The sequence below is a fragment of the Chiloscyllium plagiosum genome, unplaced genomic scaffold (assembly GCF_037043375.1).
Source record: "Chiloscyllium plagiosum isolate Xiang-an unplaced genomic scaffold, Cpla_swu_hap1 HiC_scaffold_28, whole genome shotgun sequence".
NCBI lineage: Eukaryota > Metazoa > Chordata > Chondrichthyes > Orectolobiformes > Hemiscylliidae > Chiloscyllium > Chiloscyllium plagiosum.
This window is the reverse complement of record NW_028270166.1, coordinates 57,143,522-57,287,700: the sequence shown is the minus strand read 5'-3', so window position 1 is coordinate 57,287,700 and position 144,179 is coordinate 57,143,522. Positions and strand designations below refer to the sequence as shown.

General features: G+C 46.0%; 1 long non-coding RNA gene and 1 pseudogene across 1 annotated transcript; both read left to right on the top strand.

Moving 5' to 3' along the window:
* The first annotated feature begins 64,565 nt into the window (after positions 1–64,565).
* On the top strand, positions 64,566–68,867 carry LOC148142772 (uncharacterized; annotated as a pseudogene).
* Positions 68,868–73,070: 4,203 nt separating this feature from the next.
* LOC122546520 (uncharacterized) lies at positions 73,071–124,682 on the top strand. Its single transcript, XR_015751940.1, has 4 exons — positions 73,071–73,180; positions 74,056–74,172; positions 80,457–80,722; positions 123,529–124,682. It is a non-coding gene; the product is annotated as an uncharacterized LOC122546520 (long non-coding RNA).
* Positions 124,683–144,179: the final 19,497 nt, after the last annotated feature.

Below are 144,179 nucleotides of genomic sequence, written 5' to 3'. Positions count from 1 at the left end.
TGGGATAAGGCGGCTGGGATCCGGTCACTCCAGGGAAACCTACAGGCTGTGACTGAGCTAGGTCTCCTACACAATGAGCAGGACAGAACGTTGCAGGAAAATCTCACCCACATGGGATCACTCCAGTTACACTCCAGTGTAAGTCTGCCCTCGTTTGTTTTATCAAGATGTAATATTTTGCATTTATTCCAATCCAGAAATCCCAAAAAACCCTGAGCATTAAAGACAGTAGGAGTATACTTAAGAGGGGACTCATAAGGGCAAAAAGGGGAAATGAGATAGCTTTGGTAAATAGGGTTATGAATAATCCCAAGGGTGTTTATAAATACATTAAGAACAAAAGGGTAACTCGAGAGAGAATAGGGCTCCTCAAAGATCAGTAAGGTAGCCTACGCGTGGAACCGCAGGAGATGGGAGAGATACCAACTGAATATTTTGCATCAGTATTTACTGTGGAGAAGGACATGGGCAATATAGAATGTGGGGAAATAGATGCCGACATGTTGAATATGTCCAACTTACAGAGGAGGACGTGCTGGGTGTCTTGTAACCTGTAAAGCTTGGTTAATCCCCAGCACCTGATCAGGTGAACCCTAGAACTCTGGGAAGCTGGGAATGTGATTGCTGGGCCTCTTGCTGAGATATTTGTATCATCAATTATCACAGGTGAGATGCCGAAACACTAGAGGTTGGTTAACGTGGTGCTGCTGTTTAAGAAAGGTGGTAAGGACAAGCCAGGGAACTATCGACCGGTGAGCCTGACATTGATGCTGGGCAAGTTGTTGGAGGGAATCCTGAGGAACAAGATGTGCGTGTATTCTGAAAAGCAAGGACTGATTAGTGATAGTCAGCATGAGTATGTGCGTGGGAAATCATGTCTCTCAAAATTGATTGAGTTATTTGAAGATGTATCAAAGAGGATTGATGAGGGCAGAGAGGTGGACATGATCTATGGAATTCACTAAGGCGCTCGACAAGATTCCCCATGGAAGACTGGTTAGCAAGGTTAGATCTCATGGAATACAGGGAGAACTAGCCGTTTAGATACAGAACTGGCTCAAATGTAGAAGGCAGGGTGGTGGTGGAGGGTTGTTTTTCAGATTGGAGGCATGTGACAGAGTGGAATGCCACAAGGATCAGTGCTGGGTCCAGTACTTTTTGTCATTTATATATATAATTTAGATATGAGCATAGGAGGTATAGTTAGTAAGTTTGCAGATGACACCAAAATTGGAGGTATAGTGGACAGCGAAGAGGGTTACCTCAGATTACAATAGGATGTTGTTCAAATTGGTGAGAAGTGGCAGATGGAGTTTAATTCAGATAAATGTGATGTGCTGCATTTTGGAAAAGCAAATCTTAACAGGACTGATACACTTAGTGGCAAATTCCTAGATCGTGTTGATGAACAAAGATATCTTGCAGTGCAGGTTCATATTTCCTTGAACGTAGAGTTGCAGGTAGATAGGATATTGAAGAAAGTGTTTGGAATACATTCCTTTATTGATCAGAACATTGAGTATAGAAGTTGGAAGGTCATGTACAGGACATTGGTTAGGCCTCTTTTGGAATATTGTGTGCAATTCTGTTCTCCATCAATCGGAAGGATGTTGTGAAACTTGAATGGGTTCAACAAAGATTTACAAGGATATTGCCAGGGTTTGAGCTGCAGGAAGAGAGCAAACAGGCTGGGGCTTTCTTTCCCTAGAGCATCAGAGACTGAGGGTTGACCTCCGTAGAGGTTTATAAAATCATTAGTAGCATGGATAGGGTAAACAGACAAGGTCTTTTCCTTGAGTAGGAGAGTCCAGAAATAGAGAGCATAGGTTGAGGGTGAGAGGGGAAAGATATAAAAGGGAACTAAGGAGCAACTTTTTCACGCAGAGAGTGGTGCGTGTATGGAATAAGCTGCCAGAAGAAGTGGTGGAGGCTGACAATTATAGCATTTTAAAGGCATTTGGATACTTGACATGAATAGGAAAGATTTAGAGGGATATGGCCCAAGTGCTGGCAAGAGGGATAAGATTAGGTTCGGATATCTGGTCGGCATGGACAAATTTGACCGAAGGTTCTGTTTAGTGCTGTTTATCTGTGACTCTCAGCTCAGTGGGTTTCGGTCTCTTCAAAGATAAATCTTAGTCTGTTTTATTTTAGTAAAGCTACAACATTCATGACGTTTATTTCTTTAAATACACATCTTATGATACTTTGATTAAGTTTTTTAATATAAAATATTGGTACTAATTTATTCTAGAGTAGTGTTTTGTAAAGCTGTAAGACTGTGCCTTTTTCTGGATCTGTGCACTGTTAAGGCGCAGAGATGGCCATTCGTACAGTGATGTGCTCTTCCTATTGGATGTAGGAGATTAAGGAAAGTTTCAATGATCCTGATTGTCTGCAGGAAGTGAGGATGCAAATCCTGTAGGATTTCATGGACCAGATGGAGTGATGGTTAAAGGTAATGAAGAATTTACAGGAGCCGGGGTGGGGGGGAGGTGTGATAGGTGACAGTTTCAGAAAGGTAGGAAAACTGCCGATCCAGTCAGGGTTTCCTCTCGGAAAGGGAGGAGTGGAGGGCAAGTAGTGCAGGAGTCTCCTGTGGTTATTTCCATCTCAAACAAGTATACTGTTTTGGAAAGCGTCGGGGGTCACAGACTCGCAGGGGAATATCGCACTGACAGCCAAGTTACTAGTGTAATGTGAGGTATATCAGGTTCCACGCGATCGATGGTGATAGGAGGCTTTCTAGTCTGCAGCACAGACTGCAGTTTCTGTAGCTAACAGTGAGACATCAGAATGGGGTGGTGCCTCCCTACTGTCTGGGTGAAGGATGTCTCCGAGGGTGCAGAATATTCTGAAAGGGGAGAATGATCAGTGGGAGGTTGCTGTACATTGATACCAATGACATAAGAGAAAAGGATGAAGTCCTGATGAGAGAATATAGCAAATTAGCCTGGAGGATAATAAGCAGGTCCTTGTGGGTAGTAATATCTGGATTACTCCCGGTGCCACATGCTAGTGAGTATAGGAATAGCAGGGTAGAGCAGATGAATGCGTGGCCAAGGATCTGATACAGGGGAGAAGGATTCATATTTTTGGATCATTGGAATCTCTGCTGGGGTAGAATTGACGTGCATAAGAAGGATGGATTACATCTGAATTGGAAGGCGTCTAATATCCAAGCAGGGAGAGTTGCTAATGCTACTCGGGAGGCATTAAACCAGTGAGGGCGTGGGGGTAAACCTAAAGAGATAGTGAGAAAGGAGGTAAGTCTGAGGCGGGTACAGATGAGAAGTTAGACAGGCAAGGGAAAGGCACAGAATGAGGTAGGACTGACAAGTTACAATAGACAATAGGTGCAGGAATAGGCCATTCTGCCCTTTGAGTCAGCACCACCATTCATTATGATCATCCACAATCAGTATCCTGTTCCTGTCTTATCTCCATAACACTTGATTCCATTATCTTTAACAGCTCTTTCCATCTCTTTCTTGGAAGTATCCAGAGACTTGGCCTCCACTGCCTTCTGGGGCAGTGCACTCCATGTGTCCACCACTCTCTGGGTGAAGACGTTTCTCCTCAACTCTGTTCTAAATGGCCTCTCCCTTATTTTTAAACTGTGTCCTCTGGTTCTGGACTCACCCATCCATGGAAACATGTTTCCCGCCTCCAGAGTGTCCAACCCTTTAATAATCTTGTAGGTCTCAATCAGATCCCTTCTCAGCCTTCTAAACTCAAGTGTATACAAGCTCAGTTGCTCCAATCTTTCAACATATGATCATTCCGCCATTCCGGGAATTGACCTCGTGAACCTACCCAACACTCCCTCAATAGCCACAATGCTCTTCCTCAAATGTGGAGACCAAAACTGCACACAATGCTCCAGGTACGGTCTTACCAGGGTCCTGTACAGCTGCAGAAGGACCTCTTTGCTCCTATACTCAATTCCTCTTGTTATGAGGGCCAGCATGCAGTGAGCTTTCTTCACTACCTGCTGTACCTGCTTGCTTGCTTTCATTGACTGATGTACAAGAATACCTAGATCTCGTTATACTTCCCCTTTACCAAACTTGACTCCTTTTAGATAGTAATCTGCCTTCCCGTTCTTGCTTCCAAAGTGGATAACCATACATTTATCCACATTAAACTGCATCTGCTACACATCCGTCCACTCACCTAGCCTATCCAAGTTAACCTGTATTCTCATGATATCCTCCTCACATTTCACCCTGCCACCCAGCTTTGGGTCATCAGCAAATTTGCCAATGTTACTTTTAATATGTTCATCTATATTATTAATGTATGTTGTAAACAGCGCCGAACCTTGCGGTACCCCACTAGTCACTGCCTGCCATTCCGACAGGAAGCGTTTATCACTACTCTTTGCTTCCTGTCAGCCATCCAATTTTCAATCCAAGTCAGTATATTCCCCTTGTAAATCCATGCTGACTCTGACGAATCCTATTACCACTATCCGAATGAGCCTTAATTTCATCTTTTATAATTGACTCCAGCATCTTTCTCACCACTGACATCAGGCTAACCGGTCTATAATTCCTTGTTTTCTCTCTCCCACCTTTCTTGAAAAGTGGGACAACATTAGCCACCTTCCAATCTGACTCCAATCCTGATTCTGTCTCTCCCCTTTCGCAAGAGGCTGAACGTCATCCCTCACCAACAGGGCCATCCCACCCCCTCTGCCCATCAGTCTGTCCTTTTGATAGCACTGCACTGCATTTATTTCAATGCAAGAGGTTTGACAGGGAAAGCAGATGAGCTAAAGATATGATTTTGAACATGGGACTGGAATATAGTGGATATTACAGAAAAGTGGCTTAAGTTGGACAGGACAGGTAGCTTAATGTTCCAGGGAATAGATGTAAGAGGAAGGATAGAAAGGGGGATAAGAGAGAAGGTGGAATGGTGTTTTTGATTAGGGATAACATTATTGTTGTGCTTAGGGAGGATATTCATGGGAGTTCACCCGGTGAAATTACTTGGGTGGAACTGGGAAATAAGAACAGGATGATCACCTTATTGAGGTTGTCTGTGTGGGTTTTGTCCGGGTGCTCTGGTTTCCTCTCACAGTCCAAAGATGTGCAAGTTGGGTGGATAATCCAGGCTGAATTGCCCATATTGTTCAGGGATGTGCAGGTTGGGTGGATTGGCCATGTGAAATTGCCCATAGTTTTCCGGGATGTGTAGGTTGGGTTGAGTGGCCATGTGAAATTGCCTACAGTGTTCAGGGATGTGCAGGTTGGGTGGATTGGCCATGTGAAATTGCCTACAGTGTTCAGGGATGTGCAGGCTAGGTGGATTGGCCATGGGAAATGCAGCGTTACAGGGGTAAGATAGGAGGCTCTGAGGGTCAGTGTGGATGTGATAGGCCGAATGGCCTGATTCCACACTTCGGATTCTCTGACGATAATTCTACTAGTTTTAAAATAGTTACAGAAAATAATAGACCAGATCTAAAAGTTGGTGTTCAAAATTGGACAAAGGTGAATTTTGACGATACAAGGTGAGAACTTTCAATATTTCTTTGCAACCCCCAGGTAAAGGGACGGCTGGAAAGTGGGAACATAAGAACAGAAGGAATAGGAGCAGGAGTAAGATTCCTGATGAAGGGCTTATGCCCGAAACGTCGATTCATTCCTAAAGAAGGGCTTATGCCCGAAACATCGATTCTCCTGTTCCTTGGATGCTGCCTGACCTGCTGTGCTTTTCCAGCAACACATTTTCAGCTCTGATCTCCAGCATCTGCAGTCCTCACTTTCTCCTAGGAGCAGGAGTAGGCCATCTGGCCCCTCAAGCCTGCACTGCCATTCAATAAGATCAGGGCTGATCTTTTCATGGCCTCAGCTCCACTTTCCTGCTCTCTCACCATAACCCTTAATTCCTTTCCTGTTCACAAATCTACCTTTTGCCTTAAAGGCATTCAAGTTGATAACATCAACTACTACACTCAGCAGGGAATTTCACAGATTCATAACCCTTTAGCTGAAGAAGTTCCTCCTCAACTCTGTCCTAAATCAGATACCCCCTTATTTTGACGCTATGCTCTCTAGGTTGACCCACCCCCCCAATGGAAATTACCTCCCTGCTTCTATCTTATCTATTCCCTTCTTAATTTTATTTTTTCCAATACAACCTCCCATTCTTCTAAATTCCAACAAGTATAGTCCCAGTCTATTCAGTCTCTCCACATACACCAACCCTCTCAACTCCCGACTCAAACTAGTGACCCTCCTCTGCACCCCCTCCAGTGTCAGTACATCCTTGCTGAAGTAAGGAGATCAAACCTGTACACAGTACTCCAGGTGTGGCCTCACCAGCACACTGTACAGCTGCAGCATAACCATCCCTCTAGCAAGGAGATCCCTTCACCATCTCTTTTAGTCCCCTGGGATGCATTCCATCACGGCCAGGAGACCCATGTACTTTTGGGCTGTTATCTTTCCCAACACTACCTCTTTACTGAGAATGACTGTTTCCATGTCCTCATCTGCCATTGCCTCCATAAGCCTGTGAAAATGAGACAACAAGAGTACATAGACAGAATGTTCCTGTTAAGGCCAAGTCTGGTAGGTGTAGAGAATGCTGTGTGTCTAGAGAAATTGAGGGTCTGGTCAAAAAGATGGAGGAGGGAAATGGCAGGTACAGACAGCTGGGTTTGAGTGAATCCCTCGGAGTATAGGGGCAGTAGGAGTACACTTGAGGGAAAACAGGAGGGCAAAAAGGATACATGAATAGCTTTGGGAGGAAAGAGGTTTAAGGACAATCCAAAGAGATTCTACAAAACACTAAGGACAAAAGAGTAACCAGGCAGAGAATAGGTACCCTCAAAGATCAACAAGGCTGTCTGTGGAACCACAGAAGGTGGGAGAAATACTATCTGAGGATTTCATGTCAGCTTTTACTGAAAGAGGATATGGAAGCTAGAGATTTTGGAGAAATAAATAGTGATAACTTGACAACTATCCATATTACAGAGGAGGTTGAACTGGATGTCTTATACATAAAGCTGAGTAAATCTGTGAGACCTGATCAGGTGTATCCCAAATCTTTGTGGGAAGTTAGGGAAGTGATTGCCGGGCCCCTTGCTGAGATATTTCTATCACCGATAGTCACAGGTGAGGTGCTGCAAGACAGGCGCCATTATTTGAGAAAGGTGATGAGGAAAGGCCAGGGAACAATACACTGGTGAGCCTGAGGTTAGTGGCAGACAAGGTGTTGGAAGGAATTCTAAAGGACAGGTTTATATGTTATTGGAAAGGCAAGAAGTGATTCGGGATAGTCAGCATGGCTTTGTACATAAATCACTAGCTTGGACTTCAGAAAGACATTCAAAAAGGTTCCACATGACAGACTGGTTAGCACGTTAGACACCATGGGATGCAGAGAGAACCAGCTATTTGGATACAAATTGGCTGGAAGGTTGGAGATGGAGGGTAGTGCTTTTCGGACTGGAGGCCTGTGATGAGCAATATGGTGTAAGGATCAGTGCTGGGTCCACTGCTTTTCATCATTTATATCAATGATTTCTATGTGAATATATGAGGTATAGTTAGGGTTTACAGTAGACATCAAAATTGGAGGCGCACTGGACAGCAAAGAAGGTTACCTCAGAGTGCAATGGAACTTCAATCAAATGGGCTGCGAATTGTCAGATCGAGTTTATTTCAGATAAATGTGAGGTGCTCCATTTTGGAAAAGCAAATGAGGGCCGGAATTATACACTTAATGGGAAGGTCCTAGGGAGTGTTGCTGAACAAAGAGACCTTGGACTGCAGGTTCATAGTTCCTTGAAAGTGGAATCATAGGCAGCGTAGTGAAGAAGGTGTTTGGTGTACTTGCCTTTTCTGGTCAGTACATTGAGTAGTGGAGTTGGGATGTCATTTTGCAGCTGCACAGCACATTGATTCAGCCACTTCTGGACTTCTGCTTTCAGTCCTGGTCTCTCTGCTATCGGAATGATATTGTGAAACTTGAAAGGGTTCATAAAAGATCCGCAAAGATATTGCCAGGGTTGAGGGTTTGAGTTATATAGGTAGAGGGTGAATAGGCTTGGGCTGTTTTCCCTGGAGCATCGGATACAATTGTGAGGGGCATGGATAGGGTGAAATCCCAGGATCTTTTTCCCAGGATATGTGAGTCCAAAGCTTGGGGGCACAGGCTTCATGTGTAAGGGAAAAGATTTAAAAGGGATCTAAGGAGCAATGTTTCTAGCTGAACATGGTACGTTTATGGAATGAGCTGCCAGAGGAAGTGTGGAGGCTGGTACAATTACCCAATTATGCCTTTGAGATGTTGTATGTGATTAGCAAAAGTTTAGAAGGATATAGGCCAAGAGCTGGCATATGGGATGAGATTAATTTAGGATATCTGGTCGGCAAGGACAAGTTGGATCGAAGGGTCTGTTTCTCTGCTGTACATATTTATGGCACTACTAAAGATGCTGTACATCTTTATGGCCTCAGACGACTGACTGTATGGAGTTTGCACATTCTCCCCGTGTCTGCGTGGGTTTCCTCCGGGTGCTCCGGTTTCCTCCCACAGTCCAAAGATGTGCAGGTCAGGTGAATTGGCCATGCTAAATTGCCAATTAGGTAAAGGGGTAAATGTAGGGGAATGGGTGGGTTGCGCTTCGGCGGGTCGGTGTGGACTTGTTGGGCCGAAGGGCCTGTTTCCACACTGTAATGCAATCTAATCTAATCTAATGTAATCTAATCTAAAATTAAGATGGGTTTCTCTTTTATGGAGAGTTAGCAGAAGATCAGATAATTCTCCTTGGAGCTGAGGTTAGGCAGTGATTTCGACCAAGAGCAAATTTGTTTCCAGAATATTTAATTTACAGAGAGACAGGGAGAAATTATTAACGTCACAATTTTTAGTAACTACCTTCAGGTAACTGGCAAATAATGCAGGTTAAAAATGTGAAGATTATTTTACTCACTAAGTTCTGAGCATCTGGAACAGTTTGACGGACAGCTGGATTCAGTAGTTATTGTCAAAACAAATTTGGAATTTAACTTTTTTAAGGAAGGATTTGGAGGGCTACAGACAAATGGGAGGTGAGTTGGGATAGACTGGCACCATCTCCAGAGGGGGAGAATACAGCCCCAATGGGCTGAATAGCCCCAAACCCCTGTGCTCTATGTTACTGCCCCATTCACTGTGAATGATGTAGCTCATCCCAGGGCAGAGTCATAGAGACCAACAGCATGGAATTAGACTCTTTGGTCAAACTGGTCCATGCCAATCAGATATCCCAACCTTATCTAGTCCCATTTGCCAACATTTGGCACATATCCCTCTACACCCTTCCCATTCACATACCCATCCAGATACCAAATGGTGTAATTGTACCAGCCTCCACCACTTCCCTGAACAGAAGATTCCGTACACGCACCAATCTCAGTGTGAAAAAAGTTGCCTCTAGGTCCCTTTTAAATCTTTCCCCTCTCACCTTAAACCTACACCCTCTCGTTCTAGACCCCCCCACCCCAGGGAAAAGACCTTGTCTATTTTTCGCATCCATACTCCTCATGATTTTATAAAGCTCTATGAGGTCACCCTTCAGCATCCGATGCTCTTGGAAGGAGCCCACTCATGTCACAATGGGGCCTGGGTGATTGACAGCAGCTTCAGACCAATAGGAGAATTGGCGTGATCCTTCAGCCAATGGGAGTGAATTGGGGTGGGTCCAGCAGCCAACATGTGGCCATAAGCTGTGCAGGCGCAGTGTCACGGTGAGGAGGGACCCAGTGAGTGTGAAGGGAGTGGGAGAGACTGCAAAGTCTGGGGAAGAAATGGAGCTATTGTGGACTGGGAGGGTTTATAAACGCACGGTTTTAGGCTGCTAGACCTGAATTAGAAATTCCTGGTAAATTAGAACCAAAAGAACTGTGGATGCTTTAAATCTCACACAATAACCAAAAGGTACTGGAAAAGCTCAGCAGGTCTGGCAGCATCTGTGAAGAGAAATCAGAGTTAACATTTTGGATCTGCTGACCCTTCCTCAGAACTGATCTTACTGAAAAGAAATGTCGGTTTATATGCAGAAGGTGGGGGTTAAGGAGTAAATGATAGGTGGTGATAGAGTCCAAAGAGATGGGAGCAGTTGGACAAAGGAGTGGATACGATCTGGCTGGGGGAGGGTGAATAGCTGTTTATGGGGACTGTTAGTGGCTAACCTTAGATAATGTGTAATGGTAGGCTATGTGATAACAAGGCCTGGTATGTGGGTTAAGAGGCTAGGGTGCTAGGACATTGGAGAGTTCAGGACATAAAATTATTGAATTTGATACTGGGGCTAGAGAGGTGCAGGGTCCCCAAGTAGAATATGAGGTGTTGTTCTTCCAGCTTGCGTTAAAGTGTGGCGCTGGAAAAGCACAGCAGGTCAGGCAGCATCTCAGTAGCAAGGGAATTGACATTTTGGGTATATTCTTTTCATCAGGAATGTCGAGATTGGGGGGGAGGGGGAGTAGTAAGAGGGCTGAGAGATAAATAAGAGGGATGTGTGGGGTTGGTGGGAAGGGAGATAGGAAGGCAATAGGTAGATGTAGGTGAAGGGTAATGGAGAGAGGGTGGAGTGGATAATTGGAAAGGAAGATGGACAGGTGGGACAGTTCAAGAGTGTGGTGGCGAGTTGGCGGGTTGGATCTGGGATAAGGTAAGGGAGAGGAGATGAAGAAACCTTGATTCTGTGGTTAAAAGTTCCCAATGTGGAAAATGAGGTTTTCTTCCTCCAGGCGTTGGGTGGCTGGGATTTGGTGGTGGAGGTGGCCCAGGACTTGCATGTCCTTCGCGGAGTGGGTGGGGAAGTTGAAGTGGTCGGCCACAGGATGGTGGGGTTGGTTGGTGCATGCATCGCAGAAATGTTCCCTGAAACATTCCACAAGTTGGTGTCCTGACTCCCCAGTGGAGAGGAGACCATGTCGAAAGCAAAGGCCATAATAGGTGAGGTGTTTGGATGTGCAGGAAAATCTCTGCTAGATGTGGAAGGGTCCTTTGGAGGTGAGGGAGAGGGTGTGGGCACAGGTTTTACACCTCTTGCATTGGCAAGTGAAGGTGCTGGGAGTGAAGGGTGGGTTAGTGGGAGCATGGATCTGACTAGGAATTCACAGGGAATGGTCTCTGTGGAACGCTGAAAGGAATGGAGAGGGAAATATACCTCTGGTGGGATCTGATTGTAGGTGGTGTAAATGGCGGAGGTTGATGCATTGTATCTGGGTGGAAGGTGAGAACTGGGGGATTCTATCCTTGTTGCAGTTGGAGAAGTGTGGTTCAATGGCAGAGGTGTGGGAAGTGGTGGAGATGGACTGGAGAGTATTGTTGACCACATGGGAGGGGAAATACGGGGTGTTTTGGTATGTTCTGGAGTGTTCTGCCAGCTTGCATCAAGCTTCACTGGAACACTGCAGTAAGCATGAGACAGAGATGTTGGCCAGGGAACAGACTTGTGTGTTAAAGTGACAGGCAACTGGAAGCTCAGAGTCTGTTTTGCAGCAGAATGTAGATTATCAGCTGCCAGACACAGGTTCCTGTCCCCACCATTAACAGCTATGCACCCTCCCAGCCAGATTGTTATCCACTCCTTTGTCTTTCCTGTCTCTCTTTGGGCTCTGTCCCCACCTATTATTTACTCTTTAACCCCTAACTGCTGCAGTCCAAAGACCATAAGACCATAAGACATAGGAGTGGAAGTAAGGCCATTCGGCCCATCGAGTCCACTCCGCCATTCAATCATGGCTGATGCGCATTTCAGCTCCACTTACCAGCGTTCTCCCCGTAGCCCTTAATTCCTCTAGACAACAAGAATCTATCAATCTCGGCCTTGAAGACATTTAGCATCCCGGCTTCCACTGCACTCCGTGGCAATGAATTCCACAGGCCCGCCACTCTCTGGCTGAAGAAATGTCTCCGCATTTCTGTTCTGAAATGACCCCCTCTAATTCTAAGGCTGTGTCCACGGGTCCTAGTCTCCTCGTCTAACGGAAACAATTTCCTAGCATCCACCTTTTCCAAGCCATGTATTATTTTGTACGTCTCTATTAAGTCTCCCCTTAATCTTCTAAACTCCAAGAATACAATCCCAGTATCCTCAGCCGTTCCTCATATGTTAGACCTGTCATTCCAGGGATCATCCGTGTGAATCTCCGCTGGACAAATTCCAGTGCCAGTATGTCCTTCCTGAGGTGTGGGGACCAAAACTGGACACAGTACTCCAAATGGGGCCTAACCAGAGCTTTATAAAGTCTTAGTAGTACATCTCTGCTTTTATATTCCAACCCTCTTGAGATAAGAGACAACATTGCATTCGCTTTCTTAATCACGGACTCAACCTGCATGTTTACCTTTAGAGAATCCTCGACTAGCACTCCCAGATCCCTTTGTGCTTTGGCTTTATTAATTTTCTCACCATTTAGAAGGTAGTCTATGCTTTTATTCTTTTTGCCAAAGTGCAAGACCTCGCACTTGCTCACGTTAAAGATATGCAGGTTAGGTGAATTGGCCCAGCTAAATTTCCCGTAGTGTTCAGGGATGGATAGGTTAGGTGCATTAGTCAGGGGAAATGTAGAATAATAGGGTCGGGAAATGAGTTTGGTTGAGAAACTCTTCAGAGGGTGGGTGTGGACTTGTTGGGCCGACTGGCCTGTTTCCACACTGTAGGGATTCTAATTTTCCCAGCTGCCGTCGGTTCTGAGGAAGGGTCACTGGACCTAGAATGACCCTTGGTGTGTGCAGGAGGAGGAAATGGGAAAGGGGAGTTGGATCCAGTTTATATTAGGAGGGTTTAATTACACTCTGTACATGTAGTTGGGCCTGAACTAGAAACTCTTGGTCCCACGTTTACAGCAAATGGGAAAATGGCTGTGGCCCTCAGGCAGTGATAGGTCCTGGGTTATGGCCGCCATCTTTATTGGGGGCAAGGTAAAGCGAGGCGCATGGACATGTCGTCTTCCTGGGTGGGGGAGGGGTGATTTGAAGAGGAGCATTTACACATCAAACACATACCAAGAGAAGTGTTTGCCTTCACTATTTATCCTGCACTGACTGTGAGCTTTGTTTTGTGAATTCATTTTATAGGATATTAATTGAGAATAATTGAGACAGGGATCTCGAAAGCAATTTTCTATCATCAGCCAGGTCATCAGGATCTGAATACCATTGACATTTAACTGTGGAAGGAGAAATGTGTGCCTGTTCTGTCTGTGGAAAAGTATCTTTTTTTTTTCAAGCAAAAACAGAAAGATGTTCAAATTTGTGGTTGGATCACCCTTTCGGTTTGTGCTCTGTTCTGGGCCCTGCAGCTGAGGAAGGAGATATTGCCCTGAGAGGGACAACAGATTTATCCAAATTACACCTTGTCTCTTTGTAGGAACTGTCAGATTTGGTCACAGTCACCCACTTCATGATGTGAACCTGTAAACCCCTTATTTTCAATTCACTGCAATCTTCTCATTAAAATTCCTTATGGACTCAAATTCCAGCACCATTTCAGGTGGAATGTTCCAGATTCTGACAACTTTCTGTTCATGTAGAAACTGCTGAAGTCTATGTTGACTTTAGGGTTACAAAGGGTTGAATTGAAAGATGAGATGCAGTTCCTGAACTCCCATTGAGATGCATTGGAACAGTACAGGAGGCTGAGGGCAGTGTAGATGTGAGCAGACAATGAAAATGACAGTGCTGCACTGTGGGTACTGCTTGGCTCAATGTGTGTTTTGGAGTTGAGTGTAAACAGAGCGAGGTGAGACAGGGAAAAGGTGAAACTCAGCTTCAGTTTTAGTTCAGGCCATTCAGAAATTCACATGGTCCCAATAGCCAGTTCGTAAGTGAAACCTGCTGAGTTTTTTTTAACAGTTTTTAAAAGTATAAGTAAAGATCGGGGCTTTTGATTATAATGGAAATGTTTGAAGTGAAGGAAGGTTGCTAGCTCATTTAAATTCTCTTAATGGGAGTAACTAGCTGAATCTAGAGAGACGTTGTGACCGGAGCTCTCAGACCCGTGGTGTGCTCCTCTTGTACAATGTGGGAAATAAGGGACGCTTCCAGTCTCCCTGACGGCTATGTGTGCAGGAAGTGCATCCATCTGCAGCTACTGCGAAACTGCTTTTCAGACCTGGAGCTGAGAATGGACTCACTGTTGAGAATCTGCGATACTGAGAATGTTATGGACAGCACGTTTAGTGAATTAGTCACACTGTAGGTGAAAGGGAATAGGTGACCATCAGATCAAGTAAAAGGCTCAGGAAGGAAGTGCAGGACTCCCCAGTGATCATTCCCCTTCTCAACCAGATATTGTGCACCGCTTGGGATTCTATAAGGGGGGAACAGGTTGACTGGACTCTCAGGGGAAATCAGCAACAGATGATGACATGACACCACAGATAGCTCCGCTGCACAGAACGGAGGAAGAATGACAGAACTATAGTGACAGGGGATCCAGTAGTCAGGGTCAGAGACAGGCGTGTCTGTGGCCACAGACATGAATCCAGGACAGTGGAATTGAACCCAGGTCCATTTATTGATAAGTGCACAGACCAATAAAGGTCAGCGTCCCAAATGCAACCTTCAGCACTTGATCACCCTGAAGCTCTACTTTCCAGGGACTGTGCACTTGTTCTGAGCCCTTCAGAGGGATTGAAGGGGATGGGGAGAAAACAGGAACAGGGCTGTGTTGTAGATCTACAAAATAACGGTCACCCTCCCCTCTCGGTCTCCCCCCTCTGTCTCCCACCCTCAATCGTGCCTCCTCCCACCACAGGGAAAAGACCTTGTGTATTTACCCTATCCATGCCCCTACTGATTTTATAAACCTCTATAAGGTCACCCATCAGCCTCTGACACTCCAGGGAAAACAGTGTAATCATCCTCTCCCTGTACCTCAAATCCTCCAACGCTGGCAACATGCTTGTAATTCTTTTCTGACCCCTTTCAAGTTTCACAATATTGTTTTGATAGGAAGGAGACCAGAACTGCACGCAACATTCCAAGTGTGGCCTAAGCAATGTCCTGTACAGCCGCAATATGACCTCCCAACTCCTATACTCAGTGCTCTGACCAATAAAGGAAAGCATACTAAACACCTTCTTCACTATCCTAACTACCTGCGAAACTGCTTTCAAGGAGCTATGAACCTGCACTCCAAGGTCTCTTTGTTCAGCAGCATTCCCGAGGACTTTACCATTAAGTGTATACACCCTGCTAATATTTGCTTTTCCAAAATGCAGCACCTCACATTTATCTAAATTAAACTCCATCTGCCAATCCTCAGCACATTCAACCATCTGATCAAGATCCCACTGTAATCTGAGGTAATCCTGTTCACTGTCCACTACACCTCCAATTCTGGTGTCATCTTACTAACAATACTCCCTATATTCACATCCAAATCATTTATATAAATTATGAAAATTAGTGGATCGAGCACTGATACTTTGTGACACCCCACTGGTCACAGTTCTCCAATCTGAAAAGCAACCTTACACCACCACCCTCTGTCTTCTACCTTTGAGCCAGTTTTGTATCCAAATGGCTAGTTCTCTCTGTATTCCATGAGATCTAGAAATGTGTTGCTGGAAAAGCGCAGCAGGTCAGGCAGCATCCAGGGAACAGGAGAATCAACGTTTCGGGCATAAGCCCTTCTTCAGGAAATGTTGATTCTCCTGTTCCCTGGATGCTGCCTGACCTGCTGCGCTTTTCCAGCAACACATTTCCAGCTCTGATCTCCAGCATCTGCAGACCTCACTTTCTCCTTCCATGAGATCTAACCTTGCTAACCAGTCTCCCATGGGGAATCTTGTTGAACGCCTGACTGAAGTCCATGTAGATCATTTCTACCGCATTGCCCTTATCAATTCTCTGTGTTAGTTACTTCAAAAAAATTGACTCAAGTTCATGAGATGTGATTTCTCGCACACAAAGCTTTTATTAATTTCCAGGACTTAACTCTGTACATTGGGGTCTGCGTCACCCAGTTATACATGTTAATATTCTGGATAAAGTTCACGATACCAGCTTTGTGTTAGTGACTGTGTATTGAGTCTTGTTGATATCACCAACACAGGTGAGTTCCTTTTGAAAGGCAGTCCCTATATCCCTTACCCCCCTCCCATCTGCTCTGTCTCCTCCTTCCCTACCATAGTCAGTAAGTGGGAGGAGCTCATGGAATTTCCATGTGAGTGAGATTGAGAAAATCTTCCCTTATTTCCACTAGCCCACCAAGAAATGGTGGTAGTGTCCTTACCTCTGGACAAAGAGAATCGGGTTCAGAGTTGGGTAACAGCAGCTTTGAAGAGGCTGATTAGAAAACATGCCCAAGCCACCAGGCCATACTGTCTCCCAGCTGTCCCTGCCTGAGCCTCCAAACAGAACCTTCCTGTAGTTTCTCTCCTGTCAGACTCTCCCATTGCTCAGGTTACATAGAACATAGAAAAATACAGTGCAGTACAGGCCCTTTGGCCCTCGATGTTGCGCCGATCCAAGCCCACCTAACCTACACTAGCCCACTATCCTCCATATGCCTATCCAATGCCCGTTTAAATGCCCATAAAGAGGGAGAGTCCACCACTGATACTGGCAGGGCATTCCATGAACTCACGACTCGCTGAGTAAAGAACCAACCATTAACATCTGTCCTATACCTAACACCCCTTAATTTAAAGTTATGCCCCCTCGTAATAGCTGGCTCCATACGTGGAAAAAGGTTCTCATCGTCAACCCTATCTTAACCCCTAATCATCTTGTACATCTCCAGGATCCCCTCCTGCTGCTGCACTGCTCCTGTCCCTCACTGACCTGTCCATCCCCCAGTGTCCTCCACATTCATTCATTGTTTACAATCTCATTGTTGGAAATGTGTTGCTGGAGAAGCGCAGCAGGTCAGGCAGCATCTAGGGAACAGGAGAATCGACGTTTCGGGCATTAGCCCTTCTTTCCTGAAGAAGGGCTAATGCCCGAAACGTCGATTCTCCTGTTCCCTAGATGCTGCCTGACCTGCTGCGCTTCTCCAGCAACACATTTCCATCTCTGATCTCCAGCATCTGCAGCCCTCATTTTCTCTACAATCTCATTGTCCCAGTCCTCCAGCCCCGCCCCCTCCACTCTATTGGGCAGCAGCTGCTGTCAATCACCCCGGCTCCTGTGTGATCTGGAGCATGTGCTGTAGGAGGTGAGACCAGTGCACAGGCGCACTGCTGGCCAATTGTTGGCGTATGTGCAGTATGGGTCAGTGCCAGGGAGGGAGGTTGTGGGTGTGTGGGATTAATCAGTCATTGACAGCTTCCTCCCTCTGAAAGCAGGACCCAGGTGAATGGCCCCTTCCCTGGTAACCTGACGAGTGGTCAAAGTATCAATGGGGAAGCATTTTGCAGAAAGTTATCAGAACTCTTGTGAAGATTCAGGAATGTTATGGAAAGGGACAGGGGTGGGCCTGTAATTAGAGTTCTAATTCGGTTCATTTTAGTTCAACCAGAAATGATTTGGCCAGTGTGTGCAGGATGGTTCTCATCAAAGGTGGGAGTGGGGGAAATAAATAAGAGGTTCCAGATTGGGGGGGGGAAATCAATGTGGGTCTGACCAGGAAGGACACCCTGGGAGGTGGGGGGGGAGGATTCATCAACACCTGGGAGGTTCCGAGTCAGACTCATTGATTTGATTAGATTTCCTACAGTGTGAAAACAGGCCCTTCGGCCCAACCAGTCCACACTGACCCTCCGAAAAGCAACCCACCCAGACCCATTTCCCTCTGACGAAAGCACCTAACACTATGGTAATTTAGCATGGCCAATTCACCTGACCTGCACTGTCAGTCTTTGGACTGTGGGAGGAAACCGAAGCACCCGGAGGAAACCCACGCAGACAAGGAGAGAATGTGCCCGAGGCTGGAATCGAATCTGGGACCCTAGTGCTGTGAGGCAGCAGTGCCATTGTGCCACCCCTTTTTTTTGGTTCTTAGTCTGCAGGCAGGAGCTAGGAAACTGAATTCAAAGAGAGGAGAGAGAGCGTTAGAACTGGGTGTGGAGGAAAGGAGTGAGGAGATTGGTTTGGATTTCAGTTCGCAGAAGAGAGAAATTGAGACTGAGATTTAAAGCTTTGGGGGAACAGGTCATCCTGTGTTAACAGTGGTGACCTGTTTTCTCTGTTGTAGAGTATTGAAAGGGCGGATTTGTGGATGAGAAATTCAAATTGAACTTCATGTTCAGTTTTGATGGTTACTTGATCTATGCCGATCTGAATATCATTGGCCTTTTCATGTGGAAGGAAAGGTGTGTATTCTGTCCGTGGGCGAATATTTCAAATATCAGTGTGACTGGAAAAAAATACCAAGACACAGCCATGTCCATGTTAGCGCGATGACTATGGAGAGAGAGTTCATTTGTTTTTAAAAGTCTTAAAAAAAACATGGCACATTTCCCAGGAGCAATTAAGCTACAGATTTGTTTTGTATGAGGACAAGTTTTAAATTAATCATGCAACCAGAAAGACACAAGGATCCTTGCATCTTGGAAAATACTATGAAAACGGGAGTGTTGTAAAGGAGTTAATTATCGATCATGGTTTGTAATCCATTGGCGTTGTCACGTCAGTTCCAATGCCACTGCAAATGTGATGAATGCAATGTAGGTTTCAGTTTTTAAACTGTAAAAAGATGCAGAAGAAATTTACAAGGATGATGCCAGGTCTCAGGGGTCTGAGTTACAGGGAGAGATTGGACAAGCGAGGACCTTGTTGTTTAGAGCAGAGGAAACCGAGGGGGAATATTTTACAGAAGTGTATAAGATCATAAGAGGCATGGGTAAGGTGAATGCACTCAGTCTTTTTCCCAGGGAACCAAGGACTGGAGGGCATCAGTTTATGATTAGAGGAGAAAGAATAAAAGGGAAGCTGAGGGGTAACTGTTTTACACAGAGGGTGGTATGGATATGGAATGAGCTGCCATTGGAAGTGGTTGAGGTGAGTACATTAACAACATGTAAAAGACATTTGGACAAATACATGGATAGCAAAGGGTCAGAAGCAGATGGACCAAGTGCAGGGAAATGGGGTTAGCGTGGATGGACATTTTGGCCGGCATGGGCCAAAGAGCCTGTCTCTGCTGTAGGACTCTGACTCCAAGTATATTTACTATTTCACCCGCTATCTCTGGTAGCACCCTGGGATGTATTCCATCAGGGCAAGGAGACTTGTCTACCTTTAGCTCCATTAGCTTGCCCAGCTCTAACTCTCTCGTGACAATGGTTGTTTCTTGGTTGTCGCCTTCCTCAGTCTCCTTATCAATTACTGGCATGTTCTTCGTGTTCTCCACTGTGAAGACGGACTGCTGTGTACTCATATTCCTGAACCCTGCTGGATAGGAATAACTAGGTACAGAACTCTGAGAGGTCTTCTTTGAGTCTTTATTGATGAAACATGGCAGTTACCTGGATAGTGTACATGCAAAACTCCCTGCCTGTCCAATGTATGGCTCCCATTCTTATAGCTTTGTGGTTTGTGGTTTTGAATGGACGCTGTCTCTCAGCATTATCTCCATGGCAATGGCAGTTAAAAAGTTGAGTTAAGCTCAACACTTTGTGGTTAAACCACATACCCCTCCCCCGCGCCCCTGTGGCTCAGTCAGGTATCTGACAGACACTTCAGTTTCAGTGGGGCTGTCTGTCAGATTCTGATGTGGAAGAGCCGGTGTTGGAGCGGGGTGGACAAAGTTAAAAACCACACATCACCAGGTTATAATCCAACAGGATTATTTGGAAGAACAAGCTTTTGGAGTGTGCTGTGATTTTTAACTTGATCAGGATTATCTCTATGGAAACAGTTAAGTGCTTCAACAATTACAGAGGCCATATGTTCACCACACAATAGGTTCCCCTCTAGCAGTGTAAACTGCTATTCTGGCCCTGGGGACAGCTACTCATCACTTTTGTCCCCCAATCCCATCTCGCTTTCTGTTGATCTTTAAAGTTTTTCTAATCTCCGAGTTTCTCCTTGGGCTTTGCCAATTTGTATGCTTTCTATTTCAATTTGATAGATTCCCTTATTTCCTTAGCCACCCATGGCAGATTACTCCTTTTCCTACAGTCTTTCCTTTTTACTGATATATACTTTTGCTGAGCAGTTTGAAAAATGCTTTGATATTCCTCCACTGTCTTTCAACTAAAGTCTTTGCTTCCAGTCTACATTAGCCAACTCCTGCCTCATCCTATTGTAGTCTCCTTTGTTTAAGCACAGGATATTGGGATTGGATTTAATCTTCCTGCTTTCCAACTGTACTCTAAATTCAACCATTCTTATCACAAGTCTTTTATCAGATTACGAGGTGAGGCGATGTTACCTTAGTGTTTTGTTTTTCATTATCAGAGACCTTGGCTTTGTAATAAAGTACAGGATAGATATTCACAAGAGAGTATTCTGAGCGGTGTGAATGTACTACACAGTCTAAAACCATAAATCACTGTCTCCCCTGAATTTACATGGTTTTGAGATGCAGGTGTTGGACTGGGGTGTACAAAGTTAAAAATCACACAACACCAGGTTATAGTCCTTCAGGTTTAATTGGAAGCATACTAGATTTCGGAGCGTTGCTCCTTCATCATGATCCAATTAAACCTGTTGGACGATAACCTGTTGTTGTGTGATTTTTAACTCACCTCAGTTTAAAATTGCAAAATCATTATCTCCCACATGCTTCCTCACTATCTAAGTTTGAAATGCTAATCCACCTGACTATCCTGCTTTTTCCAAAAATCTCCTTTGGTGAAGGTGGTGAATTTTGGATTCAGCTTTCCAGTTATTACCGTAAGAAGATAAGCACTGGGCACAGCCCTTCGAACGAGCTCCACCATTTAATACCATGATGATTGAGGTCACCTCGGTCTCAGCTGGACTTTCCCGCCTGCTCTCTCTCACCCTTCATCTCATTGCAAATTCAACATCTGTATCTCTTCAGTATATTTGCTCATTGTCCTGGCATCCACTGCATTTTGAATAGGGAATTCCATAGATTCACAGCACATTGAGATAAGTACATTCTTCTTCATGAGAATAGAATAGAATTGAATAGAATTCCTACAGTGCAGAAACAGGGTATTCGTCCACACCAACCCTATAATGAGCATCCCATTCAGACTCACCCATTCCCTGTATTTCCACAGGCATGGACACTGTGGGACTTTAGCATAGCTAATCCACTTAACCTGCCCATCTTTGGACTGTGGAATGAAACTGGAGAACCCAGAGGAAACCCGCACAGACACGGGGAGAACGTGTAAACTCCACACAGTCACCTAAGGCTGGAATCAAATCCAGTTCCCTGATGCTATGAGTCAGTAGTGCTAACCATTGAGCCACCTCTGCTTAAAATCTGCTCCACCTATTAACCTCAGTTGGCTGAATCTGTATTCCTAACATCAGAAATCAGGTTGTGGAAGCAGATGTCTCAGTAAAACCTAGTGACAGTCAATTATTCTGTGTGTCTGAATGGGGATCCTATACAGAACACCCTCCAGTCCACACTTTTCATTCACTTTCCAGAGACAGGGCTCCAGTGGCTTCATGGGGACTACAACTCCCATAATCCCTTAGGCAGGGACCACACGTGTGTGGGGAAATACGGCATTGTACATGTATAGAATGTGGGCGGGTTTTGGAGCATGTGCTTTGGCTAAGTATACTTTGCGGAAAGTATTTCACACTGTGATTGGCTGGAGGAGGAATGTATCTGCTTATAGTATTGATCTGTTGGGGGTGTCAAAGTGTCACCACACCCATGTAGGGCCACTCTCCATCCCGAATTCATTGTAATGGTAGGAATCAACTAATGGGGAACGAAGAAGGATCTGAGCCATTCTCACAGAATGAACATAGAACTTGGAAGAATACAGCGCAGTACAGGCCCTTCGGCCCTCGATGTTGCGCCGATCCAAGCCCACCTAACCTACACTAGCCCACTATCCTCCATATGCCTATCCAATGCCCACTTAAATGCCCATAATGAGGGAGAATCCACCACTGCTACTGGCAGGGCATTCCATGAACTCACGACTCGCTGAGTAAAGAACCTACCCCTAACATCTGTCCTATACCTACCCCCCCTTAATTTAAAGCTATGCCCCCTTGAAGGTTCTTCTTCTGTCCAGAATCTGCCACCTCCCTTTCTGTTTACTTTTGCTTCATTCTTCTGTTACATTATTGACTTGCAGCAACTGAAGGGAAAGGAAGTGAACTCAGAAAGGGTGCAGAGTCTAACCAGGGACGGGGAGTGGTGGCATGGATCTGTTTATCAGTAACTCCATGAGAATGTGGAGGATGTACATTAGGGGGCAGCAGAGTCAGAATGGTGGGAGAGAGTAAGTAGGCTGGAGGGTTACAGTATTGGGGGAAGAAAGGGGAAAAAGATATTCCAGAGAAACTAGAATTGTCTGCTCTGAATTTCTAATCTGTACATATTCCTTTATACAGGGTGCTAGATGGTGAAGATTTGCAGACTGAAATTTCAAAATTATGTGCAGATTGTGATTAAGTTAACCAGCATTTGAAGAAGCAAAGGTGGAGAATCACTCGGCCAAAATCCTGCAACACTCTCCCTCCCAGCATTGTTGGTCTATCTGCGCCAAATGGACTGTGAATGGTACAAGACAGCAGCTCACTACCATCTTCTGAAGGGTAACTAGAGATGGGGAATAAATGCTGGCTGAGCCAGTGATGCCCATATCCTGGAAACGGTTTCTATCTCTAGTTGCTGAACCCCAGTTGATGTTACTGCAGGATGAAGAGGGACGCTGAGTGCATCCTCCAGGAGGCAGCACCAGCACATTACCCCTGCCTACGCCCACACAGTAACACAACAACACCACTGGAACAAAAGGCAGTGAAGCCAAAGGAGGACTTAGATATAGTTCTTCGAGGTAAAGTCATGAAAGGGGATTGGAGCACAGCAGGAACAGGAGACTGAGCTGGATGGTCAGCTGTTTCCCATTGAATGGTGGAGCAGGATTGAAAGGCTGAATATTCTCCTCCTGCTGCTATCTTCCAGGTATGTATATAGCGATGGAGCCCGGGTAGGAAGGAGTGGGCAGGGATTCTCCAGGAGATTGTACTTCCACATCAGTTTTCAGTGAGGAATGGTTTGATGGATTTTATTTAACATTTATCTTTAACACAAGGTCTGTAAATTTTGGTTTTAAAATGTTGTAAAAGTTTTTTGCACAGCAAATAAAATTAAAGAAAATAATGTAAACTGTCTGAATATAACAGTTTTGAAACTTTCAACCTTTGTAAAACAAAATCCTGTCTATTCCCGGACACTGTCACTTTCCAGTTCCTCAAATTCCAGGGAAATATTCCCTCCCTGTCTGAACCTTTGGTTTGATTTAACTGCTTTTCAGTTCTCGTTCTGTGAGCTGTGAAGCGTTCTTTTTCCTCATTTCTCCGAGCCAGAAATGTTATCACAGCAACCTTCCCACCATCAAAATCATCATTAAGCCATTTTGCTTTTGGTTAACATATAATCACCAGTGGTGCAAAAGTGAGGACCGCAGATGCTGGAAACCAGAGCCTAGATTAGAGTGATGCTGGAAAAGGGCTTTTGCCAAAATGTTGATTTTCCAGCTTCTGATCTGCTGTGCTTTTCCAGCACCACTCTAATCTAGACATATAATCACCAGCAGTAAACCATTTGTGTAATCAATTGAATATTTCCAAACAAAGCACATTCCGGGCCAAGCAAACCGTTACAAGTGACAGAGTGAGAAGGGACTAAATCAAAGTAGAGTTGTGGGGAGGGGGCAGCGGTGGAGATAAAGCACTATATCCCCTGCGGTGCCCTAAAGGCATAGGGAGCATTGATGCACACCACATGCTCCTTCTCCAAGGACACCCTGCTGTATAGCCTTTATCCTCAATCATGGAATAGAATCCCTACAGTGTGGAGGGAGAGCATTGGCCCATCAAATCCCACCGACCATCCGAAGAACATCCCACCACTGCACTCCATCCCTGTAACTCTGCATTTCCCATGGCTGATCCACCTGGTCTGCACATTCATGGATACTGTGGGGGGGGAAACCAGAGCACCTGGAGGAGACCCATACTATCATGGGGAGAATGTGGGAGCTCCACACAGGCTGTTGACCAAGGCTGGACCCCAACCTTGAAACTGCAACCGGAAAGATTTCTGATTATCTCAGGAGGAAGAGAACTCAAAACTCGCGCCATTGACCCAGGGGGCGCAGTGAAAGTTACAGAGGTCTGGAAACCATCAGAAATGTAACAGGTTGTGAGCAAGGCGGCGGGTGAGACAAGGACATAAAGACAGTCTGTCACGCGGGGGAAGGCAGGAGAGATTAAACAGCAGAAATGGTAGTCCCTCAAGGCCACGGGGAATGGAGTTAGGGCTGGGAAAGAAACAAGGAAACAAGGTGTGCAGCTGTCAAAGAAATACATTTAAAAAAAAAGATTATAAAAGCATAGAGGGCAGAGTTCACAGTCTGAAATTGTTGCTTTCAATGGTGAGTACAAAAAGCTGTAAAGACTGGGGAGTTCTATTACAGTCAACACATACAGGATGGGCCAAGTGGCCTCGATCTATGCTGTAACTTCCTGATAATTTTTTCTGACATTTGTAGTTCAAGTCTGATGACGCTAATAACTTTCAAATTGGACTGGAGTTTAATATTCTGGAGAAATGTCAAATAAATCACATTGATCACATTCTGCATATCTTAGTCCATAACCCTGCATGTTCCAGCATTTCAGTTACATCCATGTCCTGCCGGTGGGACAGAACATACAGGGATGGTGACGGTGGTGTCTCGGACATTGTCAGTTAAAATTCTGTGCGTATGACTATATCAGGTTGTTCCTTGACTAGTCTGCATTCCAGCTCACCCAATAAGATGTTGGTAGAGTGAGACACTACAATTGGAGCTCCTCTGCTCGCCAGTTCCTTTCCTATCTGCTTTTTAAAAATTTCTTTCTCTCTCACTCTCCCCTTTGCAGACTCTGACACAAGTGTCTCAACATTGAATCATGACAAAATTTAAAAAAACATGTCTCTACAAGAAAACCAATGGAGGGAAATATATTATTCTTGCATCAACTGCATTTTTAAACAAAAACAATCCTGTTCAATAAACACTGTCTCATTTTTTCCTTCAATTCTATCAAGCGAGCTATTATATTTTGTCCATCAGTTTACTGATCTTAATAAATATCTAATCAATTTCAGAGCAACAGGCTGACAAAGTATTGAACCAATTTATCTCTTTAGGTTTTATCATTAGTTATTAAGTCATTACCATTACAATAATTGCATAATAATTGATCTGGGTAACAAGTATACTGAGGTTCACAATTTAATTTATTGAATGTTTGAAAAATGGTACAATATATCTTTTTTCAGAATTCTAACAGTAATTATTTAGGCATTTGCATGATAATAATTATTATATGCTTTAGTTTAGTCTTGCTAACAACTACAGTGAAGTTTATATCTGAATTTAATCCAATCTTCCCTAGTACCTATACAGTAATATAAAAATCCATTTTATTTCCAATCAGCACACCTACAAAAGAATCCATTATTTCTGATGCAACACGCACTGTTAAAAATATGACATTTGCTCATTTGAATGATCTGTGTAATCCCAGCCTTATAAATTTAGAAACACCTAACTACTTTTCCCTGCAACAATTCCTGTTCATTTTTGCACATAGCACAGTCAAATAGCAAGATGAAATTTATCATTATTTGTAAGTATGCTAATACAATTTTGAAAATCTATATGTTGCTAATATATAAATGTTCATTTCCGTCCATAGAATATAGAACAGTACAGCACAGGACAGGCCTTTTGGCCATGATGTTGTTCCGACCTTTTATCCTACTCTAAGATCAAACTAACCAACATGCCCTTCATTTACTATCATCCACGTGCCTATCCAAGAGTCGCTTAGATGTCCCTGATGGATCTGAATCTACTACCACCACTGGCAGTGCATTCCACGCACCCACCACTATCTATAAAGAAACTATCTCTGACATCTCCCCACAACTTCCCCCATTCACCTTAAAATTATGCCACTTTGTGGGGAAAAGTCTTTCATTATCCACTCTATCTATGCCTCTCATCATCTTACACAAAGCTATCAAGTAAACTCTCATCCTCTTTCACTGCAATGACCAAAGCCCCAGTTCCCTCAACCTTCCTTCATAGGACATGCCTTCCAGTCCAGGCAGCTTCTTGATAAATCTCATCTGCACCTTCTCTAAAGCTTCCGCATCCAATGTGTAATGAGGTGATCAGAACTGAACACAATATTCCAAGTGTAGTCTCACCAGGGATCCATAGAGGTGCAGCATAACCTCGTGGCTCTTAAACTCAATCTCCCTGCTAATGAAAGCCAACACACCATACACCGTCTTAATAACTCTATCACCTTGGATGTCAGCTATGAGGGATGTATGGACGTGCACCCCATGATCCCTCTGTTCCTCCACATTGTCAAGAGTCCTGCATTTAATCTGAAAATATGCATTCAAATTTGAAATTCCAAAATGAATAACTTCACATTTTCCCAGGTTGAACTCCATCTGCCACTTCTCAGCACAGCTCTGCATCCTGTCAATGTCCTCTAGCAACCTACAAAAGCCCTCCACACTATCCACCAACCCTCGTGTCATTGGCAAACCTCCTAACCCACCCTTCCACTTCCTCATCCAAGTCATTTGTAAAAATCACAAAGAGCAGAGGTCCCAGAACTAATCCCTTCAGAACACCATTGGTCACTGTGCTCCAAGCTGAAAAGTATCTGTGTAATCTCACCCTGTCTTCTATGTGCCAGCAAATTTATTATCTAACCAGGCAGGTTTCCCTGTATCCCATACCTCATTACTTTCTAAATGAGCCTACCATGGGGAACCTTATCAAACATCTTGCTAAAATCCATATACACCACATCCACTACTCTGTCCTCACCAATGTGCTTGTCATATCCTCAAATAATTCAATAAGGCTTGTGAAGCATAACTTGCCGCTCACAAAGCCATGCTGACCATCTCTTATCAATCAATGGTTTTCCAAATAATCATAAATTCCGTCTTTCAGAATCCTCTCCAATAATTTGCCCACAACTGATGGTAAGACTGACTCATCGATAATTCCCAGGATTATCTCAATTGCCTTTCTTGAATAAGGGAATAACATTTGCCACCCTCCAATCATCTGGTATGACTCCAGTGGACAGTGAGGTTGCAAAGATCATTGCCAAAACACAGTAATCCCTTGCATCCCTTCCCATGACAACCTAAGTTATATCCTTTCTGGCCCACGGGACTTGTCTATCCCCATGATTTTTCAATATTTTCAGCGCATTCTCAGACTTAGCATCGACCTGTTCGACCATATCAGCCTGTTTCATGCTGTCCTCACAAAGAACAAGGTCGCACTCACTCATGAATACTGAAGCAAAGTACTCATTAAGGACGTCCCCTACCTCCTCTGTCTCCTGGCACAAGTTTGCTTCACTATAAGGGGTATAAATGTGGAATTATGTCTCAGCACTGATTTAATGTAAATATATTACAGTGTGCAATCACTCGATTACTTTGAATATTGAACTGTATTTTACCTGAGAAAACACAGTTGAATTGATTTGATTATATTTATTGTATTTCGAACCACAATAAGAGTTTCCTTTTTACATATATTAAACTTACTTAAAATTAATCGCATGTTTATGTAAAGAAAATAGAATTAACATCTGTTTGTTCCTTTCTTTATCAATGCCTGTTCATTTTGAATTTGTGGAAGTTGTACATTGTTGAAAGGAAGAGAAATTGTCTTCGGCTGAATATTCACATTGAATGACTGATGCATTTTAAAAATCAAAGTGCAATGATCACGCAGTTTTGTCAATTTTTCTTTCAAAGAACTGTCATGAGATTCCTGTTTATTTAAGCCTATCATTCCTTTATTCTATTGTTATTGTAAAATATTGTTTAATTTCCAGTCCATTACACACAGAAACTACCTAATTAATTCCCCCGCAATAAACAGCTGATTACTTTTCATTTGAGTAACCACATTAAACATAATATTGCAGTCCTACTATCCTGAGTGAGAACATTATGAAAGGAGCTTGTGGAGCTGTGGCAGTGTCTCTATTACTAGACCCGAGGGAAGGTTTCAAATCACACCTTCAACAGAAATATATCAAGAGCTGCTCTGAATGTTGATTAGAGAGTACCTAAGCACAGACTGAATTGCTTTTCAATCCAACATTAGATCTGCTTTTATCTATTATATCAATAATCACAAAATCTGATACTTATTTGAGTCAGGTTACCAAGAAATATGTGTTGGAAAATTTGCCTTACCCACTTTGCTTTTACAAAAGACTTACATCTGTCCCTGTTTTCTCTAACTGAAAAAAAATCTGAAGAGGTTTTTCACTTTTACGAAAAAAGGGGAGATGTTTCCCATATAAATTAATGCTTCTTCGATTTACGCCTTTTCAGCTTATGTCAGGTTTCATAATAACGCTTTACTTTCGGATAGTGGGATACCTGTATCTAATTCTGTTGCTTATAAGTTCCTGGACAATATTTGAAAATGTTGCAGAATTAAAGATTAGGATGTTTAAGTAATGAGACTGATTTTTTTTTTGTTGCAAAGGGGCAAGTCCAAACAATTGAAACACATTAAACATTATTATATCGTGCTATAAATTTGAAATAAAGTTGATATCTTCTTCAGTAAACTAACAAATGCTACCACCTATTACTTGTCAGTCCGCTGATTGCCTACTTTGTAACTAAATGTTGTGATTCATCTAAATATTACTCTGTCCTTTGATCAAAGTGAATTTGTAATTGTTGTTCAGTTTATGAATTGTCAAAAACTTGTTTTATTTTTCCATTCACCTGTTCATTTTGACCGTAAGATTGAAATGCTTCCTGGTGGAATTCAAGTAAATTCCAAACATTTGTTCACTTCAAATAAGATCTGTAACATCCAATTATCAATCTGTTGTTAATTTTTCAGCTGTTTACATTGAGTCATTCAGAGACATCAACTGACAATTATAAACTATTTGCAGGATTATTGAAAGAAAGATACAAACGTGCAAACATTTTTTGGAAGAAATTGCTTTTTCATTCAAATGTCTAGGCTGTTCAAGAATTCTATATTGCCTTCCATTGGTTTTCGTGTCAAAAAATCAAATTTATAATTCATGTGAATTTTATTGTGTTCTGTATTTTGAAATTTGTATCAGATTAAGAAGAAAAATAGGATCAATTAACATGGAAACTTCAGTGAATAGAAAGCACAGTAAATTAAATTTACAGAGGCAACCTTTAGTATTATCTCTGAATATTCAGTCAAATTTTTCTAATGTCAAAAGAGCATGGTGCCGGAAAAGCACAGCAGGTCGGGCAGCATTCGAGGAGAAGCAGAATCGACGTTTTGGGAATGAGCCCTTCATCAGGAATCTTTTCTGATGATAGCCTAATGCCCGACAGGTTGATACTCCTGCTCTTTGAATGTGCCTGCCCTTTTCCAATGCTACAGCTTTCCTCACTTTCTCCAAATATGTTTAATGAACATGAACTGAAAATGTCAGCACCAGCAGTTGAACAAGACCAAATTAACACATATTTTGCAATATTTATAGTGAAAACCTGTTTGAGAACATGCAACATATCAGATCGAACAACATCTCTTGCCGTTAGAACCCTTGGCCATTCATAATAAAGAATAACCATGCTTTGAACAACCAGTATGGTGTATAACTACTGAACTGAAATACCAGAGGGACAAAAATTGTATTTATTGGAGGGAATGATAACCAGATCCTTACTGTGATAGTGGTGATTGATCTCAGGAACAATAATATTTTACTGTGATTATTCCACTGAACAGTAATTAGATGGTCATGAAGATCTTTGTGTGCCTTTATGTGCAATGCTTTGTTTGAACATTGATTTCAATAACATTGAGATATTTTACAAGATTAACAATTGACATAAAGATAAGTTTTAAATGCAACATTTCAAAAAATTGTCAGTTTTGTTTAGCGAAACACAATCCTAATTATATGGAATCCCTACTGTGTGGAAACAGGCCATTTGGCCAACAAGTCTACACTGACGTTCCAAAGAATAATCCACTCAGCACCATTCCGCTGTCAGATTACTGGACATTTACCCCTGACTAATGCACATAACCTACACATCCCTGAACAGAACGCGCAGCTTAGCATGGCCAATTTACCTAACCTGCATATCTTTGGATTGTGGGAGAAAACCAGAACATGCAAACTCCACACAAACATGTGGCCGAGGATGGAATAAAACCCAAGTGCATAACACTGTAAGACACAAGTGCTAACCACTGATCCTCTGTTCTCAATGCCCAGCCCCATGCAAGAAGTGAGATAAGTGAGAGACGTGCAAAGTCAAATTTCAAATGAACACTCTCTGATGTTGCCAAAGCGTATCAATCTTACATTCAATATGAATAGGTGAATGGAAAACAAAAAATAAAAACCCCTGACAAATCATGAACAATAATTAGAAAATTAATATTATCAAAGGACACAACAATATTTATGTGAATTGCATTGTTTAATTAAAAATTTGGGAATTAGCTAACTAATGAATAACGGGAAGTGACATTTGTTTATTTCACTGATGAAGAAATTGACTTGCTTTTCATCTTTGTAACACTGCAGAATAGCAATTTATGTGCCGGAAATGTTTGAATTTAGATCTTCCCAATAAAAAAATCAGTACAATCACATTGACTTCTTCATCTTTAAGACTGCAACAATATCAAATACTTTCCAGGAATTTAGAACCAGCAGAACTACTTAATTTGGTTGCTTGGGAACTCGAAGAGAATAAACAGCAGATTCTGTGAATTAGTCATTTAATGTTATTATTCAGCTGAAGACAACATCCCTTCTTTGCAAAAATGCTCAACTTCGAAAAATTCAAAATGCTTTGTCATTGTTTAATGAAACAATACAGAAATATTAATTCTTTTTCATTTGACTTAACAAAACACAGGAATTTTACATGATTTTTGTGTCATGAAAAATACTTAAATCTTATTATGATTAGAAATATAGTAAATGTTCTCAAAGTGAAATATATTTAAATGAATTCAACTATGTTTCCGCAGGTAAAATAAGCATTAATATTAACAATGATTGAGAGATTGCACACTACAATAGTTATTCATGTAAAGAGCCGTAATTCCACATTCATAGCACGTACTGGATTGAATAATTGTTAGGTATGAGCAACAACTGAATTATAAAATTCGATCAATGAATTTAGAAATAATGAGAAATCTTGTTTTGCTATGTGACTGAGGAATATGTTCAAACGAACAGGAATTATTGCAATGAAAAGTAATTGCAGGTCTGTGAATTTAAAGTCTGTGGTTACGGAGTTCATTAAAATAAGCAAACATTAGGCATTCACAATTAATGTTGGATGGGAAGTCATTGGATCCATTGTGGCATCTTGACCTGAAAATAAAGTTTCATATTGCGGTGTTGGTATTCAGAAACAGTTGGTCAAATTAAAATGTGAATCTCACTTTACTTGTTCAAAACACTTTCTTAAATAATTGTGTAATTATTACCATGACAATGACTTGATAATGTTGTTATATGAGCAATTAAAATGATTCAATATTTCAAAAATACTTTGTTGTTATGTTGATTGGATATTTATTAAAATTGGTAAATTGTGGAAAATATAGTAACTAGCTTTATGAATTGAAAAAAAAAAGAGCCATTTAGAGATTATAGAAATGTTTTTTCTTTCTTTACTAAAAAATGAAGGTAACACAAGAATTAATTTAGATGATTAATATTATGATCAGAGTTCAGACATTGGTGCCAGAATTTGGAAGAAAGTTAATAGATAACGAAAGTGAGCATGAAAGTGAACAAATGATGCAGTCAATGACATTTGGTACATAAAGGAATTATAATAATTGTCATTATTGTACAGTGATGAATAATGTTGGAATAGAAAAGGCAAAAAGAATCAACATGTTCAAAACAGTTCTTTTCTTACAATTAAATGAAACCAATAATCATTTTGCAGAGCGCGTGATTTGGAAAAAAAAGTCATTTAACGTGTTACATAAACTGAAAACTACTCCCATTTTGCAAAACTGGAGACTTTCCCAAATTCAAAATTTAGGTTTGCTGAATTATACAACAAAAATGGTTGTAATTTGAAATATCTCTTGCACACAAATGTAAAATAGGTAAACTTAAAGATTTTTAGAATGACAAATCGTTTGTTGTTTGCATGATTGTATTACAGTCAATATCCGTAATAAAGTAGAAGCATTGTTTTAAGCATCATAAATCATCTTTAACTACTGAACTGAAACAGAAGATATCAATTGCATGGAATAGTAAACAAATGCTTACTGTTGTCATTGGTTTCAGGAGCAATAAGGTACTTACTCAGGTTATTCTACTGAACAATAATCAGATGGTGATGAAAGTCTTTGTGTTGCTTTATGTGTATTGTTTAGTGTGAACATTGGTTCAATAAAATTGAGATATTTACATGAATTAGGAGCAGATCGATAATTGGGTGCGAATGATCTGATTTAAAATCAGACAGTTTTTGATTTTTTCGAGGATTGCTGAGTGAAACGTTCTTAAACCATCATGCAATCAACGGGATAAGTGAGAGATATGCAAATTGAACTTTCAAATGAACACACCCTGATATTTTCACACCATTTCAATATCACATTCAATATAGTAACTATAGGCCAGTGACTAGTAACTATAGGCCGGTGACTAGTAACTATAGGCCGGTGAGTCTCACTTCTGTTGTGGGCAAAGTCTTAGAGAGATTTGTAAGGGATAGGATTTATGCACATCTGGATAGGAATAATGTGATCAAGGATAGTCAGCATGGTTTTGTGAAGGGCAAGTCGTGCCTCACAAACCTTATTGAATTCTTTGAAAAGGTGACGAAGGAGGTTGATGAGGGGAAAGCGGTAGATGTGGTATATATGGATTTTAGTAAGGCGTTTGATAAGGTTCCCCATGGTAGGCTACTGCAGAAAATACGGAGATATGGCATTGAGGGTGAGTTGGAGGTTTGGATTAGGAATTGGCTGGATGGAAGAAGACAGAGGGTAGTAGTTGATGGCAAAGTTTCTTCATGGAGTGCCGTCACTAGCGGTGTTCCGCAAGGATCTGTTTTGGGACCATTGCTGTTTGTCATTTTTATAAATGACCTGGAAGAGGGGTTAGAAGGTTGGGTGAGCAAGTTTGCGGATGATACGAAAGTCGGAGGAGTTGTTGACAGTGAGGAAGCATGTGGCAGGTTACAGCAGGATATAGAGAAGCTGCAGAGCTGGGCAGAAAGGTGGCAGATGGAATTCAATGTAGCTAAGTGCGAGGTGATTCACTTTGGGAAGAATAACAAAAAGATGGGGTACTGGGCTAATGGTCGGATACTTGGTAGTGTGGATGAGCAGAGGGATCTTGGTGTCCATGTACACAGATCTCTGAAAGTTGCCACCCAGGTAAATAGTGCGGTGAGGAAGGCATATGGCGTACTGGCTTTTATTGGTAGAGGAATTGAGTTCCGGAGTCCTGAGGTCATGATGCAGTTGTATAAGACTCTGGTACGGCCGCATCTGGAATATTGTGTGCAGTTTTGGTCGCCATACTATAGGAAGGATGTGGAGGCATTGGAACGGGTGCAGAGGAGGTTTACCAGGATGTTGCCTGGTATGGAAGGAAAATCGTATGAGGAAAGACTGAGGCACTTGGGGCTGTTTTCACTAGAGAAAAGAAGGTTTAGGGGTGACTTGATTGAGGTGTACAAGATGATTAGGGGGTTAGATAGGGTCGACAGTATGTACCTTTTCCCGCGTATTGAGTCGGGTATTACAAGGGGGCATAGCTTTAAATTAAGGGGGGGTAGATATAGGACTGATGTTCGGGGTAGGTTCTTCACTCAGCGAGTCGTTAGTTCATGGAATGCCCTGCCAGTAACAGTGGTGGACTCTCCCTCTTTATGGGCATTTAAGAGGGCATTGGATAGGTATATGGAGGATAGTGGGTTAGTGTAGTTTAGGTGGGCTTGGATCGGCGCAACATCGAGGGCCCAAGGGCCTGTACTGCGCTGTATTCTTCTATGTTCTATGTTCTATGTTCTATGTTCTATAAAAAGGTGACTGGAAAGCTAAAAACAAATCTCACACAATTCATAAACTGACTAGTAATTAAAAATTGATAAATAATAGCGTGTGGAATTTGTTTATTTTACTGAAGAACTAATTGATCTTTTTGCATATTTATAGCACTGGAACATAAAATTCTATGTGTTGTTTTAACTAAGATCTACAGAGCAAGAGAAAATTAATGACTATCATGACTTCGTATATTTCAGCTTTATGACTGCAACATTCTCAAACATTTTCTGAGGAATATTGATTGAGCAGAATTAGATACATCTTGCTATTAGTGACCAGAAGAAAATATATGGCAGATACTGTGATTATTGGAATGGACAATGATACCTCCAAATAATCTACTGATATTGTGATTGGATATACAATAAGCGTCAGCATCGAAGTAAATTCTAAGCAAATCAATTCAAAAATGTTTCCAAGTTAAAAATAATTACAATATTCACAATGACTGAGAGATTGTACATTGCAATGTCCTTGCAGTATTTATTGTATGGAAGCATAATTCCCCATTTATACCACTTACTGGATTGCACAATTATTGTATATAAGATATATTAGCAACAAAGGGATTTTTAAAACCATATTCATGAATTTGAGAATAATGAGATATCTCTTCTTGATATTAGACTGAGTAATATGTAGAAATGAAGTGTAATATTGCAGGGAAAAGTAATTGGACCTCTGAATTTCAAAGGCTGAGATAATTATTATCATTCAAATGAGCAAAAAACAGATACTTACAAAGAATTCTGCGAGGGATATTATTTACTGAACAAATAGGTAATATAGTAGCAATGACAGTAAGAAATAATGAATGAAATTTTTAAAAAACTGCATTTTACAAAGTCTAGGTTAAATTGCTGTGTAATTATTGTAATTGATAATTGCTTTTAGAATCCTGACAGATAAGTTGTCTTAATATTTTGAAAGCACTTTTCTCTGATGTTGATTGGATATTCATTTAGATTAAGAAACTGAAAATTAAAGCATAAAACTTAGCCGTATGATGTGAAAAAATCATTCAGCAACAATTGAAAAAAAATTGATTTTGCAGGCAACGCAAGAGTTATATGCTTTCTTCCAGTAGTTTTCTTGAAGAGTCATGTCAATTTATTAATGTAACTTTTATCACAATAAATGCATCAACATTTATTTCAGAATTAGGAGGAAAAGAATTAGGCCATGAAAGTGACTATCACTGTGAACAAAAGATAGAGTCAATGACATTTGGTACGGAAAGGAATTCTTATAATTGTGTGAGTATTTGTCACTGACAACTAACATGAAAGGAAAAGGAAAATTTTCAACATCTCCAAGCAATTTTTTCTTAAAATGAAGTAAAAATAAAAAATCATTTTGGAGGACACATGATTGAAAAAAAAGGAAACAATCATTTAATGTGACATTTGAGCTGTAGACTAGTTCCCATTTCCCCCAATTGTCTTTACCATAATTTAAAATTTAGTGTTAGTTGAACTAAAGAACAAATGGATATACCCCCATTGTTTTCTTGTATACCAAAAAAAGCAAATGTAAAGCAATTTTATCATGAAAATGACATTGCTCAAAATGTAATCAATTCACACACAATAAATGTTTGTATTGAATTGAAATGTCATCACAGCTGCAGAAGTGTTTTTCCTTGACAGGGAATGAAGACTCAGGAGGCAGACTGAGCTCAGGCGTGTGGAAGATGTTTATTCATGCAGCAATCAGTTAATGAAGGGATCGTCCCCCGAGGCCAATCTCGGAAGGGAGATAGATCCATGACACACTGTAACATGCACAGTAAAAAGCTGCATCTTTATACACATATAGTGTGACAGCCCTCTCCTCCTCATCCAGACACCCAAACCAAGCACATAATCGCATAATGGATATTCCCAGATTCTTATCATCTCATGTTGTTTAATAGGTACTATAATCTCCAGGAGAAAGTGAGGTCTGCAGATGCTGGAGATCAGAGATGGAAATGTGTTGCTGGAAAAGCGCAGCAGGTCAGGCAGCATCTAGGGAACAGGAGAATCGACGTTTCGGGCATTAGCCCTTCTTCAGGAATGAGGAAAGTTGGTCCAGCAGGCTAAGATAAAAGATAGGGAGGAGGGACTTGGGGGAGGGGCGTCGGAAATGTGATAGGTGGAAAGAGGTCAAGGTGAGGGTGATAGGTCAGACTGGGGTGGGGGCGGAGAGGTCGGGAAGAAGATTGCAGGTTAGGAAGGCGGTGCTGAATTTCATGGATTTGACTGAGACAGGCTGGGGGGAGGGGAAATGAAGAAACTGGTGAAATCCGAGTTCATCCCTTGTGGTTGGAGGGTTCCTAGCCGGAAGATGAGGCGTTCTTCCTCCAACCGTCGTTTCACTGTGGTCTGACGATGGAGGAGTCCAAAGACCTGCATATCCTTGGTGGAGTGGGAGGGGGAATTGAAATGTTGAGCTACAGGGTGGTTGGGTTGGTTGGTCCGGGTGTCCCAGAGGTGTTCCCTGAAACGCTCCGCAAGTAGGTGGCCCGTCTCCCCAATATAGAGGAGGCCACATCGGGTGCAAAGGATGCAATAGATGATATGTGTGGAGGTACAGGTGAATCTGTGGCGGATATGGAAGTTTCCTTTGGGGCCTTGGAGGGAGGTGAGGGGGGAGGTGTGGGCGCAAGTCTTGCACCTCCTGCGGTTGCAGGGGAAGGTGCCGGGAGTGGAGGTTGGGTTGGTGGGGGGTGTGGATCTGACGAGGGAGTCACGGAGGGAGTGGTCTTTACGGAATGCTGGTAGGGGAGGGGAGGGAAATATATCCTTGGTGGTGGGGTCCGTTTGGAGATGGCGGAAATGGCGGCGGATGATGCGCTGTACATGGAGGTTAGTGGGGTGGTAGGTGAGGACCAGTGGGGTTCTGTCCTGGTGGCGGTTGGAGGGGCGGGGTTCAAGGGCGGAGGATCGGGAAGTGGAAGAGATGTGGTGGAGGGCATCGTCGACCACGTCGGGGGGGAAATTGCAGTCCTTGAAGAAGGAGGCCATCTGGGATGTGCGTTTTTGGAACTGGTCCTCCTGGGAGCAGATGCGGCGGAGTCGAAGGAATTGGGAGAATGGGATGGCGTTTTTACAGGGGGCAGGATGGGAGGAGGTGTAGTCCAGGTAGCTGTGGGAGTCGGTTGGTTTGTAGTAGATGTCCGTGTTGATTCGGTCACCTGAGATAGAAATAGAAAGGTCGAGGAAGGGGAGGGAGGAATCTGAGACTGTCCAGGTGAATTTGAGGTCGGGGTGGAAGGTGTTGGTGAAGTGGATGATCTGTTCAACCTCCTCGTGGGAGCACGAGGCGGCGCCGATACAGTCATCGATGTAGCGGAGGAAAAGGTGGGGGGTAGGGCCAGTCTAGTTGCGGAAGATGGATTGTTCCACATATCCTACGAAGAGGCAGGCATAGCTGGGGCCCATGCGGGTGCCCATGGCTACTCCTTTCGTTTGGAGGAAGTGGGAGGATTGGAAAGAGAAGTTGTTCAGGGTGAGGACCAGTTCAGTCAGTCGAAGGAGGGTGTCTGTGGAAGGGTACTGGTCGGTACGGTGGGAAAGAAAGAAGCGGAGGGCTTTGAGTCCTTCGTGATGGGGGATGGAGGTGTACAGGGACTGGATGTCCATGGTGAAAATAAGGCGTTGGGGACCGGGGAAGCGAAAATCATGGAGCAGGTGGAGGGCATGGGTGGTGTCCCTCTCTCACTGCAGTTTCAGTGAGTCCCTCTCTCACTGCACACCCCAGAACTCACTTTCCCATCAATAATCCGAGGCTCATTGTGGGCTGCTTCCTGCTTTTGCTGTTGTTCATCAGGTGTAAGAGAGAGAGGGCTCATCCCTGTTTCTCCTGATGTCAGACAATAACAACAACTACCCGCATTGTATGGAGCCTTTCACATTGACAAATCTCCTAAAATGCTTCAAGAATGATGGGAACGTTGATTAACGAGAACGATTTTTAGATACATCTTTAAAGCGGAGAGAGGGAGTTAGGGAGGATATTCCAAAGGTTTGTGTCCTCGGCAGCTCCAATCGTGGAGTGATATAGGTGGGCAACAGCTTACAATGGAGACACTTAGTAACTAACCATAGGTTAACAACCTCATGTCGTAGCCCCCTACCCCACACACCAGACCTTGTTCTCACAGCCTGGCATTACACACTAGTGGTTAGCCACTAACAGTCTCCATTAACAGCTAGTCACCCTCCCCCAACCAGATCGTTATCCACTCCTTTATCCAACCGTTCTTCTCACTCTATCCCCACCTATCCTTAACTCCTTTTATCTTCCCCCCACACTAACTTCTGCACATAAACTGACTTTTTTTCTCAGTAACATCTGTCCTGAGGAAGGGACACTGGGTCTGAAACTTTAACTCTGATTTTTCATCACAGATGCTGCCAGACCTGCTGAGTTTTTCCAGAACCTCCTGGTTGTTGTTTCTGATTTACATCTTCCGCAGTTCTTTTGGTTTTAATTTACCGGAGCTTGTCATTCAGGTCCAACAGCCTCTGTCCCTGTCTCTCCCAAACCCACCCAGTGACACTGCACCAGCCCATGAACATGTGTTGTCTTGCTGGCCGCACCCCTCATTCACTCCCATTGGCTTCAGGACCACACAGCCTCTCCTCCTATTGGTCTGGAGCTGCCGTTAATTAAGCCGGCGCGATTGAGAGGTGAGTGGTGGGATCCTCCCTCTCTCTGCCCTGAGATGAGCTTCATCATTCACAGTGAATGGGGCAGTATCACAGAGCACAGGGCCTGGGGGCTATTCAGCCCATTGGGGCTGTACTCTCTCCCTCTGGAGATGCTGCAAGTCTGTCCCAAGTTCCCTCCCATGTGTCCACAGCCCCCCAAAATTTTCCATAAAAAGTAAAATTCCAAGTCTGTTTCAGACTACCTGCTGAATCTGTGGCATTCAGACTGTTCCAGATGCTCAGAAATTACTGAGGAAAATAGTGGTCATATTTTCACCTGTATTATTTGCCAATTACTTGAAAGTAGTTACTAAAAATTGTGTCAGTGTTAACAATTCCTCTCTCTCTCTCTCTCTGCAAATTCAAGACCTTGGAACCAAATCTGCACCAGGTTGAAATCACTGCTTCACCTTCTTAACTCCAAGGATAATTATATCTGTGCTTCAGCTAGCTCTCCGCAAAAGAGAGGAATGCATCTTAATTTATTAAGATCAAAGAAACAGATCTTCGGTCCAATTCGTCCGTGCAAACGAGGAATCCTAAACTAATGGATTCCCATTTACCATCTATTGGCCTGTATCCATTAAAACCCTTCCTCTTCATGTACCCAATTGGGAAGCCTTTTAAATGTTGTGATTTTATCAGCCTCCACTACTTCATCTGGTAGCTCCTCCCATACACACACCACACTCAGCTTGAAAACGTTGCCACTTAGATCCCTTTTAAATGTTTGCCCTCTCAACTTAAGCCCAGATGCTCTAGTTTTGGACCCACCTAATCGGAGGAAAAAGGACGCCTGCTGCTCACCTTATCCACGCCCCTCGTGATTTTATAAATTTCCATGAAGTCACCTCTCAGTCTTTGACTCTCCAGAGAAAATAGCCCCAGCCTCTCCCTGTAGGCCAAATCCTCCAATCCTGGCAACGTTTTTGTAAATCTTGTCCAAACTTTTTCAAGTTTCACAACATCCTTCCCAGAACAGGGAAATTCAAACTGAAAACAGAATTCCAGAAGTGGCTTAATCAACGTCCTGTCCAGCCACAATATGGCATCCCAGCTTCTGTATTCAATGCTTTGACCAATAACGGAGAGCGTTAATGGAGTCCCATTTGCCAGCGGTTCACCCTTATCCCTCTAAATCCTTCATCTTCATGTACCCAATCAAATGCCTTTTAAATGCTGCAATTGTACTAGCCTCCACCCCTTCCTCTGGCAGTTCATTCCATACATGCAATGCCCTCAACATGAACAAGATGCCCCTTAGATCCCTTTTAAATCTTTTCCCTCTCACCTTAAGCCTGTACCCTCTAGTTCTGGACCCACCGAACTTGGGAAAAAGTCCCTGACTGCTCACCTTATCCATGCCCTTCATGATTTTATAAGATCACCGCTCAGTCTCCAACCTTCCAGAGAAAATACTCCCAGCCTATTCAGCCTTTCCCAATAGCTCAAACGGTCCAACCCTGGCAAATCCTTGCAAATGTTTTCTGAACCCTTTCAAGTTTCTCAACATTATTCCAAGAACAGGGAGATTGGAACTGAAAACAGAATTCCAGAAGGGCCTTAATCAGTGCCTTGTCCAGCCACAATATGACGTCACAACAGCTGCATTCAATGCATTGACCAATAATGGGGAGCGTACCAAATGCTGCATTCACTATCCCGCCTACCTGTGACTCTACTTTCAAGGAACAATGAACCTGCACTCCAAGGTCCCTTTGTTCAGCAACGTCCCCCAGGACTTTACCATTAAGTGTATGAGTCCTGCCCTGATTTGCCTTTCCAAAATACACAGCTCACATTTATCTAAATTGAACTCCGTCTGCCATTCCTTGCTCCAATGGCCCATCTGATCAAGATCCTGTTGTATTCTGAACTAACCTTCTTCACTGTCCACTACACCTCCAATTTTGGTGTCTTCTGTAAACCTACTGACCATACCTCATATATTCACATCCAAGTCATTTATTTAAGGGCCCAATATCCATTCTTGCAGCATACTGCTGCTCGCAGGCTTCCAGTCCACAAAGCAACCCTCCACCACCTTCTGTCTCCTACCTTCAAGGCAGTTTTGTAATGGCTTGCTCTCCCTGCATTCCATGTTATCTAACCCTGCTAACCAGTCTGCTTTGTGGAACCTTGTTGAATGTCCATATAAACAACATTCACCGCCTGGCTTCATCAATTTTCTTTGTCACTTCAAAACACTCACTCAAGTTAGTGAGACACAATTGTGCATGTACAAAGCCACATTGACTCTCCCTGATCATTCCTTACCTTTCCAAATAGATGGATATCCTGCCCCTCAGAATCCCTTCCAACAACTTGCCTGCCACTGACTTCAGGCTCGCTGTTCTCTTGTTCCATGGCCTCTCCTTACCACCTTTTTAAAATAATGGCACCTCACCTGTCGCTATCAACAATACAAATACCTCAGGAGAGATTTCCAGAAAGTTCCAGGATACACCTGATCAGGTTCCAGGGCTTTATCCACCTTGATGCAATTTAAGACATCCAGTACCACCTCCTCTGTAACATTGACACTTTTCAAGTTATCACTATTTATTTCTCCAAACTCTCGAGCTTCCATATACTTCTCCAGTAAAAATGAAGTGAAATATTTGCATATCTTTCGCACCCCCTGTGGTTCCATAGACAGCCTTGTTGACCTTGAAGGAGTCCTATTCTCTGGTCCAGTTAATCTTTTGTCTGTGATATATTTGTTTAATCTCTTTGGATTCTATTCCAGGACATCCCAGAAAGGCCTACTTCAAGGACCGTAATTTTACTCTGACTTGATCAACAATGCCCTCCAGCACATACCCTCCACTTCCCGCACCTCCGCCTTTACCCCACCTCTCCAGCCACAATAAAGAATATAACCCTGTGGTCTTCACCTTCCACCCCACTAATCTCCAGATACAGCACATTAACCTCTGTTATTTCTGCTACCTAAAGTCAGACCCCACCACCAGAGACATATTTTCCTTCCCAAGCCTATCTGTGTTCCGCAGAGACCATTCCCTCTGCACCTCCCATGTTCGGTCCAAACACTTCCACCAACCCATGCTCCACACCCTTGACCTTCCCTTGCCACCATGGGAAATGTAAAACATTGCGGCCACACCTCCCTCTGACCTCTGTCCAAGACCACAAAAGGATCTTTTCACATCAGGCAGAGATTTGCCTGCACATCCCAAAACCTCATATACTGCATCTGGACACTATGGGAAATTTAACGTGGTTCATCCAACTAACCTACACATCTTTGGACTGTGGGAGCAAACTGGAACACCCGAAGGAAACCCTTACAGACACTGGGGAGAATGTGCCAACTTGAACACAGGCAGTCGCCTGAGGCTGGAATCAAACCCAGGTCCCTGGTGCTGAGGAAGCAGTGCTAACCACTGAGCCACAATACTGTGGGATCTTTTGTGCTGATGCACTGCCCCACTGATAACTCAGACACTCCTCATTTCCTAAGTGGCAGTGATGATGGAGTGAAATTATCGCGAGACAGTTAACCAGAGACCCAGATAACGTTCTGGGGACCCGGGTTTGAATCCCATCAAGGCAGATTTTGGAATGTGAATTCAATAAATATCTGGAAAAAATAATCTAGTGACGACAAGGAATCCATTGTCAATTGTTGGAAAAACCAATGTGGTTCACTCACGACCTTTAGGGAAGGAAAATGCCATCCTTACCTGGTCTGGTCTGCATGGGACTCCAGACCTATAGCAACGTGGTTGACTCTTAACTGCCCTCTGGGTAAAAGCAGCAATAAATGCTGGCCGACTCAGTGACAGCCTCATCCTGTGAATGAATAAAGAAAACAGGTCAGGTTTTGTTCCTTCTCTAATAGGTACATCCTACAAGCTGAATCTGAAATGTTCTCGTACACACTGAACAAATACCTTCCCATCCAAGCCCTTAACACTACAGCACTCTGAGGCCATGTTAGTAAAGTTAAAACCCCTTATCATTGCATCCATATTATTCTTACAGATAACAGCTCTCCTGGTAAAATTGTGTCTCAATTCCCCGCTGACTATTGGGAGAGAGTCTATAATACAATCCCAGTAAGATGGTCATCCCTTTCTTATTTCTTAGGAACAACCAAATAACTTGCCTGGATATACTCCCAGGAATATCCTCCCGAAGCCCAGCCATAATGTTATCCCTAATCAAAAACACCTCTCTCCCTGCTTTGTTGGCCCCTTTCTATCCTTGCTATAGCATCTGTACCCTGGAACATTAAGCTGCTAGTCCTATCCATCCCTGAGTGATGCCTCTGTAATTGCTGTAATATCCCAGTGCCATGTTCAAAACCATACCGAGCCCACCGGCCTGACCTGTCAGGTCTCTTGCACTGAAATAAATGCAGTGCAACTGGTCCGTCACACCTCATTTTGTGACTTGCTCTTGCCTGCCTTGACAGACTGACTGGTGAACAGTACCAGCCTCAGACTCACCTCTTTTCTCACTATCTCTTTAGGATTACCCCGACTCCCTCACTTGTTTAATGCCTCCTGAGTGGCACTAGCAAATCTCCCTGATCGTCAGGACCCCATGCGTTCCCATTCCTATGCCATTGGTACCAATGTACAATGTCCTCTCACTGGTTATTTTCCCTTCTGAGAATATTCTGCTCCCTCTGAGACATCCTTGACACTGGCACCAGGGTGGCACCACCCCATTCTGATCTCTCACTGTCAGCTGCAGAAACAGCAGACTGTGCCCCTGACTAGAGAATCCCCTATCACCATCGATCGTGTGGAACTGGATATAACTCACATTATGTTAGAAGCCAGTCTCAGTACCAATAACTTGGCTGTCAGTGCTACATTCCCCTGAAAGTCTATTACCACCTACATTTTCCATGGGGATAGCCACAGGAGACTCCTGCAGTACCGACCTACCACTCCTAGCTTTCCTGGAGGTAACCCATCTACCTGACTGTATCTGCAGTATCCTGCATTCCTGAGACTGCCAACTATCATACCCCCCAGCTCCTGTCAATTCCTCACTGCCTTTAATCACTCCTCCACCAATCCATGCGTTCCAATAGGATTTGCAATCACATTTGCTGCAGACATAATCATCGGGATCATTGAAACTCTCCCTAATCTCCCACATCCGACAGGAACAGCATGCCACTCTAAAACAGGCCATCTCTCCGCCTTAACAATCTACAGACCAAGACAAAGGCACAGTCTTACTGCTCGAAAAATACTGCCCGAGAATAACTTAATGCTTACGGTTCATATCTTAAACATTTAATCAGGAGACCGTAAGACATTAAAAAGAAATCCTCACCTTACTCACTATTGTAGATTTAATAAAATAAAACCGACTAAGATTGATATTTGAAGAGACTGAAACTCACTGAGCTGATCCCCGGCTCTGAATACTTCCAAGGGTGAGGTCTCTCTGAGGGCAGCTGTGAAATGTCACTGTTTCTCTTCTCTGCCCACTCCATTTCCAGAGAGGTTTTTAACTTCACAGCAAGTCAGCTCAGAGAGGTCACTGCTTGGTTTTATTCACTGGGGGTTGCCTTTGCTGCCCAGACCAGTATTTATTGGCCACCTTTACTTGTCTTGGAGAAAGTGGTGGTTAACCGCCTCCCTGAAATGCTGCAGTCCATGTACACCACAGTGATGTTTGGACAACAATCCCCCTCTGGCCCCACAACCCTCCCTGCCTCTGTAATCCCCCTCCGGCTTCAGAAATTACATAATATTTTTATTTGGATTCATTTTTTTGTTTAATAAAACCCCCCCCAAAAAAGTGAAATATTTCACCCCCAAACAAATTTCTGTTGATTGACCTTTTGGAGAGGCTGACCCATGGACGTTGCAGTATTTTATCCACATTGTACACTTAGAATGATGGAACTTTCTTTTAAACATTGCTAAAAAGGGAGGCAATGGCTTAATGGTATTCCTGCCAGATGAGTGACATGTGCAATGTTCCGAGGATTAGGGATAGAATCCCAACATGGCTGATGGTGGCATCGGAATTCAATACAATCTAGAATGAAAAGGCGAACGATGACCATGAATCTATTGTCAATTGTTAGAAACCCATCTGGTTCACTAATGTCCTGTAGGGAAGGAAACGGTCATCCTCACCTGATCTGGCCAACATGTGACTCCAGACCCACAGCAATGTGGTTAACTCTCAACTGCCCTCAGGAAAAATACTTTAAAAACTGTTAACAAATACTCCGCAGGTATCACTTAAAAACTGGTTGTTCACATTGGGACCATGTGATTTTCTGAATGGCCTGAACTATAACTGAGTTTCAGCTTCACCTTCTCCCTGTCTCACATCAGTCTGTTTACACCCAACTCCAGAGTCAAGCAGCCCTCACAGTGCAGCCCTGTCATTTTCATTGTCTGCTCATACCTACATTGCCCTCAGCCTCCTGTACTGTTCCAATGCATCACAATGGGAGCTCAGGGAAGCACCTCATCTTTCAATTCAGCCCTTTGTAACCCCAGAGTCAACATGGACCTCAGCAGTTTCTGAATGAACAAACAGTTGTCAGAAGCTGGAACATTCCACCTGAAAAGGTACTGGAATTTGAGTCCAAAAGGATTTTTAATGGGAAGTTTGCAGATAATTGAAAATATGAAGTTTACAGGTTAACATCATGAAGTGGGTGATTGGGTCTAATCTGAGAGTTCTTACAAGGAGACAAGGTGTAATTTGGATAAATCTGTGCTCCCTCTCAGGCCAATATCTCCGTCCTCAGCTGCAGGGCCCAGAACAGAGCACACACCCAAAGGGTGATCCAACCACGAATTTGTACATCTTTCTGCTTAACAAAAATATTGGAGATATCTTCCCACAAACAGAACAGACAAACCTTTCTCCTTCCACAGTTAAATGACAATGATATTCAGATCCTGATGACTCCATTGACTGTAAAAATTTGCTTTTGAGATCCCAGCCTCAATTATTCTGATTTAATATCCTATGAAATGAATTCACAAAACAAAACTCAGTCAGTACAGGAAGAATATAAAGACATACTTTTTTCTTGGTATGTGCTTGATGTGTAAATGCCTCTCTTCAAGTTGCACCCCCCCCCCATCCCCCATCCTAGGAAGGGGACATGCTCATGTGCCTCACTGTACCTTGCCCCCAATAAAAATGGCAGCCATATCCCAGGACCTATCACCACCTGAGGGCCGCAGCCATTTTCCCATCTGCTGCAAACGCGGGACTAAGAGTTTCTAATTCAGACTTACGAACCGCACAGAGTGTAATTAAAACTTCCCAGTCTAAAGTGACTCATTATCTCCCTGTCTCTGAAGCCACTGTCCCCTTCCCTGTTTGCGTCTCCCACATTCACCAAAGTCCGAGTCATGTGGCACTGCACAGGCAGAGTTACTGGTGACGTGTCATCCCACTGGCCACGCCCCTCATTCACTCCCATTGTTTGGATGACCAGCTGGTTCCACTTCATCCACCAGTCCCACCATCTTTTCCTATTGGTCCAAAGCTTCCACCAATCAGCTGGACCCCATTGTGAGGTCAGTGGTGGGATCCTCCCTCTGTCTGAATCAAACCCGGAAGGTGTATGGATGGTGTCAATCAGGAACAACAAGCAGAAGGTGCTGGGAAAGCTCAGCAGGTCTGGCAGCATCTGGGAACAGAAATCTGTCCAGTGGCCCTTTCTCAGAACTGATGGGAGCTGGGAAAATTAGAATCCTGACAGTGTGGAAACAGGCCATTCGGCCCAAAAGTTCCACAGCGTCCCTCCGAAGGGTATCCCACCCAGACCCATTCCCCTACTCTATTACTGTATATTTCTCCTGACTAATGCACCTAACCTACACATCCCTGAACATTATGGGAAATTTAGCTTGGCCAATTCAACTAACCTGCAGATCTTTGTACTGCAGGAGATAGGGGTTAAAGAGTAAATAATAGGCAGGGACAGAACCCAAAGAGAGACCAGAACATTTGGAAAGACAAAGGAGTGGATTACGATCTGGCTGGGGGGGGTGCATAGCTGTTAATGGAGGGGACAGGAACCTGTGTCTGGCAGCATCTCAGTGGAGGTGGCGGAAATGGTGACAGATGATCTACGTCCTGTTGCAAAAACAGACCCCGAGCTTCCAGCTGCCTGCAATAAAATGATGTCAAATGTACTCTGGGTACAGGATTTCAATGTCCACAATCGAGACTAGCTCTGCAACAGAATTACTGACTGAGCTCGCCAGGTCCTGAAGGACATAGCTGCTCAATTGAGTCTGCAGCGGGTGGTGAGGGAACCAACAAGAGTGTAAAACATACTTGATCTCATTGTTATGAATTGACCAGCTGCAGATACATCTGGCCATGACAGTATCAGTACGAGCGACCATCACACATTCCTTTTGGAGACAAAGTCTTGCCTTAAAGTTGAGAAAAACCTCCATTGTGTTGAGTGGCACTATCACCGTTCTAAATGGGACAGACTTCGAAGAGATGTCGGATCTCAAACTGGGTATCTCTGAGGCACTGTGGGACATCAACAGCAGCAGAACTGTACTCCAGCACAATCTGTAATCTCATGGGTTTGTAAATTCTGCTCTCACCCATCACAATGGACAGTAAAGGAGGGCATGCCATGAGCAGCACCAGGCAGACATAAAAATGAAGCGCCAACCTGGTGAAGCTATCAAACAGAACTACCTGCATATCAAACAGCATCAGCAGCAAGCAACAGAGCTCAGTGATCCTACAACCAATGGAACAGATCGGAACTCTGCAGTTCTGCCACACCCAGTTGTGAACGGTGATGGACAATTAAACAACTCACTGCAGGAAGCATCCCAGATATCCCCACCCTTATTGATGGAGGACCCTCACACACCCATGCACCAGATAAGATGACAGCATTTGCAGCAATCTTCAGCCAGAAGTGCAAAGTGGGAGGATCCATCTTAGCCTTCTCCAGTGGTTTCTAACATCACAGATGTGAGTTTTAAGCCAGTTCAGTTGAGTTTGAATAACATCAAGAAATGGTTAAGTAGTGCAAAGGCTATGGGCTCTGCCAACATTCTGGCAATAACACTAATAGCTTGTGCTCCAGAACTTGCCACCCACCAAGTCACGTACCGCTCCAGCACTGGCATCTACCGACAATGTGAAACATTGCCCAGGGATGTTCAACACAAAAACACAGGGCAATCCAACCCAGGCAATTTCCCTCTATCAGTCCACACTCGATCAGCAGTAAAGTGATGGAAGATGTCATCAACAGGGCTATCAAGCAGCAGCTGCTCAGCAACAGCCAGCTGAGCGACACTCATTTTAGGCTCCATCAGGGCCACTCAGCTCCCGATTGTGTTACCGCCCTGATTCACAACCTGACAACCAGGTGAATCCCAGAGGCGAGGTGAGGGTGACAGCCCAGTCCCACTCCAAGACCACTAATTCTAGCTGATTCCACCCTTGTCTCACACTTCCATCCATCTTGTGTTATTTCCAGACTTCATTATCCAAACATACTCCTGGCCAGCTTCCCACATTCAACCTCCCTGTAATCTCAAGAAAAACTAAATCTCTGCTGCCCAAGTACTCCCTCGTATCAAAACTTGTTGATCCATCAAAAGGCTCCTATTCATAATCAACAACATAGAGCCACAGAGATGTACAGCATGGAAACAGACCCTTCAATCCAACCCGTCCATGACGACCAGATATCCCAACTCAATCTAGTCTCACCTGCCAGCATCCAGCCCACATCCCTCAATTTAAAATTCTCACCCTTGATTTAATTCCTGATTGTGATCATCCCTAGCTCGCTGCATCACACAACCTTTGAGACCTCGACAACTCATTCTGTTCGAGACTCCCAATGATCTGTTAATTCATTACTTCACCTGTGTGGCTGCTTTTACAGTTGCGAAAACAACAAGGTCTGAAATTCGCAGCCAAAACCTCTCAGGTCTGCTTTCCTCCTTTAAGGCATTCCTCAAAACCTGCTTATTTGGCAATGCTTTTGGTCACCTGACCTAATATCACCATCTCTGCCCTTATGTTTAAAATTCTCAATAATATTTTTGTGGAATTATAAGCATGATAATAAAAATTCAAACTGTTGTTGATTTGGACATTATCTTCAGATCTTTACTGTTGCTGTAATGAATACTCTGTAATGTCTCTGAACCAACCACATTGTGGGAGCACCTTCACCACACAAACTGCAGCTGTACAAGAAAGTCAAACATCACCCTCTCCACAGGCAACAGGGCTTTGGCATTAATCACTGGTATCTGTGGAAGGAGAAACACAGTTGATGTTTCAAGGAGTGCAAAACGGATTACAGGGAATGAAAATGGTGCAGAATGAGATAATCAGAAATGGAAGGAAGATACACTTGCTTATTGGAAAAAGGAATTCTTGACTGTTAAAGATTTTCCAGAAAATATTGATAAGCAGCACATGGTCAGGGGCTGGGCAGCAGTGAAAAATTAACTTACAAAAATGTCTGTAAAAATAATAGTAAAATACTAAACAGACCAAAAATACACCCATTGTTCGAGATTGAGGAAGCTAGATATTGACAAAGTAGTCATGAGGGAGCCCAGAGATGAAGCAGAACAGTGTAAGCTGTTATGATCCCACAGTCAGAGATGTAGAGCACCGACACAGACCCTTCAGTCTAACTCACCCTTGCCAAACAGGTATCCGAACCTAGTCTATTCCCATTTGCCAGCACTTAGCCCATATCCCTGTAAACGCTTCCTAATCATATCATGTGTCTATTTAGATGCCTTTAACATGTTTTAATTGTACTAGCCTCCACCACTTCCTCAGGCAGCTCATTCCACCCACTGTATGAAAGAGTTGTCCTTTAGGCCCCTTTGAAATTTTATCTGTTCACCCTAAAGCAATGCCCTCTACATCTGGACACCACCATTCCAGGGAAAACACCTTGTTCATTTACTTTATTCATGCCCCTCATGATTGTATAAACCTCCATAACATCACCACTCAGCCTATGGCACTCCAGGGAAAACAGCCCCAGCCTTTTATGCCTCACCCTACAGCTCAAATCCTCCAACCCTAACAACATCCTTGTAAGTCTTTTTTGAAACCTTTCAAGTTTCACAGCACCCTTCTCATAGGAGGCAGGCCAGAATTGCACACACTATTCCAAAAGTGGCCTAACGAATGTCCTGTACAGCAACATGACCTCCCACATCCTATACTCAATGCTCGAACCAATAAAGGAAAATATACTGAACACCTTCTTCATCATCCTATCTGCCTGCAACTTGACTTGCAAGGACTATGAACCTGCAGTCCAAGGTCTCTTTGTTCCGCAAACGTCTCCAGGGCCTTGCCATTCAGTGTACAAGTCCTGCCCTGATTTGCTTTTCCAAAATGCAGCACCTCACATTTATCTAAATTAAACCCCATCTGATCAATATCTTGTTGTAATCAGAGGTAACCTTCTTCATTATCTACAGTACCTCCAATTTTGTATGACCTGCAAACTCATTTACGATACCAAATCATTTAAATGAATGACGAAACAAATCCAGAAATAAACATCCAATTCTCTGAGTTTGAATGTGCTCTGTGTAAATCTTGCCCCATGACTCTGTACCAGAGAAAGGCTGCACATGCGCCTGGCACTACCTTGCCCCCTACAAAGCTGGCGGCTCCGCACGTGTCCAGTGAATTCTTGCCCCGAATAAAGATGGCGGCGCGCACTCATGCCTGCAGCCACACTGAGGCAATTCCCCGTTTACTGAAAACACGAGACTGGGACGTTCAAATGTGTGTTTTCTGACGTGCACATTTTGTTTGTAAAACCTCTCCGCTCATATAGAATCGCTCTCACCTCCTGCAGTTCCACAGACAGCCTTGATGATTTTTGCGGGTACCTATTCTCTGCCTGGTTACTCGTTTGTCCTTAGTGTATTTGTACAATCACTTTGGATTCTCCTTAAACCTATTTCCTAAAGCTATCTCATGGATTAGTGTTGGCACTACAACTGTTTGCAATTTACACAAATGTTTTGGAGTTGAGGACCAAGTGTACGGTGTCAGAGTTCACATTTGATACAAAGATGAGGTAGAGCAATGTCTGCAGAGGCCACTGTCAGTCTGCACAGGGATACAGATCAGTTACGTGAGTGGGTAAGGATCTGGCAGATGGAGTTCAATGTTGGGATATGTGAGGTTATCCATTTTGGTCGGACTAGCAGCAAACTGGATAATGAAATGGTGAAAACGTGCACCATGCTGCTGTACAGAGGGAACTTGCATGAATCACAGCAAGTTGGTTTGCAGGTGCAGCAGGTAATTAAGGCAGTGAAGGGAATATTGTCCTTCCTTGCTAGAGGGATGGTTATGCTGCAGCTGTACAGGGTGCTGGAGAGGCTACACCTGGAGTACTGTGCACAGGTTTGGTCTCCTTACTTCAGGATGTACTGGCACTGGAGGAAGTACAGAGGAGGTTCACTAGTTTGAGTCAGGAGTTGAGGGTTGGTGTATGTGGAGAGATTGAGAAAACTGGTTCTATAGTCATTGTAATTTAGAAGAATAGGAAACAATAAAATTATGAAGGGAGTAGATAAGGCAGAAGCAGAGAGGCTATTTCCACTGGGAGCGGGTCAAACTACAGAGCATTACCTCAAAATAAGGGGGAGCAGATTTAGGACAGAGTTCAGGAGGAGCTTCTTCAGCTAAAGGGTTGTGAATCTGTGGAATTCCCTGCCGAGTGCAGCATTTGACATTATCAACTTGAATGCCTTTAAGGCAAAAGGTAGATTTGTGAACAGGAAAGGAATTAAGGGTTATGGTGAGAGAGCAGGAAAGTGGAGCGGAGGCCATGAAAAGATCAGCCTGATCTTATTGAATGGTAGAGCAGGCTTGAGGGGCCAGATGAAAGTTCTTGCCTTGTGCCATCAAAATTGGCCTTTGTCCAATTCAGAACCTTAACTTTTAGATCTGGTATATTATTTTCTGTAACTATTTTAAAACTAGTAGAATTATCAGAGACTCCCAACAGTGTGGAAGCAGGTCATTCAGCCCATCACATTGATACTGACCTGGAGAGCCTCCTAACCTCCCCCTGTAACATTGCATTTCCCAGGGCCAGCCAACCTACACATCCCTGAACATTATGGGCAATTCAGCCTGGACAATCCACCCAACCTGCACATCCCTGAACACTGTGGGCAATTCAACCTGGACAATCCACCCAACCTGCACATCTTTGGACTGTGGGAGGAAACCAGAGCACCCGGACGAAATCCATGCAGAAAACCCCAATAAGGTGATCATCCCTTTCATATTTCCCAGTTCCACCTAACTAACTTCACTGGGCGTACTCCCAGGATTATCTTCCCTAAGCAAAAACATAATGCTATCCCGAATCAAAAATGCAACTCCCTCTCCTCTCTTGTCCCCCTTTCTATTCTTCCTATAGCATCTATACCCTGGAACATTAAGCTGCCAGTCCTATCCATCCCGAGTGATGCCTCTGTAATTGCTATAATATCCCAGTGCCATGTTCAAAACCATACCCTGAGCTCATCTGCCTTCCCTGTCGGGCCTCTTCTATTGAAGTAAATGCAGTGCAACTGCTCAGTCAGACTTCATTCTGTGCCTTGCCCTTGACGGCCTTGACTATTTGACTTCTGAACAGTACCAGCCTCAGACATATCTCTTTCCTCACTATCTTCTTGGGTTTACACCCACTCTCTCACTGGTTTAATGCCTCCTGAGTATCACTAGCAAGTCTCCCTGCCTAGATATTAGACATCTTCCAATTCAGGTACAATCCATCCTTCTTATGCAGGTCAACTCTACTCCAGAGGAGATCACAACGATCCAAAAAACGTGAATCCTTTTCCCCTGCACCAGCTCCTTAGCCACTCATTGAGCACCTCCTCCTCCTATGTAATATGGACATTTTTCAAGATGTCACCATTTATTTCCCCACATTCTATATCTCCCATGTACTTCTTCACAGTAAACACTAATGCAAAATACTGGTTTCCTATCTCACCCATCGCCTGCAGCTCCACACAATGGCTGCCTTGTTGATCTTTGAGGATCTCTATTTTCTCCCTAGTTAGCCTTTTGTTCCTCATGTATTTACAAAAGCCCTTTGGATTATCCTTAACCCTATTCGCCAAAGCTAACTCACGTCCCTTTTTTGCCTCCTGATTTCCCTCTTAATTATACTCCTACTGCCTTTATACTCAAAAATTGTTTGGATTAGAATAAATGCAAAATATAACATCCTGACAAAACAAACGAAGATAGGACTTACACTCAATAAAAGTAGGGCCTTGAGTAGTGATATGGGAACAAAGAGACCGAGGGCTTCACGTCTTTGAAGTTTGTGTTACATGTAGACAGGGTGGTTAAGAAGGTGCTTAGCACACTTACCTTCATTGTTCAGACCTTTGAGTACAGGAGTTGGGACATTATGTTGAGGATGTACAGGACGTTGGGGAGGCCTCTTCTGGAATACTCTGTCCAGTTCTGGTTGTGCTGTTATAGGAAGGATATTATTAAATTGGAGCAGGTTCAGAAGAGATTTACCAGCATGTTGCCATGAATGGAGGGATTGTGTTCTAAGGAGAGGCTGGATAGGCTGGGAATTGTTTCACTGGCGTGCACGAGGTTGAGGGGTGATCTTATTAGAGGTTTATAAAATCAGAAAGAGTGTAGATAAGGTGAATAGCTGGGGGAGAGGGGGATTCAAAACTCGGGTGCATTCATTTTGAGAAAAAATGAGAAAGATTTGAGAAAAGACATTACGGTTTTAAAAAAAAATTGCATGCATGGAATGAACTTCCAGAGGAAGTGGTAGCTGTGAATACAATTACAATATTTAAAAGACATTCAGATAAGTACATAAATAGGAAATATTTGGATGGATGTGGACCAAGCGGAGGCAGGTACAATTAGTTCAGTTTGGAATTATGGTCGGCATGGACTAGTTGGACCACAGGGCCTGTTTCCTTGCTGTATAACATTATGACTCTAATCCTCACTAACTCTAAATTCCTTCATCCTCAACTCTCCCGATCATTGTCACCTCATCCAGCCTCACAACTCTTCCTGATTTATATAATTCCTCACCAGCCACAGAACGCTCCCTATCTCATGTCCTCCAGTTTCTCAAATCTCTGCGATATGTGCCTTTCTTTAGTTCCAGCCTTGAGGATGCCCTCATTCACTCCGATTGATTAGATTAGATTACTTACAGTGTGGAAACAGGCCCTTCGGCCCAACAAGTCCACACCGACCCGCCGAAGCGCAACTCACCCATACCCCTACATTTACCCCTTACCTAACACTACGGGCAATTTAGCATGGCCAATTCACCTGACCTGCACATCTTTGGACTGTGGGAGGAAACCGGAGCACCCGGACGAAACCCACGCAGACACGGGGAGAACGTGCAAACTCCACACAGTCAGTCGCCTGAGGCGGGAATTGAACCCGGGTCTCTGGCGCTGTGAGGCAGCAGTGCTAACCACTGTGCCACCGTGCCGCCCACTTTTTTTTTTAGTGGTCTACAACCCCTGGTCCCATTAGAATCCCTACGGTGTGGAAACAGGCCCATCGGCCCCAGCAAGTCCATACCAACCCTCCAAAGAGTAACCCATCCAGACCCATTCCCCTTGGTTGGAGGACAAACTGGTACGACCTGGTCCTCCAGTACTGCCCTCTGCCCCCTATTGGCCTGCGCTGACATCAATCATCGGGGCCCATTGTGAGGTGAGTGATGGGATTCTCCCTCTCTCTGCCCTTGGATGAGCTTCAACATTTACAGTCAATGGGGCAGTATCACAGAGCCTGGGGCTATTCAGCCCATTGGGGCTGTACCCTCTTGCTCTGGAGATGCTGCAAATCGGTCCCAATTCCCTTCCCATTTGCCCATAGCCCCCTAAATCTTCCCTTAAAAAGTAAAATTCCAAATCTGTTTATGAATAACTGCTGAGTCTGTGTTCAGCTGCCATTCAGACTGTTCCAGATGTTCAGAACTTACTGAATAAAATAATGTTCACATATTCACATATTATTTGCCAATTACCTGAAAATAGTTACTAAAATTGAGACATTGTTAACAATTCCCCTCTCTCTGCAAATTAAATATCCTCGAAACAAATTGCACCTGGTCAAAATCACTGCTTAACCTTCTCAGCTCCAAGGACAATAATCTGTGCTTCTGCTAGCTCTCCACAAAAGAGGAACACATCTTATTTTCATTTATTAGTGTCATAGAGATGTACAGCACAGAAACAGACCTTTGGTCCAATTTGTCAATGCCAACTAGGAATCCTCAACAAATGGAGCCCCATTTGCCAGCTATTGGTCCATATCATTCGAAACTCTTCCTACTCATGTACCCAATCGGATGCCTTTCAAATGTTGTAATTGTATCAGCCTCCACTACTTCATCTGGCAGCTCATTCCACACATACATCACACACAGTTTGAAAACTTTGCCCCTTGGATCAATTTTAAATCTTTGCCCTCTCAACTTAAGTCCATGCAATCTTGTTTTGAACCCACCTAACTGGGGGGAAAAGACCCTGGCTATTCACCTTATCCATGCTCCTCATCATTTAATAAATCTCCATGAAGTCACCTCTCAGTCTTTGATTCTTCAGGGAAATTAACCCTGGCCTATTCAACCTCTCCCTGTAGCCCAAATCCTCCAACCCTAGCAAAGTCTTTGTAAATCTTGTCTGAACTCTTTCAAGATTCACAACACCCTTTCCAGAACAGGAAATTTCGAACTTAAAACAGAATTCCCGAAATGGCTTAATCAATATCCTGTCCAGCCACAATTTGACCTCCCAGCTTCTGTACTCAATGCATTGACCAATAAATATAAGCCTACCAAACACCACCTTCACTAGTCTGCCTACCTGCAACTTTACTTTCAAGGAACTATGAACCTGCACTCCATGGTCTCTATGTTCAGCAACATTCCCAAAGACTTTACCATTAAATGTATAGGTCCTGCCCTGATTTGCCTTTCCAAAATACAACAGCTCACATTTATCTAAATTGAACTCCGTCTGCCATTCCTCACCCCAATGCCCCATCTGGTCAAGATCCTGTTGTATTCTGAACTAACCTTCTTCACTGTCCATTACACCTCCAATTTTGGTGTCTTCTGTAAACCTACTGACCATACCTCATATATTCACTTCCAAGTCATTTATTTAAGGGCCCAATACCCATTCCTGCAGCACACTGCTGCTCACAGGCCTCCAGTCCGCAAAGCAACCCTCCACCACCCTCTGTCTCCTACCTTCAAGGCAGTTTTGTATCCAAATGGCTAGTTCTCCCAACATTTCATGCTATCTAACCTTGCTAACCAGTCTGCTTTGTGGAACATCGTTCAGTGTCCATATAGACAACATCCACAGTCAGCCTTCATCAATCATCTTTGCCACATCTTCAAAAAAAACTCAATCAAGTTAGACAGAGAGAATTTCCCACATACAAAGCCATGTTAACTAATCATTCCTCAGTTTTCCAAATACATGTAAATCCTGTCCCTCAGAATCCCTTCCAACAACTTGCCTGCCACTGACTTCAGGCTCTTGTTCCCTGGCCTTTCCTTACCACCTTTTTATATAATGGCACATGTCTTCCAGCACCTCACCTGTCACCAATGACAATATCAATATCTTAGGGAGGGGCACTGCCTTCACTTTCCTAGCTTTCCACAAATGTCTGGGATACACCTTAACAGGTCCCAGGGATTTATCCACCTTGCTACAATTTAAGACATCCAGTACTACTTCCTCTGTAATATGGTCAGGAGCTGGGCAGCAGTGGACAATTCATTTACAGAAAGGTCTGTGAACGTAATAGTAAAATACTAAACAGAGCAAAAATACACTCAGACTGAGGAAGCTAGATAACGAACAAGTGGACACCAAGGAGCTCACAGGCGAATCAGAGCAGTGTTCACTTTTATGATCCCACAGTCAGAGATGTCTAGCACAAAAACAGACTCTTCAATCCAACCCGTCTATGCCAACCAGATATTCTAACCTAATCTATTCCCATTTGCCAGCACTTGGCCGACATCCCTCTGAACCCTTCCTATTCAAATGCCTTTGAAATGTTACAATTTTTGTTGCCCTTTAAGCTCCTGTTGAACTTTCCCCTCACACCCTAAACCTATGTCCTCTAGTTCGGGGCTCCACCACCTCAGGGTAAACACCTTGTCTATTTACGCTATCCATGCCCCTCACGATTATATAAACCTTTTCAACATCACACCTCAGCCTATGACACTCCAGGGAAAATGGCCCTAGCCTATTATGCCTCTCCCTGCAACACAAATCCTCTAACGCTGGCAACATCCTTGAAAGCTGAAAATGTGTTGCTGGAAAAGCGCAGCAGGTCAGGCAGCATCCAAGGAACAGGAGAATCGAAGTTTCGGGCATAAGCCCTTCTTCAGGAATGAGGAAAGTGTGTCCAGCAGGCTAAGATAAAAGGTAGGGAGGAGGGACTTGGGGGAGGGGAGTTGGAGATGCGATAGGTGGAAGGAGATCAAGGTGAGGGTGATAGGCCGGAGTGGGGTGGGGGCGGAGAGGTCAGGAAGAAGATTGCAGGTTAGGAAGGCGGTGCTGAGTTCGAGGGATTTGACTGAGACAAGGTGGGGGGAGGGGAAATGAGGAAACTGGAGAAATCTGAGTTCATCCCTTGTGGTTGGAGGGTTCCTAGGTGGAAGATGAGGCGCTCTTCCTCCAACCGTCGTGTTGCTATGGTCTGGCGATGGAGGAGTCCAAGGACCTGCATGTCCTTGGTAGAGTGGGAGGGGGAGTTGAAGTGTTGAGCCACGGGGTGGTTGGGTTGGTTGGTTCAGGTGTCCCAGAGGTGTTCTCTGAAACATTCCGCAAGTAGGCCGTCTGTCTCCCCAATATAGAGGAGGCCACATCGGGTGCAGCGGATGCAATAAATGATGTGTGTGGAGGTGCAGGTGAATTTGTGGCAGATATGGAAGTGTTCCTTGGTGCCTTGGAGGGAAGTAAGGGGGGAGGTGTGGGCGCAAGTTTTGCATTTCTTGCGGTTGCAGGGGAAGGTGCCGGGAGTGGAGGTTGGGTTGGTGGGGGGTGTGGACCTGACGAGAGAGTCACGGACGGAGTGGTCTTTTCGGAATGCTGATAGGGGAGGGGAGGGAAATATATCCCTGGTGGTGGGGTCCGTTTGGAGGTGGCGGAAATGACGGCGGATGATATGTTGGTATATGGAGGTTGGTGGGGTGGTAGGTGAGGACCAGTGGGGTTCTGTCCTGGTGGCGGTTGGAGGTGTGGGGCTGAAGGGCGGAGGAGCGGGAAGTGGAGGAGGGCATCGTCGATCACGTCTGGGGGGAAATTGCGGTCTTTGAAGGAGGCCATCTGGGTTGTACGGTTTTGGAACTGGTCCTCCTGGGAGCAGATGCGGTGAGACGAAGGAATTGTGAATATGGGATGGCGTTTTTACAGGGGGCAGTGTGGGAGGAGGTGTAGTCCAGGTAGCTGTGGGAGTCGGTCGGTTTATAGTAAATGTCTGTGTTGATTCGGTCGCCCGAGATAGAAATGGAAAGGTCCAGGTGGAAGGTGTTGGTAAAGTGGATGAACTGTTCAACCTCCTCGTGGTAGCACGAGGCAGCGCCGATACAATCATCGATGTAGTGGAGGAAAAGGTGGGGGGTGGTGCCAGTGTAGCTGCGGAAGATGGACTGTTCCACATATCCTACGAAGAGGCAGGCATAGCTGGGGCCCATGGCTACTCCTTTGATTTGGAGGAAGTGGGAGGATTGGAAAGAGAAGTTGTTCAGGCTGAGGACCAGTTCAGTCAGTCGAAGAAGGGTGTCAGTGGAAGGATACTGGTTGGTACGGCGGGAAAGGAAGAAGCGGAGGGCTTTGAGTCCTTCGTGATGGGGGATGGAGGTGTACAAGGACTAGATGTCCATGGTGAAGATAAGGCGTTCGGACCGGAGAAGCGAAAAATCATGGAGGAGGTGGAGGGCGTGGGTGGTGTCCCCGACCGTAGGTGGGGAGTTCTTGGACTAAGGGGGACAGGACCGTGTCGAGGTATGCAGAGATGAGTTCGGTGAGGCAGGAGCAGGCTGAGACAACGGGTCGGCTGGGGCAGTCAGGTTTGTGGATTTTGGGCAGGAGGTAGAAACGGGCGGTGCGGGGTTGTGGGACTATGAGGTTGGAGGCAGTGGATGGGAGATCCCCTGAGGTGATGAGATTATAGATGGTCTGGGAGATGATGGTTTGGTGGTGGGAGGTGGGGTCATGGTCAAGGGGGCAGTAGGAGGAGGTATCCGCGAGCTGGCGTTTAGCCTCAGCGGTGTAAAGGTCGGTGCGCCAAACTACTACTGCGCCTCCCTTGTCTGCCGGTTTGATGGTGAGATTGGGGTTGGAGTGGAGGGCTGCACGTTCCAAGGGTGAGAGGTTGGAGTGGGTGAGAGGGGTGGAGAAGTTGAGGCGGTTAATGTCGCGGTGGCAGTTGGCTATGAAGAGAACGAGGGCGGGTAAGAGGCCAGCGCAGGGTGTCCAGGTGGATGCGGTGTGTTGGAGGCGGGAGAAGGGGTCGTCAGAGGGTGGGCGAGAATCCTGGTTGAAGAAGTAGGCACGGAGGCAAAGGCAGTGGAAGAATTGTTCGATGTCTCGCTGCGTGTTGAACTAGTTAATCCGAGAGCGTAGGGGAATTAAGGTGAGGCCTCTGCTGAGGACTGATCTTTCATCCTCAGAGAGGGGTAGTTCTGGAGGGATGGTGAAAACACGGCAAAGCTGGGAGCTAGGACCTGGTGTGGGGCTGGAGCTGGGGGCGGGGACAGAGGTCGGCGTGGGGGCGGAGTTGGGCATGCCCGAAACGTCGATTCTCCTTCTCCTTTGATGCTGTCTGACCTGCTGCGCTTTTCCAGTAACACACTTTTAAGCTCTGATCCCCAGCATCTGCAGTCCTCACTTCCTCACTGACTACAATACCAACAATTTTGGTGTCACCTGCAAACTTACTAACTGTACCGCCTCTATTCACATCCAAATCATTTAAATGAATGACGAAACAAATCCAGAAAAAAATCCATTTCTCTGGGTTTGAATGTGCTCTGTGTAAATCCTGCCCTATACCAGGGAGGGCTGCACATACACCCCTCTGAATCTTGCCCCCTATAAAGCTGGCGGCCGCACGTGTCCAGTGACTCATTGCCCCGAATAAAGATGGTGGTACTCGAGTCAATCGCTAGATGAGGCATGTTTGCTGCAAAAACGAGACTAAGTTTCAAATTGTATTTTCCGATGTGCACCAAATATTTGTAAAACCTCTCAGCCCATACCAACACCATTTCCCTCCCGCTTGCTGCTGTTTATTTCTTTCCTTGCCGACAGCTCTCGGCCCGCACATCCGCGGATAAAGTCCTGCCCCTCGTTCACTCTGATTGGTCGGAGGGCCAACTGCCCCGCCAGCTCCGCCCCTGTCCTTCCATTGGTCCGCCGCTGACATCAATCATCCGGGGACTATTGTTGGCTGGAGCATGCACAGTGCTTCGTGGCTTTTGTTGCTGTTCATAAATTACAAGAGTGAGGGACAAAGTTAAAAACACGCAACCACCTGATGAAGTAGCAGCAAAGCTAGTGCTTTCAAATAAACCTGTTGGACTATAACCTGGTGTTCTGTGAATTTTAATGTTGTCCATCCTAATCCAACACCAGCACCTCCAAGTCACGAGTGAGGGAGGAATGCATAACATCTGAACTAGGAACAGAAGAAGGCCATCCTGCCCTTCGAGCCTGCTCTACCATTCAATAAGATCTTGGCTGATCATTTCGTGGACACAGAACCATTTACCCATGTTCTCACCGTATTCCTTAATTAATTATTTCTTTTTTAAAAAAATCTATCTGAGCTTTAAAAACGTTTACTGAACTAGCATCAACTACTTCCCTAGGCAATGAATTCCATTGAGGTTAAGAAGTTCCTTCTCAATTCAGTCCTAAATTTGTTGCCTCTAATTTTGAAGTGATGCCCTCTTGTCCTAGATTCACCTGCCATTGGAAACATCCCCTCTACTTCTATTTTATCCATTTCATTCATTATTTTATGTTTCCATTCTTCTGAATTCCAATGAATATAATCCCAATCTACTCAGTCTCTGTTAAGCCAACCCTCTCAACTCCGGAATCAACATAGATAACCTCCTCTGCACCCCCTCTAGTGCAAGTACATCCTTTCTCAACTAAGGAGATAAAAACTACATGCAGTACTCCAGGTGTGGCCTCACCAGCACCCAATACAGCTGGAACATAACCTCTGCTTTTCAGCACAATCCCTTCAGCAATGAAGGACAAAATTGCATTTGCCTTCTGAATTGATTGTTATACCTGGTGACCAACCTTCATGCAGAAGGATACTCAGGTGCCTCTGCATATCAAATAATGCAACTTATTAAAATTCAAGTAATAATCTCTTTTTTAATGTTACTCCAACCAAACAGTATGACATTACATATGACCGACCATTGCCCACTCACTCAATGTATTTATGTTCCTCTGCAAAGTTTCACAGTCCTCCGCACACTTTGTCCTGCTACTCATCTTAGTGTCATATGCAAACTTTGACACCCTACATGTGGTCCCCAACTCCAAATCATCTGTATCAATTCTAAATAATCGCAGTCCCAACACTGATCCCTCAGGCACACTACTAGTCACTGATTGCCAGCCAGAATAATACGCATTTAAACCCACACTTTGCTTCCTGTTAGTCAACCAATCTTCTCTCCATGCTAATACTCTACCCCTAATGCCATGCACCCTTATATTATGCAACAGCCTCTTGCACAGCAACTTGTTGAAGGCCTTTTGGAAATCCAGGTACACCGTATCCACTGGGCTCCCGTTGTCCACCTTGCTTGAAATGTCTTCATAGAATTCCAAAAGATTTGTCGAGCATGACCTGCACTTCATGAACCCATGCTGTGTCTGTCCAATGGGACAATTTCTATCGAATCCCTGCTATTTCTTCCTTGATAATAGACCCAAGCATCTTTCCCACTACAGAGAAGAAGCTAACTGGGGTATAATTCCCCATTTTTTGTCCACCTCCTTTTTAAAATAGTGGTGTCACTTTTGCTGCTTTCCAATCTGCTGGGACTGCCACAATGTCCAGTGAATTTTGGAAAATTACTGTCAGTGCAATAGCTATTTCTCCTGGCATCTCTTTTAGTACCCTGGGACAAATTCTGTCAGCGCCAGGAGAATTTTCTATTATTAGCTCAATTACCTCCAACAGTCCAAAACTAGCTGTTCTGTAATAATGATAGTTTCCAAATCCTCACCTACATTTGTCTCTTTGTTAATTACTGGCAAGATATTAGTATCCTCCACTGCGATATCCCATAACTAAATGCTCCTTCTCTTTTTCCAAAGGACCAACATTTACTTTAGCCACTTTTTTCTCATTATGTTTGTTTATATAAACTTTTGCTATCTGTCTTTATAGTCTGTGCTAGTTTATTTTTCTCATGTTCTATCTTACATTTCTTTGCAGCTCTTCTGTGGCTTTCTGTTGACAGTTAAAGTTTTCCCAGTTCTAGTTTCATGCTGGTTTTGGCCACTTTGTATGCCTTTCAATTTGATCACTTTCCTTAGATACCCATCACAGAGAACGCCTTTTCTTACAGTCTTTCCCTTTCACTGGAATATACCTTTGCTGAGGACTTTGTAAAATGTCTTTGAAAATCTTCCACTGCTCATTAACTGTCCCACCATAAAATCTTTGTTTCCACTCTACATTATCCAGGTTCTCCCTCATTCTATTGTAGTTCCCAATGTCCAAGCACAGGACCCAGGTATTAGATTTTATCTTCACACTCTCCATATGTATTAAATTCAACTATACAGTGATCACTTCTTCCGAGAGGATCCCTAACTCTGAGATCACTAATTATTCCTGTCTCATTGCATAGGGCCAGATCTTGGATAGCTTGCTCCCTTGTAGATCCATTTCATACTGTTCAAGTAAAATATCACAGATACACCTAATGAACTCCTCAAAGCTACCCTGACTGAGCTGGTTTGACCAATCTACATGTAGATTAAAATCACCCATGATAATAACCATACCATTTTTACAGGCATCAGTTATTTTTTTGTTTATTGCCCATCCCAATGTTATTATTTGGTGGCCTATACACTGCGCCTATCAGTGACTTTCTTGTTAGAGTTTTGAATGCATCATTCCTGTTTCTCCTAATGTACGGCAAAAATAACAACTACTTGCATTGTACGGAATCTTTCACAATGGCAAATCTCCTAAGGTGCTTCATGGATGATCAAAACATTGATTCAGGAGAATGATTTAAAAAAAAATCTTAAAGGAGGATAGAAAAGGTTAGGGAGGCTATTTGACAGACTTCTGCCCTTGACAGCTCCAATTGTGGAGTGATGCAGGTGGGGTGGGTTGGAAAGGGAACATGCAAAGGGGAAACGGAGGAGTGCAGGCAGTGTATAAGGTCTTAAGGACAAAGGAGGTTCCAGGCTGAATCTGTCTGTCATAGACAGTATGGCTGCCTCATGGAGTTTGAAGCACTGCGATGGGTCCATGCAAGTCATGTTAGTCAAGGATAGTATAATGGTAGCTGAGAGTACTTTTGATGAGGACGCTATTACTGAGGTAGTCTGGCCTAAGGTTAGAAACAGGAGAGGAGAGGTCACACTGCTTGGAGTTTTTTTATAGGCCTCCACAGAGTTCCAGGGAAGTGGAAGAGAGGATTAGCAAAATTATTCTGGGTAAAAGCAAAAGTACTAGGGTGGTCATTATGGGGAACTTTAGCTTCCCCAACATTGACTGGGAATGCTATAACTCTAGCACGTTGGATGGATCAGTTTTTGTCCAGTGTGTACAGGAGGGTTTCCTGACACAGTATGTTGAAGGGCCGACAAGAGGGGAGGCCACATTGGATCGGGTGCTTGGTAATGAACCAGACCAGGTGTTTGATTTAGTTTTAGGTGAGCACTTTGGAGAGAGTGACCATAATTCAGATACTTTTAGTTTAGTGTGGTGAAAGGGTTAAAATTATGTCCCAATACATGTGTGGATCTTATTATCTGTATGTAACCGGAATGGAATGTGTTGCTTAGTCTTGCCCTGTTGTTCGCATGAATATGTTGCCAGAATGGAATGTGTTGCTTATGGTGTTTATGCTACCAGCCTTGATAAGGAACAGACACTGTCAAACAGGATGTTGCAAGCTTAATTGGTTCCAGCTGAAACTCATAAAGAGTCTTGCCCTGTTGTTCGCATGAATGTTTAGATCTCGAAAGAGTATATAAGCTGGGAAAGTCCCCAGTTCGGTAGAGTCTGCTCCGGGTTACGTTTAACCGCTGAGCGTGGGTTGTTGGCAACCGCTCTACGAGAACTGACGGCTCCCAGTTCCGGTAACATGTAGAGTGAGTATAAACCAGACCCGTTGTAAGTACGAGACCTGGTTGAGGCGACACTGCGGGGAATAAAATACTTATATTCTAGCAAACTCGTCTCTCAGTTCTTTTCTCCTGGTCTGTGTCAGACTACTCTCCTGCGAACCCGATCCTTGAGAATTTATAAAACATTTTTGGTGTAGTCGGCAGGATCAATCGCAATTGGGGAGAGATTTTGATACAGAACAATGTTTGGGAAAAGGACTAAGAAACCAGAAGAACAAACTGTGGAGGTCCCAACCGTCCCGGGATGGCAGGGACCGTGGCATGACGTGGCAGTTTGTTTGAGGAATGGTGGGGGGCGACCGGAAAACTGGGAAGCCGAGGGCGTAGGAACCCCAGTGTCGCTGCTGTCTACCCTTGAGAGGATCCCAGTCCTGCCGAAGAACCCCTTGCCTGGGGTACAGCGGAGGATGTGGGCATGTGCGGCGGCTTGTAGACAACAGTCAGACAAGCGCCAAAAAGCTGAAGCAGAATTAGCCCTCCTGAAACATGAGCAGGGACTCAGTTCGGGAGATGCCTCTATGTTGAGGTAGGAAATTATGAAGTTAAAGGCTGAATTGACAGCATTAACTGAACTAGCAGGACGAACTATTATGTATCTGTCTGCTAAGAAACGGAAAGAGAAACGGAAGGTCCCTCGAACCCCGGACCCAGTACAAGTACGGGCGTTTGTAGCCCAGTTAAATAATGGGGATCGATGGGATATCGACCATTGGGACGGAAATATTTGGGGAGATTCAGATGATCAGTATGAAGATGACCCACCCGTACTCCAGGCTAAACCAGTAGTTAGGAGAAAACAAGTCCAGAGACGCCTCCCGGTGCAGCGGGAAGTAATGTTAGATGGGGAAGGGAATCCCATACGGAATGAACAGGGGGAGGCAATTATGCATGAATTACCGTGGGCTCAGCCTCCTGCGGAATTGGGATTTTGGTCCCGGAAATTGCCCCCAGCAGGGGAACGATACACCCCCTTTGAGAAACAATTGTTATCATGTTACTGGAGCTTGGTGGAAACTGAAGCTCTAACTATTGGACATGAAGTGATCATGAGAACAGCTATTCCTATCCTCCCGTGGGTACTCAGTGACCCCATTACCCACAGGATAGGAACCGCCCAAGAGAGCAGCATTATCAAATGGAAATGGTACGTGTCAGAAAGAGTGCGGACTGGACAAAAGGGAGTGTCAGTCCTGCATGAGCAAGTGGCGGAGGCCCCTGAGGAAGAGGAAAAGCGGTTTGAGGTGATTGAGTATAAAGAATCACCCGTCAAGATGGGCAAACGGTATGATGAACTGACCCTGGATGAACAAACCACGGCTTGGTTTGTAGATGGGTCAGCCCAATGGAAGGCAGGACAACGTAGATGGAAAGCTGCCGCTTTTAATCCGAAACAAGGTATAACCCTAGAAGAACTAGGCGAGGGGAAAAGTAGTCAGTGGGCAGAATTAAAAGCAGTACATATGGTGGTCATGCAAGCGGGGGTCATGGGAGTTTATTTGTTTTCTGACCCTTGGTCAGTGGTTAACGGCATGACACAATGGATGCCAACTTGGCAGGCCAATCAGTGGATGATCCAAAATAGGGAAGTATGGGGTAAACAGTTATGGGAAGATATATGGGAAAAAGCTCAACACCTGGTTATATACATCACCCACGTAGATGCCCATACATCTCGAAATGATGTGGAAGCTCTACATAATCGATATGTGGATGGTATCGTCCGAACCATGAATGTGCAAAGGGGCACCTCAGTGGACCTAGCTAGATGGGCACACCTTAAGGCTGGGCACTGGGGAGTGCAAGGAACCTTGCAATGGGCTTGAGACCGAGGAATAGATCTTATGGTAGATGATGTTAAGACTGCAGTAAACCAGTGTGAGCAGTGTTAGCATCAACGGCAGGGAGTGCCCCAACATATGATGGGACATATACACCGAGGAGAGGGACCGGGACAGAGCTGGCAAATGGACTTTGTGGGTCCATTACCTTCCTCACAAGGATGTAACCATATATGTACAGCTGTGGACACTATGTCTGGGGTTTTGGTAGCCCATCCCTGTCGACATAACAACCAACAGGCTACCTTACGGTGTTTAGATTTGATCGAACAATTTTATGGATTGCCCATACAGGTCCAGAGTGACAATGGCTCCCATTTCACAGGAGGGATGGTGAAGCAGTGGTGTCATGATAACCATGTGGAGTGGATTTATCACGTGCCCTACCATCCGCAAGCTGTGGGACTTATTGAACGAATGAACGGGCTTCTAAAATCCTCCCTGCGAAAGGCAGGAGGATGTAATAATTTAACAGGTTGGAAGAAACAATTGATTCGGGTAGTAAAGCAAATTAATAACCGCCCATTGGGAAACGGGGTGACGCCCTTGAATCGGATGATACGGGTGTGTGATACCCCAAAGGCACAGCCTATTAAAATGTGGAAATTTGCTAAGGAAGCTAATATTCCCGTAAGGGCCACACCGGCTTCGGCTGGACTGGACTTACGAGCGTTAACTACACAGACTTTGGTCCAACAAAAACCTACGGTGATTAAGACCGGATTAGGATTGATTTGTCCCCCTGGAACCTATGGGCATATCCTCCCGCGATCGGGATTGTCACTAAAGGGGATTGATGTAATGGCAGGAGTAATTGACGCGGACTACCAAGGAGAATTGGGAGTAGTCCTGGTCAACATCACATCTGAACCTTATGTGATACAGAAGGGAGACAGAATAGCACAATTAGTTATTAAACCATGTAACCTTACAACGGTGGAAGAGACGGGAGCTCCCGTTAAGGTTACTGAGCGTGGGACGGGGGGATTTGGGTCTACTGACACTAAGGGTGCCAAGGTATGGGTACGCCAGACAACTGGTGCCCCCAAACTGGCAGAGATCATAGCCCAAGGAAAAGACAGTCTGGTCACCATTATGTATCCTGGGGAATCAGTCTGGAGGAGTGTGCCAGCTCAGTCGTTGGTACCCTTATCGAAACAAAATGTAGGTTGGAAAATTAGTAGTGAGGAACGACAGCAAGATGATTTTAAGTGTGCGGCAAATCAATGGTGTACAATTTTAGATCTCACGAGTGATTGTCAAATGTATACTTGTGTACGATGTTATAAGGGGAGAAATGTAACTTTGATAACCCCTAACTGTACATTGATGTTGAATGCAACGGTGAATATGTGTCATTGGAATATAACCGCTCGTGAATGTGAAAGCTCAAACGGGACACGATGGAACATCACGACTGGAGATGAGGACATCTGGATCAGCAATGGAACAGTTATTCAAAACCGGACTCGAATGTTATGGCTGATCTTGGTGCGCCCTAACGTCTCTGACGCGCACCGCACACAGTTGGCTCCCATTATGTCAACTTGTCAGCAGATGGCCCAGGCAGTACTGCACACTGATGTTCACTGGCAGGTGCGGCTGCCGGCTATCCCAGAATGCCAACATAAGAGGAGGCGGCGTGCATGGTATGACACTCTGCTGGGAGGTGCAGGAATTGTTATGGGTATCTCGAATGCTATTGACTCTGAGGTAACCCGTACTAAATTATCTAACACGGGACAAGCCACCTCACAAGGACTACACACTATTGGAAGATGGATGCCATCCGTAATGATGACTCAAGGAGAAACAGCTAAAATATTGATACAATCCCTGCAATGGGAACTAGATGTCTGGGGTACCACCCAGGAACTGTTTGAGAACATTACAGCTCAGTTAAATTGGACTGCCTGTCATATTAACATGTTGCATGCACAGATGCAGAAAGAACGATTCTTGCGCACGGTAACATCCCCTAATGTACAAGCTTGGAGGGGAATATGGAATGTATCCGAGAAACTGTGGATGATGACACATCCAGAGAAAACATGGTGTAATACAACTATGTGTAGAGGGCATTTTGTTACCATGAATGTAACTCGAACTGTTACGGTCTGTCAATATTATGTATTACCGGTGAGTACGTCTTCTGGATACTATTTCCTGAAAACAAAGGGGCAGTGGTTTAGCCCAGATACCAATATTACCTATGATCTGTCCGCCTGTGAACAGACTGATCAAGGTAAAGCTTGTCTACTGATGGACAGATATCGAGACCCTTGTTTGACTAAGGGAACGGCCCTGTGTGAATGGACTGTTGAAGCTTCAAGGGACATTATGTGGCAGATTGGGCCACACACACTCTGTGTGGCTACCAAAAACCCGCATCCCATGCTTCCCACAGTACCGTTCTCGGGATGCCTCTCAAATGTCTATCAGTGGCAATGGCAGAATCAGACCTATCTGTTATCGATCCTGGTAGGAGTCCTGGTGATCGTAACATGCTGTAATATCCTGACTTGCTTGTATATTTGGCGTGTACGTAGACGCTTGTTGGAAAAGATATATATGGGCATGATGTAACACATGTATTGGGCCAATCAGTGGAATGTGGTGAAAGGGTTAAAATTATGTCCCAATACATGTGTGGATCTTATTATCTGTATGTAACCGGAATGGAATGTGTTGCTTAGTCTTGCCCTGTTGTTCGCATGAATATGTTGCCGGAATGGAATGTGTTGCTTATGGTGTTTATGCTACCAGCCTTGATAAGGAACAGACACTGTCAAACAGGATGTTGCAAGCTTAATTGGTTCCAGCTGAAACTCGTAAAGAGTCTTGCCCTGTTGTTCGCATGAATGTTTAGATCTCGAAAGAGTATATAAGCTGGGAAAGTCCCCAGTTCGGTAGAGTCTGCTCTGGGTTACGTTTAACCGCCGAGCGTGGGTTGTTGGCAACCGCTCTACGAGAACTGACGGCTCCCAGTTCCGGTAACATGTAGAGTGAGTATAAACCAGACCCGTTGTAAGTACGAGACCTGGTTGAGGCGACACTGCGGGGAATAAAATACTTATATTCTAGCAAACTCGTCTCTCAGTTCTTTTCTCCTGGTCTGTGTCAGACTACTCTCCTGCGAACCCGATCCTTGAGAATTTATAAAACATTTAGCGATGGAAAGGGACAGGTACATGCCACAGGTCAGGAGTTATCGATGGGACAAGGGCAATTATAATGCGACTAGGCAGGAATTAGGATGCATAGAATGGGGTAGCAAAATGCAGGGGATGCAGACAATGAAAATGAGGAGCTGGTTTAAGGAACAGGTATTGCATGTCCTTGATAGGTATGTCACTGTCAGGCAGGGAGGAAGTGATAAGATAAAGGAACCGTGGTTTACTACAGAAATTGCATCTCTTGTTACGAAGAAGAAGGAGGCTTATTTGTTGATGAGGCAAGATGATTCAGATGAGGAGATGGGGAGTTACAGATCAGCTAAGAAGGATTTAAAGAGAGAGTTAAGAAGAGCAAAGAGAGGACACGAGCAGTCTTTAGCAAATAGAATAAAAGAGAACCCTAAAGTTTTCTATAGGTATGTGAGGAATAAAATGATGATTAGGGTAGGAATAGATCCAATCAAAGACAGAAGTGGGAAGTTGAGTGTGTACCCTGTGGAGATCGGAGAGGTGCTAACGAACATTTCTCATCGGTTTTCACTCAGGAAAAGGAGAATATTTTAGAGGAGAAGAATGTGGTACAAGATATTAGACTAGAAAGGATCGAGATTAGTTAGAAACAGATGTTTTCAATTCTAGAAGGAGTGAAAGTAGACAAGTCCGCTGGGCCGGATGGGATTTATCCGAGGAATCTCTGGGAAGCTAGGGAGAAGATAGCAGAGCATTTGGCTTTGATATTTGAGTCGTCATTGTCTACAGGTTTGGTATCAGAGGACTGGAGAATTCCAAATGTTGTGCCTTTGTTCAAGGGCAATAGAGATGACCCAGGTAATTATACACCAGTGAGCCTGACTTCTGTTGTAGGAAAGGTTTTGGAAAGGATTATAAGAGATAAGATTTATAATAATCTTGCAAACAACAATTTGATTTCAGATAATGGTTTCGTCAAGGGCAGGTCATGTCTCGCAAACCTCTGAGTTTTTTGAGAAGTTGACCAAGCATGTAGATGAGGGTAGGGCAGTTGACGTGGTATACATGGACTTCAGTAAAGCCTTTGATAAGGTTCCATATGGTAGGCTGTTGGAGAAAATGCAGAGGCATGGAATTGAGGGTGATTTAGCAGTTTGGATTAGAAACTGGCTTTCTAAAGGAAGACAGCGAGTGGTGGTTGATGAAAAATATTCAACTGGAGTCCAGTTACTAGTGGTGTGCCACAAAGATCTGTTTTGGGACCACTGCTGTTTGTTATTTTTAGAAATGACTTAGATGCAGGCATAGGTGGATGGATTAGTAAATTTGCAGACGACACTAAAATCTGTGAAGTAGTGGACAGTGTGGAAGAGTGTTACAGGGGGATTTCGATAAACTGCAGAATTGGGCTGAGAGGTGGCAAACGGAGTTCAATGCAGCTAAATGTGAGGTGATGCACTTTGAGAAGAATAACAGGAAGGCAGAGTACTGGGTCAATGGAAAGATTCTTGGTAGTGTGGATATGCAGAGGGATGTTGGAGTCCTTGTACATAGATCCCTGAAAGTTGCCACCCAGGTGCCACCCACGGCATACGGTGTGTTAGGTTTAATTCATAGAGTAATTGAGTTCCAGAGCCGCAATATCATGCTGCAAATACACAAAACGCTGGTGCGGCCATACTTGGAATATTGTGTGCAGTTCTGGTGCCCATATTTCAGGAAGGACGTGGTGGAATTGGAAAAGGTGCAGAGGAGATTAACCAGGATGTTGCCTAGTCTGGAGGGAAGGTCTTATGAGGAAAGGCTGAGAGACTTGAACCTGTTCTCTTTGGCAAGAAGGAGGCTAAGAGGGGATTTGATAGAGACATACAAGATGATCAGAGGCTTAGATAGGGTAGACAATGGAAGGGTTTTTCTAGGATGATGATGTCAGTGTGCACAAGGGCCATAACTGCAAATGAGGAGTGATAGATTTAAGACAGATGTCAGAGGCAGGTTCTTTACTCAGAGTGGTAAGGGTGTGAAATGTACTACTTGCTAATGTAGACAACTCAGCCAAATCAGGAAGATTTAAACAATCCTTAAATAAGCACATGGGTGATTTTAGGATAGTGTACAGGGACGAGCTGAGAACAGTTCACAGGCTGGCGCAACATCAAGGACCGTAGGGCCTGTTCTGCGCTGTATTGTTCTGTGACTCTTGTGCTACAAGAGATTTCTGCTGTCTTAAACAGAGTGACAGATCTTGTATTGTGGGCTTACGAAACGTCACTGATCTCTACCAAACATGTATGAGGTAGAGTCAGGGCAATAATAAGGTGCTGCCCACTTCTGTCTTTGATTGGATCTATTCCTACCCTAATCATCATTTTATTCCTCACATACCTATAGAAAACTTTAGGGTTCTCTTTTATTCTATTTGCTAAAGGAGGGGAACAGGTAACTCCATACAAAAACCCTGCTCCTTTTCATCTATTTTCACCTCCAAAACTGAGGGCCTTTCAGAAAAGCACCTCCATATCCCACCACAACACTTTGCCCCACAATCGTAGTATCTGGCTGTGCACGAGGAGTGGAACAGTCTGTACTGGGACCCATTGGGGCCCTGAAACACTTGGTAAAGACTAAAATCATCTGAGCATTGAGAGCCCCACGACATTGTATGCATTTTCTTTTTGTTTTAATCTGTTCCTGACTTCCCTTGTTTTTCCTTATGAACCTGTTCAAAGTTGTTATTACACACACCTGCACAAGCTGTGAATTGAACTCAGGTCTCTCAGTCCAAGATTCGGGATATTTTCACCACATCACAAGGCATCGACTCTCACTTCCCTTGTCCTTCAGCCTGCTGAGTTACGCCTGAGTCAAGGCTGCAATTGGGAAGAAGGGGAGGAACTGGAGGACCGAACAGCGGCCGGTCCGCCAACCAGAGTGAGTGAGGAGCGGGGTCAAATCACTCTCGGGGAATGATTGGTCAGAAAGCAAACTGTTTTGTACGATTGGGATCATTTTCACTCCATAGTGGAGCATTAAACCTCTCTCATAAATCAATGTGAGATTTTAAGAAGTTAAAAATCACACAACACCAGGTTATAGTCCAACAGGTTTAATTGGAAGCACACTAACTTTCGGAGCGACGCTCCTTCATCAGGTGATTGTGTCACCTGATGAAGGAGCGTCGCTCCGAAAGTTAGTGTGCTTCCAATTAAACCTGTTGGACTATAATCTGGTGTTGTGTGATTTTTAATTTTGTACACCTCAGTCCAACACCGGCATCTCCGAATCGAGATTTTAAGAAGTAGTTGAAATGTAAATCTGATAACGTACATATTTCTAATCGATTTACACAACTAGAGTAAGAAACTTATTTTCAAACTCTAAGAACGATTGATAATTTACATACCTGGCCGGTATGGTTAAGATAGACCGAACAATCTGCTTACATGCTAGACACCTCTATGTCTCTAACTTGACAGAACAGTTGTTAATGACAAATATTTCACCCATGATCCTGTGCAGATATGAATATTATATATCAACTCACCGATAATCTCAGACGCACGCGCAGTTTGGTTTCCATGTGGAGCATGCGCAGTGTTACATTGGTCAGGACACAGAGAGAGAGAGAGACATGGAGCTGCTTTCTCCGGCAGCGGCTGAGATCGGCTTCAGAGAGCGGCGCTCAGAGCCCGTGTGAGGGGGCCTCTCTGGGAGAAAGGAGCGGAGACAATACAGGTTGAAAAAAAAGCCCGGGTAAGGAGGTGGCGGTCTCTGATCAGGGAAGGGGCCCAGGGTCACGGCCGCCATTTGTTTGAGGGAAGTGGGAGCGCGGGCCTGAGGGCCGCCATCTTGAGGAGGTCAAGGTGCAGGAGGGCGGGGCTATCGGGGACTGGAGAACAATCAGAGGAAAAGGAAGACCATTGTTATTGATTAATTCCACGAACACAGCTTCACTGGGCGGTTCCCGCAGGAATATCCTCTCACAGTCATCTGTCTCCTGGTGCATTGAGCTGCCTGTCCTGTCCCTCCCTCAGCTGGTGTTCTGTAATACCTGAGATATCCCAGTCCCATCTTAGATTACTTCACTAAAGACAGGAATGCACCCGATGGATTTTTCTTAACATCAGCAATTGTTTAATACTCACAGGTTTTTAATTGCATCTTTTTTGAAGCATTTAATTCATGTTCAATCATTTGCAACGGTGGGATTTGAACCTGTGTCCAGAGAACATTTGCTGAGTTTATGGATAAATTGCCTCACAATAATGCCACTAGGCCATCGCTTCGCCTTCTCACAGGTTGCACATCCCACTGCAACATGAATCACAACCCTTTCTTCCTGCACAATTGTTTAATCCTGCACTCTGGTGATATCACTCAGTATCCCTCCACGTGGGGTCCCTCACTGTGTGGGTCTAATTGCTGCCTCTGTCAGCGTCTCTCACTCTTGCAGCTACTCCAGATCCTGAGCCAACAGAATTCTCCACTCCAGAGAGATGAGGCAGCACAGGCCAGGAATGGAGACTGGGATTTTCCAGATCTATGTGGGGCTTAGTGCCATTCTACATGTATAGCCCTCACAGCATCAGTCTAATTTCCCATTGTGCCTACTTCTGTGTCTTCTACAGGTACTCGGGGAGTTCCTGATTCAATACACTTGCCAACTGCTGGTTGGGACGATGGTTGGTCAGTCAGAGAGATAAAAGGTCAGGGAGGTCGCAACCCTCAATAAATCCTGCCGCCAGGTAAGATCATTCCAGTGCAGAGAGCATTGAGAGGGCTCCAAACAAGACATGACATAGATATAGTGGTGGAGGGCGAGCACAGTACAGACACCCCCAGGTTCAGTCACCACCTTTTACTTTAAGTTTTGTTTTGTACTCAGACAGCATCGGTAGTTCCCAGTTTTCAAACCAAGTATGTGCTGCCTTGGTGAGCATTAGGACAACAGAGGGAAAAGCGGGCCTGCAACGAGAGGGTGGTAATGCTGCCTGGGATCTTTTTGTTCCCTCTTCCCTCTCCAGTACTGTATCTATGGCTCGTCTTGTGGACCAGTGTCTTCAATCATTCTAACTCCTATAACAGTTCCTATCTCTGTCATCTCCTCTCCTCTCACCAATTTTTGATATATTTGAAACCTCCAGTCCAGTTGCCCATCCATATCGCTGTAACTTGCGTCAGTTTCTACAACATGCCTTGTCTTGATAGTCTCCTCCTCCAACAACTGAAGACATAGGGTCTGTTTCTGTGGGGCATGACTCTTCGGCCGAGGTTTCTGAAATGGAATGAGTTGCATTTGCCTGTGTTTGGCCCATATCCCTTCAAATCTTCTCCTCTCCATGTACCTGCCCAAGTGTCTTTTCCATGTTGCAACTGTACTTGTTTTCACCATTTCCTTTGGCAGTCCATTCCATCTATGCACCATCCTCTGTGGAAAATGTTGCCCCTCAGCTCCCTCTTTAAATCCTTGCTCTGTCACCTCACATTTATGCCTCTAGCTTTGGACTCACATACCGTTGGCTTTTCACCTTACTTAGGCCCTACATGGTTTCATAAACCTTTATAAGGTCAACCCGTGGCCTCCTCTGCCCAGGAGAAATATTGATGACAATGTTACAAATATCTCCAACTCATGTACTCAATGCTCTGACCAATGAAGACAAGTGTGCCAAATGCTGCTTTCCCCACCCTGTCCGCCTGTGATGTCACTTCCAAGGAACAATGTAACTGCATCCCTTGGTCTCTTTCTGTTCGATAACACTGCCCAGGGCCCTGCCATTAACTGCATTAGTCCTCCCTGGTTTGTCTGAACTAAATCCAACACCTGAATTAAATTCCATCTTTCATTCCTTGGCCTACTGACCCAGTTGAGGAGAAAGTGAGGTCTGCAGATGCTGGAGATCAGAGATGGAAATGTGTTGCTGGAAAAGTGCAGCAGGTCAGGCAGCATCTAGGGAAGAGGAGAATTGACGTTTCGGGAATTCCTGAAGAAGGGCTAATGTCCGAAACGTCGATTCTCCTCTTCCCTAGATGCTGCCTGACCTGCTGCGCTTTTCCAGCAACACATTTCCATCTACTGACCCAGTTGATTAACATCCCCTTCGATAACTATATTCCCTGCCCACTCTTCCACTAATCTTGGTATCCACAAACATACTAACAGGGACTCCTATATTTTCACTCAAATTGTTTATGTAAATGGTGCACAACAGTGGTCCCAGCACCAATCCTGAAAGCACACTGTTGGTCAGAGGCCTCCAGTCTGAACAACAACCCTCTCCCACCACCCTCTGTCTCCCACTGTCATCCCATTTTGTATCCAGTTGGCTAGCTCTCCCTGATCCCTTGTGACCTACCCTTACTAATCAATGTATCATGCTACACCCTGACCAAGGGTTGCTGAAGCCAGAAACAACGTCTGTTGCTCTGCCTTCATCTATCTTCAAGTCAAGTTTGTGGGACATGTTTTCCCTCACACAAAGCCATGCTGGCTGCCGTAATCAGTCCTTGTCTTTCCAAATGCCATGTAAGTCCTACCTCTCAGAATGATCTCCAACAAGTGACGCACCCTGATGTCTGGTCATCAGTCTGTAGTTTCCTGGCTTCCTCTTGCAGCCTTTCTTAATTAATGACACAATATTATAATCATAGTCAGAGAGTCATACCGCACTGTTCGGTTAACACTAACCATACTCTAAAACGGATCTCATCCCACCTGCCTGTTCCTTGATCATATCCCTTCAAACCTTTCCTATTCCTGTACTAATCCTAATGTCTTTTAAACATTGTAATTGTCCCCACATTCATCCCTTCCTTGGGAAGTTCATTCCACATCCTCTGTGTAACAATGTGACCCTCACGTCTTTTTTTTAAGTGTCTCTCCTCCTACACTTAAAAATGTAGCTTCTAGTCTTGAAACTCCCCTATCCTTGGGAAAAGACAACTCCCATTAATTCTATTTATTCCCCTCATTATTTTATAAACTTCTACGAGGTCATCTGTCAACATTCAGGTTTCAATGAAAAAATACCAACCTATTCAGCCTTTCTTTATAACTGAAATCTTCCATAACCAGCCACATCCCAGTAAATGTCATCTGAACCCTCTCCAGCTTAATAATATCCTTCCGATAACTGGGTGACCTGAACTGAACACAGTATTCTAGAAGAGGACTCACCAATGGTCTGTATAATCTCAATGTGACTTCCCAACTCCTATATCCAAAGCAGTGAAAGCAAGTGTGGCAACCATCTTTTTAACCAGCCTGTTTATGTACCTATACCTCGAGGTCCCTCTGTTCTACAACACTACCGAAGGTCCTACCATTAATTGTATAAGTCCTGCCCGTGTTTGTTGTTCCAAATGCATTACCTTGCAATTATTCAGATTGAACTCCATCTACAGTTTTTTAGCCACTCACGCATTTCAACAGGATCCCTTTGTAATCTCAGAAAACCTTCTTCACTATCCACAATGCCACCCTCCAGTCTACCTGCCTATCACACATAGCTCTCTATGGTACAAATATCTCTGCTAGGGGCGCTACAATTTCTTCACCAGCTTCCCACAATGTCCTGAGATACATTTGGTCAGGTCCTGGGGATTTATCTACCTGTGTTTTAAAACCTCCAGCACCTCCTTTTCTATAATGTGGACTCATTTCAAGACATTGAGTCATAGAGATGTATAGCATGGATGCAGATCCTTCGGACCAACTCCTGCATGACGTATCTAGTCACATTTGCCAGACTTTTGCCAATATCCCTCTAAAACATAGAACATAGAAGAATACAGCGCAGTACAGGCCATTTGGCCCTCGATGTTGCGCCGATCCAAGCCCACCTAACCTACACTAGCCCACTATCCTCCATATGCCTATCCAATGCCCGCTTAAATGCCCATAAAGAGGGAGAGTCCACCACTGCTACTGGCAGGGCATTCCATGAACTCACGACTCGCTGAGTAAAGAACCTACCCCTAACATCTGTCCTATACCTACCACCCCTTAATTTAAAGCTATGCCCCCTCGTAATAGCTGATTCCATACGTGGAAAAAGATTCTCACGGTCAACCCTATCTAAACCCCTAATCATCTTGTACACCTTTATCAAACCTTCTTATTTATATACCCATCCACATTCCTTTTAAATGTATTTCTATCAGCCTCCACTAATTCCTCTGGCAGCTTATTCCATACACTCTGCGGGAGCCAGTTTTCTTTTAGGCCCCTTTGAAAAGTTCCCCTCGCACTTTAAAGTTATGCCCTGTCGGTTTGGAATCCCCCAGCCTGGGGAAAGACCTTATCTATTGACTCTATCGATGACCATCATGATTTTAAACACCTTTATCAGGTAATTCCTCAGCCTCCCATGTTCAAGTGAAAACAGCCCCAGCTTATTCAGGCTTTTCCCTGAAGAGCAAACCCTCCAACCCTGGCAGCATCCTTGTTAATTTCTTCTGAACCCTTTCATGTTCCACAACATCCTTCCGATGGCATTGAGACCAGAATTGCACACAGTATTCCAATAGTAGTCAGGTCAAACACTGTTTAGTCCCCCGAGTGCCCCAATCTTTATCCACAGTAGTTCCAAAGTGAAATATTTGTTTCGGATCTTGTAGTTTCAGACATCGTTGGCTTCAATGATCACTAAGGATACCGGTTTTGTCCCTAGCTCTTCTTTTGCTCTTAATGCACTTGTAGAATCTCTTTCAATTTTCCTTAACTTTCTCTGCCAAAGCTATCTCATGCCCCCCTTTTTCATTCCTGATTTCCATCCTAAGTGTATTTCTACAGCCCCGATGCTCCTGAAAGGATTCACTTGAGTCAACCAGTTATGTGCCCCCCTGTTTTCTTGACCACAGCCTCCAAACTCAGCCAGAGTTTCCTAATTCAGTCAGCATTGAGCTGCACACTAACAGGAACATGCTGGCACTGAATGCTCCTTTTATCTCGGTTTTAAAATATTCCTACTTGCCAGACTTCCCTTTACTTGCAAATAGCCTCCCCAGATCTACTTTTAAAATTCATGACTAATACTATCTTGCTCCATTTTATAACTTGAACTTGTGGACCAGGCCTGTCCTTTTCCATCGCTATTTTCAAACGAATACAATTGTGGTGACTTTCCAAAGTGCTCCCCCACTAACACCTCAAGGGGAGATCAGGTTTAGACCCATTCTCCAGTTGGGCCACTTACATGATGACTGTCTACCTGTGCTGACACCTTCAGACATCCAGGGACTTGCCCACCAAGGTCCCTGTTTTCCTCAGTACTCCAGGAGGACCTACCATTCATGATGTATACGGTTTGCTTATTAGACTTCCCACAGTGCATTACCTCACAGTGATCAGAAGTAAACTCTGTCTGCCATTACTCTGCTCAATTTATCATCTGATCGATATCAGACTGCAGCCTGAGACCATCCCCCTCACTGTGGACAACACCCTCACCTTTCATGTCATCTGCAAACCTATTAATGATTCCTTCTGCTTTCACATCCGAGATATTAATGTACATAATAACCAGCAATGATTCCTGCACAGATCCCTGTGGTACATCCGCTGGCCAAAGGCTTCCAATCATAAAAACAACCCTCCACCAATTGTGGATCCAATTTACCAACTTGCCTTGGATCCCATGGGCTCTTCCCTTTTGGACCAGCCTTCCATGTGGGACCTTGTCAAAGACCTTAATGAACTCTATGTAACCCACATCATCTGCACTGCCCTCATCAATATCAGAGGACAGTCCTCAAGCAAATCCATACAGACAATCCCTAATATATTCCTGTCCTTTCAAATGTTGATCCATCCTGTCCCTCAGAATTGTTTCCAATAATTTCCCTCCCCCTGCTGTCAGACTATCTGTTCTGTAATTACCTGGCCTATCTCTGCTGCTCTTGTATAAAAGAACCACATTAGTGATCCTCCAGTCGTTCAGCACTTCATCTGTGGCCAGCAAAGTACTAAATATATCCGCCAGGGCCCCAGCAATCTGCTCCATTACCTCCCAGAGCAGCCGGAGATATATTTTATTGTTACTGGGTATTTCTCCACCTTTTTGCCTGTGAAAACATTTAACGCCTCCTCCTCATTGATCTTAGTATGTTCCAGAACCTCACCATCCCCGGCTACAATGCCTTGCTCCTGTGTGAATACAGATGGGAAGTATTCATTGCAGACCTCACCCACTTCCTCTGGCTCCATGCACAGATTGTCCCTTTGGTTTCCAACAGGCCCCACTGCTTAGTTGGGAATCCTCTTACTCTAACTGTACTTATTAAATACCTTGTGGATTTTCATTAACATTATTTGCTAAGGATATTTTGTGACCGTTGTTTGCCTGTTCATTTTTAAGGACCACCACCCCCAGCATCCACCCCTCCCCCCACCTCCCTGCCCCACACACTCTAGACTTTTGAATGGCTTCGTCTGTTTCTATTGCACTGTAGTTTTTTTTATCAAACTCACAATATCGCTTGATCAGTATTTGCTAGATGTGCTGTTTGAGCCATTCATTCCTCGCAAAACACATTTGCTCTGAATTCTCACTGCATCACATTAAACATCTCCCGTGTTCCAAATAGAGACTCCAACAAGTGTAGTTCCTTGCAGTCGAGGCTTGCCAGTCTAATGATAACATAGAGTGACAGTGGTAATCTAATGATAAATGGCCTCCCCAAGTTTAGATACTTAGCTTCTTCATTATCCTTATCTCTTTCCATAATGTCATTGAAGCTAACAGTTATGGTCTCTGTGCTCAAAAAAGCTCCATAAATCCTCATCTCTATCATCTTGTCCAGAACCTACAGCCCACCCTGTTTCTAACATTCTCGAGTCCTTACCAACCTCCCCATCTGTGCACCTCCCTCCAACCTCTAGAGCACATGATATCACTGTAACCTTCTCCAGTCCCCACGGCACTCATGCATTCTCCTATTTACAATGGTGAGTTTTGAACATTGGCTGAGTCTCTGGATAAATAGCACAGCGATAATACCACCTGGCCATCACTTTGCCTTCTCCCAGGTTTCCCATTCCTGAGCATTGACACCAGCAGCAAAATGAATCAAAACTCCTTCTTCTTACATAATGGTTTGCTCCTGAAATCTTCCTGCACTCTGCTGATATCACTCAGTATCTCTCTGTTTGGTATCCCTCACCACGAGGGTCTAATTGCTGCCTCTGTCAGTGTCTCTCACTCTTGCAGCTACTCCAGATCCTGAGCCAACAGAAATCTCCTCTCCAGAGAGACGAAGCAGCACCGGCCAGGGATGGAGACTGGGATTTTCCAGGTCAGTGTGGCAATTATTACCATTCTGCATGTGTTTCCTTTACCCTAATTTCAGAGTCTGTCTATTTCTCTGTCTTCTGTAGCTATTTAGTAAGTTCCTGACTCAATAGACTTCCCAATTGCTGGGTGTCTCCTCCATCACCTTATTGAAGATGGTTGGTCAGCCAGAGTGACAAAGGGAAGGGAGATCTGGAGCATTCAATAAATCCTGCAGTGAGGTAAGATCACTCACAGTGCACAGAGCAGAGAGCAATGAGAGGGCTCCAAACATCAGCTAACAGGACATGACACGGATACAGTGCTGGAGGGGGAGCACAGTACAGACACACCCCAGGCTCAATCACCACTCCCACTGTAAGTATTGTTGCACTGACACAGTATCGAGAGTTCCCAGTTTTCAATCCAGGCCTGTGCTGTCTTGGTGAGCATCTGGACAACAGAAGGAAAAGCAGGCCTCCCACGAGAGGGATGGAATGCTGCCTGGGATCTCTCTGTTTTTGTATTTTCCCCCAACACTGTATCTATGGCATGTCTTGTGGACCAGTACCTTCAATAAGTTTTAACTCCTGTAACAGCTCTTAGCTCTGTCGCCTCCTCCCCTCTCTACAGTCCCTCCCCATAATTGAAACGTACTGCATTCCAGACTACCATCCTATCTCTGTAACTTGCTTCAGCCTCAACAACATGCCTTATCTCGGTAGTCTCCTCCTCCAATAACTGGAGACAGAGTCATGCAGCACGAAAATAGTTCCTTCGATCCAACTAGTCCATGTTGACCAGAGTCCCTGACCGAGTCGCGTTTCCCTGCATTTGACCCAAATCTTTTTTACATGTTGTTATTGTACTTTTCTCTATCACCTGCACCATCCTCTGTGTGAAAAATGTTCTCCTCCAATCCCTTTTAAGTCTTTCCCCTCTCGCCTTATATTTATTCCCTCTAGAACATAGAACATGGTGACACAGTACAGGCCCTTCGGCTCTCGATGTTGCGCCAACCTGTGGAACCAATGTGAAGCCCAAGTAGCCAACACTATTCCATTCTTGTCCATGTGACTATCCAATGACCGTTTAAATACCCTTAAGGTTAGCAGATCGACTCCTGTTGCATGCAGTTTGTTCCATGCCCCTACTACTCTGAGTAAAGAAACTATCTCTGACATCTGTCATATATCTTTCACCCCTCAATTTAAAGCTATCCCCCCTCATGCTAGGTACCGCCATCTGAGGGAAAAGGCTCTCACTGTCCAATCCATTTCACTTTCTGATTATCTTATATGTCTCAATTAATTCATCTCAAACGTCTTCTCTCGAACAAAAACAGCTTCAAGTTCCTCATAATATCTTCCCTCCATACCAGGTAACATCCTAGTAAATCTCCACTGAACCCTTTCCAAATCTTACACATCGTTCATCTAATGGGGTGACCTATCTGCTCTGTAATTTCCTGGCCTATCCCTGCTGCCCTTCTTGAACAAAGGAACCACATTTGCTATCCTCCAGTCATTTGGCATTTCACCCGTGGTCAGCAATGTATTAAATATATCCACCAGGGCCCCAGCAATCTCCTCCCTTACCTCCCAAAGCAGATTGGGATACATTTCATTCAAAGGGTAGGGAGAACTGGAGCCTTCAAGAAATCCTGCAGCGAGATAGGACCACTCACAGTGAACAGAGCAGAGAGCATTTCAGCGATCGATCTTTGGTATGGAGGACATGACATAGATACAGAGTTGAAGGGTGAACACAGAGTGTGATGGTCCCAGGCTCAATCCCCACTCTCTTGTTTACTTTCATCTCTGCTGTACTGAGCCTTCCCATGTCAATATAGGAAGTTGACAGTTATCAATCCAGGCCTGTGCTGTCTTAGTGAGGACCAAAGCAACAGAGGGGAAAGCAGGCCTCCCCCAAGGAGATGGTTTTGAATCCTGGGATCTTTCTGTTCTATATTTCCCCCTATCACGCTGACTTTTGTCATGAGATGGAGTCATTCAGCAAGGAAACATACCTTTCAGTCCAACTCATCTGTGCCAGGGCCTTGAATGCTTGTAATTCCCAGAAAAGTTCTTATTTCTGTAACCTTAACCCCGCCCACAATCCCACTATTAATTTGATCCCTACTCCAATACTGATAATTCTTCCTATTTGTAAATTGCTCTAGTCTTGATAACAAGTTGAATCTCAATAATCTCATCCTGCACTCAGTACAATAATCACTATTTCTGTAGTTTTTCACAATAACTACAGTCCACCGTGTCACTGTAATATCCTTTTAAGGCCCTTTTCCAGTCGCAACAACACTCCACATCTCTGTTTGCTCCTCCGCGCACCACTAATGCTCTTACTTTGTGTGGCCTGTACTGTGTGTGAATAACCCTTGGCATGTGGATGGACAATATGGTATGTGAATAATCCTGTGGCCAGAGAATGGTCAATACTGTGTGAGAATAATCCTGTGGTCTGCGGTTGGTCAATTCTGTGTGTAAATAATCCTGTGGCGTGAGGATGGTTCATACTGTGTGAGAATAATCCTGTTGCCTGAGAAAGATCCATACTATGTGAGAATAATCCTGTGGCCTGAGGATGATCAATTCTGTGTGTGAATAATCCTATGGCCTGAGGATGGTTCAAACTGTGTGAGAATAATCCTGTGGCTTGACATATGTCAATACAGTGTGTGAATAATCCTGTGGCCGCATGCTGTCAATACTGTGTGTGCATAATCGTGTGGGCTCAGAATATTGAATATTGTGTGTGAATACCCCTGTGGCTTGAGATTGGTCAAAACAGTGTGTGAATGATCCTCTGGCCTGTGAATGGTCAATACTGTGTGTGAAGAACCATTGGCCAGAGGATGGTCAAAACTTTGTGAAATTAATCCTGCTGCCTGAGGTTATTCAGTACTGTGTGTGAATAATCCTGTGCACTGTGAATACTCAACACAGAGTGTGAATAATCCTGTGGCCTGAGGGCAGTCAATACTGTGTGTAAAAAACCCTATGGCCTGTGAATTGTAAATACTGTGTGTGAATAATCCTGTAGCCTGTGAACCGTCAATACTGTGTGTGAATAATCATTGTCCTAAGGATGGTCAATACTGTGTGTGAATAATCCTTTGGACTGTAAATGGTCAATGCACAGTGTGAATAATCCTGCGGCCTGAGGATGGTCAATACTGTGTGTGACTAACTCTTTGCCTAAGGATAGGTAATACTGTGAATAATCCTGTGGCCTGTGGATGGTCAATGCAGTGTGATAATAATCCTGTAGCCTGTGAATGGTCAATACTATGTGTGAGTAATCCTGTGGCCTGTGCATGGTCAATATTGTTTGTAAATAAGCCTTTGGCATGAGGATGACCAATACTGTGTGTGAATAAGACAGTGGCCTCTGAATGGTCAATACTGTGTGTGAATAATCCTATGGCCTGTGGATCGTCAATACAATGTGCGAATAATCCTGTGGCCTGTGTACTATCAATACATTTGTAAATAATCCTTTGGCCTGAGGATGGACAATACTGTGTGTGAATAAGACAGTGGCCTGTGAATGGTCAACACTGTGTGAAAATAATCCTGTGGCCTGAGGATGATCAATACTGTGTGGGAATAACCCTTTGGCCTGTGAATGGTCAATACTGTGTGTGAGTAATCCTGTGGCCTGTGTACTGTCAATATTGTGTAAAAATAATCCTGTGGCCTGAGGATGATCAATTATGTGTGTGAAAAATCCTTTGACCTGAGGATGGACAATACTGTGTAGGAATAATCCTGTGGTCTGTGGATAGTCAGTACTGTGTGTGAATATTATTCTGGCCTGAGGTTGTTTAATACTGTGTGCGATTAATCCTGAGGCCTGAGGCTGGTCAGTAATGTGTGTGTATAATCCTGTGGCCTGAGGATGTTCAATACTATGTGTGAATAATCCTGTGGCCTGAGGATGTTCAATACTATGTGTGTATAATCCTGTGGATTGAGGATGGTCAATACTGAGTGTGTAAAATCCTGTGACCTGTAAATCGTCAATACAGCGTGTTCATTAATGCTGTGGCTGTAGGCTGGTCAATACTGTGTGGGAATAATCCTGTGGCCTCTGTACTGTCAATACACTGTGTTAATAATCTGTGGTCTGTGCATGGTCAATATTGTTTGCAAATAAAACCGTGTGAATAATCCTATCGCCTGAGGGTAGTAAACACTGTGTGCGAACAATCCTGTGGTTTGAGAATGGTCAATACTGTGTGTGAATAACCCTGTGCCCTGAGGATGGTCAATACTGGGTGTGGATAATCCTGTGGCCTGAGGATGATGAATACTGTGCCTGAAAAATACTGTTGTCTGACGACAGTCAATACTGGGTGTGAATAATCCTGTGTCCTGAGAATGGTCAATACTTTGTGTGAATAATCCTGTGGCCTGTGAATGGTAAAGACTGTGGCAATCATCCTGTGGCCTGAGGATTGTCAGTACTGTGTGTGAATAATCCTCTGGCCTGAGAATGGTCAATACTGTGTGTGAAAAATGCTCTGGACTGTGAATGGTCAATACTGTGTGTGAGTAATCCTGTGGATGGAGAATTGTGAATACAGTGTGTGAATAATCCCGTGGACTGAGGGCAGTCAATACTGTCTGTGAATAATCCTATGGCCAGTGAATCATAAATACTGTATGTGAATAACCCATGGCTTAAGGATGGTCAATACTGTGTGTGAATAATCCTTTGGACTGTCAATGGTCAATACACTGTGTGAATAATGCTGTAGCCTGTAAATCATCAATACTATGTGTGAATAACCCTTGGCCTGAGGATGGTCAATACTGTGTAGGAATAATCCTGTGGCTTGAGGATTGTCAATAGTGTGTGTGAGTAATCCATGGCCTGAGGATGGTCAATACTGTGTGTAAACAATCTTGTTCCTTGAGGATGGTCAATATTGTGTGGGAATAATCCTCTGACCTGTAAATGGTCAAGACAGTGTGTTCATTAATTCTGTGGCCGTAAGCTGGTCAATACTGTGTGTGAATAATCATGTGGCCTGAGGATTGTCAATACTATCAATACTATGTGGGAACAATCCTGTGACCTGCAAATGTTGAAGACAGAGTGTTCATTAATCCTGTGGCCGTGTGCTAGTCAATGCTGTGTGTGAATAATCCTGTGGCCTTTGAATGGTCAGTACTGTGTGTGAATATTGCTGTGGCCTGAGACTTGTCAGTTCTGTGACGTGTAAATGATTAAGACAATGCGTTCATTAATGCTGTGGCCGTATGGTGGTCAATACTGTGTACGAATAATCCTGTGGACTGAGAATGGTCATTACTGTGTGGGAATAACCTTTGGGCCGAAGGATAGTCAATACTGTGTGTGTTAAATATCGTGCTGCCCGAGGATGTTCAACACAGTGAATGAATAATCCTGTGGCCTGAGGATGGTCAATACAGTGTGTGAAAACTTATGTTGCCTGAGGATGGTCCATACTGTGAATAATCCTGTGGCCTTAGAATGGTCAATAATTTATGGGAATAATCCTATAGTCTGAGAATGGTCAATGCTGTGTGGGAATAATCCTGTGGCCTGAGGATGGTCAATACTGTGTGTGAATAACCCTGTGCCCTGAGGATGGTCAATACTGGGTGTGAATAATCCTATGACCTGAGGATGGTCAATACTGGGTGTGAATAATCCTATGACCTGAGGATGGTCAATACTGTGTGTGAATAACCCTGTGACCTGAGAATGGTCAATGCTATTGTGAATAGTCCTCTGGCCTGAGTTTGGTTAATACTGTGTGTGAAAACTCCTGTGGCCTGAGCTTGATGATCACTGTGTGTGAACAATCCTGTGGCTTTTGAATGGTCAAAACTGTGTGTGAAAAATCCTTTGGACAGTGAATGATCAATACCATGTGTGCATTCTGCTCTGGCCTGTGAATCGTCACTACTGTGTGTGAATAACCCTTGGCCTGAGGATGGTCAATACTGTGTGTGAATAATCCTTTGACCTGAAGATGATCAATATTATATGTGAACAATCCTTTGGCCTGAGAATGGTCAATACTGTGTATGAACAATTCTGTGACTTGAGAATGGTCAATAATGTGAGTGAATAATGCTGTGACCTGAGGATGGTCCATACTATGTGTGAATAATCCTGTGGCCTTAGAATGTTCAATAATGTATGGGAATAAGCCTGTGGCCTGTGAATGGTCAATACTGTGTGTGAATAACCCTTGATCTGAGAATGATCAATACTGTGTGAGAGTAATCATCTGGATGGACAATTGCCAATACTGTGTGTGAATAATAATGTGGCCTGAGGGCAATCAATACTGTGCGTGAATAATGCTATGGCCTGTGAATCGTCAGTATTGTGTGTGTATAACCCTTTCCCTAAGTTGGTCAATACTGTGAGTGAATAATAATGTGGGCTGTGGATGGTCAATACTGTGTTATAATAATCCTGTGGATTGTTGTGGTTCTGTTCGCCGAGCTGGAAATCTTTGTTGCAAACATTTCGTCCCCTGTCTAGGTGACATCCTCAGTGCTTGGGAGCCTCCTGTGAAGCGCTTCTGTGGTGTTTCCTCCGGCATTTATAGTGGCCTGTCCCTGCCGCTTCCAGTTGTCAGTTTCAGCTGTCCGCTGTAGTGGCCGGTATATTGGGTCCAGGTCGATGTGTTTGTTGATGGAGTTTGTGGATGAGTGCCATGCTTCTAGGAATTCCCTGGCTGTTCTTTGTTTGGCTTGCCCTATAATGGTAGTGTTATCCCAGTCGAATTCATGTTGCTTGTCGTCTGCGTGTGTGGCTACTAAGGATAGCTGGTCGATAGCACAACACTACCATTATAGGTAGTTTCGTCCCCTGTCTAGATGTCACCCAGACAGGGGACGAAACGTTTGCAACAAAAATTTCCAGCTCGGCGAACAGAATCACAACGAGCACCCGAGCTACAAATCTTCACCCAAACTTTGAATCCTGTGGGTGGTCAATACTGTTTGTTAATAAATCTGTGGTCTGTGCATGGCCAATATTGTTTGTACTGAATGGTCAAAGCAGTGTGTTTATTAATCCTGTGGCCTCTGTACTGTCAATACAGTGTGTAAATAATCCTGTGGCCTGAGGCTGGTCAATAATGTTTGTGAATAATTTTGCTACCCAAGGATGGTCAATACTGTGTGTGAATAATCCTGTGGCCTGAGATTTGTCAATACAATGTGTGAATAATCTTGTGCACTGTGAATGCTCAATACTGTGTGTGGATAATCCTGTGGACTGAGGACTGTCAATACTGTGTGCGAATAATCCTGTGGCCCGAGAATTGTAAATACTGTATGTGAATAACCCTTGGCCTAAGGATAGTCAATACTGTGTGCAAATAGCCCTTTGCCTAAGGATGGGCAATGCTGTGTGATAATAATCCTGTGGGCTGTGGATGGTCAATATTATGTGTTAATAATCTGTGGCCTGTGCATGGTCAATATTGTTTGCAAATAATACTGTGGCCTGTGGATGGTCAACACTGTGTGTGAATAATCCTGTGGCTTGAAAATGGTAAATATTGTGTGAGAATAATCCTGTGGCCTGTGAAACATCAATACTGTGTGTGAATAACCCTTGGCCTGAGGATGGTCAATACTGTGTGTGAACAATCATGTTGCCTGAGGTTGTTCAATACCGTTTATGAATAATCCTGTGGCCTGAAAATGGTCAATATAGTGTGAGAATAATCCTGTTGCCTAAGGATGATCAATACTGTATAGGAATAATCCTGTGGCTTGAGGATTGTCAATACGTTGTGTGGATAATCCATGGCCTGAGGATGGTCAATACTGTGTGGGAATATTGCTGTGACCTGAGAATTGTCAATACTGGGAATAATCCTGTGATGTGTAAATGATCAAGACAGTGTGTTCATTAATCCTGTGGCCCGTGAATCTTCAATACTGTGTGTGAATAACCCTTGGCCTGAGGGTGGTCAATACTGTGCTTGAATAATCCTGTGGCCGGAGGATGGTCAATACCTTGTGTGAATAATCCTGTGACCTGTAAACTGATAAGGCAGAGGGTTCAAAACTTCTGTGCCTGTAGGCTGGTCAAAACAGTGTGTGAATAATCCTGAGGCCTGACGATGTAGAATACTGTGTGTGTATACTCCTGCAGCCTGAGGATGGAGAATACTTGTGTGAATAATCCTGTGGACTGTGGATTGTCAATACTGAGTTTAAATAATCCTGGCAACTATGAATGTTCAATACTGTTTATGAACACTCCTGTGGCCTGAGGTTGGTCAATACTGTGAGTGAATAATCTTGTGGTCGGAGGCTGGTCAATAATGTGTGTGAATAATCCTGTGGCCTGATGATGGTCAATAGCGTGTGTGAATAATGCTGTGACCTAAGAGTAGTCAATGCTGTTTGTGAATAATCCTGTGGCCTGAGGCTGGTCAATACTGTGTGTGAGTACTCCTGTTGCCTGAGGATGGTCAATATTGTGTGAGAATAATCCTGTGGTTTGAGGATAGTCAATACTGTGTGTGAATAATCCTTTGGACAGTGAATGGTCAATACCAGGTGTGAATAATCCACTGGCCTGTGAATCGTCAATACTGTGTGTGAATAATCCTGTGGCCTATGAATGCTCTGTGCTGTGTGTGAGTAATGCTATGGACTGTGAATGGTCAATACTGTGTGTGAATACTCCTGTGGCCTGAGGATGGTCAATACTATGTGTGAATAATCCTGTGGCCTGTTTCCTGAGGATGTTCAATAATTTGTGTGAATAATGCTGTGGGCTGTGAATGGTCAATACTGTGCGTGAATAATCCTGTGGCCTGAGTTGATGAATACTGTGTGAACTGCTCCTGTTGCCTGAGGGTGGTCAATACTGTGTGAGAATAATCTTTTGGACAGTGAATGGTCAATACCATGTATGAATATCCTGTGGCCTGAGAATGGTCAATACACTATGTGATTAATCCTGTGGCCTGATGATTGTCAATACCATGTGAAAATAATCCTGTGGCTTGAGGATGGCCAATACGGTGTGTGAATGATCCTGTGGCCTGAGGATAGTCAATACTGTGTGTGAATAATTGTGTTGCGCCAGGATGGTCCATACTGTGTCTGAATAATCCTGTTGCCTGAGGATGGCCAATACTGTGTGTGAATAATCCTGTGACTTGAAAATGGTTAATACTGCGCGTGAATAATCCTGTGGCCGACGAACGTCAATACTATGTGTGAACAATCCTGTGGCATGAGGATGGTCATGACAGTGTGTTCATTAGTCCTGGGGTCGTAGGCTGTTCAATACTTTGTGTGAATAACCCTTGGCCTGAGGATGGTCAACACTTTGTGTGAATAATCCTGTGACCAGTAAACTGACAAGGCAGTGGGTTCAAAAATCCTGTGGAAGTAGGCTGGTCAATACAGTGTGTGAATAATCCTGAGGCCTGAGGATGTAGAATACTGTGTGTGTATACTCCTGCGGCCCGAGGATGGAGAATACTGGTGTGAATAATACTGTGGACTGTGGATTGTCAATACTGTGTTTAAATAATCCTGGGAACTATGAATGCTCAATACTGTTTATGAATACTCCTGTGGCCTGAGGTTGGTCAATAGTGTGAGTGAATAATCTTGTGGCTGGAGGCTGGTCAATAATGTGTGAAAATAATCCTGTGGCCTGAGGATGGTCAATACCGTGTGTGAATAATCCTGTGGCAGTAGGGTGGTCTATGCTGTGTTTGAATAATTCTTTGCGTGAGGATGGTCAATATTGCGTGTGAATAATCCTATTTCCTGAGGATGTTCAATAATGTGTGCCACTAATCCGGTGGCCTGAGGATGGTCAATACAGTGTGTGAATAATCCTGTGGCCTGAGGATGGTCATTACTGCGTGTGAATAATCCTGTGGCTTGAGGATGGTCAATACAGTGTGTGAATAATCCTTTGGACAGTGAATGGTCAGTCCATGTGTGATTAATCCTGTTGCCTGAGGTTGTTCAATACTGTGTGTGAATAATGCTGTGGGCTGTGAATGGTCAACGCTGTGTGTGAATAATCCTGTTGCCTGACTTGATGAATACTCTGTAAACTGCTCCTGTTGCCTGAGGATGGTCAATACTGCGTGTGAATAATCCTGTTGCCTGAGTTGATGAATACTCTGTAAACTGCTCCTGTTGCCTGAGGATGGTCAATACTGTGTGAGAATAATCTTTTGCACAGTGAATGGTCAATACCATGTGTGATTCATCCTGTGGCCCGATGATTGTCAATACCATGTGAAAATAACCCTGTGGCTTGAGGATGGTCAATACCGTGAGTGAATAATTGTGTTGTGTCAGGATGGTCAGTACTGTGTGAGAATAATCTTGTTGCCTGAGGATGGTCAATAACGTGTGTCATTAAACCTGTGGCCTGTCAATCTTCAATACGTGTGAATAACCCTTGGCCTGAGGGTGGACAATTCTGTGTGTGAATAATCCTGTGGACTGAGGATGGTCAGGACAGTGTGTGAATAATCCTGTCGTTGGGCGATTGTCAATACAGTGTGTGAATAATCCTGTTGCTGGGCGATTGTCAATACAGTGTGTGAATAATCCTTTGGACAGTGAATTCTGAGTTCCATATGTGAATAATCCTGTGGCTTGAGGATTATCAATACTGTGTATGAATAACCCTTGGCCTGAGGATGGTCAATACTGTGCGTGAATAATCCTGTGGCCTGATGATGGTATTTACCTTGTGTGTTAATCCTGTGACCTGTAAACTGACAAGGCAGATGGTTCAAAAATTTCGTGGCTGTAAGATGGTCACTACAGTGTGAATAAACCTGAGGCCTGAGGATGGAGAATACTGTGTGCGAATAATGCTGCGGCCTGAGAATGGAGAATACTTGTGTGAATAATCCTGTGGACTGTGGATTGTCAATACTGTGTTTAAATAATCCTGGGAACTATGAATGCTCAATAATGTTTATGAATACTCCTTTGGCCTGAAGATGGTCAATACCAAGTGAAAATAATCCTGTGGTTTGGGGATGGTCAATAGCGTGTTTGAATAATCCTGTGGCCTGAGGATGGTCAATACAGTGTGTGAATAATCCTGTGACTTGAGGATGTTCAATACAATGTCTGAATAATCCTTTGGACAGTGAATGGTCAGTTCCATGTGTGAATAAACCTGTGACCTAAGGGTAGTCAACACTGTGTGTGAATAATTCTATGGCCTGAGGTTAGTCAGTACTGTGTGAGAACAATCCTGTGACTTGAAAATGGTCAATACTCTGTGTGAATAATCCATTGGCCTGAGAATCGTCAATTCTGTGTTTGAATAACCCATGGCTTGAGAGTTATCAATACCATGTGTGAATAATTCAGTGGCCTGTGGATGGTCAGGACAGCGTGTTCATTAATCCTGTGGCTTGAGAATCGTCAATACAGTGTGTGAATAATCCTTTGGACAGTGAATGGTTAGTTCCATGTGTGAATGGTTAGTCCTGTGGCCTGTGAATCGTCAATATTGTGTGTGAATAATCCAGTGACCTGTAAACTGTCAAGGCAGTTGGTTCAAAAATCAAGTGGCCATAGACTGGTCAATACTGTGTGAGAATAATCCTGTGGTTTGAGGATGGTCAATACTGTGTGTGAATAATCCTTTGGATAGTGAATGGTCATTACCATGTGCGAATAATCCTCTGGCATGTGAATCGTCAATACTGTGTGTGAATAAACCTGTGGCCTGAGAGTAGTCAATAAAGTGTGGGAATAATCCAGTGGCCTAAGGATAGTCAATACTGTGTGTGAATAAGGCTGTGGCCTTTGAATGGTTAATACTGTGTGTTAATAATCTGTGGCCTGTGGATGGTCAATACTGTTGTGAATAATCTTGTGGCCGGAGGCTGGTTAATACAGTGTGTGAATAATCTTGTGGTCTGATGATGGTCAATACCGTGAATAATCCTGTGCCCTGAGGATATTCAGTAATGTGGGTGAATAAACCTGTGGCCTGTGACAGTCAATGCTGTGTGTGAATTATCCTTGGACAGTGAATGGTCAATACCACGTGTGAATAATCCTCTGGCCTGTGAATCATCAATACTGTGTGTCAATAACCCTTGGCCTGAGGATGGTCAATACTGCATGTGAGTAACCTGTGGCCTGAGAATGGTCAAAACTATGTGTGATTAATCCTGTTGACTAGGGTTATTCAATGCTCTGTGTGAATAATCCTGTGGTCTGTTAACAGTCTATGCTGTGTGTGAATAATGCTGTGGACTGTGAATGGTGAATACTGTGCGCGAATAATCCTGTGGCGTGAGGGTGGTCAATATTATTTGTGAACAATCCTGTGGCCTGAGGATGGCCAACACTCTGTGGGAATTATCCCGTGGCCTGAGGATGGTCAGTTCTGTGTGGGAATAATCCTTTGGCCTGAGGAAGTGTGTGAATAATCCTGTGCGTGGTGAATGCTGAATACTGTGAGTAAATAATCCTTGGATGGTCATTACTGTGTGTGAACAATCCTGTGACCTGAGGGTAGTGAGTACTGTCTGTGAATAATCCTGCAGCCTGAGGGTGATCAATACACTGTGTGAACAATCCTGTGGCCTGAGAATGGTCAAAACTGTGTATGAATGAAACTGAGATATGTAAATGGTCAAGACAGTGTGTTCATTAATCCTGTGGCCTAATGGTAGTCAATACTGTGTTTGAGTAATCCTGTGACCTGAGAATGTTTAATTTTCTTTTTGAGTATCCCTGTGTACTGAGGATGGTCAATACTGTGTGTGAATAATCCTGTTGCCTGAGGATGGTTAATAAAGTGTGTGACTAATCTGGTGGCCTGAGAATGGTCAACACTGTGTGCAAATAATCCTAGAAACTATGAATGCTCAATACTGTGTGGGAATAATCTTGTGGTCTGATTAGATTAGATTAGATTACTTACAGTGTGGAAACAGGCCCTTCGGCCCAACAAGTCCACACCGCCCCACCGAAGCGCAACCCGCCCATATCTACCCCTACATCTACCCCTTACCTAACACTATGGGCAATTTAGCATGGCCAATTCACCTGACCTGCACAGCTTTAGACTGTGGGAGGAAACTGGAGCACCCGGAGGAAACCCACGCAGACACGGGGAGAATGTGCAAACTCCACACAGTCAGTCGCCTGAGGCGGGAATTGAACCCAGGTCTCTGGCGCTGTGAAGCAGCAGTGCTAACCACTGTGCCACCGTGCTGCCCGTGCTGATAATGGTCAATACTTTATGTGAATAATTATGTTGCGTGAGGATGGTCAGTACAGTGTGTGAGTAATCCTGTGGCTTGAGGTAAATCAATACCGTATATGAATAATCCTGTGTCCTGATAATGGTCAATACCGTGTGTGAATAATCCTGGTACCTGAGGATGGTCAATAATGTGTGTCACTAATCCTGTGGCCTGTGAATCGTCAATACTGTGTGTGAATAATCCTGCGGCATGAGGATGGTCAATACTGTGTGTGAATAATCCTCCGGCCTGTGAAGTGTCAATATGGTGTGTGAATAATCCTGTGGCATGAAGATGGTCATGACAGTGTGTTCATTAGTCCTGGGTCTGTAGGCTGGTCAATACTGTGTGAATTACCCTTGGCCTGAGGATGGTCAATACTTTGTGTGAATAATCCTGTGACCTGTAAACTGACAAGGCGGTGGGTTCAATAATCCTGTGGAAGTAGGCTGGTCAATACAGTGTGTGAATAATCCTGAGGCCTGAGGATGTAGAATACTTATGTGAATAATTCTGTGGACTGTGGATTGTTAATACTGTGTTTAAATAATCCTGGGAACTATGAATGCTCTATACTGTTATGAACACTCCTGTGGCCTGAGGTTGGTCAATACTTTGTGTGAATAATCTTGTGGCTGGAGGCTGGTCATAATGTGTGAAAATGATCCTGTGGCCTGCGGATTGTCAATACTGTGTGTGAATAATCCTGTGGCATTAGGGTGGTCTATACTGTGTGTGAATAATTCTTTGCGTGAGGATGGTCAATATTGTGAGTGAATAATCCTGTGGTCTACGGATGGTCAATACTGTGTGTGAGTAATCCTGTGGACTGAGGATGGTCAACACGATGTGTAATTATTCTTTTGTAATGTGAATGGTCAATACTATGTGTGAATAATCCTGTGGCCGTAGGCTGGTCAATACAGTATGTGAATAGTTCTGAGACCTGAGGAAGTAGAACACTGTGTGCGAATAATCCTGCAGCCTGAGGATGGAGGATACTTGTGTGAATAATCCTGTGGACTGTGGATTGTCAATACTGTGTGTAAATAATCCTGGGAACTATGAATGCTCAATGCTGTTTATGAATACACGTGTGGCCTAAGGTTTGTCAATAATGTGTGTGAATAATCTTGTGGGCTGATGGTGGTCAATAACATGTGAAAATAATCCTCTGGCTTGAGAATGGTCAATACCATGTGTGAATAATCCTTGACCTGTGGATGGTCAATAATGTGTGTGAATAATCCTGTGGCCTGAGGATGTACAATACTGTGTGCGAATAATCCTGTGGCCTGTGAACGGTCAATATTGTGTGTGAATTATTCTTGGACAGTGAATGGTCAATACCACGTGTGAATAATCCTCTGGCCTGTTAATCATCAATACTGTGTGTGAATAACTCTTGGCCTGAGGATGGTCAATACTGTGCGTATTGTGTACTGTGTGGTCAGTAATGTGTGTGAACAATCCTGTGGCCTGAGGATGGTCAAAACTATGTGATTAATCCTGTTGCCTGTGGTTGTTCAATGCTGCAGGTGAAAAATCCTGTGGCCTGTGGATGGTCATTTCTGTTTGTTAATAATACTGTGGCCTGAGGATGGTCAATACTGTGTGTGAATAATCCTGTGCACTGTGACTGCTCAATACTGTGTGTGAATAAACCTGTGGCCTGAGTAGTCAATAAAGTGTGGGAATTATCCAGTGGCTTAATGATAGACAATACTGTGTGTGAATAAGGCTGTGGCCTTTGAATGGTCAATACTGTGTATTAATAATCTGTGGATGGTCAATACTGTTGTGAATAATCTTGTGGCTGGAGGCTGGTTAATACAGTGTGTGAATAAACTTGTGGTCTGATGATGGCCAATACCGTGAATAATCCTGTGCCCTGAGGATATTCAATATTGTGTGTGAATAATCCTCTGGCCTGTGAGTCATCAGTACTGTGTGTGAATAACCCTTGGCTTGTGAATGGTCAAAACTGTGTGCGAATAATCCTGTGGCCTGTGAACCATCAATATTAAGGGGGGGTAGATATAGGACTGAAGTTAGGGGTAGGTTCTTCACTCAGCGAGTCGTAAGTTCATGGAATGCCCTGCCAGTAGCAGTGGTGGACTCTCCCTCTTTATGGGCATTTAAGCGGGCATTGGATAGGTATATGGAGGATAGTGGGTTAGTATAGGTTAGGTGGGCTTGGATCGGCGCAACATCGAGGGCCAAATGGCCTGTACTGCGCTGTATTCTTCTATGTTCTATGTTCTATGTAATACTGTTTGTTAATAATAGTGTGGCCTGTGGATGGACTGTACAAAGTGCACAGGATTATTCAACACTGTGAATGCTCAATACTGTGTGTGATTAATACTGTGGCCTGAGGGTATTCAATACAGTGTGTGAATAGTCCTGTGGCCTGAACATGGTCAATACTGTCTGGGAATAATCCTGTGGCCTGAGGATCAATACAGTGTGTGAAATATCCTGTGGACTAAGGATAGTGAGTACAGTCTGTGAATAATCCTGTGACCTGTAAGTGGTCAAAACAGTGTGTTCATTAATCCTGTGGCCGGAGGGTGATCAATTCCTTTTGTGACTAATCCTCTGGCTTGTGAATCATTAGTACTGTGTGTGAATAACCCTTAGCCTGAGGATGATCAAAACTGTGTGTGAGTAATCCTGTAGCATAAGGGTGATCAATACGATGTGTGATTAATCCTGTTGCCTGAGGTTGTTCAATCCTGCGTGAGAATAATCCTGTTACCTGTGAATGGTCAATGTTTGTGTGAATAATCCTGTGGGCTGCGAATGATCAATACTATGAGTGAATAATCCTGTGGTCTTTGGATGGTCAATACTGTATGTGATTAATCCTGTGGCCTGAGGATAGTCAATACTGTGTGTGAATAATCTTCCGGACTGATGATGGTCAATACTGTGTGTGAATAATCCTGTAGCCTGTGAATCGTCAATATTGTGTGTGAATAAACCTTTGCCTAAGGATGGTCAATACTGTGTGTTAATAATCCTGTGGCCTGAGGATGGTCAATAGCATGTGCTAATAATCTGTGACCTGTGCATGGTCATTTCTGTTTGTTAATAGTACTGTGGCCTGAGGATTGTCAATACTGTATGTTAATAATCCTGTGCACTGTGATTGCTCAATACTGTGTGTGAATAAACCTGTGGCCTGAGGGTAGTCAATACTGTGTGGGAATAATCCTATGGCCTGCGGATAGTCAATACTGTGTTTGAATAATCCTGTGGCCTGAGGGTAGTCAATACAGTATGTGGGTAATCCTGTGACCTGTAAATGTTCAAGACAGTGTGTTCAAAAATCCTGTGGCCACAGGCTGGTCAGTACAGTGTGTGAGAGATCCTGTGACCTGAGGATGGTCAATACTGTGTGTGGATAATCCAGTGGCCTGATAATGGTCAACACTGTGTGTGAATAATCCTGTTGCTTGAGGATGTTCAGTACTTTGTGTGAATACTTTTGTGGCCTGAGGATGGTCAATATAGTGTGTGAATAATCCTGTTGCCTGACGTTCTTCAATACTGTGTGTGAATAATCCTGAGACCTGTGAATGGGCAATACTGTGCGTGAATAATCCTGCAGCCTGAGAATGGTCCTCCCTCAGTACTAAACACCTCACAGTGCGGCCCTCCATCAGATCTAAAATCCTGACAGTGTCGCCCTCCCTCAGAATTAAATAGCTGACAGGGCGGCCCTCCCTCAGTACGAAACTCCTGACAGTGCGACCCTACCTCAGAACTAAACTCCTGACAATGCGGCCCTCCCTCAATACCAAACACCTGACAGTGCGGCCGTCCATCAGTACTAAACTCCTGACAGTGCGTCCCTCCCTCAGAACTAAACTCCTGACAGTGCGACCCTACCTCAGAACTAAACTCCTGACAATGCGGCCCTCCCTCAGATCTAAAATCCTGACACTGCGGCCCTCCATCAGATCTAAAATCCTGACAGTGTGGCACTCCCTCAGAAATGAACTCCTGACTGTGCGGCCCTGCCTCAAAAAAAAAACTCCTGACAGTGTGGCCCTCCCTCAGTACTAATCTCCTGACAGTACGGCCCTGCCTCAGAACTAAACTCCTGACAGTGCGGCCCACCATCAGATCTAAAATCCTGACAGTGCGGCCCTCCCTCAGAACTAAATACCTGACAGTGCGGCCCTCCCTCAGTAGTAAACTCCGGACAGTGCGGCCCTCCATCAGATCTAAAATCCGGACAGTGCGGCCCTCCCTCAGTACTAAACTCCTGACAGTGTGGCCCTCCCTCAGTACTAATCTCCTGACAGTACGGCCCTGCCTCAGAACTAAACTCCTGACAGTGCGGCCCACCATCAGATCTAAAATCCTGACAGTGCGGCCCTCCCTCAGAACTAAATACCTGACAGTGCGGCCCTCCCTCAGTAGTAAACTCCGGACAGTGCGGCCCTCCATCAGATCTAAAATCCGGACAGTGCGGCCCTCCCTAAATACTAAAGTCCTGACAGTGCGGCCCTCCCTCAGTACTAAACACCTGACAGGGCGCCCCTCCATCAGTACTAATCTCCTGACAGTGCGGCCCTCCCTCAGTACTAAACTCCTGACAGGGCGTCCCTCCATCAGGACTAAACTCCTGACCGTGCGGCCCTCCATCAGTACTGAACTTCTGACAGGGTGCCCCTCAATCAGTACTAACCTCCTGACAGTACGGCCCTGGCTCAACTAAACTCCTGACAGTGCGGCCCTCCCTCAGTATTAAACTCCTGACAGTGCGGCCCTCACTCAGTACTAATCTCTTGACAGTATGGCCCTGCCTCAGAACTAAATGCCTGACAGTGCGGCCCTCACTCAGAACTAAATACCTGACAGTGCGGCCCTCCCTCAGAACTCAACACCTGACAGTGCGGCCCTCCCTAAATACTAAAGTCCTGACAGTGCGGCCCTCCCTCAGTACTAAACTCCTGACAGTGCGGCCCTCCCTCAGTACTAAACACCTGACAGGGTGCCCCTCAATCAGTACTAAACTCCTGACAGTGTGGCCCTCCCTCAGTACTAATCCCCTGACAGTACAGCCCTCCCTCAGAACTGAACTCCTGACAGTGCGGCCCTCCCTCAGTACTAAACTCCTGACAGTGCGGTCCACCATCAGATCTAAAATCCTGACAGTGCGGCCATTCCTCAGAACTAAATACCTGACAGTGCGGCCCTCCCTCAGTACTAAACTCCGGACAGTGCGGCCCTCCATCAGATCTAAAATCCTGACAGTGCGGCCCTCCCTCAGTACTAAACTCCTGACAGTGTGGCACTCCCTCAGTACTAAACTCCTGACAGTGCGGCCATCCCTCAGAAATAAACTCCCGACAGGGCGGCCCTCCCTCAGAAATAAACTCCTGAGAGTGCGGCCCTCACTCCGTACTAATCTCCTGACAGTACGGCCCTGCCTCAGAACTAAACTCCTGACAGTGCGGCCCTCCATCAGATCTAAGCTCCTGACAGGGCGGCCCTCCCTCAGTACTAAACTCCTGACAGTGCGGCACTCCCTCAGTACAAAACACCTGACAGTGTGGCCCTCCCTCAGTACTAAACTCCTGACAGTGCGGCCGTCCCTCTGAACTGAACTCCTGACAGTGCGGCCCTCACTCAGTACTAATCTCTTGACAGTATGGCCCTGCCTCAGAACTAAATGCCTGACAGTGCGGCCCTCACTCAGTAATAAACACCTGACAGGGCGCCCCTCAATCAGTACTAAACTCCTGACAGTGCGGCCATTCCTCAGAACTAAATACCTGACAGTGCGGCCCTCCCTCAGTACTAAACTCCGGACAGTGCGGCCCTCCATCAGATCTAAAATCCTGACAGTGCGGCACTCCCTCAGTACAAAACACCTGACAGTGTGGCCCTCCCTCAGTACTAAACTCCTGACAGTGCGGCCCTGCCTCAGAACTAAACTATTGACAGTGCGGCCCTCCCTCAGTACTAATCTCCTGATAGTGCGGCCCTGCCTCAGAACTAAACTCCTAACAGTGCGGCCCTCCCTCAGTACTAAACTCCTGACAGCACTCGCTCATACTGACCCATTGACAGTGTCGCGCTGTCTCAGTACTGACCTTCTGACAATGCAGCACTCCTTCAGTACTGACCCTCCAACTGTGCAGCTCTCGCTCCATTCTGACTCTCTGACAGTATAGTGCTCCCTCAGCACTGACCCTCTGACAGCGCGGCAATCCCTCAGTACTGACCCTCTGACACAGCAGCACATCCTCTGCACTGACCCACTGACTGCACAGAACTCACTCAGTAAAGACGCTCTGACTGCGCTGACCCTCTAAAGTTGCAACCGACCTCTGACATTACAGCACCTTCTCAATACTGATCCGATGACAGTTCAGCACTCACTCAGTAAAGACCCTCTGACTGTGCGGAACTCCCTTACTACTGACCTTCCAACATTGCCTTATTGCCTCAGTTCTGAATCCCCGACACTGTGGCGGTCCCTCAGTACTCTCCCTCCGGCAGTGCGGCAAACTTTCAGTACTGACATTTCAGCACTCACTCAGTAAAGACCCTCTGACAGTGCAACATGCCCTCAGTACTGACTCTCTGACAGTGTGGCACCACTCTGTACTGACCCCCACTGACAGTGCAGCGCTCCCTCAGTTCTGAACCTACAACGCAGCAGTACTGTCAGTACTGTCCATCCGGCAGTGCAGCAAACCCTCAGTACTGACCGTAAGACAATATGGTAAACCCCCAGTACTAACCCTCTGAAAGTGTAGTACTTGCTCAGTATTAACTCTCAGACAGCGCAGTACTCTCTCGACACTGCGCTCTGACAGTGTAGCACTCCCTCAGTACTGACCCTCTGACAGTGCAGTGCTCTCTCAGCACTGACCCTTTGAAAGTGTAGCACTCTCTCATACTGACCCATTGACAGTGTAGCGCTCCCTCAGTACTGACTTTCTGACAGTGCAGCACACCCTCAATACTGACCCTCTGACAGTGCAGCACTCGCTCCATACCGACCCTCTGATAGTGTTGCGCTCCCTCAGTACAGACTTTCTAACAATGCAGCACTCCCTCACTACCCACTCTCTGACAGTGCCACACTCCCTTAGTACTGACCCTCTGACATTGCATCTCTCCCTCAGTCAAGACCCTCTGTACGGAACTCCCTTGGTGCTGACCTTCCGACAGTGCAGCACTCCCACAGTACTGACCCTCTGACAGTGTTGCTCCCTCAGTACTGACCCTCTAATGGTAGCAGCACTCTTTCAGTATGGCGCTTTGACAGTGTGGTGCTCCCTCTCTACTGACCCTTTGACAGAGTGGTGCTCCCTCAGTTCTGAACCTCCCACAGTGGTATTCCCTCAGTACATCTCCCTCCAGCAGACCGGCAAACCCTCCGTACTGATCCTAAAACAATACGGCACTGCCACACTCTCTGACAATGCAGTGCTCCCTCAGTACTAAACCTCCGACAGTGTGGCATTCCCTTAGCACTGACCAACCAACAGTGCAGAACACCCTCGGTACTGACCCTCTGACAATGCAGCACTCCCTCAGTACTAAACCTCCAACAGTGCGGCATTCCCTTAGCACTGACTAACCAATAGTGCGGCACTCAGTACTGACCCTCTGACAGTGCAGCCTTCCCTCAGTACTGACCCTCTAACAGTGTAACAACATCCCAGTACTAACCTTCTGACAGTGCAGCACTCCCTCAGTACTAACCCTCTGACAGTGCAGCACTCCCTCAGTACTGACCCTCTGACAGTGCAGCATTCCCTCAGTACTGACCCTCTGACAGTGCAGCACTCCCTCAGTACTAACCCTCTGACAGTGCAGCACTCCCTCAGTACTGACCCTCTGACAGTGCAGCATTCCCTCAGTACTGACCCTCTGACAGTGCAGCACTCCCTCAGTACTGACCCTCTGACAGTGCAGCACTCCCTCAGTACTGACCCACTGACAGTGCAGCGCCCCCTCAGTACTGACCCTCTGATGGTGCAGCGCTCTCTCAGTACTGACCCTCTGACAGTGTAGCATTCCCTGAGGACTGAACCATTGACAGTGTGACACTCCCTCGGTACTGACCTCTCACAGTGCTGTTGCTCCGACAGTGCGCCATTCCGCTCAGCACTGACTGACCAACAGTGCAGAACTCCCTCCTTACTGACCCTCTGACAGTGTAGCGTTCCCTCAATACTGATGATCTGGCAGTGCAGCTCTCCCTCAGTACTGACCCACTGACAGTGCAGCACTCCCTCAGTACTGACCCTCTGGCAGTGCAGCACTCCCTCAGTACTGACCCTCTGGCAGTGCAGCACTCCCTCAGTACTGACCCTCTGGCAGTGCAGCACTCCCTCAGTACTGACCCTCTGACAGTGCAGCACTCCCTCAGCACTGATGCTACAACAATGTTGTTCTCCTTCAGTAATGACCCTCCAAACAGTGCATTGCTCGTTTTGTACTGACCCTCTGACAGTGCAGCGCCCCCTCAGTTCTCACCCTCTGACAGTGCAGTGCTCCTCCGATAGTTCAGCACATCCTTTGTACTGACACTCTGGCAGTGCAGCACTTCCTCAGTACTGTCTTTCCAAAGGTATGGCACTCTTTCAGCACTGAGTATATGGCGAACTGTCAGAGGATTAGTACTGAGGGTTTGCCACATTTTGGAAAGTCAGCGACAGTGACTGCCCCATACTGACCCTCTGAAAGTGAGGCATTCTCTCCGTACTAACACTCCGACATTGAGGCACTCCCTCAGTACTGACCCTCTGATTGATGGCGCTCCCTGCGTATTGACTCTCCAACAGTATGCCACACTCTCAGAACTGCCCCTCTGACAGTATGCCACTCCCACACTACTGATCCTCCAAGAGTACAGCACTTCCATAGTACTGACCCTTCAACAGTGCAGCACTGCCTCAGAACTGACCCTCCAACAGTGCAGCACTCCCTCAGTACTGATCCTCCAACAATGCGGCACTCCCTCAGTACTGACCCTCTGACAGTAAACCACTCCCTCAGTACAAAATCTCTGACATTGGAGTGCTCCTTCAGCACTGACCCTCTGACAGCGCAGCATTTCCTCAGTACTAACACTCTCACGTTGCAACAGTCCCCCAGTACTGACCGTCTGACATTGCAGTACTCCCTCGGAACTGACCATTTGATTGTGCAGCAATCGTCTAGTGAAGACCCTCTGACAGTGTAGGTTGCCTTCAGTACTGACCCTTTGGCAATGCAGCACACCCTCAGTACTGACCCTCTCACAGTGTAGCTCTCCCTCAGTACTGACTCTCAGACAGTGTGGTGCTCCCTCAGTACTGACTTTCTGACAGTGTGGTGCTCCCTCAGTACTTACCCACTGACGGTGTGGTGCTGCCTCAGGACTGACCCTCTGAGAGTTAACACTCCCTCAGTACTGAGCCTCTGATAGTGCAGCACTCCCTCAGTTCTGAATCTCCGACAATGAGGCATTTCATCAGTACTCTCCCTCGGGCAATGCAGCACACCCTCAGTCTGACCCTCTGACAGTGCAGCACTCCCTCAGTGCTGACCCTCTGAGAGTGCAGCACCCCCTCAATACTGACCCATTGACAGTGTTGCACTCCTGCAGTACTAACCCTCTGACAATGCAGAACTTCCTCACTACAGAACCTCTGACAGGGTGGCATTCCCTCAATACTGTTCCTCTGTCAATGCAGTGCTCCCTCCGTACTGACCCTCTGACAATGAGGCACTCCCACAGTACTGACTCCTGAACAGTGTAACACTCTCTCAGTACTGACCCACTGGCAGTGCAGCACTTCCTCAGTACTGATGCTCCAACAGTGCTGTCTTCCCTTAGTAATGAGCCTCCAACAGTGCAGTGCTCGTTTTGTACTGACCTTCTGACAGTGTAGCGCGCCCTCAGGACTGATCCTCTGACAGTGCGGCATTCCATCAGTACAGACCCACTGACAGTGCGGTCCTCTCTCATTACTGACCCTCTGACAGTGTGGCCTTTCCCTGGGACTGATAGTCAGACTAGTGCAGCACTGCCTCAGTACTGACCCTCTGACAGTGCAGCACTGCCTCAGTACTGACTCTCTCACAGTATAGTGCTCCCTCAGTACAGACCATCTGACAGTGGAGTGCTCCCTCAATACTGACCCCCTCATGTTGCAGCACTCCGTCAGTACTGACCCTCTGACATTGTAGCACTCTCTTGGTAATAACGTGCTGATAGTCCAGCATTCTTCCATTAATGAACTTCTGACAGTGCAGCTTTTCCTCAGTACTGACCCACTGATATTACAGTACTCACTCAGTGAAGACCCTCTGACATTGTGGGACTCCCTCGGTGCCTTACCTTCTGACAGTGCGGCATTCCCTCAGTACTGATACTCTGACAGTGCAGCATTCCCTCAGTACTGACATTCTGACAGTGCAGCACTTCCACAGTACTGACCCTCTGATGGTGTAGTGCTCCCTCACTACTGATCCTCTGATGGTGCAGCACTCCCTCAGTACTGACCCTCTGACAGTGTGGCATTCCCTGAGGACTGAACCTTTGACAGTGTGACACTCCCTCGGTACTGACCTCTCACAGTGCTGTTGCTCCGACAGTGCGCCATTCCCTCTTTGCTGACCGACCAACAGTGCAGAACTCCCTCCTTACTGACCCTCCGAGAGTGAGCACTTTCTCAGTACTGCCCCTCTGACAGTACGGTATTTCCTCAGTGCTGACCCACTGCCAATGCAGCACTCCTCAGTACTCACACTTTAACTGTGTGACACTCCCGCAGTACTGAACCTCTGACAGTGCAGCACACATTCAGTACTAACCCTCTGACAGTGCAGCACTCCATCTATGCTGACACTCTGACAGTGTGGAGTTCCCTCATTTCTGACCCTCAGAGTGCAGCACTCCCTCAGTACTGACCCTCTGACAGTGCAGCACTCCCTCAGTACTGACCCTCTGACAGTGCAGCACTCCCTCAGTACTGACCCTCTGACAGTGCAGCACTCCCTCAGTACTGACCCTCTGACAGTGCAGCACTCCCTCAGTACTGACCCTCTGACAGTGCAGCACTCCCTCAGTACTGACCCTCTGACAGTGCAGCACTCCCTCAGTACTGACCCTCTGACAGTGCAGCACTCCCTCAGTACTGACCCTCTTACAGTGCCGCACTCCCTCAGTACTGACCCTCTGACAGTGCCGCACTCCCTCAGTACTGATCCTCTGACAATGCAGCACTCCTTCAGTACTGACCCTCCAACAGTGCGGCACTCCCTCATTACTGACCCTCTGACAGTGCAGCAATCCATCAGTACTGACCCTCTGACAGTGCAGCACTCCCTCAGTACTGACCCTCTGACAGGGTGGCATTCCCTCAATACTGATCCTCTGACAATTCAGTGCTCCCACAGTAAGACCCCCCAACATTGCAGCACTCCCTCTGTACTGACCCTCCGACATTGTAGCACTCCCTTGGTAATGACGCGCTGATAGTGCAGCACTCTTCCATTAATGAACCTCTGACAGTGAAGCTTTTCCTCAGTACTGATCCACTGATATTGCAGTACTCACTCAGTGAAGACCCTCTGACATTGTGGAACTCCCTCGTTGCCTGACCTTCTGACAGTGCAGCATTCCCTCAGTACTGACATTCTGACAATGAGGCGCTCCCTCAGTACTGACCCCCTGACAGTGCAGCACTCCTTCATAACGATCCTCTAACTGTGCAGCACCCCCTCAGCACTGACCCTTTGACAGTGTTGCACCCCCTCAGTACTGACCCTCTGACAATGCAGCACTTCCTCACTACAGAACCTCTGACAGGGTGTCATTCCTTCAATACTGTTCCTCTGACAATGTAGTGCTCCCTCAGTACTGACGCTCTGATAGTGCTTTGCTCCCACAGTAATGACCTTGCAACAGTGCAGCGCTTACTTTGTTCTGACCCTTTGACAGTGCAGCATTCCCTCAGTACTGATGGTCCGGCAGTGTTGCGTGCCCCCAGTACTGATCCTCTGACAGTGCAGGTTTCCCTCAATACTGATCCTTTGACAGTGTAACATTAACTTAGTACTCACTCTCCACAGAGTGGTGTTCCCTCAGTAATGGCCCTCTGACAGTGGAGTGTTCACTGCATAATGAACCTCTGACAGTGCGACACTACCTCATTACTGACCCCCTCACAGTGCAGCACTGCCTAAGCACTGACTCCCTGATAGTACAGCACTCCCTCGGTACTGACCCTTTAACAGTGCAGCACCCCCTCAGCACTGACCCTTTGACAGTGTTGCACTCCCTCAGTACTGACCCTCTGACAGTGCAGCACTTCCTCACTACAGAACCTCTGACAGGGTGGCATTCCCTCAATACTGTTCCTCCTGACAATATTTTAATGTTTACATGACAAACAAATTGTCGGAGACAGCTGTGGACAACAATGACAATGCTCTCGTATTTTTTGGGGATTTTTAAACACGAAAATATGAGACTATTTCATTGGAGTCTTATGTTACCGACTTTAAAATTACAAAATGCATATGCTGTGGGTCGTAAAAACGTTATAGCAGATGTGTTATCGTGAATTTAAAGGAAAAAGTGTAGATAAAATTTGACTTATTCCAGTGTTATATATGTGTGCAGAATTAATATGAATGGTATAACTGAGATTAATACTTTCGTATTTTATAAAAATGGGATTAAGAATTAGAGGAAAAGAAATTAAGCCATCTTTTCATTTTGATGGTTCATATTTTTTTTCCTGAAGGGGGGAGAGGTTATGAAGCCGAAAGCATGTCTGGTCACTTTAAGACAGAACGGGTTTTGCTGAATAGAAAGTACAGCCACAGATGCCAGCTAAATGTCAGACTGTTCCGAATGCAACAATTAGCTGGGAAATGGATACCTGAGTTTTGGTTGCTGTTTTGACAGCAATTCAAATGCAATCAAGGAGTTTAAATAATGCTCAGGATACCAGAAGCCAATGGAATTTGAATATCATTGTTTGAACACCTGGAAAGCAATCACATTGTGAGAATTATTGTATCATAGGGAGTATATAAACCCAGCATTTTGAACACTAGAGGGAGAGCCACTACCATCAAACAGCAGAGTAACTGCTGTAGAGCAGAAGTGCTAACTAGCCATCTCAAACACTCTCTATCATGACAAACCTACTTGCAGTAAACAAAACATGACCCAGGAAGAGTGAACACAGCGGGGAAGATGGAGACTTTGTGGTCTTGAGATTGTAATGTTTAATATGTGGGTTGTTGGAACAGCATATTTTTACAGAGTTGCAGTCAGTTCGTAAGTAGTTAAGAAAAGAGGGGCTTGTATTTGTGAATAGTTGTTATTTAGTGTTCACTATTAAAGTTAAGAAACTAACTTGTTATTTTTGTTTAAATAGTGAAATGTAGGAGATCTGTGTCACTCATATTTTAACAGATTATGAGGTGAGGCGAGCTTTTCTGCGTGTTTGGTTCTACTCCACTTTGTAAATGTCCATCCACGCTAACCCCATTTCCCTGCAGTTGGCCCATATCCTTCTAGTCCTTTCCTATCACATATTTATCGAAATGCGTTTCAAATGTTGTTAATGTATCCCCCTCAACCACATCTGCTGGCAGCTCATCCACGTACCATCCCTCTGTGTAAAGAAATGGCGCCTCAGTTTCCCTTTTATTTCTTCCCCTCTAACCTTAAACTGATCCCCTCTAGTCCTCGATTCTCTGCACCTTGGAAACGAATTGAGCGTATTCACCTTATCCATACCCCTCATGATCTTATACAGCTCTATAATGGCCCCCCACCTCACCCCCCTCAGTCTCCTACACGCTAAAGGAAAAGTCCTAGCTTTTCCAACCTGTCCCTATAGCTAAGACCATTGGGTCCTGGCAACGTCCTTGTAAATTTCTTCTGCAGTCTTTCTAATTTAATAACATCCTCCCTATAACAAGGTGACAAAACTGAACACAATACTCCAAGTGCGGCCTTACCAAAGTCCTGTGTAACTGCAACATAAATTCCCAACTTCTATATTCAATGCCATGATTGACGAAACCAGTGTGCCAAAAGTCGTCTTCACTGTCCTGTCTAACTATGACCCCACTCTTACAGAACCATGCACATGAACGCCAAGGTCTCTCTGCCCACTGCAAACCATAAGGCCCTGCCATTCACCATGAAACTCCTACCTTGATTTGAGTTTCCAAAATGCAAGATCTCACACTTCTATATTAAATTCCATTTGCCATTTCTCAGTCAACTTCACCACCTGCTTAAGGTCCTGCTGCAATTTCTGATCAACGTCCTCACTGATCACGCTCCCACTTACTTTAGTATCATCTGCAAACTTACTAATCATGCCTTGTACATTCTCAACCAAATCATAGATAACAAACAGTTATGGACCCATGCTCCAGTCTGACATGTATCCTTCCACTAAACCCTCTGCTTCCTACCAACAAAAAACTGTGTGTCAAATTGGCCAGTTCCCCCAGCATTCCACGTGATGGAACCTTCCAGAGCAGCCTGCCATGTGGGACCTTGTCAAAGGCTTTACAAGGCTGGCGTAGTCTCCATAGAGACTACACCAGCCGCTCTGCCCTCGTCAACCTTTTTGGTCACTTCATCAAAGAACTCTAACAAATTTGGGAAGCATGATCTCCCACTCACAAGTCTATGCTGACTGCTCGGAATGAAACGCTGCATAAGTAATGGGTGCAGTCATTGGTATGCTGTCCTTCAGTGTAAGATGATTCGAGTACATAAGTAAATCCATCTTCCTGCTGTTGTAGAGCCTTGCCGAGAGAGAATTTGGGGCACTCTCTACAGCGTTAATCTCCTTTGTAAGGAATGATCTCCTTACCACAGACACGAATGATGGTAACATGAGGACAGAGTAAAGAAGCTGGGTGTTTAATCTGTAGAGCTGTGAGAGACGAAGAAATGGTGACACTGAAACACGAGGAGTGGCAGCAATGTCTCTTTTATTTCCAAAAGATACATTGATAGGGTGAGAAATTCCATACTTTACCCAGGATTGATTGGTTTGATTTATTGCCAAGTGTACCTCAGTACAGGGAAACACTTTATTTATGAGCAGCGGAGGCAGGTCATAGTAAGCATGACCAGACAGATCATAGGGTGGAGATAGACTTGGACAGAGTAAGGCATACAGGTTACACTGAACAGGATGTGCATTAGACAAGATCAATATGAACAACATCAGCATTACTTGAACTTAGAGAGTCCATTCATCAGTCTAACGTGGCTTTCCTAATAGTTTATATGCCTAAATTAACTAACCCCACATTATTGTGCAGTTGGCGTGTGAACCCGTACTGAACGTCAGGTTGCTCACAATCCCTAACACCAACCACAATACGTTCCAGGTAGCCATTCCCACCCACTTATGCCCTACGTAGAGAACACCAGGCTGTCTTCTCGGAGATGGAAGATGCCTTCTTGAGACATATGGCTTCCCTGCTCACCACTAGAAAACCACGTTAAAGTTCCACATGTGTATCATAAGCAACAGAGCCAAGAGGAACAACGTGGAACAGTCTGTCTGTGCAGCCTCTGCCCCATTTATTCATCATGTTAGAGCATCAATTAGGAGACACTTAAGACTACCGATGCTGGTGATCAGAGAAGACAGTCAATTCGTGGGCGGCACGGTGGCACAGTGGTTAGCACTGCTGCCTCATAGCGCCAGAGACCCGGGTTCAATTCCCGCCTCAGGCGACTCTCTATGTGGAGTTTGCACATTCTCCCCGTGTCTGCGTGGGTTTCCTCCGGGTGCCCCGGTTTCCTCCCACAATCCAAAAATGTGCAGGTCAGGTGAATTGGCCATGCTAAATTGGCCCGTAGTGTTAGGTGGAGGGGTAAACGTAGGAGTATGGGTCTGGGTGGTATACGCTTCGGCGGGTCGGTGTGGACTTGTTGGGCCAAAGGGCCTGTTTTCACACTGTAAGTAATCTAATTGCTGGAAAAGCAAAGCAGGTCAGGCAGCATTCGAGGAGCAGGAGAATCAACGTTTTGGGCATAAGCCATTTATCAGGAATCAGCATCAATTACCTCATTTTGTCCCTGTGTAAGTGCGTTGAGGGGGGAATGGCTCAAGGGGATGAATGGCCTCCCATTGTTCCTGTGGAAGTGACGCAAGAGGCCGAATGGCCTCATCCTGTTGCCGTGTAAGTGACTCAAGGGATTGAGTGGCTTCTTCTTGGTCCGATTGGACAGTGTCAAGGGCTTGACTGGGTTACCCCTGGTTCCTGTTTGACAGCTCGATGTGCTGACAAGTGTGATGATGCTGCAGCTTTAAGAGGTTATTTTGTCCTGGTTTCTTTTCAGAGAGAGATTGAATGATCATTACCAATCTGGCTAGTTAAGACCACTTGAGTAACAGCTAGCGAGGCCTTTGGTTTATTTTAATGCAGCCTGAATGGGTGTGGCCAGCTCTCACAGATTAGGATCTCTGGGTTTTGATTTCTCAGTGACATCATAAACTATTGGGGTCTCCACAGAGTTGGAAGCTTCAGTGAATGTCACCTGGCTGCAACCCTCTCTGAAATTTCTCTTGATGCTGTTTTTCATTCCTGGATTGGAGAAATGTTTGTGACAATCTGTGTCTGAATATTTCTTTTTGCCAAGGGCTGTGTTTATGGGATTTTCCTATGTTGGAACAGTTCATTCGTAGAATTACGTTATTCTAAATTCCTCTTTCTTTGGTTTCATTTTATCTTTCATGTTTAAGTAGATGGTGTTTTGTTTCACACCGAGTGGTTTGACCAGTCACATTGCATCTGGAACACACACTTTACAGTTCCTTTAAAATAAGAAAGCATTACAATCTACACTACCACCTTCAAATATTTTCGAGGGGCTGTGGTGTGGCCCATCACACTAGACTCCTTCTCTTCCTGAGTAATAGGCTGGAGGCACTGAATGTGCTGTCCCTGTTCTTCTCCAATAGTGTCAATGGGCTGAATGACGTCCTCATATTCCTGTGAAACCAGCGTGAGGTGCTGAATGAACTCTTGTTTTACTGTGGCAATGTGCAGTGCCCGCCAGTGCTGTTACATGAATGTTATGGACCCTTTAACAACACAAGCCTCAATGGTGTCCGGGTCTTGCTGCATATGGACATAGACCAGTTCAGGAGCTGAGGGGGAAACAAAATGTTCTGAACATTGTGGAATCTTCGGTGACCATCCCCACTTCTGACCTTATGGTGGCGGGGGTGGGGGCGGGGAGACATTGATGAAGCAGCTGAAGCTGTTTGTGAAGGGGAAGCTACCCTGAGGATCTTGCACAGAGGTGACACCGGACTGAGATGTTGAACATCTTCCTTTGTGCCATGTTTGACTCCAAACACTGGAGAGTTTACTCTGATTCCCATTAAGTCCAGTTTTGTTCAGCTCCTTGATGTCAACAGAAAGGCCAGTCATTTTGATATCAAGGCCAGTCATTTTTACCTGAACCCTTGTCTCAAACTCTTTTGTTCATATCAATAGGCCATGATATAGGAGCAGCAAGGGTTTTCTTCAAACAGGTGGTATTGAATGTTAGGATTTCTCTTCTCAAGGGTGTTCAGGGAGCTAGATGACTGAAAGTATTTGAGGAGGAGTAGATGGATATTGATCTGTCAGGGAGTTGAGGGCTATGAGGAATTGGGCATTAAAGAGGATTTCAGACCGAGAGCAGATCAGCCATGATCTTAGTGAAGGGCAAGGCAGGCTTGGGCGTGAACGACCTGCCCCTATTTCTGATGTTCTCACATTCTGTTATTGGAAAGTTAGTGGGTGTAATTTTCATGAATTTTATGTTATTGAATATTGCAGTGAGGAAGACCAGATGATTTTGTGAGCCATCTCTGGGTGAGGTATATGGGCTGTATTCACAGTGAATCTGGGTCTACAAATATGACCAACAAATGAAGCACAAGTTGGAGAAAGGGGAAGCTCTGTGAAGAGAGATGAGGGGCCTCTTTCATACCCGTGCCTGGATTTTCCAATTACATTTCCCAAATCACTTCAAAGCGTGTGTGACAGTCTTGAGGGACTGAGTGGTCTCCTCTGTTTCTGTGCACCAGGTTATAGGAGTAAGTGGCCTCCAACTTCTCCTGTCTAGCAGGTATGAGGGGCTGAATGGAACACAGAAACATGGGACTGAGGAACAGGAGTGGGTCATTAGATATTTTGAGCCTTCTCCACCAGGCACTAAGATTGTGGCTGATCAGGTTGGGGTCTCAGCTGCACTTTCCTGTCTGTGTCCCATTATCCGTGACTCACTTCTCTGTCAAATATTTAACTAACGCAGCTTTCAATCAATGTGAACATAGAGGCACGATAAACTTCCAGTGAAGAGAATTTCCACATGAAAAGTCCTTTCAGAATTATTCGTCATCATTCTTATAGAATCAGAGAGTCATGCAGAACGGAAACAGACCCGTTAGTCCAATCTGTTCACTCCGATCAAATATCAAATCTGATCCAGTCCCATTTGCCAGCATTTGGCCAATATCCTTCCTCTTTCAGATACTTTTTAAATGTGCGACTGTGACCGCCTTCAGCACTTCTGACCGCCTTCAGCACTTTCTGTACACACACCACTCTCTGTGTGAAACATTTATCTTCAGGTCCCTTCTAAATCAATCCCCCTCGCCTTCAGCCAATGCCCTCTTGTTCTGGACTCCCCTAACCTGGGGAGCAGAACATGGCTGTTCAGAATATCCATGCCCCTGGTGGTTTTATAAACCTCTATAATGTCACCCCTCAACCTCTGACACTCCAGGGGGAAATGCCTCAATCTAATTAACCTCTCCCTAAAGCTCAAACTTCCAGTCCTGGAACATCTGTGTGTAAGTCATTTCTGCAGAAAACCGAATTGTACGCAGTATTCTTAAAGTGGCCTCACCAACATCCTGTACAGATGCAACATACCACCACAACTCCTATACTCACCGCTCTGACTGATTAAGGCAAATGTGCCAAATGTGTTCAGCACCACTCTGTCTACCTGCGACTCCACTTTCAAGGAACAATGTACCTGCAGCCCTCGGTCCCTTTGTTTCACAACACGCCCCAGGACCTTACCATTAAGTGTATAATTTCTGCCCTGATTTGCCTTCCCAAAATGCAAAACCTCGTATTTATGTAAACTAAACTTCATCTGTCACTCCTTGCCCCTTTATCCCATCTACTTGCGTTCTGGTTGTACTGCTCACAACAAATGTTAAATGTAATCAGGTTGGTGATATGGCCGATGATATCGGTCTCAGACTGGGTCAGGGTCAGTTTTAGGAACAAGTCAGGCTAGTTTCTTTAATCTGCTAAAACAACACGTTTATGATCAAGAGCAATGTTACTCAAACTATGATGGAAAGATGAATGGCAAACTGTTTGTGTATTGCAATAATATAATCAATATTTCCCTTTCTAAAAACACTGACACACACACCTTTTTGATGTGATCTGTAAACTTACTAACTATGGCCCTGATATTCACATCCAAATCCTTTACATAAATGATGAAATGCAGTGAACTCAGCATTGATTCTAACAGCGCACTGCTGCTCACAAGCCTCCAGTCTGAAAAATATCCCTCTTCCTTTAAGCCAATTATGACAAGCTTCTTCTGTATCCCATGTGACTGAAATTTACTAATCTGTCTACCAATCAGAATGAAATACTAGTTATGAAGAGAGGCTGAGTAGGTTAGATTTATTTTCACTAGAAAAAAGGAGATTGAGGGGGAACCTGATTGAGGTTTGCAAAATCATGAAGGGTATAGACAGGGTGGATAGAGACAAGCTTTCTCCCAGGGTGAAAGATTCAATAACGAGAGATCGTGCTTTCAAGGTGAGCGGTGGAACGTTAAAGGGGGATACACGCGATAAGTACTTCACACAGAGGGTAGTGGGCATTTGGAACGCGTTGCCAGCAGAGGTGGTAGAGGCCGGCACGGCAGACTCATTTAAGATGCATCTGGACAGATGCATGAGTAGATGGGGAGCAGAGGGATACAGATGCTTAGGAATTGACTGACAGATTTAGACAGTACATTTGGATCGGCTCAGGCTTGAAGGGCGAAGGGCCTGTTCCTGGGCTGTAAATTTTCTTTGTTCTTTATTCTGTAAATTAACACCTTGCTGAAGTCCATATAGACAATGCCTACTAAACTGCCTTCATCAATCTTCTTTGTCACCTCTTCATAAAACTCAACCAAATTAATGAGACATGATTTCCCATGCAGAAAGCTACGTTGTCTCCTCCGATCAGCCCTTGCCTTCCCAAATGTATGTAAATCGTGACCCTCAGGATCCCCTCCAACAACTTACCCACCACTGACATCAGGCTCACCGGTCTATAGTTCCCCGGCTTTTTGGGTCACTGTTTCGTTTTCTAGTCCCACTCCTCCACTGCTCACAACAAATGTTAAATGTAATCAGGTTGGTGATGTGGCTGATCATATCGGTCTCAGACTGGGTCAGGGTCAGTTTTAGGAACAAGTCAGGCTAGTTTCTTTAATCTGCTAAAACAACACATATATAATCCAGAGCAATGTTACTCAAACTATGATGGAAAGATGAACGGCAAACTGTTTGGGTATTGCAATTATATAATCAATATTTCCCTTTCTAAAAATGCTGACACACACACACACACACACACACACACACACACACACACACACACAAAATCTCTGCAATTTTAACTGAAAGAACTTGGTCCAAATTTTATTGGAACACATGACAAAGGAAAAATTGTGAGATTGTCCAAAATGTTATTCTGCTTCTGAAGATATTGTTCTCACACAAGCTGCTAGCAATGGGAGAGTTTGGATTTGGCTGAATTCCATTTGCTTTAGGCAGTGAGTAGATTCCAGTGAATTCTGGTTAGGGATCATTCAAAGGGTAGCACGGTGGTTAGCACTGCTGCCTCACAGCACCAGGGACTTGGGGTTGATTCCAGCCTTGGGTGACTGTCTGTGTGGAGTTTGCACATTCTCCCCTTGTCTGTGTGAGCTACACAGTTTCCTACCACAGCTCAAACTGTGTAGGTTCGGTGGATTGGTCGTGCTAAATTGTCTGTAGTGTTCAGGGATTTCTAGGTTATGTGCAATAGTCAGGGGTAAATATAGGAAAATGGGTTGGGAAGGTTGATATGGACATGTTGGGTCGAAGGGCCTGTTTCAACACTGCAGGAATTCTATAAAAATAAGAATGGTAACGATGGCTGTAGAGGGTTTTTTTAGCTTGCACACATTGCTGTGATGAGGAACAATGAAGGAGAGAGAGTATAATAGGCCATTCCTTCTCATGCAGATTACATTTTCTCCCTCTCTGAGTTGAATCACACAGTAGTGTCATCCTCTCCCAAACTGGACCATGTGAGGTCTCCTTGTACATTGTCCAAACTATGTCTCCATCACATTCCCTGTTCCATGTAGGTGCATCATTGCTGCTGTCATGCACAGAGCCATACCCTTTGCAGAAAATGGTCTCGGTCAATTTGAAGATATGTTTATATGTCCCTGCGTCATTAAAAAATAAAAATGTTTAATTTATTCAGAATACCTGTGTTAAACTGAATGCATTTTTTTAAAGAAATACAGAAGTTGCTGGAAAAGCTCGCCAGGTCTCTCAGTACCCAGATGCTGTAGTTGTACCAGCCTCCACCACTTCCTCTGGCAGCTCATTCCATACGCACACCATCCTCTGTGTGAAATGGTGTCCTTTAGGCCTCCTCAAAACCTTTCCCCTCTCACTTTCCACCAATGCCTTCTAGTTTTGGACGCCCCTAACCTGGGGAAAAACCCCTGACTACTCACCCTAACCATGGCCATTTTGATTTTATAAACCTTTACTGCTGCAAAATGTGACCCCAATCAACACGAATGGCTGTACTTTCAGTCATCCTGGGCCTAAATGTTGAAATGCAATACTGACACCTCTTCCTTCTCCATCAAGTCACAATTCTAAATCCATTTTAATCAGTTTGTTCAGATGTATCCTGAGACACTTCTGTGGGCTTTATGCCTGGACCTTTGTGCCCGGAGGTAGGGATACTAGCATCACTCAGCAATACCCATAAAGCTGTAACAGTATTCTCCTGTGTGTTTGTTCATCAGACTGTCCTGACATGCTGGGACATACCTCTGCAACAGGCAGGACTTGAATCCAGGCCTTCTAGCCCAGAGCTAGGAACACTACCACACAAGTTCAGGAATTGGAATCAAATCCAGAGCTCTGGCTCAGAGACAGGGACACTACCCACCACACTACCATACCCAGATTTTGGGTCATATTTAAGTGCCCACTTTCAGCTTGGTATGGATTTATTATAGGAGAAAGTGAGGGCTGCAGATGCTGGAGATCAGAGCTGAAAATGTGTTGCTGGAAAAGCGCAGCAGGTCAGGCAGCATCCAAGGAACAGGAGAATCGACGTTTTGGGCATCAGCCCTTCTTCGGGAATGAGGAAAGTGTGTCCAGCAGGCTAAGATAAAAGGTCGGGAGGAGGGACTTGGGGGAGGGGCTTTGGAAATGCGATAGGTGGAGGGAGGTCAAGGTGAGGGTGATAGGCCAGAGTTGGGTGGGGGCGGAGAGGTCAGGAAGAAGATTGCAAGTTAGGAAGGCGGTGCTGAGTTCGAGGGATTTGCCTGAGACAAGGTGGGGGGAGGGGAAATGAGGAAACTGGAGAAATCTGAGTGGAATCAGCGTGGATTTATTATAATCAGGTTACCATTACTGAATTACAAACAACACTTTGTATTATTAAACAAATGCAAGATATTTGTCTCAGCTGAGGGTATATTGAGTGTACGTGCTGTGCCATTGAAATTAACTATAAACATCTTTAATTGCTATTATCTGTAGTCTGCAATATTAAGGAAAGAAATCCTGCAGGCACACTCTGCCAATGAAGGGTCTCAAATAGATATTTAATACTGAACACCAAAGATGAAGGAAGAGCTTAATTTCTGACCCCAAAACACCGATCACTCTTACCCAACTCTCACGTGCGACTCCCCTTTTCCTAAAACCATGAAATAACACCAGACTGCTGATTACTGTCCAGACTCTCCTCCCCACTGACTGTGTCTGCAATCTGTCCCTCCTCTCCCTAACCATACAAGGCAACCCAAGCTCAGGGTCTTTGTGAAAATCAAGGCCAGAGTGTGTAGGCATCCTGGAGACGGGTGGGCATTTTAAAATTGAAGGGGGAGGGGGAAGTGACAGTAATATCACTCATGGGCTGAGGGGTAGCTGATGGAGTTTAGTTTGGATTAATGCGAGGTATTGGGTTTGGTAAATCAAACTACAGCAGGATCTATACAATTAAAAGTAGAGCCTTTGGCAGTGCTGTAGTACAGAAACCTAGGCCGTCAGGTTTAATTCTTTAAAATTTGCATCTCATACAGATAGTGTGATTAAGAAGGTATTTAACACACTTGTCTTCATTGGTCAGACCTTTGAGTATCGGAATTGGGATGTCATGTTCTGGTTGTACAGGACATTGGTGAGACCTCTTCTGGAATACTGTGTCCAGTCTGGTCACCCTGCCCGCTCATTCCATAGGCACACTACCCTCTGGGTGAAAAAGCTGCCCCTTAGGTCACTTTTAAATGTTTCCCCTCTCACCTTAACCCTATGTCCTCTAGTTTTGGATTCCCCGTATCCTTAGAAAATACCTTGACTATTCACTTTGATATTACTGACGTTGATATTATTAAGCTGGAGAGGATTGAGAAGAGATTAACCTGGATTTTGCTGGGAAAGGAGGGAGTGAGCTGTAAGGAGAGGCTGGATCGGCTGGGACTTTTTTCACTGAAGAATATGCGATTAAGCAGTAACGTTACAGAGGTTTATAAAATAATGAGGGTTACAGCGAAGCTGAAGGGCTGATGTCTTTTCTCTAGAGTTGAGGATTCAAAACTGAGGAATTTTTAAGGTGCGAGGAAAAAAGATTTACGAAAGTCATGAGAGGTAATTATTTAGACAGAAACTGGCTTGTGTGTGGAATGAAATTCCAGAGCAAGTGGTGAAAGCAGGGACAGTTACAACGTTTAAAGGACATTTAGATCAGTCTATGGATATGACATCAGTTTGGATGGTGCTGTGAGCAGCTATCCTCTCCCTCCCCCTCTCTGAATGAATCCCTGTTGGTTTTCACCCTCTGCCAATGCCTGTGCAGTGGCGTGTGGAGGCCAGCAGAGGGTGGCATTGCATCACTTTAAGCACCACAGAGACTGCCAGACCTGCCCCACACAGATACACACACGGGGATGGTGAGGACACAGCGTGAAGCTCATCTGGCAACTTAAATGAAGCATAAAGAAATACTCAATTCGCCTCGTAAACTGTTAAAATATGAGGGACAGATCTGCCAAATTCCACTGTTTAAATAAAAACATCAATTTATTTTTTTTCACTCTGATAGCGAACATTTTACATGAACTATTCACAACTCTGGGACCCTCTTTCTCTTAACTGCTTATTACGCGACTCCAGCTCTACAGCAATATATTGTTTCTGGGTCTGCCATCCTCTCATATCACAGGTGCTTGTAAGCTCTCAGTTCAGAACAGCATTCACCCTCCTTTAAAGGTACAGTACACGCTTTCAACTTCATCACATTATACCCTGATGAATATAGATAAGTGGAAGCTATCTGGATTTCTCTTGCTCTGTGGTTTGTAAATATTTCATCTACTCTGTCTCGTACATGTCAGGATTTTGTTGCTCATTGACAGCATGTCGACTCTGTGTGTGGGAATATAGCAGTATTTCACTTGCTCACACTCGTATGTGTGGGGCAGGATTTCAGTTGTTTCATGGGGACTGTGAGGCTGTGACAATCTCAATGTTTGTAAATGGCACCGAACCTGGAAGAACTCTGAAGTCTATGGAGGACAGTGTGGAACTGTAACAGGACAAACACACGTTGGTGTAGTGTTCAGGAGTATGGCAGCTGGGGATCAATGCAGAGCAGTGTGAGGTGTTGCACTTTGGTAGGAAAGACAATGAAAGACAGTTTAAAACAGGCTGTGCCATTATAAAGGGGCTGCAGGAGCAGAGAGCGCTGCGTGTATATGAGCACAGATTGTTGAAGATGTCAGGACAAGTGGGGAGAGCAGTAACTATCACAGATTAGTTTCAGTATCTGAGCTGTTTACAGGGAGAGGGGTAGGAGGGAGTCTCAGTGCTACCTTCCTGGGAGGTGGTGGTGACGATGTGTTGTGAGCCCACCCTCCTGCCCACCGAGAACGTGGGGATTCCATTTTTACCAGATCGACATAAAATGGAGATGGCATCAGGGCCACGGCTTCTAAGTTGTGCCGGAGGGAAACGGAGCTGCCAGTGGGTTTAAAGTGAGAATTGCCTTTCACTGAACATTGCTCCTTATTCAGTCGGTGGGACGTGGATGTTTCAGAATCTCCACACGAGGCGTCCCCGTCCTCTCCGGCTCGTACCAAAGTCCTCCCCGCATGGCGGGGGGAGGACAGTGAGGGAACAGATATCGGACACTCCACCACCTGGCTTGGCCCTTTCTGTCCTATTCCAGGCTGTTTCTCCTGGAATGGGAGAAAGGGAGGGAGGGTGGGAGTGGGTGGTCCTGCTATTAGTGTTAGTGTAGGTGGGGAGGGGGTCATGGTATGGTGTCCGGAGGGAGTCAGTCCACAGTGTTGTATCCATGCAGTGTTATTAGTGTGGGGGTGAAGGGGGGGAGAGAGAAGGTAGAGAGAGAGAGAGAGAGACAGAGAGATGTTGCAGCATGCGGCAGTGAGAGTGGTGGACCATGAGCCTTGTTCGGGGTCGATGCTATAACAGATATACAGTGAGTATGAGGGAGCAAAGAGAATATGGTGACCCTTATCCTGACAGAGCGGGGAAGGTTATTGATGCTTATCCTGTATTGCTGGGCATTTCTTCAGACTGCAGATACTGCACTGAGGTGGGTGCTGAGCTCAGACCATGCTCGGTGGGTCTGGTGGTGTCGCCCCCTCTGGGAAGAGAATGGTCCCCCTCTGTACTAGCCCATCCCCCAGGTCCTCCGTGCCCCTGTTGACAAACCGTGGTGTAATTGTCCCTTATCTGCCATGCTCGGGGTAAACTATGCAGGGCAGCTCCAAGCTGAGAAACCTCAATCCTGTGCCCATTGGGCTTTTAAAGATGACATCAGTGTCAGGGATCACGGAATATCCAGGGGCATCTGGGTGATGGTGTGTACCTCCAGCCATGAAGGACTCCATTTACAAAGCTGGAGAACAAATGCTCATCCAAATGCTCATCATCTGACCTCACATCAATATCCCTTTTTCCCATCTTTCCTGGGAAGACTAGCTCATGTTACAGGATGCTATCGAAGTGTCTACATTTCAACATTCTGAAACCTGGGAACACATCCTTCCATGACACTGTCTCTCAGTCTCCCCATCTCTGTCTATTTCCCAAACCCCTCCCATGTGGTGATATTTAAACTGATTCCCCCGCCATCTCTCTCTGGCAGTGATGTTCACACCCACAGCACCCCCTTGTCATGGCACAATGGAGATTATGGAACTGTAAATGGATGGGAGCTATACATCCTGTCACTTCCAGCCCGGGCTGCAAGTTTCCCCGGGCTGGGCAGTGATGTAACACTGTGTTACTGAGCAATGCACTGGGGTGGGGTACACAGCTCTACATTCTGGGAGGGTAACTGCTCCTCGTTTACAGATCAATGCACTGGGGTGGTGTACACAGTCCTACATGCTGGGAGGGTAACTGCTCCTGGTTTACAGATCAATGCACTGGGGTGGGGTACACAGTCCTACATGCTGGGAGGGTAACTGCTCCTGGTTTACATATCAATGCACTGGGGTGGTGTACACAGTCCTACATGCTGGGAGGGTAAATGATCCTGGTTTACAAATTAATGCACTGGGGTGGGGTACACAGTCCTGCACGCTGGGAGGGTGTTTTAAAAAATTCTCAAGGTCAAGGACCAGGCTCGCAGGAAAGTAGTCTGACACAGAACAAACAGCCAAGAGGCGAGTCTGCTAGAATATAAGTGTTTTATTCCCCGCAGTGTCCCCACAACCAGTCTCGTACTTACAACGGGTCTGGTTTATACTCACTCTACGTGTTACCAAAACTGGGAGCCGTCAGTTCTCGTAGAGCGGTTGCCAACAACCCACGCTCGGCGGTTAAACGTAACCCCGGAGCAGACTCTACCGAACTGGAGACTTCTCCAGCTGATATACCCTTTTCCAGATATAAACATTCATGTGAACAGCAGAGCAAGGCTAAAAAACACATTCCATTCTGGTTACATACAGATAAGAAGATTCACACGGGAAGGTGTATAACAAGATTCACACGGGACTAAGCGACACCTTCCATTTTCGGTTAGAGCAGAGCAAGGCTAAAAAACACATTCCATTCTGGTTATTCACACGGGAAGGTGTATGACAAGATTCACACGGGACCAAGCGACACCTTCCATTTTCGGTTAGATTCACACATGTATTGGGACACAATTTTAACCCTTTCACCACAGAGGGTAACTGCTCATGGTTCACAGGTCAATGCACTGGGGTGGGGTACACAGTCCTGCACGCTGGGAGGGTAACTGCTCATGGTTCACAGGTCAATGCACTGGGGTGGTGTACACAGTCCTACATGCTGGGAGGGAAACCGCTCCTGGTTAACAGATCAATGCACTGGGGTGGGGTACACAGTCCTGCACGCTGGGAGGGAAACTGCTCATGGTTCACAGGTCAATGCACTGGGGTGGGGTACACAGTCCTGCACGCTGGGAGGGTAACTGCTCATGGTTCACAGGTCAATGCACTGGGGTGGTGTACACAGTCCTACATGCTGGGAGGGGAAGTGCTCCTGGTATGCAGATCAATGCACTGGGGTGGGGTACACAGTCCTACATGTTGGGAGGGTAACTGCTCCTGGTTTACACATTAATGCACTGGGGTGGGGTACACAGTCCTACATGCTGGGAGGGCAACTGCTCCTGGTTTGCAAATTAATTCACGGGTGATCACTGCACAGATCGCTGTGCTGGTAAGTCATTCTGGTTGAGGTTTATAGATAATGCAATGATATGGTCTGTGTAGCTCCTTATGCTGGATGGATATTTGTTTCAGGTTCACACATTAGTGCCCTGCTATGGTCTGCTCAGCTCCCGGTGCTGGACACATATCGAACCCGAGTTTATAGATCAATGCACTGCTGTGGTCTGCACATTGTTCCACTCTGGACAGATTGCTGGGTTGTACTGAGCAGGACACTGGCCTGGTCTGCACAGTGTTCCACGGTGAACAGATATCTCCACTGGGGTGTATGGTTTCTGGGCTGGTTCTGGGAGGTGGATTGAGAATGTGGTATATCTAACCTTTGATCTGGCAATGCCTTTAGTTCCCCTTCCTGTGATTGGACCCTCCGTCTGTCACCCCATTAATGTTACAGTGTGTCCTGGCACAGTACATCATGTTGGTGGGGTGGGTAGGGGGGAAACGTGATGGACAGGTCAAGGAGTTTCCCGGAATGTTCTGACTCTGACATTCTATAACTGCCATTCCCCGGAATGTTCTGTCCCCAACATTCTATAACTGACATTCCCTAGAAAGTTCTGTACACAACATTCTATAACTGCCATTCCCCAGAACGTTCTGTCCCCGACATTCTATAACTGCCATTCCCCGGAATATTCTGTCCCCGACATTGTATAACTGACATTCCCTGGAACGTTCTGTCCCCGACATTCAATAACTGACATTCCCTGGAACGTTCTGTCCCTGACATTCAATAACTGACATTCCCCGGAACGTTCTGTCCCTGACATTCTATAACTGACATTCCCCATAAGGTTCTGTTCCCAACATTCTATAACTGACATTCCCTGGAACGTTCTATCCCCGACATTTTATAACTGACATTCCCTGGAACGTTCTGTCCCTGACATTGTTTGTGAACGGCTGGACGTCAGTGAATTGAACAAACGATAAGATCCCGAGGGAAGAGATCCCATTCCAGGGAGAAGGAGGCACTGTTCCGAAGGCCCCTCAGGCAGTTAAAGGGGTGAATACGTTTTCCCTGCGTTTACATTTCTTCCCAACACAGGATCGACCACAATTTAGACCAAAAGACAGGAATTCCCAAACTCCGTTTGTCTTCAGGAAACTGGGAGAGAATCCTTCAGGGCAGCAACGTTTCCACCCTCCCTGTTAGGAACTGGGAAGGAGTGACCTGTGTCTGCTCTCGAGTGATCGAGTGTGTGGGAATGTTTAGAAACTATCTGTCCTTATGGATGTGTCTCTGTGCGTTTGGGGAGGGAGGGTTTCTTGTGGTTTATGTCACATTTTTGTCAGTAATTCCCACCTTCCCATTTGTTATTCCAGCTCCAGTTATTTTAATAAATCCCTGAATACAGGGACACATTTGAAAATCTCACTGGGTCCCCGATCAAACGGGTCCCTTTGCCTCCAGGCTGATGGATAATGGGTTTGTTTTCCTTCCTCACAGTTAACGTAGTGACCATCTACGTCCTGCTTTATAAAGATTGTGGATTGTCTCCATGTGTCAGACGTTACCTGGGGGCCATGGCAGCGGCGGATCTCCTGGTCATTATCCTCGACCTGATCCTGAGACACATTCCCATTGTTTATCAGGAACAGTTTTATTTCCTGGAGTACTCCATCCCCGTGTGTAATATCCACGCCGTCCTGCTTTATGCAGCCACTGACTGCTCTGTCTGGTTCACCGTCACTTTCACCTCTGATCAGTTTGTGGACATTTGTTGCCAGAAGCTGAAAAGTAAATATTGCAGTGAGAAAACGGCGGCTGTGGTTCTGGGAGCAGTGACTGTGATGAGCTGTTTAAAGAACATTTCCTGGTATTTTATGCTCACGGCTCAGTATTGGCTGATGAACGTCCCCTGGTTTTGTGATGTAACAGGCGCTGTTCGATCCTCCAGTGTCTGATTCACAATCTAGTTCCTCCACAACATTCTAACCCCGTGTGTCCCATTTCTCCTGATTCTGCTGCTCAATGTTCTCACCGTCAGATACATTGTAGTGACCAGCAGAGCCCGCAGGAGACTCCGCGCTCACACCAATGGGGACGCCCAGTCTGACACTGAAATGAGAAACCGAAAAAATCCATCATTTTACTGTTTGTGATCTCGGCCAATTTCATCCTGTTATGGTCAACGTTAATGCTGTATTCTATGTGGAGACGGATGTGGTTTATTGGATATCAGTCTGTGTATCTCCATCCCTTTGTGCGGGAATTGGGCTTCATGCTGCAGCTCCTCAGTTGCTGCACAAACACGGCGATTTATGCCGTGACCCAGAATAAGTTCAGGCAGCAGCTGAAGAATGTGCTGAAATATCCCTTCACCCAAATCCATCCATCAATCAAATTCCCTCATTAATCAATCCATCCAGGATTTTCTCATTTCAGTTCAGTGTTTCAGCGATGGAGTATCCTGTCGCGATGGTAACAGACTGAGGGTAGTGCTGGTTTGTCCATCCCTATCCCACAGGGGGTTACAGGGAAACATTTCAATGTTTCTCACAACTCAGGAGCCAGTGAGAAAAGGCACCATCTCACTGACTGTATCCATCACTTCCATTTGTAAACAATAAAAATGTTCATTAAAGTGTGCCGAGCAGCAGAGTGAACGATGTTGTTGTGTGTCTTTGTGTTGGAGAAACTGAGCTGGAGAGAGACAGCCTCAGCCCCAAGCCCTGGTCCTCAAAGAAGGGGAGGGCACTGCGCCCTGAGCTCAGGAGCTGGGTTTAACTCCCTCTGTCCTTACTTTCATCTCTGGGTCTCCCACTCCAACTTGGCTCTCAGCAGAATTCACCTTGCTCCCTTTGTCCCTCTCCCTCCATATATCCCTCCCACTGTCACACTACGCTGCTATTTCTCTCTCCTTTTCCCATTTACACACTCAATTCCACTGTCCTTGTCTTCCCCAATCTCATTCACTCTCTCTCCATCTTGCGATCATAACCTCCCAATGTTACTGTCTTCTTGGAATCCTTCAGTGCTGGGAGAACAGAAGAGGGTTGTCGATCTTCAGGCCGATGTTAGGGAACAGAGATTGGGACGACATGTCAGGCCATTGCCAGGGCAACAATATCGAGCTTGGGCCAAACGCCTTTGCTCGGGGACATAGTGGGTGTGGGAACACGAGCCGTTATTAGGGGGTAACAGGTGGTGAGACTGGTACAACAGGATATCACAAACAGAACACATTGTGTGGGACATACTGTCTGTTACTCAGGGAATAGAATGGGGATGGGGCCAAAGGCCATTTAGATCAACTGGGTCAGTGTTCACAGGCAGGAGCTCAGCTTAAGGTGTGATGGTGGGAGACTGCGTGGGTGTGTGAGTGTGATGCTGGGGGAGTGTGCGAGGGAGTGAGCGTGATGGTGGGGGCATGTGTGAGGGAGTGAGCCAGATGGTAGGGAAGTGAATGGGGGAGAGAGAGTGACAGTGGGGGCGTGGGCAGGGGAGTGAACGGGACAGTGGGAATGTGCGGGAAAGTGAGCGTGATGGTGGGGGAGTGCACAGGGTCTGAGAACCAGGGTGGGGCTGTGTGTGGGGGATTGAGCGTTACAGTGGGGGAGAGTGTATTTGAGTGAGTCTGATGGTGAGGCTTTGTGCAGGGTGACTGAGCATGACAGTGGGGCATTGTGTGGTGGAGTGAGTGTGATAGTGGGCTACTGTACCGGAAAGTGAATGTGACGGTAGGGGAGAGTGTAGGAGAATGGTGGAGTGTGTGTGGGTGAGCATGATGGTGGGGGTGGTGTGTGTGTGAGGATGATGGAGTGTGTAGGGGTGAGCGTGACTGTGTGGGTGGTGTGGGGCAGTGTGTATGGTGGTGGTGTAGTGTGTGGGGGTGAGTGTGACGGTGGGGGTGGTATGGGGCAGTGTGTGTGATGTTGGTGGAGAGTGTTGGGGGTGAGCGTGACGGTGAGGGTGGTGTGGGGCAGTGAGTGTGGTGTTGGAGTGTGTGGCGGTGAGTGTGACGGTGGGAGTTGTGTGAGGTAGTGAGTGTGAGGGGTCAGGATGACGGTGATGGAATGAGTCTGAGGGGGTCAGGGTGACGGTGATGGGGTGAGTGTGAGGGGGTCAGGGTGATGGTGTGAATGTGAGGGTGTCAGCGTGACGGTGATGGGGTAAGTGTGAGGGGGTCAGGGTAATGGTGATGGAGTGAGTGAGAGGGTGTCAGGGTGACAGTGATGGAGTGAGCGTGAGGGGGTCAGGGTGACAGTTTTGGGGTGAGTGTGATGGTGATGGAGTGAGTATGAGGAGGTCAGGGTAACGGTGATGGAGTGAGTGAGAGGGTGTCAGTGCGATGGTGATGGCGTGAGTGTTAAGGGGTCAGGGTGATGATGGAGTGAGTGTGAGGGGGTCAGTGTGACTGTGATGGAGTGAGTGTGAGGGGGTCAGGGTGAGGGAGATGGAGTGAGTGTGTGGGGGTCAGGGTGATGGTGACGAAGGGAGTGCGAGGGGTTCATGGTGACTGTGATGGAGTGAGTGTGAGGGTGTAAGTGTGACGGTGATGGTGTGAGTGTGAAGGGGTCAGGGTGACTGTGATGGAGTGAGCGAGAGGGGGACAGGCTGACGGTAATAGAGTGAGTGTGAGAGGGTGAGGGGATCAGTGATTGCGTGTGTGTGAGAGGGTCAGTGTGATGGTGATGGCGTGAGTGTGAGGGGATCTGTGTGATGGTGATGGAGTGAATTTGAGGGACCAGGGTGACGATGATGGAGTGAGTGGGAGGGTGTCAGGGTGATGGTGATGGTGTGAGTGTGAGGGAGTAAGGGTGATGGTGATGGAGTGAGTGTGAGGGGGTGAGGGTGGCAGTGATTGCATGAGCGTGAGGGGCTGAGGGTGACAGTGATTGCATGAGTGTGAGTAGGTCAGGGTGACGTTGATGGAGAGAGTGTGAGGCGATCAGTGGGACGGTGATGGAGTGAGTGTGAGGGGGTCAGGGTGACAGTGATTGCGTGAGTGTGAGTGGGTCAGGGAAACAGTGATGGAGTGTGTGTGACGGAGTCAGGGTGACACTGATGGAGTGAGTGTGAGGGGGTCAGGGTGACGGTGAAGGAGTGAGTGTGAGGGGATCAATGTGACGGTTATGGAGTGAGTGTGAGGGGATCAATGTGACATTGATGGAGTGAGTGTGAGGGGTTCTGGGTGACAGTGATGGAGTGAGTGACAGGGTATCAGATTGACGGTGATGGAGTGAGCGTGAGGGGGACAGGGTGACAGAGAAGGAGTAAGTGTGAGTTGGTCAGGGTGATGGTGATGGAGTGAGTGTGAAAGGGCCAGGGTGACGGTGATGGAATGAGTGTGAGGGGTTCCGTGTGACGGTGATGGAGTGAGTGTGAGGGGGTCAGGGTGAGGGTGATGGAGGGAGTGTGAGGGGATCAGGGTGACTGTGATGGAGTGAGTGTGAGGGGGTCAGTGTGACGGTGATGGAGTGAGTGTGAGGGGGTCAGTGTGACGGTGATGGAGTGAGTGTGAGGGGGTCAGTGTGATGGTGATGGAGTGAGTGTGAGGGGGTCATGGTGATGGTGATGGAGTGAGTGTGAGGGGGTCCGGATGACGATGATGGAGTGAGTGTGAGGGGATCAGTGTGACGGTGATGGAGTGATTTTGAAGGGGTCCGGGTGACGAAGATTGAGTGAGTGTGAGGAGGTTAACATGAGGGTGATGGAGTGAGTGTGAGGGGGTCAGGGTGACTGTGATGGAGTGAGGGTGACGGGGTCAGGGTGACAGTGATTGCGTGAGTGTGACGGGGTCAGGGTGACAGTGATTGCGTGAGTGTGACGGGGTCAGGGTGACTGTGATGGAGTGAGTGTGAGTGGGTTAGGTGACAGTGATGGAGTGAGTATGAGAGGGTCAGGGTGACGGTGAAGGAGTGAGTGTGAGGTGGTCCGGGTGACGGTGAAGGAGTGAGTGTGAGGGGATCAATGTGACGGTTATGGAGTGAGTGTGAGGGAGTCAGGGTGACTGTGATGCAGTGAATGTGAGGGAGACAGGCTGACGGTGTTGGAGAGTGTGAGGGGTAAGGGTGACAGTGATGGACGGCGTGTGAGGGTGTCATGGTGACTGTGATGGACTGAGTGTGAGTGGGTCAGGGTGAGGGAGATGGAGTGGGAGTGTGGGGGTCAGGGTGAGGATGATGGAGTGAGTGTGAGTGGGTCAGGGTGATGGTGACGGAGTGAGTGTGTGGGTCCGGGTGACGATGATGGAGTGAGTGTGAGGGGGTCAGGGTGACTGTGATGGAGGGAGTGTGAGGGGATCAGGGTGACTGTGATGGAGTGAGTGTGAGGGGGTCAGTGTGATGGTGATGGAGTGAGTGTGAGGGGGTCAGTGTGATGGTGATGGAGTGAGTGTGAGGGGGTCATGGTGATGGTGATGGAGTGAGTGTGAGGTGGTCCGGATGACGATGATGGAGTGAGTGTGAGGGGGTCATGGTGATGGAGTGAGTGTGACGGGGTCAGGGTGACGGTGATGGAGTGAGTGTGACGGGGTCAGGGTGACCGTGATGGAGTGAGTGTGAGTGAGTCAGGGTGACAGTGATGGAGTGAGTGTGAGTGGGTCAGGGTGACAGTGATGGAGTGAGTGTGAGAGGGTCAGGGTGACGGTGAAGGAGTGAGTGTGAGGTGGTCCGGGTGACGGTGAAGGAGTGAGTGTGAGGGGATCAATGTGACGGTTATGGAGTGAGTGTGAGGGAGTCAGGGTGACTGTGATGCAGTGAATGTGAGGGAGACAGGCTGACGGTGTTGGTGAGTGTGAGGAGTAAGGGTGACGGTGATGGACGGCGTGTGAGGGTGTCATGGTGACTGTGATGGACTGAGTGTGAGTGGGTCAGGGTGAGGGAGATGGAGTGGGAGTGTGGGGGTGAGGGGATCAGTGATGGCCTGAGTGTAAGGGGGTCCGGGTGATGGTGATTGTTTGAGTGTGAGGGGGTCAGGGTGAGTGTGACGATGGAAGTGTGAGGGGGTCAGGGTGACGGGTTTGGAGTGAATGTGAGGGGTTCAGGATGACGGTGGTGGACTGAGTGTGAGGGAGTAAGGGTGACGGTGATGGAATGAGTCTGAGGGGGTCAGGATGACAGTGATTGCGTGAGTGTGAGTGGGTCATGGTGATGGTGATGGAGTGAATGTGAGTGGGTCAGTGTGACGGTGATGGAGTGAGTGTGAGGGGGTCAGTGTGACGGTGATGGAGTGAGTGTGAGGGGGTCAGTGTGACGGTGATGGAGTGAGTGTGAGGGGATCAGTGTGACTGTGATGGAGTGATTGTGAAGGGGTCCGGGTGACGAAGATTGAGTGAGTGTAAGTAGGTTAACATGAGGGTGATGGAGTGAGTGTGAGGGGGTCAGGGTGACTGTGATGGAGTGAGTGTGAGGAAGTCAGGATGACTGTGATGGAGTGAGTGTGACGGGGTCAGGGTGAAAGTGATTGCGTGAGTGTGAGTGGGCCAGGGAAACAGTGATGGAGTGAGTGTGACGGAGTCAGGGTGACAGTGATGGAGTGAGCGTGAGGAGGTCAGGGTGACGTTGATGGAGTGAGTGTGAAGGGGTCAGGGGGACTGTGATGATGTTGAGTGTGAGGGGGTCTGGGTGACGGTGATGGAGTGCATGTGAGGCCATCTTGGTGACGATGATGGAGTGAGTGTGAGGGGGTCCGGGTGACAGTGATGTGGTGAGTGTGAGGGGATCAATGTGACAGTGACAGAGGGAGTGTGAGGGGGTCAGGGGTACTGTGATGGTGTGAGTGTGAGGGGGTCTGGGTGACGGTGATGGAGTGCGTGTGAGGCCGTCTTGGTGACGGTGATGGAGTGAGTGTGAGAGGGTCAGGGTGATGGTGATGGAGTGAGTGTGAGGGGGTCAGGGTGACGGTTATAGAGTGAGTGTGAGGAGATCAATGTGACGTTGATGGAGTGAGTGTGAGGGGGTCAGGGTGACGGTGAAGGAGTGAGAGTGAGGGGATCAATGTGACGTTGATGGAGTGACTGTGAGGGGGTCAGGGTGTCGGTGATGGAGTGAATGTGAGGGGGTCAGGGTGACGGTGATAGAGTGGGTGAGAGGGGGTCAGGGTAACGGTGATGGAGTGAGTGTGACGGGGTCAGGGTGACAGTGATGGAGTGAGTGTGAGTGGGTCAGGTTGACAGTGATGGAGTGAGTGTGAGTGGGTCAGGGTAACAGTGATGGAGTGAGCGTGAGGAGGTCAGGGTGATGTTGATGGAGTGAGTGTGAGGGGGTCAGGGTGACGGTGAAGGAGTGAGTGTGAGGGGATCAATGTGACGGTTATGGAGTGAGTGTGAGGGAGTCAGGGTGACTGTGATGCAGTGAATGTGAGGGAGACAGGCTGACGGTGTTGGAGAGTGTGAGGGGGTCAGGGTGACTGTGATGGAGTGAGTGTGAGGGGGTCATGGTGACTGTGATGGACTGAGTGTGAGTGGATCAGGGTGAGGGAGATGGAGTGGGAGTGTGGGGGTCAGGATGAGGATGACGAAGTGAGTGAGAGGTGTTCATGGTGACTGATGGAGTGAGTTTGAGGGAGTAAGTGTGACTGTGGTGGAGTGAGCGAGAGTGGGAGAGGTTGACGGTAATGGAGTGAGGGTGAGGGGATCAGTGATTGCCTGAGTGTGAGGGGGTCAGTGTGACGGTGATGGTTTGAGTGTGAGGGGGTCAGGGTGAGTGTGACGAAGGGAGTGTGAGGGGGTCAGGGTGACGGGGTTGGAGTGAATGTGAGTGGTTCAGGGTGACGGTGGCGGAGTGAGTCTGGGGGGTCTGGTTGACGGTGATGGAGTGAGTGTGAGGCGGTCAGGGTGACGGTGATGGAGTGAGTGTGAGTGGGTCAGGGTGACAGTGATGGAGTGAGTGTGAGGGATCATGGTGACGGTGTTGGAGTGAGTGTAAGTGGGTCAGGGTGACGGTGATGGAGTGAGTGTGAGGTGGTCAGGGTGACGGTGATGGAGTGAGTGTGAGATGGTCCGACTGACGGTGAAGGAGTGAGTGTGAGGGGATCAATGTGACGGTTATGGAGTGAGTGTGAGGGGGTCAGGGTGACTGTGATGCAGTGAATGTGAGGGAGACAGGCTGACGGTGTTGGTGAGTGTGAGGAGTAAGGGTGACGGTGATGGACGGCGTGTGAGGGTGTCATGGTGACTGTGATGGACTGAGTGTGAGTGGGTCAGGGTGAGGGAGATGGAGTGTGAGTGTGGGGGTCAGGGTGAGGGTGATGAAGTGAGTGTGAGGTGTTCATAGTGACTGTGATGGAGTGAGTTTGAGGGAGTAAGTGTGACTGTGGTGGAGTGAGCGAGAGTGGGAGAGGTTGACGGTAATGGAGTGAGTGTGAGGGGGTGAGGAGATCAGTGATTGCGTGAGTGTGAGGGAGTCAGTGTGACAGTGATGGAGTGAGCTAGAGGGGGTCAGGGTGACGTTGATGGAGTGAGTGTGAGGGGGTCAACGTGATGGTGATGGTTTGTGTGTGAGGGGGTCAGGGTGAGGGTGTCAGGGTTACGGTGATGGAGTGAGTGTGAGGGCTTCAGGTTGATGGTGATGGAGTGAGTGTGAGGGAGTCAAGGAGTCGGTGATGGTGTGAGTGTGAGCGGGTCAGGGAGACGGTGATGGAGTGAGTGTGAGGGGGTCAAGGTGACAGTGAAGGAGTGAGTGTGAGGGGGTCAGGGAGACGGTGATGGAGTGAGTGTGAGGGGGTCAGGGTGACAGTGAAGGAGTGAGTATGAGGGGGTCAGGGTGACGGTGATGGTTTGTGTGTGAGGGGGTCAGGGTGAGGGTGACGAAGGGAGTGTGAGGGGGTCAGGGTGACGGGGATGGAGTGAGTGTGAGGGGATCAGTGTGACAGTGATGGAGTGAATGTGAGGGGTTCAGGGTGACGCTGGCAGAGTGAGTGTGAGTGGGTCAGGGTGACAGTGATGGAGTGAGTGTGAGGGATCATGGTGATGGTGATGGAGTGAGTGTGAGTGGGTCAGGATGACGGTGATGGAGTGAGTGTGAGGGGGTCAGGGTACCATGATGGAGTGAGTGTGAGTGGGTCAGGGTGACAGTGATGGAGTGAGTGTGAGGGATCATGGTGATGGTGATGGAGTGAGTGTGAGGGGGTCAGGATGACGTTGATGGAGTGAGTGTGAGGGGGTCAGGGTACCATGATGGAGTGAGTGTGAGGGGGTCAGGTTGACTGTGATGGAGTGAGTGTGAGGGGGTCCGTGTGATGGTGATGTAGTGCGTGTGAGGGGTTCAGTGTGACAGTGATGGACTGAGTGTGAGGTGGTCAGGGTGACGGTGACGCAGGGTGTGTGAGGGGGTCCGTGTGATGTAGTGAGTGTGAGGGGGTCAGAGTGACGGTGATGGTGTGAGTGTGAGAGGATCAGTGTGACGGTGATGGAGTGAGTGTGAGAGGATCAGTGTGACGGTGATGGAGTGAGTGTGAGGTGGTCATGGTGACAGTGATGGAGTGAGTGTGAGGGAGTCAGGGTGACGCTGATGGCATGAGTGTGGAGGTGTCAGGGTGACAGTGATGGAGTGAGTGTAAGGGGGTCAGGGTGACGCTGATGGCACGATGTGAAGGTGTCAGGGTGACAGTGATGGAGTGAGTTTGAGTGGGTCAGTGTGACGGTGATGGAGTGAGTGTGAGGGGTTCTGGGTGACAGTGACAGTGTGAGTGTGACGGGATCAGTGTGATGGTGATGGAGTGAGTATGAGGGTGTCATGTTTACGGTGATGGAATGAGTGTGTTTGGATCAGGATGAGGCAGATGGAATGAGAGTGAGTGGGTCAGGGTGACGGTGATGGAGTGAATTTGAGGCGGTCAGTATGACCATGATGGAGTGAGTGTGAGGGGTTCATGGTGACGGTGATGGAGTGAGTGTGAGTGGGTCAGGGTGACGGTGTTGGAGTGAGTCTGAGAGGGTCAGGGTGACGGTGATGGAGGGAGTGTGAGAATATCATTGTAACGGTGATGGAGTGAGTGTGAGGGGGTCAGGGTGACGGTGATGGAGTGAATGTGCAGGGGCAGGGTGAGGGTGATGGAGTGAGAGTGAATGGGTCAGGGTGACTGTGATGGAGTGAGTGTGAGGGGGTCAGGGTAACAGTGATGGAGTGAGTTTTAGGGGGGTCAGTGTGACGGTGATGGAGTGAGTGTGAGGCGGTCAGGGCTAAGGTGATGGTGTGAGTGTGAACTGGTCAGGGTGACAGTGATGGAGGGAGTGTGAGAATATCAGTGAGACCGTGATGGAGGGAGTGTGTGGGGGTCAGAGTGACGGTGAAGGAGTGAGTGTGAGGGAGTCAGGGTAACGCTAATGGAGTGAGTGTGAGGGAGTCAGGGTGACGCTAATGGAGTGAGTGTGAGGGAATCAGGGCTACGGTGGCAGAGTTAGTGTGAGGGGATCAGTGTGACAATGATGGAGTGAGTGTGAGGGGATCAGTGTGACAGTGATGGAGTGAGTGTGAGGGTGTCAAGGTGACGGTGACAGTGTGAGTGTGACGGGATCAGTGTGACAGTGATGGAGTGAATGTGCGGGGTCATGGTGACAGCAATGGCACAAGTGTGAGGGGGTCAGGTGACGCTAAAGGAGTGAAGATGAGGGGATAAGTGTGACGGTGATGGAGAGAGTGTGAGGGTGTCAGGGTTACGGTGATGGAGTGAGTGTGAGGGCTTCAGGTTGATGGTGATGGAGTGAGTGTGAGGGAGTCAAGGAGTCGGTGATGGCGTGAGTGTGAGGGGGTCAGGGAGATGGTGATGGAGTGAGTGTGAGGGGGTCAAGGTGACAGTGAAGGAGTGAGTGTGAGGGGGTCAGGGAGATGGTGATGGAGTGAGTGTGAGGGGGTCAGGGTGACAGTGAAGGAGTGAGTGTGAGGGGGTCAGGGTGACGGTGATGGAGTGAGTGTGAGGGATCAGGGTGAAAGTGAAGGAGTGAGTGTAAGGGAGTCAGTGTGCCGGTTATGGAGTGAGTGTGAGGGGGTTAGGGAGTCGGTGATGGTGTGAATGTGAGGGGGTCCGGGTGAAAGTGATGGAGTGAATGTGAGGGGGTCAGTGTGACAGTGATGGAGTGAATGTGCGGATCAGTGTGATGGTGATGGAGTGAGTGTGAGGGGGTCAGGGTGACGGTGGCGGAGTGTGTGAAGGGGGTCAGTGTGACGGTGATGGAGTGAGTGTGAGGGGGTCAGTGTGACGGTGATGGTGTGAATGTGAGGGGTCCAGGGTGACGGTGACGGTGATGGAGTGAGTGTGAGTGGGTCAGGGTGACGGTAATGGAGTGAGTGTGAGGGGTTCAGGGTGACAGTGATGGAGCGAGTGTGAGGTGGTCAGGGTGACAGTGACGCAGGGTGTGTGAGGGGGTCCGTGTGATGGTGATGGAGTGAGTGTGAGGGGGTCAGTGTGACGTTGATGGAGTGAGTGTGAGGGGTTCAGGGTGACGATGATGGAGTGAGTGTGAGGGGGTCAGGTGATGCTAAAGGAGTAATGGTGAGGGGATCAGTGTGACGGTGATGGAGAGAGTGTGAGGGGTTCAGATGACGATGATGGAGTGAATGTGTGCGAGATATGCGGCTGTCCAGCCCCATCTCCGGCACTTTTATTTCCCTTCCCAGTAACAAAGACACGGAGGAGTCTGTCCAAAACATTTCATTCAACTTTGCAAAGTCGGGTGCAAAAATGGTACACACCCATTAATAATAATTTCCACACATTATATACACGTAAATGTGGGCTGGGTCTCCTACTGCTGTCTTGACCAACGAGTGCTAGGGTTCCCTACTGTTTTCCTTATTTGGGTTCTGGTGCCTGCGATTATTTTGTTACTCACTTGGCCAATCAGTGTTCGAGTTCCCCGTTCTTTCCTTATATGGATGATGTTGTACAACTGTGGTTAAGGGCGGTCTCTCAGCTATCGAGGAAAGCTGTTACAATTGTTTCATTCATAAAAACATGGGGGAGGTCCGGCACCGGTTTCGAGTGTCTGCTTGTGTTTACTATAAGGTAGAAAAGACTAAAATGCAGCTAACCGTTTAAAAATTACACTACCCCCTACAAATCCCCCGTGTCTTTTCTTACGGTCTGTAATTTTTAAACCGTAAGTTCCTTCTCCAGGGCGTTTAATAACTGCCATCAAACTGCCCATCTCTAATACTACCCCCGCCCAAGAGGGATTCACGTTGTTCCATCTCGAGATTCATTCGTTCAACCTGCCCATAGGGAACATCCCTCTTAGTAAGGGCGGTTTCGATCAGTCGTTGAGTTAATCCCCGGACGCAGGGAATAACACAACACCCAAGGGCAGTGAGTACCCCTGCCACCACTATACATGAGACAAGAAAGGGAACGACCACCACCGTCCATTTACCAAACCAAGCTTCCAACCAGTCCGTGAGGCCAGAGTCGATACCCGAGTTTTCAGCCAGTTCGTCCGCCAATGTGGTGAGTCCATCCAGGGCGCGGGTGATGGACCCATCAGGGGCTGTGTTGTTGGGGATGAAAGTGCAGCACTGAGTGCCTATCATGACACAAACACCCCTCTTCTCTGCCAACATCATGTCTAAGGCCAACCTATTTTCCCACGCCATCCGACTAGTGGCGTCCAGTTGTTCTGCTATTCCTTTCACTGCATCCCGGGTATAATTAATGAACCTCTGCTGATTGTAGTAAATATAATTAATCCAATCCACGTTCTTATTGATGGTCACCCACCAGAACAGTGACGACTCAAAACCCACCGCTATCTGGTTCCTAGCCTTGTACTCGTCAGGAACACCCCTGGGGACCCCTATGGCATCTAAATATATGTTATCATCGAAAGAGGTCTCCAAAGCTCTCTCAGTTCTTCCACTGGAACGGGGTTGCTCTTGTTTTTCGAATGCCAGGGTGAATGGGATGGCCAATTGAACGATTGCACAAGTGCCCGTCCATTTTCGGGGCAGGGTCTGTCGCAGAACCCTCCACCACAGTACCACCAGAGGTCTGCCCTAGGCACATGAATGTGGGAGTAATTCCCGCCCCCAGTAGTTTCATTGACCAGCCGAATTGATCCGCTGCACTTGTCAAATGTCCCCACATCATTGTCCCATTGTCGTCCCGTCCGAGAGACGCAGGCCTGGTGCGTACCCGTTACCCCCGAGAATGATGGCGGGCGGGGCGCCCCCTCAGACTTGATGGGGGGAAACTTCAAACTCAAGGGTCGACAAGTGGAGTTGTTCCAGGCCTCTTGGTCCTGGTACAGCCTTATCATGCAGTCCAAGGCTCGTGGGTGTTTCTCCTATCCCAGCGGGAATGGGACCACCTGAGGGTTAGGGCGGGCACCCGTGCATGCGTAGCAATCACTTTTTCATGCTCCTCACAGTATATTTGACCCATTCCATCCAGGCATTCGCCTCCCCGTATCCCTTTTCTATTTCAAAGGTCTTTTCCAAATCCGTCACCTCAATTATTCTAATCTTTCCCTGCTCATCGGTGGCGGATGAGCCCCCAGACTCAGCTTCAATGACCATGATATACGTGCAGCACAGCTGCACCCCCTCCTGTCCTGCCTGGCCCCCAACTCTAATACCCAGTATTGTTCCATTAAGGCTCGCCCCATTGTTTCCCAAGTTCTTTATGGTCAGATAGAGCGGATTGCACTGATTCTGCCCACAATCCTGTCCAGGGGTGATGGGATCACGGACAACTGACACCATAGCCTGGACCCCGGGGGCTGGAGGCCTATGTATGCCTTCCCTACCATGCAATTGTAATACTAACGCCTGACCCTGGAATCCCCTTTCTCTCTCTAGGTTCCATTTAGTTTGATTCAGTTCACTTTTAGTCCTGCAGGGCACCAACCCACATAGGTCTAAGCTAAATGTCTGTGTTGGCTTGTTGGCAAGCACGGAGATGGAGAACCACTGACGGTCCTCTACTTGTTTTTTCCGGAGGCCAAATTGGGTAACACGCACACTATGACCCAGCCCAAGGATAATGGCAAAGCAAGTTAACAATACGATTGACCGCATTTTGTCGCGACACCTATAGCCAGAGGGCACAGTTCCTTTAGACTCGTTTGTTCTCAGGGTCTCTGTTCCTTAGCTTCCTTTGTCAGAGAGGTTCGTTCATCCTCCGTCGGTTGTGGCACTGGTCCCTTGACTCGAGTGTAATGTGTCCAGCCCTTTTCGGCCGTACGGACAGCCGTTTCGGTCGTCAAAAGTACCAGGAAGGGACCGTCCCAAGTTGGTTCGAGGGTACGTTGCTTCCAGTTTTTAATTAGGACCCACTGACCCGGCTTGACGGTGTGCACTGCAAACTCGAGGGGCGGCGTCTGTGCCAAAAGTCCCTGTTGGCGTAAACGAGATAGAGCAGACCCCAGAGCCACCACATATTTTTGCACAAACATATCCCGAGACACGAATACAGGAGGTTCCCCCTTCGGCCCATGGAACGGGAGGCCAAACAGCATTTCGAAAGGGGAGACGCCCAAATCCCGCCTTGGCTGGGTGCGAATTTGCAATAGGGCAAGGTGTAGGCATTTGGTCCAAGGCAGGCCGATTTCACTAGTGAGTTTGGTTAGCTGCTTTTTGATGGTCTGGTTCATTCTTTCGACCTTGCCCGAGGAGGGGGGATGCCAGGGGGTGTGCAAATCCCAGTCAATCCCCATTGCTTGCACTACATTCTGGAGGACGGTCGAGGTGAAGTGGCTCCCCTGGTCAGAGTCAATAGCGCGGGGTAGCCCAAATCGTGGGATGATTTGTTCGAGTAGAATTTTGCTAACCTGAGTTGCTGTTGCCGTGGCAGTGGGGAAAGCTTCCACCCATCCTGTCAGGTGTTCTACTACTACTACTAATAGATACTTCAGGCGACCTATGGGGGGGAGCTCAGTGTAATCTACCTGGACATACTCAAACGGCCTATAGGCCGGACTCCTACCCCCTTGTCTTGCATGCTGCCGCAGCCCCCTTTTGTTAATCTTTCGACATATTATGCAATCTCCTGTGACCTGCTTGGCTACCGTGTACACACCAGGGTGAGCAGGAAGGCACCACACAGTGCCTGGACGCCCCAGTGACCCCCTTGGTGTAGACGGGCAATAATGTCCCGCGTCAACGGTCGATTTAGTAGCTGGCGGCCATCGGGTAAGGTCCACTTCCCTTCCCTATCCTTTGTACCCCCCAGAGACACAAGAAGAGTTTCTTCTTTGTCAGTAAACGTAGGCACTTCGGTAATTTCGGATATCTGGGGAATCCTTACCAGGCAGTTTATTACTTCCTTCCCCATCCCGGCCAATTTTGCCTGTTCATCTGCCAATTGATTCCCCAGGGTCTCTATTTTATCGTCTTTCTGGTGCCCTTTCACATGTACTACAGCAATCTCTTGTGGCAGCAACAAATCCTCCAAGATCATGGCTACTAGTTCCTCCTTTCTTCTGCTATTTATCATTCCTCTTTCCTTCCAGATCTTCCCAAAGGTGTGTACTACCCCAAAGGCATACTTAGAGTCAGTGTATATTGTCCCGGCTATTCCCTTTAAATTCCTCAAAGCCCGGTGCAAGGCGTACAATTCGCACGTTTGTGCGGACCAGACATTCGGTAGCCGTCCACTTTCCACTAATTCCCAACCAGTCTCACTAATGACTGCATAACCGTTGTGTCTTTTCCCATCTATCACTCAAGAGGACCCGTCAATGTACCACCGCCTTCCTGCATGTAAGGGGGTGTCCCTCAGATCTTCCCTCACTTTACTCTGGTACTCTATTATGTCTGAACAGCAGTGTTCCAGTTCCTCCTCCCCTTCCCCTTTCCAAAGAAAGTCCGCCGGGTTCTGGCAGCCCCCGACTTCTATTCGGAGGTCTTCCCGGTCTAACAATATGGCTTCATATTTCAGAATTCTCGAGTCAGTCAGCCACCTCCCGGCCTTCTGATTCAGGATGGCTCTAACCTGGTGGGGAGTAGTGACTGTCAAGGGGGCCCCGAAAGTCAACTTCCTGCTTTCCTCTACCAGCTTTGCCGTGGCTGCTACCACTTGGACACACTCCGGCCACCCTCGGGAGACTGGATCCAGAATTTTTGACAGGAAAGCCACGGGCTTCCTTTCTCCCCCCCCAATCCTGGGTCAATACTCCAAGAGCGGTTCCCTTTCTGGAGTTCACAAAGAGACGAAATGTCTTACTAAAATCCGGCAAGCTTAAAACAGGTGCGGTCATCAATTTTTCTTTTAGAATTCCAATTAACATTTTCTCCTCCTCCTCCCATTTTATTCTATTGGGTGCCTCCTCAATGAGTTTTAGGTACAAGTCTTTAGTAAGGGGGGCATAGTCATCTATCCATAACCGACAATAGCCTAAAAGTCCCAAGAACTTCCGCAACTCCCTCTTGGTCGTTGGGAGGCCTAGTTCGATTATTGCCCGCACTCTTTCTGGACTTATTCGTTTCTGTCCCTGGCTTATCAAGTGTCCCAGGTACTTAACCTCTTTCTCGACATATTGGAGCTTCTTCTGACTCACTCTTAACCCCTTCTCAGCTAGGTAATTTAACAGGGCATTAGTCCCAAGTAGGACGTCCTCCTCCGTGGGCCCGGATAAAAGGAGATCGTCCACGTATTATATAAGCTTAAGGGCAGGGGACAAGGTTAGTCCCTCCAATAATTGTTCCAGAATCTGCCCGAACAGAGTCGGGGACTCAGTGAATCCTTGGGGGAGCACGGTCCACCTGTACTGCTGTTTTCTACCAGTATCAGGATCCTCCCATTCAAAAGCAAAAAGATCCCTACTGTACTTGTCCAGGGGACATGCCCAGAAGGCATCCTTTAAGTCTATAACACTAAACCAGCCGTGGTCCGGGGGTATTCGCCCCAGAATAGTGTATGGGTTCGGTACCACAGGGTGCCGTACTTGGACAATTTTATTTACTTCCCTTAGGTCTTGGACCATTCTGTAGCTCCCGTCCGACTTCCGGACCGGCAGGATGGGGGAATTGTATCGTGACATACAGGGCTCTACCAAACCATCTTTTATTAGGTCTTCCATAACTGTCTTCAGACCCTGCCTCCCTTCCCAAGAGATGGGGTATTGGCGCACTCTGACGTCGGGGCTCTGGGGCTTTAATTTTACCTCCACAGGTCGAATTCCGAGTCCCCCCCGGTTCCCTTTGGCGACCCAAACCCTAGGGTCTATCTCTGTCAGTCGGGACTCACTAAGGTATGACATGGTAACGGCTAATTCATCCTTCTATTCGTAATCCGAAACGGACGATCAAATCCCGTCCCAACAGCCCATAGGGAAGATGGGGGAGGTGAAGGAGTTCCACCTGGAGCTCCTCCTCCTCCAGCCGCAAGGGTTGTGGTTCGAATATTTTCGCACTAAAAACCACACCCTTAACTCCTGAAATGTTTAATGTTTTAGCTTGGAAGCCAACCCCCCTAGGATGGGTGGGATTGAGGACCTGCCGGCGCCTGTGTCAACTAAGAAGGTAACATCTTGTCTAAATGGGCCCACCCGTAAATTTACCAGGGGTTCTTGGTAGGCCCGTGTTCCGATCCTCCCCTGACTTCCCTAATCCATTTGTTCATGCTCCATTTCATACATCCCTTCTCTTTCCCTTTTAAACTCGGGACAATCCCTTTTGAAGTGTCCCAGTTTCCCGCAATGGTAACATCCGGCCATTGGAGGCCGCTCAAATCCATAAAATCCTCCTCTCTCACTTCTGCCCCGTCTCGCTTCTCTCCCTCTCCAACTTTTCTTCGACATTCCTCTTTCCACCCCATAACCTCCCTCCCCCATTCCCGTGGATTTACAAGCTTCCCGTACAGCTGCCACCATCATTTTTGTCTTCTGTTTCTCCCTTATTACATCCCTCTGAACGTACACCTTCTGTGCTTCCCGTAATAATTCTGCAACATCTTTTTCAGCCCAATCCTCCACTTTCTGTAATTTCTTCTAAATGTCAGGCCATGACTTAGTCACAAAGTGCACCTTAAGCATGCCCTTGCCTATTTCCCCATCGGGGTATAAACCTGAATACTTTCGCATGGACTCCCGCAAACGGTCTAAAAACTCACTCGGGGATTCATCCTTTTTCTATCCAACTTCGAATGCTTTCGCTAAATTCCGCTGTTTGGGCACTCAGGTTTGGATCCCCCTGATTATAAGGCTTCTGAGATCTGTCATATTGGCGCGTCTCCCCGCGTCGTTATGATCCCACCGGGGGTCCTCTAAGGGGTACTTCTGCTCTCCACGGTGAGGGCCGTCCTGATGCTCCCTATCCCAAATGGCCATTGCACTATTCCGGATCATAACAATTTCATCGTAATTAAATAGTATTCTCATCATGGCCTGCAGTTCAGCCCATGTGTATATACTGGGCCCCAGAAATTGGTCCAGTTGTATTCCCACACTGATGGGGTCGTCCAGTAGACGGGGTAGTTCGTTACGGTGTTGCTGGATATCCCCATAATTTAAAGGTTGTACTACGAACCCAGTCCGTTCGTTCCCAAACGGCACCTCTCGTAAGGGGTTCAGCTGTTCAATATTGTCACTCCTCCCAGCTCTCAATTCCTCTTCTCGACCTTTCCGCATCTCGAGTCGGACTGATTTCCTAGTGCCTGGGGTGGGTTCTGCGCCCCCTCCTGTGCCCCCCCCCCCCACCAGCAGTCCCTGCCTCACTGGTCATAGCCTGCTGGGAATCGGATTTATCCGTCGCAGGAGGGAGGTCCGCGCTGGACGCCTGGTCGTGCGCCTGGTCGTGCGCCTGGTCGTACGCGGGTGGTATATACAGGGGCGGGGCAGACGGTGGCAAACCGTCGGTGAGGATGTCCCAAGACTTCTGGGGCTTCCTCGGGTCTGTTTGGGGAATCAGAGGATAGAGACGCGTGGGACTCTCGCTATCGCCCGCCAACCAGGCAGCGGCATATTTGCTCTCTTCTGGGTCCAACGGTTGTTTTCTGTTAACATATACATTTAGGATTTGACACACCCAGTCTTCATCAGACCCATAGTCGGGCCAAACTACCGAGGGGGCACGGATAGGTTCTTTGGTCCATATAAAACAACAATATTTTATCATGATCTCTTTCTTTAAATCCTTTGTTCTACTACTGTCCGTCCATAGACTTAACTTCCGACCTAATGGACTATCGCGGGGTATTTCTTTCCCATTTGCAGTCTTCCCTGACTTCTCCTTAGTAAATCTAGAAGTCTGATTTCCCATGGTCTATCTTCGGTCCTGGTCTTAAACGCCTAAAGCGTTTTCACAGATGACCGTCAAAACCACAATTTCCCGTGGCTTATCTTCGGTCCTGGTCTTAAACGCCTAAAGCGTTTTCACAGATGACCGTCAAAACCACGTGGCCAACAAGGAAGAACAAAAAAAAATCTCTTACCTTGATCTGTGCACGGAGTTGTCTGGCCTTTTTAAATGTGTGTACCCCCCGTGTATAGTCACTAACCGGTCGTCCCAACACTCGTCCGTGTGTTCCTTTTCCAGGATTTAAAATTATTTTTAAATGAGCCGGGTCACATCCTCTCTTGGCTGACGGCCGATAGACCAAGCTGATCAGTGAGAAGTATAAATATATACTAGACGCGTCTTTGTTATGATCAGGCTTGGTCCGTGAGCCGAAGAGACTTCCCCCCCGGCAATAATTATTTCATCCCGGACGAGCCCCCAATTGTGCGAGATATGCGGCTGTCCAGCCCCATCTCCGGCACTTTTATTTCCCTTCCCAGTAACAAAGACACGGAGGAGTCTGTCCAAAACTTTTCAACTTTTCATTCAACTTTGCAAAGTCGGGTGCAAAAATGGTACACACCCATTAATAATAATTTCCACACATTATATACACGTAAATGTGGGCTGGGTCTCCTACTGCTGTCTTGACCAACGAGTGCTAGGGTTCCCCACTGTTTTCCTTATTTGGGTTCTGGTGCCTGCGATTATTTTGTTACTCACTTGGCCAATCAGTGTTCGAGTTCCCCGTTCTTTCCTTATATGGATGATGTTGTACAACTGTGGTTAAGGGCGGTCTCTCAGTTATCGAGGAAAGCTGTTACAATTGTTTCATTCATAAAAACATGGGGGAGGTCCGGCACCGGTTTCGAGTGTCTGCTTGTGTTTACTATAAGGCACTTGTGTTTACTATAAGGTAGAAAAGACTAAAATGCAGCTAACCGTTTAAAAATTACACTACCCCCTACAAATGTGAGGGGTTCAGGGTGACGATGATGGAGTGAGTGTGAGGGGGTCAGGGTTATGGTGATGGAGTGAGTGTGAGGGGGTCAGGGTGACAGTGAAGCAGTGAGTGTGAGGGGTTCATGGTGACAGTGAAGCAGTGAGTGTGAGGGGTTCATGGTGACAGTGATGGAGTGAGTGTGAGAGGGTCAGGGTGACGCTAATGAAGTGAAGGTGAGGGGATCAGTGTGACGGTGATGGAGAGAGTGTGAGGGTGTCAGGGTTACGGTGATGGAGTAAGTATGAGTGCGTCAGGTTGATGGTGATGGAGTGAGTGTGAGGGGGTCAGGGAGTCGGTGATGGAGAGAGTGTGAGGGGCTCCGGGTGAAAGTTATGGAGTGAATGTGAGGGTGTCAGTGTGACAGTGATGGAGTGAATGTGCGGGGGCAGTGTGACGGTGATGGAGTGAGTGTGAGTGGGTCAGGGCGACGGTGGCGGAGTGAGTGTGAGGGGGTCAGTGTGACAGTGATGGAGTGAGTGAGGAGTTCAGTGTGACGGAGATGGAATGAGTGTGTGGGGGTCAGAGTGAGTGTGATGGAGTGAGAGTGAGGGTGTCAGGGTGACTGTGATGCCATGAGTGTGAGGGGGTCAGTGTGACGGAGATGGAATGAGTGTGAGGGGATAAGGGTGAGTGTGATTGAGTGAATGTGAGGGTGTCAGGGTGACAGTGATGGAGTGAATGTGCGGGGTCAGGGTGACAGCGATAGCGCAAGTGTGATGGTGTCAGGGTGACAGTGATGGCGTGTGTGTGAGGCGGTCAGGGCGAATGTGATGGAGTGAATGGGAGGGGGTCAGGGTGATGGTGCGAGTGTGAGGGGGTCAGTGTAACGGTGATGGAGTGAGTGTGAGGGGGTCAGGGTGAGTGTGATGGAGTGAGTGTGAGGGTGTCAGGGTGACAGTGATGGAGTGAATGTACGGGGTCAGGGTGACCGCGATGGCGCA